We start from the raw sequence: 144,179 nt of genomic DNA, 5'->3' as shown, positions 1-144,179 counted from the left end.
ACCGGCCACCCCAGCAGTTCTGCCGCTGTCGGAGACTCTGTCCTCCGTGTCTGCGTCAGAGGCTGCCCTGGAACTGGCAGTTTGTTCGAGCTCGGACCGTCCCGGGCCGGGTGCCCTGGCAGGAGCGGTCTCGGCGGCCGCCCTGCCCTTTCGTGGAGCGGGGGGTGTTCGACAGCTGACTGTGGGGGCAGTGCGTCTGCCTGCGTTCAAGATCAGCATTCTCGGCGGGTTGGAGGATTGTTTTTCGGGGATTGCCCCGTGGAAGTTGCCATCCCTGCCTCCTCTCCTGCGCCCTAGCGGCAAGGGGCAGGTGGGTCCCGAAAGCTCTGCCTTTGGTCCCCAGCCCAGTGGGGGTGATGCCATGGGACAGATGGGAGATGCACCTGATGCATTTGCATTGCAGAGGGAGAGGGCATATCTGGAGGAGCTGATGGCTTGTTTGCTGTGGGAAACAAACATTCCTAGATCCAAAATGGGATTCCTGGGGAAGGCTTCGCTTTCCCTGCTGCTGGCATGCCTCAGTGGTTTTGGGGAAAGTAAGCATGTCACCACCCGTGCTGTCATTGTACTGGCAGCAGGGTGCAGGCCTGTGGGAATGCAGAGCCTGCCTGGTGGGTTTGGCCTGGGCCGTTGGGCTCAAGAAGTTTCTGGGCCAGGGTCATCACTTGGCCTCCTGATGTTTCTGGGAGTTGTGGTTTCGCCTACCAGTCTTGGTCACCCTTTTATGGGCCAGTTTTGGGGTTCCTTGTCCATCATGGGCCAGGGCCCCCAGGGCCTTTCTATCTCTGGCTCTGCTCTGCTCTGCTGCTGCTCTTTTCATTAAAAAAAAAATTAAAATTAAATAAAAAAGATTGAAAATAGCTGGCAGCAGCTCTGAAGCACTGAAGCATTGAAGGGCCAGAAAAGGACATTCCAAAAATTGTTCAAATTGTTTGAAATTGTTTTATGACTGTCAATGGTTTTTGATAAATATTGATGGACTTTTCTGCAGCAAGTCTGTTTCAGGACCAAAAAGGACTTTCATATATGTCCAAGAAAAACATTTTCAGCCCATGGACTGTTCCTGAAACTCATCTGCTTGGACTTGAATTTTCTTTGCATGGTTTTTGCATTTTCTTTGATTGTAAGATTGTTTTAGTGATTTATTAGTATTGTGTGTTATGCAGGTGTAGAAATTTCCTGTTCATTCCACATCAGCATTTTTCTTTAATTTATATAATTTAGAAAGGTCAGATGTCACAGACATTTTTTCATAAAAATCCTTTCTTTTAGGATTTGTCCTTTCTGGGAAGCTGAGGTCCCAGAAAGAGAATGTAAACAAATATTATCAGCTGGTGTGGAATGCAATAGGTGCACCTGTGATTGGCTCATGTTTCATGTTTACAATTAAGGGCCAATCACAGGACCAAGCCTGGGGACAGATTCTCAGAGAGAGTTGTCTTGTTTTTAGATTCTAGTCTATTCTTAGCTTAGAAGCTTCTGCAACTTCTCTCTCTATTCCTTTTAGCATAGAAATAATGTATTATATGTCATAAATTAATAAATCCAGCCTTCTGATCATGAAGCAAGATTCTCGTCCATCTCTCTCACCCTGAGGAACTCTCATCAAGTCACTGCAATAGTGACTCTCAGGCCACTGGAACCTTGTGAGAGCGGTGCTGGACTCTGGGTCACCCTAAAATCTGAGACACTCGGGGAAGGAGCTGAGACCCACAGGCCCATCCAGCTACTGCCCATCCCTCGGACCTCCATTCCCCTGGAAATAAAACCATGGGACCTCCATTCCTTGTGTCCCACCTTGCCTGGGACCCCCATCCAAGTACTGACATTCACCAGGATCTCCATGGCCCAGCACCCTATTCTCAAGGAACCCTCTCCCATTCATTCTATCCCCTGAAATCCCCCTTTCCCCAGGACCTTGATTCTCCCAGGACCCCCATTCCCACGGCACCCCCCATTCCCCCAGCATCCCCATACCATGACTCCAAATCCCTGGAGCCCACGTTCCCCTGGGACTCCCATCCCTGAGTCCTCTCAACCCTGGGCACCCTCATTGCCAGTGACTCCCTCTCCTCAGCACCCAGACCACCCAGCCAGCTCCTTGTGGACCCCCCCTGGAGGCCGGCGGTGCTGTGGGACCTAGTGACACTGACCTGCCAGGGCTTGGGGACTGCCAGTGCCACCACCTGGTACAAGGACGGGCAGTGCTGGTGGCAGGGACGTGACAACATCACTGTCACCAAGAGTGGCACCTACATGTGTGACAGACCTGGCACAGGGCTCAGCCTGCCCGTGAGCGATGGTGAGGGGATGTTTGGGTGTCCCCAACCTGGAAACTGGGGGGAACCCCGAGGGCTCTGGGTGGGCTCCTGTGTGACCAGAGCCCATCCCCTGCTCTGGGGACATCCCAGACCATCCTAGTGTGGGGGAATCCCCATGGTGAATTTGGGGATCCCTGGTGCTCTGGGTGTGACCCAATGTGGGGTCCTGGTGCCATCACGTGTGTCAGGACCCCTCTGTCCCCCTGACGAGGTGGTGCTGCAGCTGCCGGTAGGGATGCTGCTGGAGGGAGACGTGGTGACACTGTGCTGCCGGGGCTGGGGGAACCGCACGGTCAAATCGGTGTCCTTCTACTGCAAGGGGAAGAAACTGGAGGGACTTCGTGATGGGACCAAGCTGTCCCTGTCCCCTCTGCAGCTGAACCACAGCAGCCGCTACCACTGCAGGGGCTGGGTGAGGTCCTGGTCCTGGGAGGAGTCAGTGCCGGTGACTCTGATGCACAGTGCACACTGCACAGTGACAGTGCAGGGTGAGCATCCCAGAGCATCTCAGTGTGCAAGGACCTGTGTTGGAATTGGGGATCCCTGGTGTGCTGCATGTGACCCAATGAGGGCATCCCCATGAAAATGGGACACCCAGTGTGACAGGACCCCCATGTCCCACAGCCTGGTTAGAGTTGCAGGTGTCGGCAGGGAGCTGCTGGAGGGGGACACGGTGACACTGCGCTGTCAGCACTGGCGGGAAATGCCAGTCACTGGAGTGCAATTCTGCCATGGGAACAGGAGGTGGGGAGGTCCCTCAATGGGACCGAGCTGTCCCTATCCCCTCTGCAGCTGAACCGCAGTGGCCGCTACAGCTACGGGGGCTGGGTAGACCCCAGAGTATCACCATGGGTACAGTTGGCACCGGTGACAGTGACAGTGTGTGGTGAGCACCACCATGGCTGGAACTCCAATCTCCTGACACCCCAAAAGCCACTTCCCAGAGAACTCAGAGTAACAGTCCTCACCTACCCTCTTCCCTGAGCTCTTCCCTGTGCCAGCGCTGGAGGGTCCCCTCGAGCCCACCAAGGGGTCCCCCTGACTCCCAGCTGCCTCAGCACCCCCAGCCCCCTGCGGCCCCAAGCCCCCCTCCTGCACGTGTTCTACCAGGACAGGCAGGTGGTGGGGGGCCCACAGGGGTCCCCACAGCTGCTGGTGCCCACCGTGGGGGTCTCCCACTCTCAGAATCACAGCTGCCAGGTGCACTCTGAGGGGGGGCTGTGCGGAACAGTAGCAACCGGCTCCATGTCACGGTGTGCTGTGAGTACAGTGAAGGGCACAGGGAGCCCAAAGAGCCTCCTCGGGTCCTTTGCGAGGGCACCTCCATGTGCCCCAGACACCTCTCTTGTTTCCCCCCACCACTCCCCTTGTCCCCTCACCCCTCCCTGAGGTGACCTCATCCCCAACATCCCCCATCACACCCATCCCTCCCATCCCTATCCCTCCACACTGCCTGCCAGCCCATCCCAGTGCCCTGAGCCCCCTCTCTGTCCCCACAGTGCCCGTGGCCAATGCCAATATCACCCCTGGTCCCCTGTCACACCAGGTGCATGCAGGTGACAATGTGACTCTGTGCTGCTCGGAGCAAGTGGGCTCAGCCCTGTCACCTTCATTTGGCTGCACAAGGGGCAGGAGGTGGCCCAGGGCCCCCTCCTGGAGCTCAGGGACATCGATGTGGGACATCTGGGCACCTACCAGTGGTGGCCAACTGGGACAGAATGGGCACTGCGTGTTCTGGGCACTCATCCATGAGCTATCACTGACAATGACATCTCGCTCACATTGGGACACAGGTGGGGTCACTCATGGTCACCAGGGAGCGCAGGACCCCCGGGATGATGGGTCCCCCATTTTGTCCCCCTCTGTTTCTTGCAGTGGCCGCAGGGGTTGGTGAGGTCCTTTTGTTCCTGCTCCTGCTTGTGGGTGTCATTATGGCCCGGCATTGGTGTCACCATGTGGGTGTGTGACAATGGGGAAGCAGGGTTCCCAGGGAGCTGTAGAGGCCCCCAGATTTGGGGAGTTATAGGGCAGCACCCACACACCTCGAATTATGAACTTTGCTAGGGGTTCTGTAGGGTTCGAGGAGACACTGGAGGGTACTTCTGGGATGTTGGGGGATCTTTCTGGGGCCCTGGGGATGTTTGGGATGTCTCTGTCCTGGCTGGCTTTTGCGTTCTTAAGGCTGAGGAGGTCGGGGGCACTGGGGAGATTAATGAATTCTGAGGGGCTTCAGGGATGCCTGGGGTCCTGATGTGAATTGAGGGTCCTGTGGGGGTTCAGGAATCCTGAGAGGGTTCAGGGTCCTGGGACCCCACAGTCACCCCTCCCCTCTTTCCTCTGCAGCTGCCAGGAAGAGGCAGGGAAGGTGATTTCGGGGCTCAAACCACATTCTCCCCTTTTAGCCCAAACCCCCAAGATCTGCCATTCCCTCCCCCACATCCCCTTTATTCCCTCAGGGCACCCCCAGATCCCCCGACTGCCCCAGAGGAGGGGCAGTTGCTTTACACTGACATTGTGGTCACCAGAAGGGGAGGGGGTGAATACTGTGGGGACACACAGAGAAAGGCAAATCACCCATGAGTGTCACTCAACCCAGATCACACAGCCTGTGTCTCTCGCAACATCCCCCTGTGCCACCACCCTCCAGGATCCCCAGGTGACCTACACGGAGCTGCAGGGACCCCAGGGGAGACCAGACTGGGGGTAACCCGGTGACATCTACGGGAACATGCTGTGACACTGGGGGGAACTGGGGGGGCATTGGGGGTCCCCACCCGTGGGCACCCACTCGTGTCTTTGCTGCCAGTAAAACACTGCTCTTCTCCCTCCCCACGGGGGCACAAAGATCCTGAAGCGCTGAGAGAAGAAGAATTTCCTGAAACAACAAGAGAGAATGAAACCAGCAGCAACAGCAACAAGTTTCAGAGTCTAAATGGTCAAAAAATGAACGATTTCCAGGGAAAACCACAACACGGAACAAACACCAGACATTTCCCCCAGCACGTTTCCTCCACCAGAAGAACCTGGCAGGGCCTCAGCATTCCTTGCTCTCATGCCCAAAGTGGCCTTCATGAGGTTCTGGATTCTCTTGTCCTGTCTTAAACCCCTCTTCTGCCGTGTTCCCCTTACAAGAATGGCACAAGGCCCTGGGAGGCTTCCAGAGCCTCCCCCTTTTCCAGGGCAGTGAGGATCAGGCCATGGCACATGGTAGGGTTTCAGAGACAGGAAAAGTTTGATGTCTGGAAATATTTTGGAACAGCTGTGTCTGGCAGGGGGGTGTCAGGCCTTGCTTTTGGTGAGACCAGGCCCCATCTGTCCATCAGTCTGTCAGCCATGGCACACTGGGGACATTCTGATGCTCTGTCAAAGTCAGCTCCTGAGTGGCTGTGTGACCAGAAGTGTCACCTGGGGAGAGGGCTCTTGGTGGCCCAATTGATTTAAAAGGCAGAGCATGAGATGGCCAAGTCCCTGACTGTGTCTGCTCTTGGGGAGTCTGTCCCATCCACTCTGGAACCCAGATGTTGGCAAATCACTTAAATGAGAAGTATCTGTCAAAGAGGGAACGTTCCTGGAATGGAAAGAAGACACATCTCTAAAATTTTTTAAATTTGATAAATGGTGTGGCTTCCAGGCAAAAGTGGAGGAAGAGGAATAACAGCTCTTTACAGGGAAATTTATAAACCAGAATAGAACCAACAACACAAACTCAGAATTTCCCACCCCGCTCAGCTCTGTTTGTTTTTGTGGCAGTTATAACCGCAGCCAGCAGGGGGTGCTGTAGGGAGCACTCCCGGCCAGCAGGGCGTGCCCCGGTCCAGCTCCATCCCCTCAGGGGCCATGGCGGCCTCGGACGGGAGGGAGGAGGGGAAATCGCTCCTTTTGCAAACTCACGGGCACCAATCGGTCCCAGCACCACCACCGGCAGCGGGCAGAAGCTGCCAAGGCAGCAGGTTGGATCCCAGTGCCCTCTGGCAGGGTAGCAGTGTCCTGGGGTCAGGCACACGCCCTGCGCAACACCCGGGACCACTCTCCATGATCCTGAATGGAAGGAAGGCAGCACCTGACCCCAGGCAGATAGCAGGTCCACAACAGCCCCTCTGGTGGCTTTATGCCACAATTCCCACAAACCCTCAGCATTTCACTCAGATGAAGAGGGCAGGGATGGAGCATCTTTGGGGAAACCTGGAATCCACACAGGGTCACTCCCCAGAGCCCCACCACAGCTGCGGGCAGAGCCACAGCTGGATATTTCCACACTTTTCCCTCTTGTCTGGCAGCCATGGCAAGAATCCAGATTTTCTTCCCAGGCTGTTCTCAAGGGCTGCAGGTTTGATACATGAAGGACAAGGGACCTGGTCTGGTTATTGAGCAGAGTGTTGCGGTATATGCAAGGTTTTTGGGGCTATCTCAGATCCTTGTTGCAAGGAAAAAATGATCAATTGCTGCATTTGTGGACTGGTTCCCACACAGCTGGTGCTGGAGGGGGGATTTCCAGCCAGCCCTGCTCTGAAAACCATCAAAGGCCCTCACAGAGCCTCTGCTTGGGCTCCCTTTGGGTTTTCTCCTTCTTGCAGAGCTGAGAAAACCACAGGCAGGACTTTTCCCCCCCACAGAATACTCACCTTTGCAGCAGCTCTAAAGCTGCCAGAATCAAAGCCAAGGGGACAGGGGGGACCCTCAGGTCCTAGCTGCCACCTGGGGCTGGGCAGAGCAGGGCTGGGCAATGGCCATCTGTCCTGGTTTAGGGCAAATTTGTTAAAGAATCTGCAAAGGAGGGCCCCTCCAGAAAGCAAACCCACACGGCCCCTCCCCTCAACCGGTTCGGGAAAAAAATTCCTTGGAGAGAGGTGGAAAGAACCTGTTTATTTCAGGCACAGCACCCCCCAGCACACATAATGAACAATACCCGATGACACCGCTCTGAGAAAGATGACAAAATCAGAAAGTCTCTTTCGGGGGTGGTTGCTCTGTTCTCAGTCCCTCTGGTGCTAGGGCAGCTGCTGCACCCAAACTTTCGGTGTTCCCGGGTCCCAGTCCAGAGCAAGTTCGAGATGGTCACAGAAACAGGAGAGGAGAAACAGTCCAGGAAGGGATGTGGACTGTTTAGCTAGAACTAGCTAATAAGCAGAGGCCAAAGCAGAGCAGAAGCGAGAGCAGAAAAGAGAGCAAGCAAAGCAGCAAGCTGAAAGCAAGAAGTGAAAAACAGCCCTATGTACTGCTCGTCTCTGTGTCCCTGATAAGAGAAATCCAAACAAAACTTCCACTCTTCAGAGCCGGTCTTAAAGGCACAGAACAGATGAATGGGGATACAAGCATCATAACGTCACCCCAGGACATTCCACCCCTCATCCCCATATCATCAACATTGTGGAAGGGGCTAGCAGCGGGCCTGTTAGCTAAAGGAGTGAAAAGTAAGAAGAAGAAGCTGATAAGGAGCTTTCTCCAAGGCCGTAACCAAGGAGATCAAGAGAAGGAAGATAAAAGCATTCTTGTGGCCAATAGCTAAGGTAGAGGAAGGGTAAACAACTGGAAAGTGTATAAAAGATCAGCCATTTTCATTAATAAACTGTTGCCAAGTGTTACCAACTGAGACTGCTTGTGGTCTCTGCTTTAGGTTGTGACTGCCTTGACTGCGACATTTTGGAGACGCCGACGTGATAAGAACATAGTCAGTGGGGGCCCATACGGGGTCCTAGCAATTGGCAACCGTGACCCACTGGGACGTAGTGGGGGAGGCGGCGCTGGTGCAGCTGAGAGTGGCAGGTGGAAGCCACAGGGAGGTCCGGACCTGATTCCCTCCAATCAAGACACCTGGAAGTAGGTGAGCCACCAACTAGTAATAATGGGACAAAATTTATCTAAAGAGGAAGAAAGTGTTCTGTCTACATGGAAAGTTTTGTTAAGAAATAAGGGAATTAATACGTCAGACTATGAGCTTCGTAATATATTGCTGTGGGCTAAATCACAGAATTTTGGCACTGATCCCGACACAGCATTTAGTGTTAAGGCATGGAAGAAAGTCGGGGACAGACTTTGTCAAGTTATTCGAGCGGGAGATAAAACAGCTGTTGATTTAGCAGTAACCTGGAACTCGCTCTTTGAGGCTTTAAAGGAATGGAGAATAGAGAGAGAAATGGAGCAAGATGCGGAAGAAGAGTCGGGGCTGATAACAGAACCTGACGGGAGGCCTGAGGCAGAGGGGGCCTCTGAGATAGAAGGGGGCTCTGATGGGGAACTTGGTGAAGGAAGTTCTGATGACATGGGAGTTTCCTGGCACACTGCCAGAGCTTCCGAGAAAGCTGCCAAAGCTTCTGGGAAAGCTGCCAAAACTTCTGGGCAACCTGCCCTAGCCTTTTCTTATCAGACTCCTAAGCCTCCTTATCTCGCACCTGCGCAGCAGCTCGCAATGGTGCCTGTATATACTACACCGCTACGCCAGTTAGCTGAAATGTCTTTAGCAGAGAGAAAGGTCCAGCCATCTGCCCCCCCACTTCCCTCCTCTCTGGTCCAGCCGTCTGCCCCCCCCGCTCCCCTCTGAGATGCTTGAACAACCTGCAAGGCTGTATCCTCCTTTACCTGACAGTGACAGCAACAGCGAGTCAAGTGATGAGTCGCCCGCAGTAACACCTGTGTTGGGGCAAGGAGCTCTGGTCTCTTCATCTCCTAAGAGCTCTAGCTTTACTGTCCCATGGACTTTGCCTCCATGCCAAGTCACTGTGCTTCCTCGACACCCTCAGGAGTTTTGGGAATTTGTTAGGAGGAAAGCAGTTGAAGAAAAGAACTGGGACATCATAGAAAGGTTAGGTGCTCCAAGAGTACCTCAGGAGAACAGTGCCATTGCAAATGTTGCTTGTGATAACCCTATGGCTTTTCCAGTTTTCAAAGCAGCTCCTGGAACAGGACAGAACGACAGTCATCATGTCTTTGCCTGGAGGGTTGTGCAAGACCTCCAATCGAAAGTAGCTCAATATGGTATTAATTCCTCAGAGGTAATGCAATTAATACATGTGATTAATGCAGATTTGCTTGCACCTTATGACATCACTCATCTTGCTAAAATTCTATTTCAGCCAGTACAATATGGTGTATTTCAAGAAACTTGGAGGCGAGTGGCTGAGCGCACAGCTTTAACAAATATGCAGTTGCCTCAACACGACCCTCGTCATGCTGTGGGTGTTGATGCCCTAATGGGCTCTGGGCCTTTTGCTAATCCAGATTTACAGGCAAGGTGGGATCCTTCAATTTTGGCACAAGCTCAGCAAATTGGCATGAGTGCCTTAACTAAAACAATGGAAATGGCAGCTCCAAAACAGAAATATGTTACTATACAGCAAGGAATGAGAGAACCATTTTTGCAGTCTGCAGAAAAACTTGCTGCCGCTATTGAGAAACAAGTAGATGATGAAACTTTGCGAGACAAATTGTGTGTACAATTGGCTAAAGAAAATGCAAACCCAGACTGCAGAAAGATTATTGATACTTTGTCTGGGGAACCCACCTTGTCTGAAATGGTTACTGCTTGCTCGAAAGTTGGTTCAGTCGAGCATAAAATGGCAGCTCTTGCTGCAGTGTTAAGACCTTCAGTGAAGTGTTATAATTGTGGACAACAAGGGCACGTAAAGTCACAGTGTACTGTCCAGAAAACAACATTTAGGCCAAGTGCAAGCAGCGATGTTGTATGCAACCGTTGTGCTAAATCTGGGCATGATGCTAAGCAATGCAGAAGTTAATATCATGCAAATGGTCAGCTATTGCTGGGAAACCCAAAGAGGAGTGCGAAGGGGCGCGTGGGGAAACAAATACCCCAACAACCACAACAGCAAATGCGGGCCTTCCCAGCCCTGCAAAGCTACCCATTTGCGAACAATTCTCAGGGGCAACAAGCGGGTCCGCAGGGATTGATATACCCACCGCTGACACAGTAACCATTTTAACAAAAGAAATATGTAAAGTCCCTCTTGATGCCTATGGTCCAATAGGACGGGGATTGAGTGCGTTTTTGATAGGGAGATCAAGTACTACACTTAGAGGTATTCATGTGCATCTAGGGCTTATTGATGCTGATTATTTAGGGCAGATTCATGCTATGGTATCCATTGATGACCCTCCTGTCACTATTCAGAAAGGAACTTGCATTGCTCAGCTTGTACCTTTTGTGAGTTCTGTTCCAAATACAGTGGACCGAAGTCGCGGCACAGGAAGCTTTGGATCGACAGGAGTACCTCAAGTGTTTTGGACTGAGAAAGTAACAGAGAGCCGTCCAGAAAAGACATGCACTCTCACCGCCAGTGGATGTCATCCAGGAACTATATCAGTAACAGGTTTGATTGACACTGGAGCAGATGTCACGATACTCTCATGACTTTGCTGGCCTCAATCGTGGCCTCTCACTCATGCAAGTTTTGGACTCCTGGGGTTCGGTGGTGCTACAACAGGCGGCCTGTCAGCCATTGTAATTAATGTGAAACATCCTGATGGCCAACAAGCTAACATCAGACCCTATGTTGTCGATGCTCCTCAAAGTTTGTGGGGACGAGATTGTTTATCTCAATGGGGTGTCAAAATTACTACGGATTTTTAATGGGGGCCACTGTGTTGCAGGGCAATGAACGTCCAGTTGTACTCCTGACATGGTTGACAGATAAGCCTGTCCGGGTTCGCCAGTGGCCCCTGACTACTGAAAAGCTTACTGCCCTGCAAGAATTAGTTACAGAACAATTGCAAGCAGGACACGTTGAGGAATCATTCAGTCCCTGGAACATCCCCATTTTTGTAATAAAAAAGAAATCGGGAAAATGGAGACTTTTACATGATTTACGGCAGATAAATGCTGTAACGGCAACAATGGGAGCTTTGCAACCAGGCCTTCCTACACCCACTATGATTCCACAAGAATGGCAAATAGTTGTCATTGATCTAAAAGATTGTTTTTTCACTATTCCATTGGCTGAGCAGGACAAAGAAAAATTCGCTTTTACGGTGCCTTCTATAAATCATGCTGAACCTGATAAAAGATAACAATGGAAGGTACTCCCACAAGGCATGAAAAATTTGCCAACTATTTGTCAATGGTTTGTGGCACAGGCCTTGTCAAAAGTGCGTGAGCAATTTAAAAACTGCTACTGCTATCATTACATGGATGATATCTTGTTGGCATCTGACAACAAACAACAGTTGTCAGCTCTTAAACAATGTGCTGTGACAAATTTGAAAGGCTTTGGTTTGATCATTGCTCCAGAGAAAGTGCAGGAACACATGCCTTGGAAATACCTAGGTATGTTGGTGACCAATACTCAAGTTATGCCTCAACCTGTAAAGTTAGACATTGATGTTAAAACTGCTACTGATGTACAGAAATTTGTTGGCTAATAGGTTGGATTCGATCATATTTAGGCATAACTAATCATCAGATGCAACCATTGTTTGATTTGCTTTCAGGTAACACTTCCTCCACTTATGAGAGGCAATTGACCTCAGCGGCAAAAAAGACCCTAGAAGAAGTTGAATTAGCCCTAGAACACAAATTTGTTAACAGGATAGATCCCTCTGTTGGTGTTCAATTGTTTATTTTGAAAGACCATGAAATACCATGTGGAATACTGTGTCAATGGAATGATAATTGGGAAGATCAATTGCATATTCTGGAATGGATATTTTTATCTTTCAGATCTCGGAAAACAGCTCCAGGACTTTATGAGCTCTTTGCAGATATTATCATTAAGGGTCGCAGGTGTTGTCATGAGATTTTGGGACAGGACCCTGTGACCATTGTGATACCTGTGCAACAGTGGTATTTTGAATGGTGCTTTCAAAATAATCATGAATTGCAATCTTCCTTATCTTGTTTTACAGGCCAAATCTCGTATCACTTGCCTTCTCATCCTGTTCTAACACTGACTAAACAGATTCCTTTTGAAGGCAAGCAAATTTGTTCTCCTGTTCCAGTGGAAGGTATAAAGGTTTTTACAGATGGGTCCAGGAAAACCGGAAAAGCAGCTGTGGCTTGGAAAAAGGATGGTCACTGGGAATATCAGACAGTGATTCAGCAGGGATCTCCTCAACTGGTTGAACTTTCTGCTGTTCTTTTGGCTTTTACTTTGTTTCCTGGTTCTGTAAACATAGTTATTGATTCAGTTTATGTTGCCAATTTGGTTAAGCATTTAGATCAAGCAGTGTTGTATAATATTCAAGAGAAACCATTATTTACCATATTAGTGAAGTTGTGGACAGTTATTGGTGTTCAAAAACATTCTTACTTTATCATGCACATTCGCAGCCATACATCATTACCAGGACTTTTTGCTGAAGGCAATGCCTATGTAGACTCTTTAGTAGCTGCTACTGCAATCAAACTGTACCAAATGTGTTGCAGCAGGCAATTTTATCCCATCAATTTTTTCATCAGAGTGCTCAAGCTTTACAGCAGCAATTAAAATTGTCTACTGCTGAAGCAAAATCTATTCTTTCCTCTTGTCCCGACTGTCATATGACTCATGTCGCTCAGTATTATGGTACCAACCCTAGAGGTCTTTCTGCGTTAGAAGAATGGCAAACTGATGTTACAAAAATGCCAGAATTTGGTTGCTTTAAGTATGTTCATGTTACAGTTGATACTTTTCCTCACGCAATGGTTGCTTCAGCATTCACAGGAGAGAAAACTCGAGATGCTATTTGTCATTTTTATCATGTCTTTTCTATTCTAGGTGTTCCGTGTCATGTAAAAACCGATAATGGCCCAGCATATGCTTCGCAGAAAATGCAAGCATTCTTTCGTGCTTGGGGCATTGAGCATTCAACAGGTATTCCACATGTCCCCACAGGCCAAGCAATTATTGAAAGAGCTCACGGACTTCTTAAACGTCAGGTTCAAAAACAAAAAGGGGGAATGCAACAGGAGTCTCCTCAAGTGAGATTAGATAAAGCTGTTTATGTGGTAAACTTCTTGCGTCCCCTACCTGACTCACAGTTATCTCCAATCTTTTGCCATTTTTCTTCTTTGAATTCTGAGCAACCAAATTTCCATAGAAATGTCAAGGTATGGGTCAAGGACTTGATTACTGGTATATGGTCTGGTCCAGTGGAACTGATAACCTGGGGAAGGGGTTATGCTTGTGTTTTGACAGATAATGGTCCTCGATGGGTTCCTGCTCGTTGTGTTAAACCTTACCTAGAGCATGCAGGAAAGGACAGGATCGATGGCTCCGCAGCTGAAGCAGAACGTGCGGATGACACTGGCTAAGACCATATATCAGTACTTAAAGATGGATGAAGGACAGGAACAATTGTATTAAGAATGGCAATTTTGTTGATGGTTGTGATTGTGATTTTGTGTGTCCCCTCTCTGCTTGGGTTTTTGCAAAGGGCCCTGCAAAAATCCATAGCAGCTGTATTTACAGGTCAAAAACAAAAAAGGGGGAATTGTGGAAGGGGCTAGCAGTGGGCCTGTTGGCTAAAGGAGCGAGAAGTAAGAAGAAGAAGCAGCTGATAAGGAGCTTTCTCCAAGGCCGTAACCAAGGAGATCGAGAGAAGGAAGAAAAGAGCATTTTGCACCTGGATGAAGCGTTTTTAGAAAGTTAGGTGGAGTCAGAGTAACTTTTCCCCAATGGCATGGTATTGAATTATTGTGGCCAATAGCAAAGGTAGAGGAATAAAATTAATAAACTGTTGCCAAGTGCTACCAACTGAGACTGCTTGTGGTCTCTGCTTTATGTCGTGACCGCCTCAACTGCGACACAACATACTACAACACATCATGCATTATTCATACAAAATTTCCATCTGTTCCCCCAAAATTGCAAGCAATACCCATCATGCCTTCATCACATCCCCACACTGGACCACTGAATCCAGGCCCTATATTACAGAGCTGCAGGATTCCCCCTTTTCACTTTACTCACTTAAAGCTCCATCTATCACTTGCTCAGACCTTCTACACTTACACATTTCCTTCTCCATCTTCCACTTGCCCAGACCTTCAACTCTTACACATTTCCTTCTATCTCATGTCTGTATGGTTTAATGTACAGACAATGGCGGTAACATTCAATGAACAGTGATATTGCATATCATTCTTACCCCACAATCACATCTCCCTGAGGTACACATCGTGCTGTTCCATCTCTTTGCATTATCTACCACATGCAACCTGGTCCCTGAGCAAAGACAACCCCACGAATGGGTTTGTCTATACTCGAGGCAGAATTGATCCACACAGTCTTCCCTAACAAACCTCTGATATGTACCACTGGGACTTTGTCTCCTTCTATTACATTCAGGGACTCAGACTGGGCAGGACCTGCTCGGTTGGTGGAACCTCGGGTGTTAACTAACCAGGTGGCTTTTGCCAGATGCTCCTCCCAATTCTTTAAAGATTCCCCACCCAAAGCTTTCAACTGGGTTTTTCGTAGTCCATTGTACCTCTCCACTTTTCCTGCAGCTGGTGCATGGAAGGGGATATGGTACACCCACTCAATGCCATGTTCCCTAGCCCAGGTGTTGATAAGGCTGTTCTTGAAATGAGTCCTGTTGTCTGACTCGATCCTCCCAGGGGTGCCATGTCTCCACAGAACTTGCTTTTCAAGGCCCAAGTGTTCCGGGCTGTAGCATGAGACACAGGGTAGGTTTCCAACCATCCAGTGGTGGCTTCCACCATGGTCAGCACATAGCGCTTGCCCTGGTGTGTCTGGGGTAGTGTGATGGAGTCAATCTGCCAGGCCTCCCCATACTTGTACTTGGACCACTGCCCACCGTACCACAGGGGCTTCACTCGCTTGGCCTGCTTGATGGCAGCACACGTCTCACAGTCATGGATAACCTGAGAAATACTGTCCATGGTTAGATCCACCCCTCGGTCTCGTGCCCATATTTAGGTGGTATCTCTGCCCTGGTGGCCTGAGGCATCATGGGTCCATCTAGCTCGGAATAACTCTCCCTTATGTTCCCAATCTAGGTCTTTTTTGGACACCCCTATCTTTGCAGCTTGGTCTACCTGCTCATTGTTTTGGTGCTCCTCATTGGCCCTACTCTTGGGTACATGGGCATCTACATGGCAGACTTTCACAGGTAGCCTCCTTACCCTGGTAGCAATGTCTTTCCACTCATCAGCAGCCCAAATTGGTTTTTCTCTACGTTGCCAGTTAGCCTTTTTCCACCTCTTCAGCCATCCCCATAGAGCATTGGCTACCATCCATAAATCAGTGTAGAGGTAGAGCTTTGGCCACTTCTCTCTCTCAGCAAAGCATAGGGCCAGTTGAACACCTTTGAGTTCAGCAAGTTGGCTTGATCCACCTTCCCCTTCGGTAGCTTGTGCAACCTGTCATGTGGGGCTCCATACGGCTGCTTTCCACTTCCGGTTCATCCCTACGATGCAACAGGAACCGTCAGTGAAAAGAGCGTAGCGTGTTTCCTCTGGGGGCACTTGGTTATAGGGAGGAGCCTCTTCAGCACATGTCACTGGTTCTTGTTCCTCTTCATCTGTGACATCAAAATTCTCACCTTCGGGCCAATTTGTAGTGACCCCCAAAATCCTAGGGCGATTCAGTTTACCTATACGGGCGCGCTGAGTGATAAGAGCAATCCACTTGCTCCATGTAGCACTGGTGGCATGGTGAGTAGAAGGAACCTTGCCTTTGAACATCCACCCCAGCACTGCTAGTCGGGGTGCCAGGAGGAGTTGTGCTTCAGTGCCTATTACCTCCGAGGCAGCCTGGACTCCTTCATAGGCAGCCAAGATTTCCTTCTCTGTTGGAGTGCACTTGGCTTCAGAGCCTCTGTAGCTTCACCTCCAAAATCCCAGTGGTTGGCCTCGAGTGTCCCCAGGCACCTTCTGCCAAAGGCTCCAGGACAAGCTATGGTTCCCAGCTGCAGAGTAGAGCACGTTCTTCACCTCTGGTCCTGTTCTGACCAGGCCAAGAGCTACTGCATGAGCAGTCTCCTGCTTGATCTGTGCAAAGGCTTGTTGCTGATCAGGGCTCCAGTGGAACTCGTTCTTCTTGCGTGTGACCAGGTAAAGAGGCCTCACAATCTGACTGTATTTGGGAATATGCATCCTCCAAAAACCTATGGCACCCAGGAAAGCTTGTGTCTCTTTCTTATTGGTGGGTGGAGACATTGCTGTGATCTTGTTGATGACATCTGTAGGAATCTGGCGCCATCCATCTTGCCACTTCACTCCCAGGAACTGAATCTCACGAGCTGGTCCCTTTACAGAATCACAGAATCACAGAATTTTCAAGACTGGAAGAGACCTATAAGATCATCTAGTCCAGCCGATGTTCTAACTGTTCAGCTAGATCATGGCAGCAAGTGCTCTTTTTAATGGCGAAACCAGCTCCCAGGAGGATCTGGATGATTTCCTTCCCTTTCTCAAACACTTCCGCAGCTGTGTTCCCCCACACAAAGATGTCATCAATATACTGCAGATGTTCTGGAGCCTCACCCTTTTCCAGTGCAGCCTGGATCAGTCCATGGCAGATGGTGGGGCTGTACTTCCCCACCCGGGGCAGTCAGTTCCAGGTGTACTGCACTCCCCTCCATGTGAAAGCAAACTGAGGCCTGCATTCTGCTGTCAGAGGAATGGAGAAAAATGCATTGGCAATGTCTATAGTGGTGTACCACGTTGCTGCCTTGGACTCATGCTCGTACTGGAGTTCCAGCATGTCCGACACAGCAGTGCTCAGTGGTGGAGTCACTTCATTCAATGCACGGTAGCCCACACTCAATGTCCATTCTCCTTCAGATTTTCACACAGGCCAAATGGGGCTGTTGAAGGGTGAATGGGTCTTGCTGACCACCCCTTGGCTCTCCAGCTCTCGGATCATCTTATGGATGGGGATCACAGCATCTCGAGTGGTTCAATACTGTCGTTGATGCACTATGGAAGTGGCAACTGGCACTCGTTGCTCTTCTCCCATCAGGAATCCTACTGCAGATGGATTCTCAGACAACCCAGGCAAGGTGTTCAATTGCTGGATGCCCTCTGTCTCTACAGCTGCTATTCCAAATGCCCATCTGAGTCCTTTTGGGTCTTTGAAATAGCCACTTCGAAGGTAGTCTATGGCCAAAATACATGGGGCCTCTGGGCCAGTCACAATAGGATGCTTCTTCCACTCATTTCTCGTTAGGCTCACATGAGCTTCCACCAAAGTGAAATCCTGGGATCCCCCTGTCACACCAGCAATAGAAACGGACTCTGTCCCCACATGTCTTGATGGGATTAATGTACATTTCACACCAGTATCAACCAAAGCTTTGTACTCTTGTGGTTCCGATGTGCCAGGCCAACAAATCCACACAGACCAGAAAACATGATTTTCCCTGGCCTCTACCTGTCTAGAGGCAGGGCCCCTCTAAGCCTGGTTATCCTTCTTTCCCTGGGCATATGTTTTGGATGTTCCTTCGAGGGGATCAGACATGTCATCATCATCATACCTGGCCGTTCGGCTACAGGCAACTGGAGCTTCTTTCCTTCTGGTGGCTTCCTTCAGTTCACGCACCCATCGTGCCAGAACAGCAGTAGGTTTTCTATCCCACCTTCTCATGTTTTCTCCACAATCTTGCAGGTAGAATCACAGCTCAGCTCGTGGGGTGTACCTTCTCTCACCATCTGGTAAACATCTGCCTTGGATAACACAACCTCTGATCTGTACTGCTGAAATTTGGAGAATGTCTTCTTTAATCTCCTCTCTAAGCTTCTTATGATTCTCCTCTATCTTATCCTCTAATTTCTGCAGACATGTTTCTACTGCTGCGATCCTGGCATGTGTCGAGCCATGTACAGCATCTGCATAAGCTCAGAGCTTCCTTGCCATGACAAGCACAGTCTCATCCCTCTCATCTCTCTTCATGATGGCTAAGGCAGAAGCATATTCTTGTGGCTCAAGTCGTATGAGTTTTCGCCACATCACAGACGTGCATGGCACTAAGTCTGGGTTCCTAGTTGTTACATCATCTGAGAAGATAATCTCTGCCACTGCCATTTCTCTCAGGCATTGGATCCCTTGCTCTATGGTCTTCCACTGAGTTGTTGCATATAGAGATCATCTGCACACAGGGATCTTCGCGCAACACTGTCCAAGACCCGTACCCAGAGGTTGTGAGGGTTAGCTCCGCTCATCATTCCTTGGTCAATGACAGGATCCTGTGACAGGGATCCCAAATGCCTGGCTTCAGTGCCATCCAGAATTGTAGCCTCGCCTGCAGCATCCCAGAGACGGACCAGCCAACTAATTATGGATTCATCAGGTCGTCGAGTGTAATCCTTCCAAAAGCCACGAAGGTCCTTCAGGGAAAAGGACTCAATATATGCATCTGATCTTGCACCTGCTGCTTTGACTCCTTATTTTATGTCAGGAGGCACTGAGGTTCCTTCTCCTTCATCATCATCATCATCCACTGGTCGATTGGTCTTGTCCGTGCATTTCCCACTTCTAGTGCTGGTAGCAACAGCCATGGGTTTAGATGCTGGCTTAGGCTCACTGTCTGGTTTGGCTGCTGGCTTCAAGCCTAGAGTGTTAGCTGCAGCCTGAATCACTGGGATAGTTGCTGATTTCTCTCCCTGCCCCCCTGCCTCTGTCTGCTGCCCGACAGTATCTAGCAGTGTGCGATAAGCACATGCCAGGGCCCAGCTCACTGCAATGACCTTCCTCTCCTTAGGCTCATCCTGGTACTTCTCTTTCAGATATTTCCCCACCTCAGCTGGGTTCTGAATTTGTTCATGGGGAAAGTCCCAGACTATAGGGTAAAAGAATTCCTTGAGGATTTGGGCCATATCCTCCCATTTTCCACACCACTCAGGATTTTCCACACTGGGGACTACTCCTGAGTCAGGGGTCTCATCAACCTGTCTAGAAATCTCAGCCCTCATTCTAGAGAAGCAGGAGGCTCTATAGAGGAATGTTACCAGATTGAATAGCAGAAAGATGGTTTCTCTAACATTGAGGGGAAACTGAACACCCTTCACTAGTGATGCAACTGATTCACTAGTGATGCAACTGATTCATAGCTGAAGAAGGAAAGCAGAGGCTGAAAAACCTCATTCCCTCCTGCTCCTCCTCCAACAAACTGGATACATAACCATAGCCATGAACCATTCATACCTGGAGCAGACCCTAGCATGTTTATAAACTTCTTGCACATCATTGCCACCAAGCCCAGCAGGATAGCTACTGGGGTCACTGCCCCTCTGATGTAAAAACTACGTATTAGGGACAATACTAAAGCAATTTCTGGGTAAGAAAATAAACCTAGGGACCATAGAGGTATTAAAATCTCAAAAAACCCTAGGGACCAGAAATGCATGCAAACCTTCATCCCAATAGACATTATTAATTCAAAAAACATGGAACACAGAGTAATAGCAACCAAAATGCAGTCAAAACAGGGTTTTTCCACTCTATTGAGCCACCATGATGGGCGCCAATATTTCCTCCTGTTTTAGGGCAAATTTATTAAAGAATCCTCAAAGGAGGGCCCCTCCAGAAAGCAAACCCACACGGCCCCTCCCCCCAACTGGTTCGGGAAGAATTCCTCAGAGAGAAGTGGAAAGAACCTGTTTATTGACAGACACAGCACCCCCAGCACACAAAATGAACAATACCAGATGACACTGCTCTGAGAAAGATGGCAAAGTTAGAAAGTCTCTTTCGGGGGTGGTTGCTCTGTTCTCAGTCCCTCCGGCGCTGCGGCAGCTGCTGCAGCCAAACGGTGCAAACCTTCGGTGTTCCCAGGTCCCAGTCCAGAGCAGGTTTGAGATGGTCACAGAAACAGGAGAGGAGAAACAGTCCAGGAAGGAATTTGGACTGTTTAGCTAAACTAGATAATAAGCAGAAGCAAAAGCGGGAACAGAGAGACAGCAAGCAAAGCAGAAAAGCCAGAAGCAAAAAGCAAAAAGCGAAAGCAGCCCTATGTACTGCCCGTCTCTGTGTCCCTGATAAGAGAAACCCAAACAAAACTTTCACTCCTCAGAGACAGTCTTAAAGGTACAGAACAGATGAATGGGGATACAAGCATCATAACGTCACCCCAGGACAGTCAAGTGATTTCAGATTTCCCAAATACCTCATTCTCTGAAGTTTGCAACTAAAATGTTGTTCTCCACCCTCCTGAGAAGTTTGTTGTTTTCTCCCCTTCGCCATCTGTCCTGCAGGCTGTGCCCCCTGTGCGTGCTGCTCCTCTGCGCTGGCCAGCTGCACTCGCCCATCTCGCTGTGCCCCAGCATTTCTCACCCAGTGTTTCTGTGCCCTCCCTGGGCTCTCTGCATCCAGCGCTGCCGGCTCCCGGCACACAGAGCCAGGGCAGGAGCCCACCCTGCCAGGGGGCTCTGGGCAGGGCAGGGGCTGCGATGGCTTCTGAGCTCAGCAGCTGCTCCTGGCATGGTTCCATGGAGACCGAGCACAGCAACGCTGCTGAGCATTGTCCCTGCTGAGGGTCACACACTGCCAGGGCACATTTCCTGCCTGCAGGATTGCTGAGCATTGTCCCTGCTGAGGGTCACACACTGCTGGGGCACATTCCCTGCCTGCAGGATTCGGGCCCGATCCAAGCGTTGCGCTTGTGTCTCCAGCATTGCTTTCCAACAAAAACAGGGGAAGGCAAACTGTGTGCAGCTCATGGTATTTTAGAGTGTCTAAAACTCTCTAAGTCATTGATCTTAGAGGTGAGATGCATTTAGAACTCATGGCATGGAGAAAAAGTGCAAGATGGAAAAGGGGAGCATAGAAATAAACTGAGGAAAGCATTTCAGGTGATTTCTTTCCATTTTCATTTCACTTCTGGAAAGCTGGTTCAGTTTTCCAGGAATCTTCTCTGTGATCCTGTCTGCTCTTTTCAAAAACCTTTCCTGGAGAATGAGGTTGACCTTCTGTCACAAGATGTGCCAGCGCCTGCAGCTTCTCTTGGCTTTCCACACTGCGTGCAGTAGGACTCTTGCAGCAAAGCAGGACAAAAGTTTTGAGGACTTGACAACTTGTCCTTTCTTTTGCTGGTGGACTGGGGAGTTGTGCTATGGGTAAGGTTTTCTTTGTTACTCTTCCAGGCTAAGAAAACAGGAGGTGGTACAAAAAATTGTTAGGGAATACAAGCATGGCTGAATGCAGAGAAAGAATCTCCAGAGTCTGCAGCCACAAGTGGAGAGTTGTGTAATGATCATTCCAACCTGTCACTGGAAATCTTGAAAATTATCTGGAATGTGAAAATGCTCTGACAGAGGGAGTTTGTTTCTGAATTCAGTGTGGATGATTCCACATCTGGTGCCTTGGTGCATAAATCAAGAGCACAATCAGTTCATGATAAGCACCAGAACAAGATGGATCTCTCAGAGTAGCTGACTGAAATAATCTGAAAAAGAGAAATGCAGGGAATGACCGGGTGAACCTTGCCTGGAAGAAGGGTGAATTTTTCTAATATTCCTAATCCATTCCCTCGTCTTTTGGCTTTCTTAGCAAGGCCATTTGCATCCCAGATTCCCTATGAAGTGAGAAGCCTGAGCTTGTGGAAGTGGCTGAATGATGCCCTGTTTCTCTGCAGGGACATTCAACTGGAACAGGAGCCCGAGCCCTGTCTGGGGAAGCCTCCTCCGAGCTGGAATTTGTGCTGTGCTGGGAGAGGAGGAGGAGGGGGAGAAGGCTGGCGCTGTGTGGCAGGAGCAGGAGCTTTGGGCCACAGGACATTCCGTCTGCGCCGCTGCCCCGCAATGGGCGGCCGTGCCCGGGGCTCTGGGCCTGGCCCCGTGTGCACTGAGCTCCCTGGGCTGGGCTCATGTTCACACTGGGACTGGGCAGAGCCTGGGCTCAAACTGGGGGCAGCAGCAGTGCAAAACACCTCTGGGCATCTGCATTTCTTGCTGCTGGGAAGGAGCAATGAAGTGAGTCGAGAAGTTCTGGTTTCTGTTTCTCTTGATGGATTTTTTGATTTAATTCCACATTACGGAGGCAAATTCTGTGACAGCCTCTGACAGCTTATTCTATTTCAACAACGCCAGCAACAGGGCTGTGTTTGAGCACTGCACATGTGGCCTGTGTGGCTTTAATTCCCCTCATCTTAGTGTTCAGGGGCTGGTGAGCATTCTAGTATCTGCTGATCTTTATGCCTGTGACAAAAATACTGACTTCACTGTCATGAAAGCACCGTGGGTACAAACAACTGAAAGAGGCACTTGCAGTTTTATGGATAAAATTCAGATTGCAAGCAGAAGAGGGCCAAGAGCAGCCATGATCTCCAATTCCCAAGGCAAAGGCACCAGCAGCCTCCTCAGGGTGAGTAAAAGAGCATTGAAAACAGCACTGGAACTCGATCCTTTCTTCCTCTGAGGCCTGGCTCGGGCAGCGCAGGCGGGCTCTGAGCAGTCAGCGCTGTGTGTGGGTCCTGGTTGCTCTGCTCCACAACTGAGCTGGGAAAAGCCCTTGGGAGCCAAGGCAGGAGCAGGTGGGAAGGGGCCAGCACTGCTGCTGCTCCTGGCCGGGAGTCCCGGCTGGGCCGGGCCGGCACCCCCTGCGCTGCAGCTGCTGCTGCTGTCAGAACCGGGCGGGACTCGGGGACAGGGAACGGACACGGGGGGACAGCAAAGGCCTGGCGGCTGCAGGGATGGTGGCACTGGGGCCGGGGCCAGCACAGAGCTTCAGCCCACAGTTAACCCCGAGGGAAACACTGGGGAAAGGCTCCATTTCAGCCTTTCTGCACTCGCGGCTGTGAAGGGACTGAAATGAAAGCAGAACAAGTAGGGCCCAGCCTGTTCTCCTGCCTTGGGTGGAGCCCCGGGCCTGAGGCTGAGAGGGGCCATCAGTCATGAGGGATCATGAAGGGCCTTGAGAGGCCATGATGGGCCATGGGGAACTCTGAGAGGCCATAGGGGTCTGTGAGGGGCTGTGGGAGCCCAGGCATCTCATGGAACCAAGGGTCCATCATGTCCCAGCAGGGCCTTGTGTAACCAAAGGGACCCTCGGTGACACTATGGAGCCTCACAGTACCACAGGTCCATTGTTACACAGCAGCCACAGCAGGGCTGCAGAACCAAGGAGATCATTGTGACACTGCACAACTGTGCAAACCTGTGAGCATACCAGGGAAAAGGCAGTAGCAATGCCCTGGAAAGACACACCACAGGCTCCGGGCACTTCTCACAGCTCAGGGTGAGAAAAAAGGCTTCCCCACGGTGCTCTGCAGCACTGTGTTAATTTGTCCCAGTTCTGTACTCTCCATTGGCCTTCTCCACCCCTTTTACACTTAGATGTTCATGTTCTGCTGAGTTCTCCCTTCCCATTGGTGTGTAACCCTGTCCATCTACCCTGGCATTCCCTACTGGTCCCTTCCCTGTGTACCACCTCTGAGGCCTCAGACCATTGGATCCCTGGTGCTATCCATTGCACCCACTTTCCCTCCATTTGTACCCTGGACAATCCTTTCTCTTTGGCCTCTGGACACTTTCAGCGTTACTGTGTGTGTGTGTGTGTGTGTGTGTGTGTGTGTGTGTGTGTGTGTGTGTGTGTGTGTGTATGTATGTATCTGTGTGTCTGTATGTATCTGTGTGTCTGTATGTCTGTGTGTGTCTCTGTGTTTCTGTCTGTGTGCTGGTGCTCTCATGGTTCCTACCCATTGGCACAAGACACTCTTGGAGAAGACTGTATCCAGACTACCTAAGACTGCAGCAATAACTAATTTTTTTTCATTTACTCTGTGGTGTAAAAGAACCATTCTGTCTAATCATGATCAGAATAAATCAGAGCTGTATTCAATCTTTAACCCTGGGGGGAAAATAGCGTTTAAGTTCAATTCCAATGTCCAATCTTTTACACCTTTGACAAAGGCTGGGGCTTGGATTGGATTCAGCCGTTCCCAGTCTCATCTCTTAGAAGGAATTTTAGAAGTCTAGGGGCCCTGCACAAGTTTGAGGATCCATGGTGGCCGTTTCGTGTAATATCTGCACCTCATGTATCAGGAGGAGTTTCTCCAAAAAAGAAATAAAGCTGTTGCCTGAATCTCCCACTCGGCCCATGACAGGAACCCCTGTGAGTGTCTGGGTCATCCCAGCTCTTTGGCAGCCTGGGGACTCCTGGGATGTCACTGTGGAGCCCCCGTGAGTGCCAGTGACAGATCGGTGCCTTTGCAGCACAAGGTCCCCTGGGATGTCACCATGGAATGGCTGTGACAGCCTCTGACCACAGGGCTCTTTACCATCCCCAGAAAGCCCTGGGAGGTCTCCATGGGGCCCCTGTCTCTGTGTGTGACATTCCAGCTCTGGAACAGGCTGGAGACTCTTGGAAAGTCCACACAGAACCCCTCTGAGGGCCAGTGACAAATGTGATCCTTAGCAGGCAATGATCACCAGGACCCTGCTGCTGTGGTCATTTTCAATGGCAACCATCCCCAGCCCCCTGTCCCTATAGTCAGTTTCGATGGCAACCATCACAAACCCCCTGTTGCTATGCTCAGTTTCCATGGCAACCATCACCAGCTCCCTGTTGCTATGCTGAATTTCCATGGCAGCTCCATGGAGACCCCATGCCAGAGGTGGTTGCCATGGACACCAGCTCAGGCCTGCAGCCACAGCCCGTTGCCATGGCAACCATTGGCAGCCCCATCCCCAGGCTCATGGGATCCCAGAACCAGAGAATTGGCTGAGCTGGGAGGGAACCATCAGGATCCTCCAGTCCAACTGCTGGCCCTGCACAGGACACCCCAACAATGCCAGCCTGGGCCTGGCAGCGCTGTCCAAACGCTGCTGCAGCTCAAAGAGCCCTGGAGCTGGGACCCTTCCTTGGGGAACCTGGGCAGGGCCCCAGCAGCCTCTGGGCAAAAACCTTTTCCTGACATCCAACCTGAGCCTGCCCCGACTCAGCAGCAGCCATTCCCTCCACTCCTGTCCCTGGGCACCAGAGGGAAGAGGTTCCCACAGCCCCAGCCAGGGACCCGCTCCCAAGGCTGTTGCCATGGCCACCAGGGCTGGCACCAGCTGGGATGCTCGGTTTCCATGGGCCGGGGTGCAGGAATGGGATTCCGCAATTTTCTGCTCCTGCTAAAACCACGCTGCCCTCGCTGCCCTCCCACCTCCCATGGAAAGGCCGAAGGCGAAGGTCCCAGGCTGGGATAAGAACAATTTATTGGGAACAACAATGAGATAAGGAACAAACAGGAACAAAAACAATATTGATAACAGAAGGGATAAATAAAACTGTTTACAGGGAAAACTAAACACAACTCACTGGGTCTTCCTGGTCACAATTTCCCCTTCCTGGAAATTTCACCCTTCTCCTCAGGGAGAGAGAGAGAGTCCCTTTCCTGCCCCTGGCAATGACCTGAGGTGGGAGTGAATGTAATGACAGGGCCATGGCCAGACCCTCATGTTCTTCCATCCCACATCATGTCATTGGCAGGGGCAGGAAAAGGTACAGGTGTCTTCCTAGCATGGATCACAGGGAACATGGATCACCAGGGCTCTTTCCAATATGGGTCCTCCAATGAGGGACGAAGCTGGAGCTGGGAATGAAGCTCTTCTGCTGTTGGGGCACTGATAGGACATCACTTACCAGTGCTTCCGTTGGTGTCTGGTCAAGACAGAGCTCTGGGTGAAACTCTTCCCACACTGGGGACACTCGAAGGGCCTTTTCCCTGTGTGGATGCGCTGGTACCTGATGAGGGTGAAGTTGTGCTTGAATCCCTTCCCACAGTCAGGGCAGCAGAAGGGCCTCTCCTCTGTGTGAATCCGCTCATGCAGATGGAGATTTGAGCTGGTCTGAAACCTCTTCCACAGGTGAGGCACTCGTAGGGCCTCTCCCCAGTGTGCATGCACTGGTGGATGATGAGGTGGGAGTTGCGCTTGAAGCCCTTCCCACAGTCAGGGCAGCAGAAAGGCCTCTCCCCAGTGTGAATGGGCTGGTGCGTGAGGAGGTCAGAGCTTGCCGAAAGCTTTTCTGGCACTCGGGACACTCGTAGGGCCTCTCCCCGGTGTGGATGCATTGGTGGGTCAAAAGGGTGGACCTGTAACTGAAGCCCTTCACACATTCTCCACACTCATAGGGCCATTCCCCAGTGTGGATCACCTGGTGGCTGATCTGGGTGCTGCTCTGCCTGAAGCTCTTCCCACACTCCAAGCATTTGTGTGGCTTCTCCTCATCATGAAGCTGCTCACGGACCACCAGCTCTGTTCTCTGGCTGAAGCTCTGTCCACCTTCCTGACTCAAGGTGGGTCTTTCCTCCTCAGCGCACCCTGGGATGGGTTTGAAGCCCCTCTTCCTGTGGAATCTCCGGGGATTATCCTCCCCATTGAATTCCTGTGTCATGGAGCTATTCAAAACAGCCTCTTCCTCCAGGTTCTGCTGGGGAGATTTTTCCTCCCTGGTCTCCATCCTCAGCTCCTTCTCTGGGGGAGGAAGAACAAGGACAGGATGGGATTTGCCTCCATGCCAGAGGGAAAGGGAAGGAGATCCCCCCAGTTTATCCCCAGCAGGATGGCGTTGGCGGCAGGGTTGTCCTGCAGCCAGGAGCCATGCTGGGCTGGGAGATGGAGCAGGAGAGGGGGAGAAAGGGGCACTGACTTCCTCCTCACCTGCCTGGGTGTCCTGGGGCATCTTCCTCTTCCTCGAAGCCACGTCCTCCATCTGACAAGTTTTGGGGATGGGAAATCCTGTTTTGAGATGAAAGCAAGGAATGAGCACACTAAATTTTGTACTGGTTTGAAGGCAAACCTGGGGAAGGGTCTATGTCAGAATTCCAATTAAAAACCAAAATTAGGATCAAGGCAATGATACAGAAACACTGCCTTAAACTGACAGAGTCAGGATATAACCTGACACCCTGTTGGTCAGGGTGGTGGCTGCAGTCCCATGAAATGGTGGCTGCAGTCCTATTGGAGTGATGAACATGATTCTGTCCAAGCAGTGATCCTGTAGAAGGGTCTGGTCTTCCTCTGAAGGTCCAGTGGTGGTTCTGGAGATCTTGTCCACTGGGAATCCAGTAGGCAAGGTGCTGCTGGTGTTGCCAGCCTCAGCTTATATCCAGGCAGGAATGCTTGGATCCTCCCCCTGGGCAGAGCATCCCACAATGGGATGATGGAATTTTATCAGTCCTGCAGTGACACTCAGTGGCCCATTCACAGAAGGTATCTCCCCTGGAGGGCGTTATCAGGGCTCAGTCATGGAAGAGATAAAGAACACTGCCCTACCTGTTTATAGCAGTTGATGAAGATGGGGATTGAAAACATGCATTTGGTTACATCTTGCATGGCAACCTGAAAGTGGGGTAATCCCTGCTCAGGGGATGAAAATCACCCCCCCTTACCCAAACTGGCTCAGCTGTAAAACCCCCACCCTGGGAAGGCCACACACAGAGGGGACAACGTCACTCTTACCCTGCTCCAGGGGAGGTCTCTGTCCCTGTCACTCCCTTGCTCTCTCATCTTTTCTCTTTCTTTCCATCTCTCCCTCTACCTCACATTTACTGTTCAATAAAATCCACTTTGGATTTGATCTTGTTAGTACCTTAATTGGGGCAGAGGAATCTCTCCAACAATTTTCTTAAGCAGATTGCAGCACTATTTTGCCATAGTGGGTTCAGGGCACCGTTCTGACCCCAAGTGCCTTTGACAACAGCATGGTTCCCTCCTCTGAGAAGGTTATGGTTCTCTCATGAGGAACTCTTGGAAATTTGGACACAGCCTCTTCTGGGCACCTTATGGGAGAACTGATGAGGAAAATGGCTGTTAGAGGTGGCCAGTGAAAAAGAAAATATTTTGTTCTCCTTCCTTGAAAAGTTTATTAAAATCACTGGATGAAAGGGAGCAAATGTTACCAGCAAGACTGACAAGGTTCATTCACCCCATGGTGAGGAACACAAGGCTGCTAAAAGTGCCCCAAAAAGCTCAGTTCAAGTAGCTAAATTCCCAAATAACTCTGGAATTCACAGGCTTGGGTTCTTTGCCAAATGTGAGAATCATTATTCTCTTCATCCTTGTCACCTTTGTGACAGCTACACAGAGTTTCCCCTTCCTTTTAATAATCTGTATTGGGCCTAATTTCCACTTTTCTTTTATTGGAACCTGCCAGCAGCTGAGCTGGAGCTGTGCAGGAACCAATGAAACTTGGAATTGTCACAGAATTTCTTCTATTGTCAGTTTATTCCTGTTTGGGATTTGTTTGCATTTCCATCACATGTGACTCTTGGGAAAATCAAATATTCATCAAAGTATTTTATGTAGGATTAAGTTTGATTTCTGCCTAGTTTATTTTGTCCAGTGCCCTGGGGATGCTCAAGGGGTCTCTGTGCCTCTTGCCCTGGGGGACGCTCAGGAGGAATTTGTTATGATTGTCCCTGTCCCTGTCACCCTAGCCCATGCCCTGGAGGTGTCCTTGTCCCTGTCACCCCAGGCCATTCCCCAGAGGGTCTCCATCATTCTCACCCCAGGAAATGCCTGGGTTTTGCCTGCTGTGACCCCACCCAAATGATGTTTGGGTGGGGTCACAGCAGGGCTGAGAGGGACAGAGACCCCCCAGGCCCCCCCAGGTGTGAGAAGGTCGGAGAGCCCCCCCAGGCCCGAGCACCCTCAGCAGTGAGAGGGACATAGAGCCCCTGGTCCCCAGCCCTGCACAGGCATTGCCTGAGGCCAGAGGGATGGAGACCCCCCGAGCATCCCCCAGGGCAAGGGGACAGAGACCCCCGAGCATCCCCTGGGCTGAGAGGGACAGAGACTGCCACAAGCACCCCCTGGCACAGGGGTGAGAGGGAGGGAGACCCCCCAGGCATTTCCTGGGGTGAGAATGATGGAGACCCCCTGGGGAATGGCCTGGGGTGACAGGGACAGGGAAAAACCCCCTGGGGAATGGTCTGGGACAGGGTTGAACCTCCCAAAGCACACCCCAGGGCCAGAGGCACCGAGGCTCCTCGATCAACCCTGGGCACCAGACAAAGTAATGTTGTTTCTTGTCAGAAATCAAAATTGACCGTAGATAAAATGCCTTGAATTTGCTTTTCCCACAAGTCACTTGTGATGGAAATGCAAACAAATCCCAAAATTTTATAAACTTACAATAGAAGCTATTTTGTGGCAAATCCAAATTCCATTGGCCCTTCACAGCTCCAGCTCAGCTGCTGGCACATTCTGATGAAAGAAAAGTTGAAATTAGGCCCAATATGGATTATGAAAAGGAAGGGGAAGATCTGTGCAGCTGTCACAAAGGTGACAGGGAAAAAGAGAAAAATTATTCTAACATTTTGCAAAGCCTCCAGCCTTTGAAAGAGAGTGACAGGGACAGAGACCTCCCCTGGGGCAAGGCAAGTGTGACATTGTCCTCTGTGTGTGTGTGGCCTTCCCAGGGTGGGGGTTTTACACCTGACCTAGTTTGGGTAAGGGGGGGGGTGTTCACCCCCTGAGCAGGGATTACCCCACTGTTTCAGGTTGCCATGCAAGATGTAACCAAATGTATGTTTTCAATCCCCATCTTCATCAACTGCTATAAACAGGTGGGGCAGTGTTCTTAACATCTTCCATGACTCAGCCCTCCAGGGGAGATATCTTCTGTGAATGGGCCACTGAGTGTCACTGCAGGACTGATAAAATTCCATCATCCCATTGTGGGATGCTCTGCCCAGGGGGAGGATCCAAGCATTCCTACCTGGATATAAGCTGAGGCTGGCAACACCAGCAGCACCTTGCCTACTGGATTCCCAGTGGACAAGATCTCCAGAACCACCACTGGACCTTCAGAGGAAGACCAGACCCTTCTACAGGATCACTGCTTGGACAGAATCATGTTCATCACTCCAATAGGACTGCAGCCACCATTTCATGGGACTGCAGCCACCACCCTGACCAACAGGGTGTCAGGTTATATCCTGACTCTGTCAGTTTAAGGCAGTGTTTCTGTATCATTGCCTTGATCCTAATTTTGGTTTTTAATTGGAATTCGGACTTAGACACTCCCCCTGGTTTGCCTTCAATCCGGTAAAAAATTTAGTGTGCTCATTTCTTGTTTTCCTCCCAAAACAGAATTTCCCATTCCTAAAACTTAGCCAGATGGAGGGAGAGACTGCAAGGAAGAGGAAGATGCCCCAGGACACCCAGGCAGGTGAGGAGGAAGTCAGTGCCCTTTTCTCCCCCTCTCCTGCTCCATCTCCCAGCCCAGCAGAGCCCCTAGCGGCAGGACAACGCTGCTGCCAACCCTGTCCTACCGGGGATGCACTGGGGGCATCTCCTTCCCTTTCCCTCTGGCATGGAGGCAAATCCCATCCTGTCCTTGTTCTTCCTCCCCCAGAGAAGGTGCTGAGGATGGAGACCAAGAAGGACAAATCTCCCCAGCAGAACCTTGTGGAAGAAGCCGTTTTGAGCAGTGCCATGGTGCAGAATTACAACTGGGAGGAAATGCTTCAGAGATCCCACAGGAGTAGGGGCTGCAAACCCAGCCCAGGGTGCTCTGAGGAGAGAAGACCCACCCTGAGCCAGGAAGGTGGACAGAGCTTCAGCCAGAGCACAGAGCTGGTGGTCAGTGAGCAGCTTAATGATCAGGAGAAGCCGCACAACTGCTCAGAGTGTGAGAAGAGCTTCAGGCACAGCAGAACCCTGATCAGCCACCAGAGGATCCACACTGGGGAATGGCCCTATGAGTGTGGGGAGTGTGGGAAGGGCTTCAGCTGCAGCTCCGCCCTCATCACCCACCTGCGCATCCACACTGGGGAGAGGCCCTACGAGTGTCCCCAGTGTCAGAAGAGGTTTCACACCAGCTCTTATCTCCTCCTGCATGAGCAGATTCACACAGATGAGAGACCCTTCCTCTGCCCTAGCTTTGGGAAGGACTTCAAGAACAACTCCCACCTCATCAGGCACAAGCGGACCCACACTGGGGAGAGGTCCAATGAGTGTAAGGAATGTGGGATGAGCTTTAGCCAGAACTCTAAACTGATCTCCCACCAGAAGACCCACACCAGGGAACGGCCCTATGAATGTGGGGAATATGGGAAGAGCTTGAGGCAGAAGTCTCTCTGTAGCTGCCACCAGAGGATCCACAGAAGGGAAAGGCCATACAAGTGTGGGGAATGTGGGATGACCTTTAGTAGGAGGCCCCAACTGATCGTCCACCAAATGACCCACACTGGGGAGAAGCCCTACAAGTGCCCTGAGTGTCAGAAGAAGTTTCACACCAGTTCTCATCTCCTCCAGCACCAACGGATTCACACAGATGAGAGACCCTTCTGCTGCCCTGACTGCGGGAAGGGCTTCAAGCACAGCTCCACCCTGATCACCCGCCGGCGCATCCACACTGGGGAGAGGCCCTACGAGTGTCCCCAGTGTGGGAAGAGCTTCACCAGTAGCTCTCACTTGAACAGACACCAACGGAAGCACCAGTAAAAGAAACCCTGCCCATGCCCCAACTGCAGGAAGACTTTCATGCCCAGCTCCAGGTTTATCCCCCATGGGAGAACCCATGTTGGGAAGAACCCTGGTGATCCATGTTCCCTGTGATCCATGCTGGGAAGACACCTGTACCTTTTCCTGCCCCTGCCAATGACATGATGTGGGATGGAAGAACATGAGGATCTGGCCATGGCCCAGTCATTACATTCACTCCCACCTCAGGTCATTGCCAGGGGCAGGAAAGGGACTCTCTCTCTCTCCCTGAGGAGAAGGGTGAAATTTCCAGGAAGGGGAAATTGTGACCAGGAAGACCCAGTGAGTTGTATTTAGTTTTCCCTGTAAAACGTTTTATTTATCCCTTCTGTTATCAATATTGTTTTTGTTCCTGGTTGTTCCTTATCTCATTGGTGTTTCCAGTAAATTGTTCTTATCCCAGCCAGGAATCTTTGTCTTTTGTGCTTTCCATGGGAGGTGGGAGGGCAGCGAGGGCCGCGTGGTTTTAGCAGGAGCAGAAAATTGCGGAATCCCATTCCTGCACCCCGGCCCATGGAAACCGAGCATCCCAGCTGGTGCCAGCCCTGGTGGCCATGGCAACAGCCTTGGGAGCGGGTCCCTGGCTGGGGCTGTGGGAACCTCTTCCCTCTGGTGCCCAGGGACAGGAGTGGAGGGAACAGCTGCAGCTGAGTCGGGGCAGGCTCAGGTTGGATGTCAGGAAAAGGTTTTTGCCCAGAGGCTGCTGGGGCCCTGCCCAGGCTCCCCAGGGAAGGGTCCCAGCTCCAGGGCTCTCTGAGCTGCAGCAGCGTTTGGGCAGCGCTGCCAGGCCCAGGCTGGCATTGTTGGGGTGTCCTGTGCAGGGCCAGCAGCTGGACTGGAGGATCCTGATGGGTCCCTCCCAGCTCAGCCAATTCTGTGGTTCTGGGATCCCATGAGCCTGGGGATGGGGCTGCCAATGGTTGCCATGGCAACGGGCTGTGGATGCAGGCCTGAGCTGGTGTCCATGGCAACCACCTCTGGCATGGGGTTGCCATGGAGCTGCCAAGGGACTGAGCATAGCAACAGGGAGCTGGTGATGGTTGCCATGGAAACTGACCATAGCAACAGGGAGCTGGTGATGGTTGCCATGGAAACTAACCATAGCAACAGGGGGCTGAGGAGGGGTTCCATAGAAACTGTCCAGAGCAACAGGGGGCTGGGGAGGGTTGCCATGGAAACCGTCCAGAGCAATGGGTTCTGGTGATGGGTGCCTGCTAAGAACTGAGTTGCCACAGGCACTCGGAGGGGTTCCATTGGAGGTGCCCTGATTTTCTAAGATATTGACATTCTGGTAGCGAACTTTCTCACACACTTGCTGGAAATAACTCATTGTTTTGCATTCCTTTATGGAGGAGGAGAAAGTTGATGGATTCTTAGTTTGTCCAGTGTCATTGGAGAGGTGGCACTGTCACCCTCCAATCCACTGTCACTCTTGGGTAACTATAAATGTTGGAGTCAGAAAATAAACTTCATTTTTTTTTCACCATAAGAACAGCGGTGTGCACTTGTGTTCTTTTGTGTCCTATAGCAACACATGGGGACATTCCAAGAGTCTCCATCCTGTTTCAGAGCTGGAATGTCACACACAGACAGGGGCTCCATGGAGACCTCCCAGGGCTTTCTGGGGATGGTAAAGAGCCCTGTGCTCAGAGGCAGTCTCAGCCATTCCATGGTGACATCCCAGGGGACCTTGTGCTGCAAAGGCACCGATCTGTCACTGGCACTCACGGGGGCTCCACGGTGACATCCCAGGAGTCCCCAGGCTGGCAAAGACCCAGGATGTCCCAGACACTCACAGGGGTTCCTGTCATGGGCCGAGTGGGAGATTCAGGCAAAAGCTTTGTTTCTTCCTTGGAGAAATTCCTGCTGAGTCATGGGGTGGAGAAATGGCACACAGCAGCCACCATAGAACCCATAAAACCCTCCAGAACCCCATGACTTCTAAAATTCCATCTCAGAGAGGAGACTGGGAGTGCTGGATCCAATCCCAGCCCCAGACATTCACAAAGGTGCAAAAGATTGGACAGGGGGAATTGAACTTGTCCCACAGGATTAATGATGGTATACCAGACAGATTTCTAGAAATTCCGATCATGCTTAGACAGAAAGATCTTGATCAGAGTTATTTCCTCCACAGCACTGGAGCTCTAACAATTAGAATATTCTTTCCGAGGAAGAAATTTTGAAGTCAACAGGGCCTGTCTGGAGTTGTTGGAGCCCATTGCAGGCAGAGCCTCCTGCTCCAGCAGGAACTGCCTTTTCTGTGCCATCAGCAGGCCAGCCCCAGCACAGGGAAGGACTCGGGCACAAGGGCAGAGTGCCGTGCTGGGAGCTGTGCCAGGGAGAGCCTGAGGCACCAAAGGCACCTTGGCAGCAGCAGCTGCTTGCAGGCCACGGCCAGAAGCCTCCCTTGGCAGCCCGGCCTGGTGGCCACCACTGCAGAGCTGCTGCCTCAGGGCTCATTCCTGGCTGGGCTCTGAAAAGACACTTCTGCCCCAGGAGCCTGACTGGGAAGCCATTGGCCGCAGCACCTTGGGGACAAGATATTTATGACAAAACTCTTCATGGCAGCAGAGCCAAGGCAGGGGCAGAGGAAAGGGCAGAGCCAGGCCCAGGGGACAGGGCTGCCATGGTGATGGCTGTGAGGTCACTGCCCCTGCAGCAGCCTGGCTGCCCTCAGCAGACATTCTGGCCAGAAGCCTTGTGAGGGCACCCAGCACATCAGAGAACCCACAATGCAGGAATTCTGTCACTGGGGATGACAGGGTTTCAATGGGCAAGGCTACACAAATCTCCTGCTCTTGGACAATTCCTGGGATGGGGAATCCACTTCTCTGAAAAAACGGTTGCCATTTTGTGCCACTCTCATAATTATAAAATATTTACTCTTTCTAACAAATGAAAATCTACCCTCGTTCAATTTAGAGATATTGAGCCTGTCACTGCAGGATTTGGGAGAAAATGCCTTTGACCACATTTTTCCATTTTCACAGTCCTTGGAGAGGAACCAAAAATCTCCCAAGATGGCATTTGGAGGCCTCATCACATAACCAGCAGAGATGGGCTGATGGCTCTGGGGTTGTTCCAGATTACAAGGCAAGACATACTCTATTGCCATCTCTATGGCAGTTGTCTTGTCAAGTGGGCAGTTTTCCTTCTCTCTCTGACTGGACATCTGCTTATAATGGGTTATTGAATGTCACTGCATGACTGATAAGAACTACAGCATCCCATTTTGAGATGTGAGCCCAGAGGGAGGAGCCAAGCATTGCTACCCAGATATAATCTGGAGATTCTGGAATACCAGAACAGCTTTCTCCACTGGATTCCCCAGAGGAACAGCAGCTGTCGCTTCTTCCACTGGATTTTCAGAGGAAGAATACATCCTTTTCTACAGGACCACCTGCTCCAACAGAACGACACATGACACTGCAGGAGGGCTGCAGCCACATTTCCAATTGGACTGCCGCCAACACCCTGACCCACAGGGTGTCAGGTTGAGTTGTGACTCTGTCAATGTTGTTCCAATGTACTGCGTTGTTTATTTGTTTAATTTTCTTCCCTAATAAAGAACTGTTATTTCCTGCTCCCATATCTGTGCCTGAGAGCCCCCTTTATTTCAAAATTATAACAATGTGGAGGGAAGAGGGGTTACATTTTCCATTTCAGGGGAGGCTCCTGCCTTCATTAGCTGACACCTGTCTTTTCAAACATTAACAAGGGGAAAGTTTCAAAGCCTCAGTTATACAGCAAACAAAGTTTGGAGGAACAAATAAAATGGGAATTGGGGATGTTCTATTAGTTCCAGAAGCAGGATGAAATTTATTAGGACAGGATTTACAGGTGCATTTTGATATTCTCTGGAGTGCTCCCAGAGAAAGGGAAAATGGTAGTTAAGCTTCTCCAATTAAGGGAAGAAATCAAGGAGAAAATTCAAGAGATGATTTGGGCAAAACCAAAAAACTGAGGTAAATTGAACATGAAACCTATAGTAATAAAAATAGTTAATGTGAACCATCCAGTTCAGCTATGACAATATCCACTCTCCCTGGAGGGGAGATGGGGACTGCAGCCACTGATCCAGGACCTACTTGAGGACAGGATCTTAGAACCATGTATGTCCCCCCATAATACACCCATATTACCAGTAAAGAAGGCAGATGGGACTTACAGGCTTGTCTAAGATTGGAGAGAAGTGAACAAAAGAACAGTGAATCGGTACCCAGTAGTGCCTAATCCCTATACACTCCTAAGTAACATCCCAGTGGTTTAGCGTGATAGACCTAAAAGATGCTTTTTGGGCATACCCACTGGCAGAGGAAAGTGCGTTATATTTGCTTTTGAATGGGAGAACCCCGATTCTGGGAGAAAGCAACAGCTTCAGTGGACTGGGTTACTCCAAGGGTTTTCTCAATCCGCAAACTGTTGTTATCTTCTTGTATTTCATATTTCTAAAGTCCCATATTGTCACAAACATATTTCTAAAGTCTCGTACCTTCTCAGTGATATTTCTTGGGGGCAGTTCTTCACATCACAGACTTCACCTCCTTCTTGTTGCTGCTTCTTAGTCAAGGCTCCTTCCAGGCTCTCCCTGACGGGCCAAGCCCAGCCCCTTTTATCCCAGTTTTCTTCACTAGCTACAGCTGCAGCCCAATTAAGGACATCGCAGCTGCAGCCCATGAAGAACAACTGGGGCTTATCGGGGCAAGGCCTATATACAGATATTCAAATACAATACAGATATTTTACTAGGCCTCCTACTATACCAAACCTCTTTGGTAAAGCCCTAGGAGAAGTAACACAACTCTTCTCCATTAAACCTGAAATAAAGCTCATCCAATATGTAAATTATTTGCTTCTCTCAGGATGGGAAGAAAAAGAACCTTGGGAATCCACCATAGTGTTGTTAAATTTTCTGGGGCGCCAAGGACTTCAGGTATCAAAAGGGAAACTCGAATTTGTAGAAAGGGAAGTGAAATATCCAGGACATATGATTTGTCAAGGGAGCTGGGGGCTGAAACCTGAGAGAATTACAGAAATAGTCTCACTCCCACGGCCAAAAACTAAGAAAGAACTCAGAAGGTTTTAGGCCTGTTGGGATATTGTAGGCTATGGATTGGAGGATACATGCAGGCCATCCGGTTCTTGTGTGAAAAGTTAATTGGAGAGATTAGGTGGGAAAAAGACAATGAACAAACGTTTGAAGCTGTGAAGCAAAAATTAGTCAGTGCACCAGCCCTGAGTCTTCCTGCCTTAGACAAACCCTTCTATCTGTCTGTGGATATAGAAAAAGAGGTAACACATGAAGTGTTAGCCTAGGACTGAGGAGGATCCAGGAAACCAGTGGCCTATTTATCAAAATTACTAGAGCCTGTCAGCCAGGGTTGGCCAACCTGCATTCAGGTGCAGCAGTGACTTCCCTACTCATAGCAGAAAGCAAAAAATTACCCATTTAATTGAAAATTGAAGATATATGTCCCAGACTCAGTAACGAGTATCCTGAGAAATGGCTCACTGATTCCCAAATGCTAAAGTATGAAGCCATCTTAATAGATAATGTTTTAGAGCTAATCATCAGTAACCAACTCAACCCTGCCCCGTTTTTGTATGGAGAACCAGATGAGGCACTAATACATAATTGCCTAGAGGTTATAAACTGTCAAACTAGAGTAAGAGAGGATGTAACAGATCAACCACTCCAAAGTGAAAAACAATTGTACATCAATGGATCTTCACAGGTAATAAAGGGGCACAGGGTATTGGGGTATGCTATAGTGCATGAAGGGTTGGTAGCCATAGAAAAGATAAAGTTACTTTCCAACTGGTCAGCCCAGGCATTGAGTTGTATGCCCTAAAACAAGCTCTGGATATATTAGCACAGAAAAGGGGAACAATATATACAGACTGAAAATACACTTTTGGAATAGTGCATATATTTGGAAAAATTTGGGAAGTGAGGGGGCTATTAAACTCAAAGGGAAAGGGATTGATTCACAAAAAATTTCTTTTAGAACAGTTAGAAAACTTACAATTACCAGAGGAAGTAGCAGTGGTGTAGGTTAAAGGACATAAAAAAGGGGCAACTCAGGAGGAGCGAGGGAACAATTAGGCTGATCTAGAGGCTAAAAATGCAATTGAATCAGAGACAAAAACACTAATAATAGTATTAACACCCATGAGAGAAATGGAAAAAGTCCCTGTATTCAGTGGGACAGAAGAGGAAGAACTCCTTAAAAGAGGAGCCAAGAAAGATAAAAAAGAGAAGTGGAGATTAGCAGATGGAAGGCAAATGTTGAATAAACTCCTGGCCAGGAAAATGCTAGAAGGCATACATGGAACAACACATTCGGGTACACAAGCGCTAAGTGATCAGTTTCTAAGGGATTTGGGATGCAAAGGAATTTTCAGAATAGCTAAGCAAGTAACTGGAGGGTGTGTGATATGCCAACAAGTGAATAAGAAAATCATGAAGAAAACACCCAGAAGAGGGTGACAACTAGCCTTAGAGCCCTTCCAAAACATCCAAGTAGACTTTACTGAGCTTCCCCAGGTACAATGGTGGAAATTTTTGCCACTGATAGTAGATCACGTGACTCATTGGGTAGAGGTGGTACCCACTGTGAAAGCCAATGCCAATGTTGTGAGTAAAACACTTCTAGAATCAATCATTCCCTGATATGGGATGGCAAACAGGATTGATTCAGACTGGGGAACTCATTTCACATTAAAGATATTGCAGAAAGTTGTTCAGGCCCTGGGAGTAAAATAGGAATTACACACTCCATGGCATCCACAGAGTTCTGGTCAGGTTGAGAGAATGAATCAAACTCCTAAAAGAGCTCTATTTAAGCTAATGATTGAAACCCAAGTGTCATGGATAAAATGTCTCCCTTTGGCCTTATTAAGAATTATTAAGAATTATTAAGAATTAGAACCCAACCCCAGTCAGATCTGGGGGTGTCACCCTATGAAATGATGTTTGGGTTTCCCTTCCGGACCTCACCCCAGAAGGTTGCCACCTATGAGGAAGGGGAAACCAATGCCAAGAAATTTGTTATGTCCATAGCACAAACCTTAGAAGGGCTAAGACATAAAGGGGCAATTACTTAATCTACCAGCCTGGATTGCAGAATCCATAATATTAATCCTGGAGATTGGGTGATGATCAAGCCACAGGGAGATCAGCCTCTAACTCCCCAGTGGGAAGGTCCCTTTCAGGAACTGCTCACCACCAGATCGGCCGTGTGAACTGCAGAGCAGGGATGGATTCATGGCAACAGAGTCAAAGGCCCAGTAGAAGAGCCCAAAGAGTGGACTGTAACATCCAGGCCAGGTGAAACAAGATTGACTCTCAAGCAGAGACTGAAAGACAACCAGAAAAACACCAAGACACCCAAAAAGTGGAGTCAAGATTCCACCAACCAGCTTGAGAACTCTTCCTGTTTTAATGGATGAGAAATACCAGCATTTGTTGAGGAGAAGTACACAAGGGACTGTAAAAGGTAATGGGACAGCTTCTTTAAGAAAATAGGACAAAAGAAGGGAAGCAAGACTGAGGTGGCCCCTTTGTTTGCTACCAAGAAGGCTCCATACCCCTGCTGTGGGTAACAACCCCGTAGGCATGGTAAGGTAGGGACAAAAGGCCATACCAGACACCTATAATTCCTCAGTTGTCTTTTAATTCAACAGGGACTGGAGGGCAGGACTGAGCTGGCCTCTGTACTGACCTCTAAAATACACTGACTATGGATAGCAGCCACATAGGCACGGTAGATGGGAGTCAAAGCCATACTGGACCTCTGGGATGCCATTTTGTGCATTCCAAATAAATGTGTCTTAGGAAATCCTGAGATTTTTTCTTCTGTTCCCACTGTCCTTGGCCACATCAACAGATGCTGGTGTGACTCATTCAAGAGAGACAGAATTTTTTTTACTTAAATTGTTCGTGCAAAATGACTTCTACAAAAAAGAAAAAGAGGTTTGTTATAAATGAGTAATTCTATGGTTGACTCTCACAGTTAAGGGGTGAATACTAAATATATGTTAAGAGAAATTTTGTAGATGTATAGTTATCCTTCCCCTCCCCCTTGCATTTTTATCACAGGACGGCCTCAGTAGTTGGGGCATTTGGGAGGGTCGGCTTGTTACTATGGCAGAACCTGACCTCCAATCAAGGTGTAAGACAGTGATCTCCACCACTAGACAGAGAAAAAGGAGTCGATTGACAAGACTTTGGGAGGGGCTAGAGGTGTAAAAGACAGAGCCTCCATTTTGTAGATGAGCAAATGGTGACTGAATTCTTTGCTTCCGGCACTGTATTCTTTTCTTTATTCAGTCTTCTGTTGTATTTGAAAAGATATGAAATCAAGAACCTTCTGTTGTATTTTGATAAGGACTTAATAAACCATTGAAAATATTGAAAGTGAAAATCATGTCTCACATGGGGTTGGGGAATCTGAGGCATGGCTGTCCACAACGGACTCCAGTTCCAATGTATAACTCTTCTGACATGGCCAGACCTCCTTAGGAGCAGCACTACATCAATATCAGGAACGGAATGCTTCAATCACCTCTTCTCAAAAGAGAAAAGTAATAAAATACAGTCTTTAAAATAGGATTACATATTTCTTAGAAGCTCATTGAAACATCTCTATGTAACTGTAAAAGGAAATCTTCCTGATGAACTGCTCCAGACCAGGGGGAAATCAAGGCAGAGCCATGGTTTGTCAGGACTTGCCTGATCCTAATGAGTTCTGAGGTGCATTTGAAGCTGAGCCCTTTAACCTCAGGGCCTGAGAGGAGATTGCACAAACCTTTCCAGGAGTCAAAGTCAGAGGAAAGACCCAAAGTGTCTCAAAGCATGAATGGGTCCCACTAAGGTCCCTCTCCAACACAGGCTCCTCATGGACTCCTTGCAGGAGAGAATTGGAGGCCAGGATGGCACAAAAACCTCTCAGAGATGGAGAGTGGAGAACGAAAAATCCAAAGTACCTTAAAACCTTGAGTACCTCAAAGCATTAATGAGCCCCACTGAATGTCAGTACAAAGCTCTCAAGGGACTCATTAAAATAGATAATTGGGGCCATGATTGCACAAACCTCTCACAGAGTCTGTATCCAACAGGCAACACCAAGTACCTTAAAATAACTGAAGTACCTTGAAGCATTAATGACCCCCAATGAGTGTTGTTACTGACAAAGCCTCTCCAGGGACTTTAGTAGATAATTGGAGGCCATGATTGCACAGACCTCTCAGAGACTCCAAGGCAAAAGCCAAACCCAAAGTCCTTTGAAAAACCTGCAGTACCTGCAGGGAGCATTAAGGCACCCCCAGGGCCATTCCTGGCCAAGGCTCCCCAGGGACTCCTTCCAGCAGATCCTTGAGGCCACTGGGATGTGGGCTAGGGTGGATGCTGAGGGCAGGACAAGGGCGTGACAGCGCCCAGCCTGGCTGGGGCTGTGCCAGGAGGCCCCAGGGCTTCAGGACAAGGTGTCTCCTCCCAGCCCTTGGTGGCACAGACCCTGCTGTGCCCCAGGGCACCAAGACTTGGCTTCTCTTTGTCCCCACCTGTCATCACTGCCTCCAGTTCTCTGCTCTGCCTGGGGCCTGGGGACACTTTCTCAGTCATGTCCCTCACTGGGACCCATTAAAAGTCTAAGAAACTTTGGAGTTGGATTCTGACTTGGAGTTCTGGAGAGGTTTCTTCAGCTCCCTGTCAGGGACTGATGTTCATGGCCTGGTGCTCTGTCTGTGCTGCTGAGCTGGGCTGGGCTCCTGGCCCAGAGGCAGCTCCTGGTAACCTAGAAGAGATTCAAAAGCACATTTCTCTTGATGAGCAGCTCTTCTGCCAGCCCAGCAGGGCTGGGGCACTGCCTGCAGCCAGCCTGGGCACAGCACAGAGGCAGAGAGAGCTTCAATCAGTCAGGGCTGGGAAGGTGCTGAGAAGTGCCTGGGGCAGAATCACTGCCAGCCCTTGGCACAGGAAGCTCTGGCTGCAGGACAATGCAGCTGCAGCTCCTGGAATGATCTCCTAAAGCTGGAACATCCCAATGCCTACAGACCCTGTGAGTATTTTCTCTGATTGTCTCTTGTGCAGAGCAGCCAGGGGTGCCCAGGGCTGTCCTGCAGAGCAGGGTCCTGCAGCCCAGGGCGCTGTGCTGGGGCATGGACTCTGCTGCTGCCAGGGAACGCTCTCAGCCAGCCCTGGCAGCTGCTGCCAGCACTGGGGGACAAGATCTGGGTGGGAGGAGACAGCTGGTGAGGCTTGGAAGTGTTCTCCTTGTGTGGTGAGGATGCTGCATTGTTCAGGGCTGCTCTTAGCATGGCATTTAACTGCAGCACATTTCCAAGTACATTATACAGGGAGCACAGCAAGGCAGGGGCTGCATAAAAGCGAAAATCCTGCTTTTTTAATATACTGCTCTGGGTTGCCTGGATGGAGCCTATAGATTTTCATCTCTCAGTTCAGAATGGAATAATAAAAACATTTTGTCTCAGATCTGAATAAAGCAGGCAGTGACAGATATCTGCACAAGGCCCCTTTGAGGCAGCATCAGTGTCGGTTTTCCAGCCTCCTCAGGGTTGCTCTGACATTCCTATCAGAGTCTGCAGAGCCAGAGCATCCCCTGGGCAGTGCCAGAGCTGGGAGGGGTCTTCAGGCCAGAGCTGAGCCGCCAGGGCTGGGCTGGGCTCTGTCAGCACTGGCAGGGCCCAGCCCTGGGCACAGGGAAGCAGCTGCTGGCAGGGACTGCTCCAGGCAGCAGAGCCCTGGGCAGGCAGTGGGGGGAAAGTGCCCCCAAGATGTGCTGGGATATTTAAAGTCCTCTCCAAACCCAACTATTCCATGATTACTTTTCTTACAGATAAGCATGCCAAGACAGCTCAAATGTCCAACAGCATCTCCATCAGCCACTTCCTCCTGCTAGCATTGGCAAACACGCGGCAGCTGCAGCTCCTGCACTTCTGCCTCTTGCTGGGCATCTCCCTGGCTGCCCTCCTGGGCAACGGCCTCATCATCAGCGCCGTAGCCTGCGGCCACCACCTGCACACGCCCATGTTCTTCTTCCTGCTCAACCTGGCCCTCAGCGACCTGGGCTCCATCTGCACCACTGTCCCTAAAGCCATGCACAATTCCCTCTGGGACACCAGGAACATCTCCTACAAAGGATACAAAGGATGTGCTACACAGCTCTTTTTCTTTCTCTTCTTTATTGTGGCAGAGTTTTATCTGCTGACCATCATGTGCTACGACCGCTATGTGTCCATCTGCAAACCCCTGCACTACGGGACCCTCCTGGGCAGCAGAGCTTGTGCCCACATGGCAGCAGCTGCCTGGGCCACTACCTTTCTCTATTCACTCCTGCATACAGCCAATACATTTTCCCTGCCCCTGTGCCATGGCAATGCCTTGGGCCAGTTCTTCTGTGAAATCCCACAGATCCTCAAGCTCTCCTGCTCAAATTCCTCACTCAGGGAACTGGGGCTAATTGCAGTTAGTGCCTGCTTGCTATTTGGTTGTTTTATGTTCATTGTTTTCTCCTATGTGCAGATCTTCAGGGTCGTGCTGAGGATCCCCTCTGAGCAGGGACGGCACAAAGCCTTTTCCACCTGCCTCCCTCACCTGGCTGTGGTCTCCCTGTTCATCAGCAGTGCCATATTTGCTCACCTGAAGCCTCCCTCCCTCTCCTCCCCATCCCTGGATCTGGCTGTGTCAGTTCTGTACTCAGTGGTGCCTCCAGCCCTGAACCCCCTTATCTACAGCCTGAGGAACCAGGAGCTCAAGGCTGCTGTGAGGAGACTGATGACTGGATGCTTTCAGGAACATTAAACTGCTGGTCAATTTCCGCAAATCACTTGTAATAAAACTAGTTTTTGATACTTCTTGTTGGTTTCATTTTGGAGATTTCTTTCCTTTGTTTTAGTTTTTCCATTCTCTCCACAAAGAAACATCATTGCTTGTGCCATTTCTCATTTTGTTTCTCTCCACCTTCCCTGTGGCCACAGACTGTGTCAGTGGGGGACTGTACTCTTGGTGTATTTAATGGAAGTAAAGGATGTCCCAGCAAAGTTTTCTGCAGAGATGCCTTTTTGTTGCCTTCTCTGGAGCTGCAGCAGCAATGTCTGTGTGCAGAGCTGGGGGCAGATCAGTGCTGGCACATCAGCCCTGCTCCTGCTGGCCACACCATTCCTGAGCCAGGCCAGGAGCCATTTGCCTTCTTGGCCACCTGGTCACACTGATGGCTCATGTCTAGCCTGCTGTCCATCAGTCTCTGCAGGTCCCTTTCTGCCTGGCTGCTCTTCAGCCACTCCATCCCCAGCTTATAGCACTGGGGCCAAATTGCAGGGCCTGGTACTTGGATTTTTTAAACCTGAAATTTCTGGATTCAGCCCTTCAATCCAGCCTGTCCAGGTCTCTGCAAAGCCCTTCTATGCTCCCACAGATCAACACTCACATCCAGCTTGGTGTCATCTGCAAAGATGTCCTAGGTTCCAGGGGCCCCCTCAGTGTCACAATGGCCTCTTGGTTACACAAGGCCCTGCACTGTCACACTGTTCTCCTTGGGTCCATGAGACCATGCAGAGCAACAATGGTCTCCTTGGTTCCGTGGGGCCCCAAAATGTGACAATGCACTCCTTGGTTTCATGGGGCTTCACATGTTCTTGTTTGTGCTGCAGTTTCACAGTGGCCCCTTCGTTCCCTGAGGCCCCAGAGTGTCACAATGGCCCCAGGGGTACATGAGGTCCCACACTGTCACCATGGTCTCTGTAGTTCCACAAGTCCCCTCAGTGTCGCAATGGACTCCTTGTTTCTACGAGGCCACACAGTGTCACAACATTCTTCCAGATCCCCTGAGGCCCCCTCGTGTCACTGTGGCCCCTTGGTGACACAGGATCCTGCACTGTCACAATGTCCCCTTGGTTCCATGAGGCCCCGCAGTGTCAGAATAGCCCCTTGGTTCCACTGGGTCCTGGAGGCTCCCAATGGTCTCCTTGGTGTTCTAGTGTCAAAATGGTGAAACCCCTTGGTTACACAAGGCCCTGCAGTGTCAAATGGCCTCTGTGGTTCCACAAGGACCCAGAGTGTCACGGTGCACTGCCTGGTTCCATTTGCCCTCAGAGCACAACAGTGGACCCTGGTTCTGTGGGGCTGCATGGTGTCACCATGGTCCTCTTAGTTCCATGAGGCCTTGCAGTGTCACAATGGCCCCAGAGTGTCCCAATCATCACAGAATGACAGAATCAAATAGGCTGGAAAAGACCTTTGGGATCATCAAGTCCAACCAATGCCCTAATACTACCTTGTCACACAGACCATGGCGCTAAGTTCCACTGAAGAGGGACAGGGACTCTGCCACCTCTCCTCTGGCCAGCCATTCCAATTCTCACTCACCCTTTCTGTGAAGAACTCCTTCCTATTTTCCAGCCTGAACCTCCCCTGGTGCCGCTTAAGGCTGTGTCTTCTTGTCCTGCCCTCCAGCAGATCCACACTCACACCCAGCTTGGTGCCATCTGCAATTTGTGAATGGTGGACTCGATCCCCTCACCCAGATCACCAGTGAAGATATTAAACAGGACTGGGCCCAACACAGATCCCTGGGGGACACCACCATTGCCTGGACACCAGCTGGGTGCAGCACCATCCCCACCACTCTCTGAGCCCAGCCTCCAGCCAGCTCTTAAATCTCCCAGTGAGGAGGGAACCTGCCCAAGGCGTGGGCTGCAGCTTTTCCGGGGACTGCTGTCAGAGACAGTGTCAAAGTCTTTGCTGAATTCCAGGCACACAACATCCACAGCCTTTCCTGCATCCACAGGTGGGTCACCTGGTCATAAAAGGAGATCAGATCACTCAGGCAGCACCTGCCACTCCTAAATCCATGCTGGCTGGCCCTGACCCCTCGGCCATCCTGTGGGTGCCCTGGGATGACACTCAGGGTGATCTGTTCCATAACCTTGCTGGGCACCCAGGGCTGACAGGCCTGGAGGTCCCCAGATCCTCCTTCCAGCCCTTCTTGGGGATGGGCTCTCCAGTCCTCTGGGAGCTCCCTGCTGAGCCAGCACTGATGGTAAATGATGGAGCACAGCCTGGGGAGCTCATCCACAGCTCCCTCAACCTCCTAGGATGGATCCTGTCTGTTCCCATACACTTGTGAGCATCTGAGTGGCTCAGCAGGTCACCAACTGCTTCCTCCTGGATTCCAGGGGCTGTTCTGCTGCCTGTGCCAATCTACCAGCTCAGGAGAACACTTGTCCTGAGGGCAACCTGTCTTAATATTGAAAATTGAGACAAACAAGGTGTTAAGTAGTGTAGCCTTTTCCTTATCTTAGGTTACTATATTCTCCACTGCATCCAATAAATAGTAGAGGTTCGCCTTATCCCATGTTTTGCTATTAGTTCATTTATAGAAACATTTCCTAATATTTTTCACACAAGTGTCCAGGTTAAGTTTAAATTGAGCTTTCACATCTCAGCTTTTCATTCTGCATGACCTAACAACACCCTTAAACACTTCCTAAGTTGCCTGATCTTCTATCCAATGTTGATGCTTCCCGCTTAACATTACTTTCTTGAAATGTGTCCATCCTTCCTGGGCCCCATTTGTTTTTAAGGGCTGTTTCCCTTAAAACAATCAGTACCTGATTTGGTATTCCCCAAATCTGCAGCCTAAACAGGCCAAAGTCTGCCCTTCCTAATTCCAGTGTAGATGTTTTGTTACTGCCCCTCCTTCTTTCACAGAATATTGAAAACTTGATTATTTCATGGTCACTCTGCCCTAGGCTGCCTCCAAGCCCCACATCTGCCACCAGCCCTTCTCTGTGAACAGCAGCAGACAGAGCTTTCCTTGGCAGTGGGAGTGTTACCAGAAATGCAGTAAAACAGAAAACTCCTTAACCCCAGTGTAGCATTAAGAAGCAGCATTCTTTATTCAGCTGGATGAACAGGGGATAGCTCCTCCCAAAGCCCTGCATGCTGAGTACAGGAGAGTTTCTGTTTATATTCTGCATTTTGCATACATATTCATTGATTGTCCTGGACTAAACACACATGTGACAATCATTTCCTGAATATCATTAACATATTTCCCCTCCCCCTCACCCATGTCCTGGAGGCTCTCTGGTGGTCCCTGGTGGTCGTGGACCCCAATGTTCCCGTGGGCCTGGCTGAGCTGGCAGGACACTGAGGCTGCTGAACTTCCAGTTCCCCTTCTGACACAATGAGCGTTGTGTAGTTTCCATAGGCCTGGGTTTGTGGAGAACAAGCTCCAGGTGTCAGCTCAGCTGGTGGAGACAATATATCATCTGGTACCATGTGGTCACAGAGTGGGTTGTGACATCACAGAGTGGATTATGTGAGGTCATTGAGAGCTATGACATCATACACTGCCTCTGTGACAAAACAGAGCCAGCTGTGACATCACAGGGCAGAGGTCTGACATCACAGTGCAGACTACGGCATCACAGACTCTGGTGTGACATCAGAGACCAGCTGTGTGACGTTGGAGAATGGTCTGTGACATCCCAGAGCAGGCTGTGACATCCCAGAGGGGCTGTGTGACATCCCAGCAGGGCTGTGTCAGGTCACTGGCTTGGTCACTCTGCCCCAGCTCCCCCTCACAGTTTCTCCCAAAAACTCCAATGCTGTTCATGCCCAGCAGGGTCCCTGTCCCCTGGGATCCCCCCAGCCCACCTGGAGCCACAGCCTCCACCAAAGGATGTTCCACAGGATCCACCCCAGAGCCTGACATGGGGACAAGGGGCCAGGGCTGTGTGACCAGGACATCAAGGACGTGGATTATCCAGGTCACTGTGGCCTGGGTTGGGTTGCCCAGGGCAGGAAAGATGTCTGGCAGCTGGAGCAGGGTCTGGGAATGGCCTCCAAGGTGAGGCTGGAGCCCTTGGGCTGTGAGCAGAGGCTGAGGGAGCTGGGCTGGTCCAGCCTGGAGCAGGGAAGGCTGAGGGGCTCCTCATCCCAGCCTGGCAGTACCAGCCAGGAGGGGATGGAGAACACAGCTCCAGGCTCTTCACCTGGGGGCTGGGGGGAGACAAAAGCCAATGGGTGGAAGGGGAAAGAGGGGAGATCAGCCAGGGCATGAGTAGATGAAATGAGTCAGGCTGGTTTCAGCATTTCCTCAACACCAAAATCAGCCTGACCTCCCTTCTCCATCCACCACTGATAGATTTGAAAATCAGGAATTGTTTGAGCTGTTCTGTCCTCAGTCCAGGACAAGAATCCTGATACAAGAACTCAATTGTGTTTATAACTATCACAGAACAACACTAGTCAAAAATTAATTTTAGTATGCAAATCAGTTGGTAACAGTGGACTCATCAGACATGCTGGGACATTGCACATAGCTCAGGGAAGAGTTTGTAATTGTGGGATTGTTATTTTAATTTTTATTTATATGTAATTTTTATTAAGTTATATCCTGTTCAACTGTGGTCTGTTGGCTAGGTCCAGTGTGGGCTGGAGGGAGCTCAGATTTGCACAAGGCTGCTCTGAGTGCCAGCCTTGGATGGGGAAAATGGTGGGGTGGGGGTAGGGACAGAGTCTGATTGATTGTCAGCCATGAAGGGTCTTGATTTTAATACCCAGTCAAACTGCATGAAGAGGTACTTGGATTCAGTGTCAACTGGAAATTGCACATATGAATTTATGAACAGGGAAAAAAAATTAAACAGGACCTAAAAAATGTTTTCTCACTGTCTTTTTAAATAGAACATATTCAGTTGAATGCACTTCTGAAATCTCTCTTATTAATCACACAAGATTTGGAAACTGAAATCAAATTATCCCCGGAGATTTGGCTTGTTAAGGTGTTCTGAATGTTAATGGGCCCTGGGACACTGAATTCCTGCACTGAAGAGCTGAAGGCTGACCAAGCCTCTGGAGCAGGAAAATTCAGCAGCAGCCTGGAGAGGCGGAGACGGGATCTCCTGGAGAGACAGCTCTGGCAGGGGCGTGGAGGAAGCCTCAGAGACCGGTGCCACCCCCATGTCTGAAGGCGGAGTCTGAGAGGCTGGCTGTGGCTTAAGCGGCCACTCCCATCACCCCGGAGAGAGAGAAGGGGGGGAAGGAGAAAACTCCATCTGAGCATGCTCTGGAGAAAGAGTAAAAAAAACTTCTTCACGCAGCGCTGCTTCACCCCCCCCCCCCCCCCGCCATGAAGCAGGGGGGGCTGGGAAGCCCAAAGTCATCACCCATGAGGTCTTCTGCCAAGGGGGGTGGAAACGGGGCCTGGCCATAACAGTTAGAGATCCATTGGAAAAAAGCTGCTCTGCGTCTCAAAACTGGGAAAAGCTTTATAAATGCTGGGTAGATAGAAGGCAACACGCGTCCCTGACTGTAGATGCACTGGATAATCGAGTCCATACACTCTCAGACAAAGACATCTAAAGCGTACAGGACATCAGTAAAAAACCCAAAAAGCTTTGCCCATTGAAAGAACTCATAGAGATCTGTTTTTTTAAAAAAAATCCGTCTTCTCTGCACCAATGTTGCCAGAGGGCAATAAGATTCTTCTCTGAAGGAGTAAAACGAACCACGTACTTCAAAGGGTATCTCCCCCATAAAATCAGCCATAATTTTCTCACGGCTGAACCCTCAGGGATAGAAAAGTGAACAGTACCTTTTTCAAAAGTCCAGCTTGCTCTGGCCAGCTCCAAAGGTCTGCTGCTCTTTTCCATCATCTTTCCTGATTGTTTTCCAGAAGGTTCTCTTTGTGGTCAGCCTTGGCTGTGAACTCTGTCCTAATCAGGATCCTCAGTTCTTAAGCTCCTGGCTTGAATCCACTTTTGTGGTCACTTCAAAGCAACCATGAAATGCCACACATACAGGATTTTTACCCAGTGCAGCAATTTGCTCCTCTGGTCTTATCAAATTAATTTTTGCTCTGACACGTCGGGTCACCAGATATTACCGCGCCTGAGTGGGTCACAGCTGGTAAGAGAGAGACGGTGAATCTTGTATCTTGAATCAGAAGGCTGATTTATTAAGATATTATATATAATACATTAAGACTATACTAAATAGAATATATATAGAGAGAGGTTTGCCGAGCAGCTAGGCTAAGCTAGGAATAGATAGAAAGAATCTATAACAAAGTTGTGTTCAAGGACTGAGTCCCTGGCTTACACTTTGTGATTGGCCCTTAATTATAAACATAGAAAAGGAACCAATCACCAATCAAAATAGGTGCCCCTGTTGCATTCCCCAGCAGCTGATAATAATTGTTTATGTTCTCTTCTGAGGCCTCAGCCTTCCAGAAGACACAGAAATCTGAAAGAAAGGATTTCTGTGAAAAAATGTCTGTGACAACAGCCAGCTCAGTGATGTAACAACCCCCCTCAGTGATGTCACAAAACCCTCTCTGTGATGTCATACTGACACTTTGTAAGGTCACAGCACATACTTTGACCTCACTGCCAGCTCTATGATGTCATGCAGCCATGCCATGATCTCACAGCCTGTTCTGTGATGTCACAAATTCCCCTCTATGACGCTGTAGCTGCTCAGTGACCTCACACAACAAACTCTGTGATGTCACAGCCCATTCTGTGACCTTACACAGCGCACTCTGTGCTGTCACACAGCCCCTGGCTGACATCCCAGCTGCTCTGTGCCTCTATGACACAGCCACAGAGGTGCTGCTGTGACACAGCCCCCTCTGGGCCATCCCACAGCCCCTGCCAGTGCTGAGCCCCTGTGAGCTCTGTCTGTGCCCTGCTGGCGTCCCTGAAGGGCCCTGGCAGTGCCCCAGCCCTGCTGGGCTGTGCACAGGAGCTGCTCCTTGCTAGAGCTGTCTCTCTGCAGCGCTGCCCTTGCCAGGAGCTGCCTCTGGGCCAGGAGCCCGACCCAGCTCAGCAGCACAGACACAGCACAGGGACTTTAATGAGCCTCTGGGGCTTTGCTGCTTTTTGCATCAGACTCAGTCCCTCACAGTGTGCTCAAAAAACCTTCTCAGGGACTCAAAAAGAGGGTGAAACACTGAAGTTTCTCATACATTAAATAGATCCATCTGAGGTACAGGACTGAGAAAATGTCCCCAGGTTCCAGGTAGAGCAGAACACTGGTGGTAGTGATGACAGCTGGGGACAAGCGAGGGAAAGGTGTTTCTGCTGCTGAGCAAACGTGCGCCTCTGTCCCTGCAGGCTGTCGGCATCCCCAGCTGCCCCACCTGGCTGGGCCCTTCCTTTGCTGACAGCTCTGCCTCCTGCCTGCCTCTGCCTGCCCACACAGAGCCTTGGGCTGCTCCAGGTTCCTGCTGGGGAAGTGCTGCACCACAGCCCTGCCCAGACAGGGAAATTCCTTTCTGCTGGTGTTCAGTCTGGACCTCCCAAGCTGCACTTGGTGCTATTAGGTCTTCTTCAGACTTATTCCTACTATGAAGGAAAGCTCCAGCCTCTCTGAAACCACCCATCCATCCCTCCCAGGCTATTCCCTTCCAGTCCTCAGTCTCTACACCACTGACCACAGAGGCCGCAGACTCTCCCTGCTGGTTTTGTGATGAGGCCTCCAAACCCCATTCTGGGAGATTTTTGAGTTCTCTCCAAGGTCTGTGAAAAGGGAAAAATAGCATTCGAAGTTATTTTGTCCTAAATCCTACAGTGACAGAGAATGGGTCAGTATCTTTAAACTGAATGGGGACAAAATAACATTTGTTAGAAGGAGGAAATATTTTACAGTTAAGAAAGTGGCAGGAAACTGCAGCTGTTTTTTCAGAGAAGTGGATTCCCCATCCCTGGAATTGTCCAAGAGCAGGAGCTTTGTGCAACCTTGCCCATTGAAACCCTCTCATCTCCAGTGACAGAATTCCTGCATTGTGGGTTCTCTGATGTGCTGGGTGCCCTCACAAGGCTTCTGGCCAGAATGTCTGCTGAGGGCAGCCAGGCTGCTGCAGGGGCAGTGACCTCACAGCCATCACCATGGCAGCCCTGTCCCCTGGGCCTGGCTCTGCCCTTTCCTCTGCCCCTGCCTTGGCTCTGCTGCCATGAAGAGTTTTGTCATTAATATCTTGTCCCCAAGGTGCTGGGGCCAGTGGCTTCCCAGTCAGGCTCCTGGGGCAGAAGTGTCTTTTCAGAGCCCAGCCAGGAATGAGCCCTGAGGCAGCAGCTCTGCAGTGGTGGCCACCAGGCCGGGCTGCCAAGGGAGGCTTCTGGCCATGGCCTGCAAGCAGCTGCTGCTGCCAAGGTGCCTTTGGTGCCTCAGGCTCTCCCTGGCACAGCTCCCAGCATGGCACTCTGCCCTTGTGCCCGAGCCCTTCCCTGTGCTGGGGCTGGCCTGGGGCTTTTCCTGCAGCAGGACCTGCCCTGCTGATGGCACAGGAAAGGCAGTTCCTGCTGGAGCAGGAGGCTCTGCCTGCAATGGCCTCCGACAACTCCAATAAGGTCCTGTTTGCAAAGCCCCCAGTGGGAAATGAAGGAGGGGAGTCACACTGCTTTGGGGGTGAATAATGCTGAAACCAGCCTGACTCCTCCATCTCAAAGTTCAACATCCTCAGAGGGAGCTGAAGCTGTGGCAGAGCTGGAAAAATCCCCAGAGAAAGGAACAACCAAGTGACACCACTGAGAGCTTCTGCAGAGCTGCTGAGCTGGCCCAGCCTGGGCACATCTGACTGACAGGGCAGCACCTCAGACAAGAAAAGCCCCATCCCAACTTTTAATGGCAGTATCTCCTGACATTTCCCTTCTTGAGGGGTGTGGGGATTCCTCCCAGTGGTGGGGACACCCTCAAGGTCACTTCTCCAGGCTGAGCCAAAGGGAATTGCCCATGATCATTGGTCTGGGGGAGTGACATCAATCTCTGCTTAACTACAGGTTTTGATTAATACAGTCGCTTTGAAATAATTTCCTAGTGTTCTGTATAATATATTTTACGTCTCTTACATCCTGGCATAAATATTTCTGATTAAGGCAATTTTGTCTAATCATTACCATAATAGAGAATCCATATTTATATAAATATATCTGCCCATGACAGGAACCCTGTGAGTGTCTGGGACATCCTGGGTCTTTGGCAGCCTGGGGACTCCTGGGATGTCACCATGGAACCCCCGTGAGTTCCTGTGACAGATCGGTGCCTTTGCAGCACAAGGTCCCCTGGGATGTCACCATGGAATGGCTGAGACTGCCTCTGAGCACAGGGCTCTTTACCATCCCCAGAAAGCCCTGGGAGGTCTCCATGGAGCCCCTGTCTGTGCCTGTGACATTCCAGCTCGGGAACAGCCTGGAGACTCTTGGAAAGTCCTCAAGGAACCCCTCTGAGGGCCTGTGACAAACCTGATCTTAAGCAGGCAACCATCAGAAGCCCCCTGTTGCTATGGTCAGTTTCCATGGCAACTATCAGCAGCCCCCTGTTGCTATGGTCAGTTTCCATGGCAACCATCACCAGATCCCTGTTGGTATGGTCAGTCCCTTGGCAGCTCCATGGAGACCCCATGCCAGGGGTGGTTGCCATGGACACCAGCTCAGGCCTGCAGCCAGAGTCCGTTGCCATGGCAACCATTGGCAGCCCCATCCCCAGGCTCATGGGATCCCAGAACCACAGAATTGGCTGAGCTGGGAGGGAACCATCAGGATCCTCCAGTCCAGCTGCTGACCCTGCACAGGACACCCCAAAAATGCCAGCCTGGGCCTGGCAGTGCTGTCCAAACGCTGCTGCAGCTCAGAGAGCCCTGGAGCTGGGACCCTTCCTTGGGGAGCCTGGGCAGGGCCCCAGCAGCCTCTGGGCAAAAACCTTTTCCTGACATCCAACCGGAGCCTGCCCCAACTCAGCTGCAGCTGTTCCCTCCACTCCTGTCCCTGGGCACTAGAGGAAAGAGGTTCCCACGGGCCCAGCCAGGGACCTGCTCCAAAGGCTGTTGCCATGGCCAGCAGGGCTGGCACCAGCTGGGATGCTCGGTTTCCAGGGCCGGGGTGCAGGAATTGGATTCCCCAATTTCCTGCCCCCGCTAAAACCGCGCTGCCCTCACTGCCCTCCCGCCTCCCATGGAAAGGACAAAGGCAAAGATCCCGGGCTGGGATAAGAACAATTTATTAGGAACAGGAACAAGATAAGGGACAAACAGAACTGAAACAATATTGATAACAGAAGGGATAAATGAAACAGTTTACTGGGAAAACTAAAACACAACTCACTGGGTCTTCCTGGCCACAATTTCCCCTGTTTGGAAAGGACACCCTCCTTCTCAGGAGAGAGAGAGAGAGTGTCCCTTTTCTGCACCTGGAAATTCTCTGAGGTGGGAGTGAATGTAATGACACAGCCATGGCAAGACCCTCATGTTTTTCAATGCCACATCATGACACTGGTAGGGGCAGGGAAAGGGACTGGTGTCTTCCCAGCATGGATCATGGGGAACATGGATCACCAGGGTTCTTCCCAATGTGGGTTCTCCCATGGGGGATGAAGCTGGTGTGGTGGATGAAGCTGTTCCTGCATTTGTGGCATTTGCAGGGATCCCTTACTGATGGCTCCGTTGGTGTCTGGTCAAGTGAGAGCTGGTGGTGAAGCTCTTCCCACACAGGGGACACTCATAGGGCCTCTCCCTTGTGTGGATGCGCCGGTGGATGATGAGGGTGAAGTTGTGCTTGAAGCCCTTCCCGCACTCAGGGCAGTGGAAGGGCCCCTCATCTGTGTGAATCCGCTGGTGCTGGAGGAGACTGGAGCTGGTCTGAAAACTCTTCCCGCATGTGGCGCATTGGTAGGGCCTCTCCCTAGTGTGGATGCGCTGGTGCTTGATGAGGTTGGAGTTGTTCTTGAAGCCCTTCCTGCACTCAGGGCAGCGCAAGGGCCTCTCATCCGTGTGAATCCGCTGGTGCTGGAGGACACTGGAGCTGGTCTGAAACCTCTTCTGACATTGGGGACACTCGTAGGGCCTCTCCCCAGTGTGGATGTGTTGGTGGGTCACAAGGTTGGACCATTAGCTGAAGCCCTTCCCACACTCCCCACACTTGTAGGGCCATTCCCCGGTGTGGATCATCTGGTGGCTGATCAGGTGGGAGCTCCGCCTAAAGCTCTTCCCACACTGCAAGCACTTGTGGGGCTTCTCCCCATCATGAAGCTGCTCATGGACCACCAGCTCTGAAGTCTTGCTGAAGCTCTGCCCACCTTCCTGGCTCAGGGTGGCTCTTTCTTCTTCAGAGCACCCTGGGCTTGGTTTGGAGCCCCTCCTCATGGGCGATGTCTGAGGTTTTTCTTCCCTGTTGGATTCCTGTGCGTTAGAATCACTCAAAACGGCCTCTTTCACGAGGTTCTGCCATGCAGATTTTTCCTCCCTGGTCTCCATCCTCAGTTCCTTCCCTGGGGAAGGAAGGACAACGACAGGATGGGATTTGCCTCCATGCCAGAGGGAAGGGGAAGGAGATTCCCCCAGTGCATCCCCAGCAGGATGGCGTTGGCAGCAGGGTTGTCCTGCAGCCAGGGGCTGTGCTGGGAGATAGAGCAGGAGAGAGGGGGAAATAGGAACTGACTTCCTCCTCACCTATCTGGGTGTCCCGGCGATCCTTCCTCTTCCTCACAGCCTCCTTCTCCATCCAATCAAGGTTTGGGAATGGGAAATCCTGTTCTGGGAAGAAAACAAAGGGTGCGCACATTGTCTTTTGTACTGGTTTGAAGGCAAACCTGGGGAGGGTATAAACGAGAATTACAATTTAAAAGAAAATGAAGATCAAGGCAATGATACAGAAACACTGCCTTAAACTGACAGAGTCAGGATATAACCTGACACCCTGTTGTTCAGGTGATGGCACCAGTCCCAGTAAATGGTGGCTGCAGTCCTGTTGGAGAGATGAAGGTGATTCTGTCGAAGCAGTGATCCTGTATAAGGGTCTGGTCTTCCTCTGGATGTCCAGTGGTGGCTAGGGAGTTCTTGTCCTCTGGGAATTCAGTAGGCAAACTGCTCCTGGTGTAGCAAAGTGTTAGCTTATATCCAGGTAGGAATGCTTGGATCTTCCCCCTGGGCGGAGCATCCCACAATGGGATGATGGAATTTTATCAGTCCTGCAGTGAGACTCAATGACCCATTAGCAGAAGATATCTCCCCTGGAGGGCGTTATCAGGGCTGAGTCATGGAAGAGATAAAGAACACTGCCCCACCTGTTTATAGCAGTTGCTGAAGGTGGGGATTGAAAACATGCATTTGGTTACATCTTGCATGGCAACCTGAAACAGTGGGGTAATCCCTGCTCAGGGGGTGAACACCACCCCCCTTACCCAAACTGGCTCAGCTTTAAAACCCCCACCCTGGGAATGCCACGCATAGAGGGGACAATGTCACACTTGCCCTGCCCCAGGGGAGGGCTCTTTTTCCTGTCATTCCCTTCCTTTCCCCCCTTTTCTATCCCATTTACTGTTCAATAAAATTCATTTTGGGTTTGGTCTCATTATCACCTTAATTGGGGCAGAGGAATCTAACACTTTTCTTAACCAGACTCACCAGACTGTGAAATTATTTTGGCACAGTGAGTTTAGGCACTGTTCTCTGACCCCAAGTGCCTTTGACAACACCATGGTTCCCTCCTCTGAGGAGGTTGTGGTTCTCTCGGGAGGAACTCTTTGAAACTGGGCTGCAGCTTCCTCTGAGTTACTAATGGGAGAACCGATGAGGTAAATCGCCTTTGTGGGCCCGGAGTGTAAAGAACATATTTTGTTGTCCTTCTATTACAGCAACCTGATGAAGGTCTTCAGGGTGAGAGAAGTGGATGAGAATCTTGGTTCATGATCAGAAGGCTGGATTTATTGATATATGATAGATAATACATTATAAATATACTAAAAAGAATAAAGAGAAAAGTTGCAGAGGCTTGCTAAGCTAAGAATAGAAAGAAGAGAATGAATAACAAAATTCTGTGTCCAGCAGAAAGCAAGGACCAACTCTCCCGTGAGTGGTCAGCAAATCCAAACACTCACAGAAGACCAATCACAGATGCTCCTGTTACATTCCACATCAGCAGATAATTATTGTTTGCATTTTTCTTCTGGGGCCCCAGCTTCCCAGAAAGGACAAATCCTAAAAGAGAGGATTTTATGAAAAAAATGTCTGCGACATCCTTCCTTGAAATGTTTTTTAAAATCACAGGAGGAAAGGGAGCAAATGATACCAGTGAGACTGACAAGGTTCATTCACCCACCCCATGGTGAGGAACACAAGGCTGCTAAAAGTCCTACAAGAAGCTCAGCTCAAGTAGCTAAATTCCCAAATAACTCCTGAATTCCCAGGCTTGAGTGCTTTGCGAAATGTGAGAATCATTTTTCTCTTCATCCCTCTCACCATTGTGAAGCTACAAAGAGTTTACTTTCCTTTTAATGATATCTGTATTGGGCTGAATTTACACTTTTATCAGAACGTGCTAGCAGCTGAGCTGGAGCTGTGCAGGAACCAGTGGAACTTGGAATTGCCACAAAATTGCTTGTACTGTCAGTTTATTAATGTTTGGGATTTGTTTGCATTTTCATCACATCTGACTTGTGGGAAAATCAAATATTCATCAAAGTGATTTATGCAGAGTCAAGTTTGATTTCTGCCAAATATTTTTTGCCAGTGCCCAGGGGATGCTCGAGGGGTCTCTGTGCTTCTCACCCTGGGGGATGCTTGGGAGGGGTTTGGGGGAGTTTTTCCTGTTCCTTTCAGCCCAGGCCATTCCCTAGGGGGTTTTTCCCTGTCCCTGGCACCCCAGGCCGTTGCCCAAGGGCTGTCCCTGTCCCTGTCACCCCAGGCCATTCCCCAGGGGGTCTCCATCATTCTCACCCCAGAGAATGCCTGGGGGGTCTCTCTCCCTCTCACCCCTGTGCCAGGGGGGTACTCAGGGCAGTCTCTGTCCCTCTCAGCCCAGGGGATGCTCGGGGGTCTCTGTCCCCTCACCCTGGGGGATGCTCGGGGGGTCTCCATCCCTCTGGCCTCAGGCAATGCCTGTGCAGGGCTGGGGACCAGGGGCTCTGTGTCCCTCTCATCACTGAGGGTGCTCAGGGCTGGGGGGGCTCTCCAACCTTCTCAAACCTGGGGAGGCCAGGGGGGTCTCTGTCCCTCTCAGCCCTGCTGTGACTCCACCCAAACATCATTGTGGTCAGAGGGACAGAGACACCCCCAAACCCCCAGAAGGGCTGAACCTGGGATTTGGTTTGGGGCTTAGGGTTTAGGAAGGGGCTGGAATTGGGGCTGGGATTGGAGTTGGGGCTGAGATTTGGATTAGAGCTGGGATTGGGGTTAAGGCTGGACATGGGATTGGCTTTAGGTCTGGGGTTGGGATTGGGTCTGGGGCTAGACAAGTCTGGCACTGGGATGAGATTAAATACAGAACTGTGAATGTGTCTAAACATGGAGTGAGATTGAGACCAAGATCAGGGTAAGGTTTGGGACTGAGCTCACCCAGGGCAGGACAGGGGGGATGTCACTGCAGGATTTCTCTGGCGTTGTTCCAGCCCTCCTCAGGCACCTCCAAACATGGGGAGCAGCTGGGTGCCCCATGATCCAGGTGCTCTCTCGTGGTTTGACTGGAAATGGGACATCTGGGATATGTTGTTTTTGCCAATGGGTGTTCAGCCCTGCTGAATGACACTGGCAAGAGGTTTGTGAGAAGAGGAAGAAATTGTATTTCGATAGCAAATAAAAGGTGCAAAATTATTCCTTTCTGTTATATTCCTTTTCAGTCAGTTCTGGTCTGTTTTCAGAGTGCTACCTTCTCAGCTGACTGTGTTTGTGCCCTCCTTTCTCTCCTGCCTCTCTTTCCCTGCTGTTTCTCTCTCAGTGTCTCCCTTGACCCAGGGCAGCTCACACCAAAGACCTTGCCCGGATTTAATTCCCAATTCAGGAGCTACAACAACCATGGGGGAAGTTATGAAGGCTCGCAGTGAAATGCCACTGTAAGATCTTGTTCCACTTGGCTTTTGGCTCCTTCTTGACAGCTTTGCCCTCAAGGGCAGGAACATCTTTTCATAGCTGAGAACTGGAATTCCAGACCCTGGCAGTGTGTGCCGTGGATCCCAGAGGGGCATTCCCGAGGCTCCCAGGGTGCTGCTCCTGCCGTGCCTCCCAAGGAGCTTCTCTCCCAAGGGAAGTAGATCCAGCAGCTCTGTGGGCTCCCAGAGCACACAGCAAAGGTGGCTTTGAAGGACATTTTCCAGGGACTGTGGTGGGAAGGGACCCTGTCCATTGATTACGACCCCGCGGGGGAGAGACGCCTCTGCCCCAGTGAAGGAGCGAATGAGAGCGTGGGAAAGCAACCGACGATTATTGAGCGTGGACTGAACGGAAAAAGAAATGGGGAGGAGGAAGGGAGAGAAAGAAATCGGGAAGAGGTCTCAGAGAACAGAAAGAAACACGAAAAGGCTCCCGCCCGGCCTCCGCAGCTCCCAGGAACACCCGCAGGGCGTAGCGTCTTTTACAATTCCAGCCAATCAGAGGACGCGGTAAACAATTTCCAGCCAACCAGAGCTTTTCTCGCCGATGACTCACCGGTTGCCAGGCGGCCCCGCAGAGCCCGGCGGCCCCGGAGCGGAATTTGGGGCTCGGGCCGGGGGACGGATCCGCCCCGGGGGGGTCCCCGAGCCCCTGCCCAGCCCTGGGGCCGATCGGGGGCTCCCCCACCCAGCAGCCGGTGCTGCGGGGCCGCGGGGCAGAGCGGTGGGAAAGGGGGGTCCGGGCTGGCAGCGGAGGAAATGCAGGAGGAAGAGGAGGGAGAGGAGGAGCGGGAGAATGGCGGCGCTCGCAGCGCCCGCACGCCGAGCCTGCAGCGCCCCCTGCCCCCGGAGCATCGCCCCCAGCCCCGAGCCGAAGGGGAGGGCGGAGGCCGAGCTCGCCCCGGCTCCAGCCAGGGGTCTCCGGGAGGATTTTTTGGAGAGTGTTCGGAGCCGGCAGATCCCGGACTCGAGCCCCGGGTATCCCCGGGCTCTCCAAGAGGAGCTTTTCGGGGGCAGAGGAGCCGCGATCGCCCCTCGGAGGGTCCCGGGGGTTCCACATGGGGATGGCCTGGTACCGACGGGGCGGGACATTGGTTTTGGGGATCCCCGTGAGAGCCGGGGCTGTGGAACGGGGGGACCCCCGGGGCGGGGAGAGGGGAAGGGGCGATACCTGAGCTGGGGGACCCCCGGCAGCCCGGAGATGAGGCGGGGACGGGACCCCCTGACCCTGACAGGGGTGTCCTGGGGTGACTTCATGATGCTCGTACCCCATCGGTCTGTTTAGCCCAGAAATGAGTTCTGCACCTTTAAGGCTGGTTCTGAGAGCAAAGGGGAGGAGGAAGAAGCAGCAGTTTGTTTTCATACACTGCATTCCTCTACATTCCAGCTGCTGGATGGACAGACAGCAGGACAGAGCTGTCCTTTGCTTTTAGTTAGTTTTTAGCTCGCTGAGGCAGTTCCCTGGACTGTGGTTTTTCTTTTTCTTTGGAGCTGTTTAAATCTGCTCTGCACTGAACAGCCAGAACACCACGGGCAGCTTGCACCTGTGGCCCACCTGGCTGAGCCTGGGCCACAGCATTTCCAGTGCTGGAAGGACTGATAAGAGACTAATAAGACACTGATAAGACACTGAGTGTGCGGAGCTACAACCCAAGGAGGAACTTTCAGAGTTTGTCATATATTTTGGAGTGGCAAGAGGTTTTTTTGCTTAATATTGTTCAATTTTTGTGCTGGTAAATGCTTTGCCTGTAAAGTAACTTTTTTTTTCCACTTTCCTCTAAGGAAATATTTTTCCCAAACTGGCTGAGGGTGGGGCTGCTGAATCAGCATTCTAGAGGAAACTCCTTTTGGAGGGTTTCAACCAAATTTGCCCTAATCCAGGACAAGGTGGTAGAAAGAAGGGGGAACCCCAAGTGGCTGGACTGGGGTGAGGCTGGAGAGGGGAACCTTGGGACCCCAGAACCTCCCAGAATCCAAAAGCAGGACCCTGGAGAGGGGGGATCCCCAGGACCCATGGGATCCCCAGAAGCCCTGAGATGGGGGACCAACCATAACCCAAGAGGGATGAGACTGGAAATGGGAAACTCCTGGTGGCTTTTTTTATTTACTCTTTATTTTGGGACATCAGGTGACTTATAGAAATGGACATGGGTGGGAGGAATCCCCAACCAAAGGCATTCACACCTTATCTTTCCCCAAACCAGGATTTTCCCCAAACCTTCCCACCGTAACATCCCCTCTGTCCCACTCTGGGTGAGCTCAAACCCAAACCTGATCCTGGTCTCAATCTCACTCCATGTTTAGACACACTTACAGTTCTGTATTTATTCTCATCCCAGTGCCAGACTTGTCTAGCCTCAGACCCAATCCTAACCCCAGCCCTAAAGCCAATCCCATGTCCAGCCTTAACCCCAATCCCAGCTCTAATCCAAATCTCAGCCCCAACTCCAATCCCAGCCCCAATTCCAGCCCCTTCCTAAACCCTAAGCCCCAAACCAAATCCCAGGTTCAGCCCTTCTGGGGGTTTGGGGGTGTCTCTGTCCGACCCCGATGATGTTTGGGTGGGGTCACAGCAGGGCTGAGAGGGACAGAGACCCCCCTGGCCTCCCCAGGTGTGAGAAGGTCGGAGAGCCCCCCCAGCCCTGAGCACCCTCAGCGATGAGAGGGACACAGAGCCCCTGGTCCCCAGCCCTGCACAGGCATTGCCTGAGGCCAGAGGGATGGAGACCCCCCGAGCATCCCCCAGGGTGAGGGGACAGAGACCACCGACCATCCCCTGGGCTGAGAAGGACAGAGTCTGCCCTGAGTACCCCCTGGCACAGGGTATGAGAGGGAGGGAGAACCCCCCAGGCATTCTCTGGGGTGAGAATGATGGAGACCCCCTGGGGAATGGCCTGGGGTGATAGGGACAGGGAAAACCCCCCCCAAGCATCTCCTAGGGCGAGAGGAACTGAGGCTTCACAAGCATCCCCTGGGCACCAGACAAATTAATGTTGTTTTTTGTCAGATGTGGAGAGCATTATTAATAATTGGTTAGCTGAGAAAGGCCATATTGACATAATGCCGCTGGTTAAGCTGAAGGAGAAAAGTCAGCAGTCAGCAAGCTGAAAGGAAGAGTCAGCAGTGACCTTGCTGCAACATGAGGATAGGGAGTAGAGATTAGTCCTGAATATATCCTAAGAATATGTAGAAAGTATCAAAAGTAGAACCATAGGAATGTAGAAGTAGGCGTAGGTGCTGATATGTAAGCTGACCAATCCGGAGCTCAACTTTTGCAATATGTATGAAGCTCATTATTAACTGTATTTAACCCGCCGTACTGATCAATAAAATCGAGCCTGTGATGATCAAACTGATGTCCTGGTTCCCTTCCGCCGACAAATGGTGGAGAATGCGGGCATAACCGAATCTCTGCCCTTTTTCTCGGATTAAAAGAAAAAGGGATTACGCCACGGTCCGGAAGTTGGGTTTGGGTCCCAGCAGCCGGGACGGTGCCGGAATTTGAAGCACCCTTAAGGTTCACAACTGTGACTTAAGCCAATACGTGTCGCCGGAGCCTGGAGAGCTGCAACAGCGCGCGCTGATTAATAGGTATGGATAGGCAAGCGGCATATGATTTATTTACCGCCTATTTAGAGCGGCGTGGGATAAAAGGGATAGATTTAAAAAAGGAGTTACCAGGGTTATTAGCTTATGGCCATGCTAAGGGTATCTTTTCTAATCCTCATACAGTTCATGAGTTATCAGAGTGGAGAAAGTTTGGGGAAATATTGTGGGATACAGTACTAGATGATGATAAGTCAGCAAAGAAATTCGGGAAGTTATGGCGGGTGGTGTATAACACGTTACTTCAGCAGGTCTCTGAGAGAAAGGCAGCAGAAAGGGCAACAGAAGCTCATAAGAGGAATATAGGGTATGGTCATGAAGATGATCCCCTGGCACCTTCTGTAACTAAGGTACTTATGCCTAAGAGTCCCCAGCAAAGTGGTGTGGAGGATTTCTCTATAGGTGCAGTGGAACCGTCTGCACCTTTCCTGTCAGAGGGGGAGGGCGAGTCGGATGGTGGGGGTAGGAGCAAGCCAGCTTTGCCTCCGCCACCAGCTTCAGGCGAGTCGGATGGTGGGGGTCGGAGCAAGCCAGCTTTGCCTCCGCCACCAGCTTCAGGCGGGTCGGATGGTGGGGGTAGGGGCAAGCCAGCTTCGCCTCCGCCGCCAGCCTTGCCTCCGCTGCTTCCCCTCAGTGAGCCGGCTCCGGTTACAGCTTCGGTGGGGGGGTCACCTCCTCCGCCCGAGCCGGCTCCAGCGGGGGGGCGGATTTCCCCCCGCAGGCTGGCTCCGCTCGAGCCGGCTCCGGTTTCACTGTCAGCTCCAGCGGGGGAGGGGGAGCCCCTGCTTCCCCCGCACGAGCCAGCCTCTGCCTCACTGCACCCCCCGCGCGAAAATTCGGTGTCTGCACCGAAGCGCCAGCAGCATAGCACCCTTGAAGGGCCAGATCCCATCCCAGGGGCGCACCGTGATCCATGGGGGGAGATGGCTAAACAGAGGAGGGAAGCTTGGGCTGCTTTAGCGAAAGAAGTAATGCAAATGGGGGATGGTGAGGCGGTGGAAATAGCTTCTAGTCTTGCATGTCCAGTTACATACACACCACAATATGATGCACAGGGGAACCTTACGCATAATATAGCAGAATATACTCCCTTAGATTGGAAGCTGTTAACTCAGCTACGTTCTACGGTTAGTCAGTTTGGAGTAAAAAGTGAACCTGTAAAGCAAATGTTAGATTATCTTTTTAATACTCAGGTTTTATGTCCTAATGATTTAAGAGGAATAGTTCGGTTGATATTCACTCAGCATCAGCAGTTATTATTTAATGCCCATTGGCACGCGTTGGTAAATGAATCGGTTGCTGTACAACGAGCCCAGGGAGACCCATTACATGGGGTGACAGTAGAGGAGCTGATGGGCTTAGGGGCATATTTGCGTACAGAGGCACAGATGATATCGGGATCTGATAAACTTAGAGAGTCTATGAGGTTGGTGCGTGCTGCAATAGATATGGTTAAAGAGCCAGGAGGGTTACCGGCTTATATGGGTATTAAGCAAGGAAGGGAAGAATCATTTGGAAATTTTATTGATAGAGCAGCTACTGCTATAGATCGGGCTGGTGTCGCAGACTACATGAAGGGGGCGCTATTGAAGCAGTGTGCCTTGCAAAATAGCAATCCAGCAACCCAGAGAGTGTTAGCTACTTTAGGGGCAAATTGGACTATTGAGGAAGCATTAGAGCGAATGGCATTAATGCCAACAGCTTCACAGGCATTTATAGCAGAAGCCTTAAAGGAATTAGGATTGGGGTTGCAAAAGCAAGCAGAGTCCACTCAAAATCAGGTGCTAGCTGCTCTTGCTCCTCTCCGAAACGGCTCTCTGGCATTCACTCAAGGAGGTTCGAAGCCATTCCTCAAGTGTTACCGATGCGGCAACGAAGGACATACACGCCGAACGTGCCGAGCAACTGGCGTATGGTGTCAACACTGCCGATCCAGCTCCCACAACACTACGGGTTGTAGGCGCCGGTCGGGAAACCATTTGCAGAGCGCGCATCTCAGGGGCCGCGCCCAGACACAAGTTGCCGCCGTGACATCGGAGACACCAGCAGCTGCCGTGACATCGCTGCCACCTCCTGTCTGCAACCCGCAACAACCGGGAGCCTCGGCTTGGACTTATCAGCAGCAGTAGACGTCACACTAATGACGAACCGGCCTGAGAGGATACCCACTGGAATAAAGGGTCCTCTTATACTAAATGGACAAACATGTGGAGCATTATTGCTGGGACGTTCCTCTATAACTATGTTGGGATTATTTGTTTTGCCTGGTGTTATCGATGCGGACTTTACAGGGGAAATACAAATTATGGCTTACACCCTTTATCCTCCGATTAAAATTACAAAAGGGCAACGCATTGCACAATTGGTACCACTGTCACAAATGACATCAGGCATACAATCATTTACTGGACAAGCACGGGATGAAAAAGGTTTTGGCTCTACTGGTGTTACACTTTTAACTGTGGATTTACAAAATAGACCAAAACAAAAGGTTGAAATTACCTATGGGCATCAAAGCATAACCCTTTATGGATTATTGGATACAGGAGCAGATACTAGCATCATTTCGCCAGAAGCCTGGCCACAACATTGGCCTCTATTTCCCTCATCAAACATGCTCACAGGAGTGGGAGGATTTACATTGGCAAGCAGGTTGCCGTCTTTGTCTGTGTGCATTGAGAATCAACAAATATCTGCTGTGTTTTCAATTGTTCAACTGCCTCCTACAGTTTCCTGTTTAATTGGAAGGGACATTTTAACACAATTGGGAGTGGTGTTAACTAATCTGCACCCTTTGGGGTAATTGCCATTGCTTGGACTTTCCCCATTCCACTCACCTGGAAAACGGATACACCGGTGATGGTTAAGCAATGGCCATTAAAAGGGGAGAGTCTTATGCATGCCCATGAATTGGTACAGGAACAATATACAAAAGGGCACCTACGACTGTCCACAAGCCCTTGGAATACACCTATTTTTGTAATCAAAAAGAAATCAGGGAAATATCGTTTGATACATGATTTGAGGGCTGTAAATGACCAAATGGAACCAATGGGGGCCTTACAGCCTGGTCTTCCAAATCCAGCTATGATTCCAGAACACTGGCCACTTTTAATTATTGACCTAAAGGATTGTTTTTTCACTATTGGCCTGCATCCTGATGACATGAAGAGATTTGCTTTTACTTTACCAGCAATAAATTGTGGGGAACCAGATAAAAGATTTGAATGGACATCTCTTCCGCAGGGCATGCGCAACTCTCCCACTTTATGTCAGCTTTATGTTGATGCAGCATTACAGCCACTACGTCGTAAATGGCCAGCAACTATAATATATCATTACATGGATGATATTTTGTTTGCACAGCAACAGCCATTCTCCTCTTTACAGATTAACACCATTATAAATACTCTTGCTGCATATTCACTTGTTATTGCTGCAGAGAAAATTCAGACTACAAAGCCCTGGAAATATTTGGGATGGACTTTGACGGATCAAATAGTGATACCACAAAAATTGGAATTACAATTGGACATTAAAACTCTACATGATGCACAGAAGTTGCTGGGAGACCTACAGTGGCTGAAGCCTATTGTGGGAATACCAAATCACTTATTAGAAGCCCTACAACCTTTGTTAAAAGGTGTGGACCCTACTACTCCTGTACACCTGACAAAGGAGCATCATCTTGCCTTGCAGCAAATTAGTAACTGTGTACAGCAAGGGTATGTGTCTCATCGACAACTCGACCACCCCATTGACCTTACTATTTGGAATAGCCCTTGCCACTTGCTTGGTGCTCTCTCTCAGTTGCAAAAGAAAACGGGGGAGATACGGGTGTTGGAATGGTTATCACCACCACTACAGCATAAGAAAACAATATCTTCAAAAATTGAACAATTGGCTGCATTAATCAAAAAGGGGCGTCTCAGAATTCTTGAAGTGGATGGTAGAGAACCTGCTACTATTAGATTGCCTATGGAAAAAGAAACCTTGGACTGGTACTTGATAAATTCAAAGAATTTACAAGAAGCATTATTGATGTCACCTGCTAAAGTAGAGACTAGTAAATTAGTGCCTAGAGTTTTGCAATGGATGACAGAATGGAACTGGATCACTCGACCTTTAAGAGAAGAAAACCCCATAGAAGGAGCTATTACAGTTTTTACAGATGCAGGAAAGAAATCAAGGCGTTCTGCTGTTACCTGGCAAGAAAAGGGACAATGGAAGCATCAACTCCTCACAGCAGACCCTGCAGATAGCTTACAAACTTTGGAATTGTTAGCAGTAGTATGGGCGGTGTCCAACTTACAGGAGCCTTTAAATGTGGTCACAGACTCTATGTATGTTGCAGGAGTAGTCAAACGAATAGAGGAAGCAGCAATTAAGGAAGTGAATAATAAACGATTGTATGAGTTACTGATACAGTTAAGGAAGGCTTTACGAGAAAGAAATGCAGCATATTCTGTGATTCATATTAGGAGCCATAAGTGGTCTGAAGGTTTAGGAGAAGGGAATGAACGTGCAGATAAATTGGTTACCCTACCCATTGATAATTCTTGTCCTATTGACAAGCACACATTGGCCAGAGAAGCGCATAGTAGATATCATCAAAATGCAAGAGGTTTAGCAAAACACTTTGAGCTGAGTTTGTCAGAAGCCAAGGCCATTGTCAGAGCATGTCCAACATGTAGTTATCATAATGGTGGGATAGGTCTAGGCATCGGGGTTAATCCTCGAGGTTTAAAAATAAATGAGATATGGCAAATGGATGTTACACACGTAGCTAGATTCGGTAAAGTCAAGCATGTGCACGTCACCATAGATACATATAGTCATTACATATGGGCTACGGCTCAGGCAGGAGAGAAAGCTATACATGTTATCAGGCACCTGTTAAGTTGTTTCGCTGTTATGGGAGTTCCAAAGAGTATCAAAACAGATAATGGTCGAGGTTATGTAAGTGCTAGGGTCCGGAAATTTTTGAATCAGTGGTCTGTTAAGCACGTGACAGGTATTCCACACTCTTCTACTGGACAGGCAATAGTGGAAAGAGCAAACGGTACCCTTAAGCAGTATATTGAAAAACATCAAGATTTGACAGATCCACAAGCATGTTTGGCTAAGGTTTTGTATGTGATTAATCACTTATGCATTTTTGGGGAAGATGATACCCCCCCTGCAATGAAACATCATCCAAGGTCAGGTCAGGAAAATACTAAGGAAACAGAGGTCTGGGTTAAGTATAAGAACCCAAGTACAGGATTATGGGAAAAACCTGCAAAGGTATTATATTGGGGTTGGGGGTATCTTTGTGTTTCCTCACCTACAGGGCCTTTGTGGGTGCCTGCTAAGTGGACTAAACCTGTTTTTGATGCAGCCTCTGGTGGATCGCCTTACGGAGGAGGACAAGGAGTGGCTGGGGAAGAAACTGCTTCTAGTCCTACAACCACTACTGTTTCAATTGAAGGGGTACTCGGAAGCGGTGGACAGAGCACTGACACGTCACTACCGGACAGCCCAGGAGTTGATTGGTTTCATTGACTCATTATCAACTTTTCACTTAACAGATCCAGCGAAACTACATTGCCTTGACTGTCACAATCCACATTGTGCTGCCTGGATAGCTCTACGTTGTGGGGGTTGTAAAAGAACTTTTTGGATAGAACAATCATTATTACGGGATTTGTGGTGTCATACTTGTGAACACGAGCATACGTGGGGAAAAAGCTGGCAAGATGAATTAAGGAGACAAACGGGGCAAAACGCATATATAGCTTTAAATCTTTATGAGTCTCCTGAACAGAAGGTTCTTGCTTATTATCGATGGGAAATACAATGTATTGTAAATAGAATTAAGGTTCAAAGTAAATCATGTATAGTTTCTATAAGGTGTAGGAAATTAGTGCCTTTAACACAGCATTCAGTTGTAGGACCCTTCCAAGGGGATCCTGATAGAGCATTAGATTGCTGCATTGATAAGTTGAAAAAATTAAGTTTGAAAGTGGCAGGACCAGTGAAATTAGGAGCAGCAAGATTGAAGACAGATAAGAAAAAGAAGGCAAAAAAGGGAACGGTCTCATTTGAATAGGGGTATCAGTGATTGCTAATTAATTTTCTATGATTAGAACAATTTTACTGTTGTGGGACCCTCGGGAGGATATAGTTGTTGAGGAGGATAACGAACAAGAACTACGATTATGAAATAAGATACACCTTGTGTTAAAGAAAGACCTTGAGCTGTTAGCCTCATATAGTAAAAAGGCTGAAGAGGCTTTGCGATCACCACCATTGAATTGGTTGCATTGGGTTGAAGAAACACAATTTTATACTGGTCCTTACTTACATTCGCTTCCTTGTTATGTTTGCAAAAAGGATAAAGATAAATGCTATGCATGGGTAGCTTTGCATTGTGCAGATTGTAATCAGGTTTATTGGTATTCACAGAAGTCATTGGGATATTTATGGTGTACATCTTGTTTTGGAAAGTGGATTCGAAATCATATCTGGGTTAGAGCTCTTGAACAAAGTACTGGCCTGCCAGGACGGACAGGATTACAGCTCTTTGAGAGTGCAGAACAAGTGATTATAGCATATCTTAGGTGGAAGTTACAGGAAAACCTTAGAATATTTGAAATTACTAAAGCCTCACGCATCATAGCAGCTCGCTGCAAAGCTGATTTGCCTTCAAACTTACCTCATGCTATACCTGTGAGCAAGGATGCTGATTTAGAATTAGATCAGTATATTCAAGAATTGACTCAGCCTTACAATAGACAATCTAGCAAACCAGGGAAAAGACAGCGAAGAAAGAAAAAACAACGTAAGCAGAAGGAAGAAAAGGAGAAGCAAAGCAAGCAGAAAGAAAAATGAGGTTTGTTTTTGTTATACTGCTCAATGCTGTAGCAAGTGAAGCAGTAGGAGTAACACACTTTAGTCAACCAAGGGAAAATTTATGGGTAACGCTTGCTAATCAAACTAACCAATCATCACTTTGTCTTAGCCTTGGAGGAGTCACTAACCCATTTCGAACATGCCTGGTGGGACTTCCAGTGTGGTCTCCTGGAGAATTTTGCAGTTTGATAAACAATCAAACCTTATGTATGTCTAACATGTCAAACATCACATTGCCGGTGCAACAAGGGTATACTGCAGGTCAGAGTGATGGCTATCGTTAATGCTTACTAATCCAATCACTTAACACCTCTTTGCATTCTCCTCCTGAAGAATTGGATCTTTTTGGAAGTACAAATGCCAGCCTATCTAACACTACAGCTGGTGGATGGTTTAGCTTCAAACTTTTGGGTGCTCAGAATTTAAACCAACCTAAAGAAACATGGGCCACCCTAGATTCATCCCTGAATGTGAGTGAATTCTCTCCACAACATTACAGTCAATGTAACGGCACAAATATCACAGCACCAATGAAATTACCCACAGGAATATTTTTGATTTGTGGAGACAGGGCATGGAATGGTATACCAGCTAAACCACAGGGTGGACCCTGGTTTTTGGGAAAATTGTCACTGTTTCATCCTAATGTGTCCTTGCTAATGCAGCTGAGTCATAATTCAAACAGGAGAAAACGTAGCATACATGACTTAGACTGCAGCAAGATAGGAGATCCACGGTTTTGGGGCACATTCAAACAGGTGGTGGTTTCAACTATCTTACCAGGAGGATCTGCCAATAAAGCCATGAATTTAGCAAAACAATTAGGATGCTGGGCAAGGGATGAGCTGAACAAGACATCACAAATTCTAGACATGTTAACTGCAGATGTGCAAAGTGTTAACCATGCTGTTTTGCAAAATAGAGCTGCTGTAGATTTTTTGCTCTTAGCACAAGGGCATGGATGTGAAGAGTTCGAGGGAATGTGTTGCATGAATCTGTCTGATCATTCAGTGTCCATTCACACTGAGATAAAAGAATTACAACAGGGACTTCACAAACTTAAGGAAGAAGATGGTTTAGGAATTGACGAATGGCTTAAAGGCCTGGGACTCGGACCGTGGCTGAGGAACCTTGTGATCTATGCTACAGGACTGCTGGGTGTAATTTTACTGTTTTTGCTTATTTTGCCTTGTATCTTTAACTGTATTCAAAACATGGTCAGCTGTACAATAGCAAAAACATGGCAAACTAATCTCCTTGCACAAGAAGAAAACGGGGGAAATGTGGAGAGCATTATTAATAATTGGTTAGCTGAGAAAGGCCATATTGACATAATGCCGCTGGTTAAGCTGAAGGAAAAAAGTCAGCAGTCAGCAAGCTGAAAGGAAGAGTCAGCAGTGACCTTGCTGCAACATGAGGATAGGGAGTAGAGATTAGTCCTGAATATATCCTAAGAATATGTAGAAAGTATCAAAAGTAGAACCATAGGAATGTAGAAGTAGGCGTAGGTGCTGATATGTAAGCTGACCAATCCGGAGCTCAACTTTTGCAATATGTATGAAGCTCATTATTAACTGTATTTAACCCGCCGTACTGATCAATAAAATTGAGCCTGTGATGATCAAACTGATGTCCTGGTTCCCTTCCGTCAACAGTCAGAAATCAAAATTGACCGTAGATAAAATGCCTTGAATTTACTCTTCCCACAAGTCACTTGTGATGGAAAGGCAAATATATCCCAAAATTTTATAAACTTACAATAGAAGCTATTTTGTGGAAAATCCAAATTCCTTTGGTCCTGCACAGCTCCAGCTCAGCTGCTGGCACATTCTAAAAAGAGAAAAGTGGAAAATAGGCCCAATATGGATTATGAAAAGGAAGGGGAAGCTATGTGTAGCTGTCACAAAGGTGACAGGGACAAAGAGAAAATATTATTCTAACATTTGGAAAAGTCCCCCAGCCTGTGAAACAGACTTCCCCTGGAGGCGGCCAAGTGTGACATTGTCCCCTGTATGCGTGGCATTCCCAGGGTGGGGATTTTACAGCTGAGCCAGTTTGGGTAAGGGGGTGGTGTTCACCCCCTGAGCAGGGATTGCCCCACTGTTTCAGGTTGCCATGCAAGATGTAACCAAATGCATGTTTTCAATCCCCACCTTCAGCAACTGCTATAAACAGGTGGGGCAGTGTTCTTTATCTCTTCCATGACACAGCCCTGATAATGCCCTCCAGGGGAGATATCTCCTGTGAATGGGCCATTGAGTGTCACTGCAGGACTGATAAAATTCCATCATCCCATTGTGGGATGCTCCGCCCAGGGGGAGGATCCAAGCATTCCTACCTGGATATAAGCTGACACTTTGATACACCAGGAGCAGCTTGCCTACTGAATTCCCAGAGGACAAGAGCTCCCTAACCACCACTGGACATCCAGAGGAAGACCAGACCCTTCTACAGGATTACTGCTTTGACAGAATCACCTTCATCTCTCCAACAGGACTGCAGCCACCATTTACTGGGACTGGTGCCATCACCTGAACAACAGGGTGTCAGGTTATATCCTGACTCTGTCAGTTTAAGGCAGTGTTTCTGTATCATTGCCTTGATCCTTATTTTGTTACTGAATTGGAATTGTGGCTTAGACTCTTCCTCAGGTTTGCCTTCAAATCAGTACAAAACTCATTGTACTCATCCCTTGTTTTCCTCCCTTCTTTTAGGAGTATCCCGTTCCTAAAACTTGGCCAGATGGCGGAAGACACCTCAAGGCAGATGAGGATGCCCCAGGACACCTGGGCAGGTGAGGAGGAAGTCAGTGCCCCTTTCCCCTTCTCTCCTGCTCCATCTCCCAGCCCAGAAAATCCCCTCGCTGCAGGACATCCCTGCTGCTAATGCCATCCTGCTGGGGATGCACTGGGGGGATCTCCTTCCCCTTCCCTCTGGCACGGAGGGAAATCCCATCCTGTCCTTGTCCTTCCTCTACCAGAGAAGGAGCTGAGGATCAAGATCAGGGACGACAAATCCCCACAGCACAACCTCATGGAAGAGGCCGGTTTGAGTGGCTCCATGGGAAAAGAATCCAATGGGGAGGAAAAGCCCTGGAGATCCCCCATGAGGAGGAGGGGCTCAAAACCCAACCCAGGGTTCTCTGAGGAGGAAAGACCCACCCTGAGCCAGGAAGGTGGACAGAGCTTCAGCCAGAACTTGGAGTGGTAGTCCATGGGCAGCTTCATGATGGGCAGAAGCCCCACAAGTACTTGGAGTGTGGGAAGAGCTTCAGGCAGAGCAGCACGCTGATCAGCCACCAGAGGATCCACGCTGGGGAATGGCCCTAAGAGTGTGGGGAACGTGGGAAGGGCTTCAGCTCCAGCTCTGCCCTTGTCATACACCAACGCATCCACACTGGGGAGAGGCCCTACGAGTGTCCCCAGTGTGGGAAAAGCTTCACCCAGATCTCTGTCTTAACCAGACACCAACGGAGGCACCTGTAAGGGTAGCTCTGCCAATGCCCCAATGCAGGAGGACTTTTGTGCACTGCCCCAACTTCATCCATAGTTGGAGGATCCATGTTGGGAAGAGCCCTGGTGATCCATTTTTCTTTCTGATCCATGCTAGGAAGACACCTGTCCCTTTTCCTGCCTCTGCCAATGACATGATGTGGGATGGAAGAACATGAGGGTCTGGCAATGACAGTCTCATTACATTCATTCCCACCTCAGGTCATTGCCTGGGACAGGAAAGGGACACTTTCTCTCTCTCTGTCCCTGAGGAGAAGGGTGTCCTTTCCAGGCAGGAGGAAATACGCGGCCAGGCAGACCCAGTAAGTTGTGTTTTAGTTTTCCCTGTAAACAGTTTTATTTATACACTCTGTTATCAAAATTGTTTCTGTTCCATTTGTTCCTTATCTCATTGTTGTTCCCAATAAATTGTTCTTATCCCAGCCCGGGATCTTTGCCTTTTGCGCTTTCCATGGGAGTCGGGAGGGCAGTGAGGGCAGCGCAGTTTTAGTAGGGGCAGGAAATTGGGGAATCCCATTCCTGAACCCCGGCCCGTGGAAACCGAGCATCCCAGCTGGTGCCAGCCCTGGTGGCCATGGCAACAGCCTTGGGAGCGGGTCCCTGGCTGGGGCTGTGGGAACCTCTTTCCTCTAGTGCCCAGGGACAGGAGTGGAGGGAATGGCTGCTGCTGAGTCGGGGCAGGCTCAGGTTGGATGTCAGGAAAAGGTTTTTGCCCAGAGGCTGCTGGGGCCCTGCCCAGGTTCCCCAAGGAAGGGTCCCAGCTCCAGGGCTCTTTGAGCTGCAGCAGCGTTTGGACAGCGCTGCCAGGCCCAGGCTGGCATTGTTGGGGTGTCCTGTGCAGGGCCAGCAGTTGGACTGGAGGATCCTGATGGTTCCCTCCCAGCTCAGCCAATTCTGTGGTTCTGGGATCCCATGAGCCTGGGGATGGGGCTGCCAATGGTTGCCATGGCAACGGGCTCTGGCTGCAGGCCTGAGCTGGTGTCCATGGCAACCACCCCTGGCATGGGGTCTCCATGGAGCTGCCGAGGGACTGAGCATAGCAACAGGGGGGCTGGTGATGGTTGCCATGGAAACTGACCATAGCAACAGGGAGCTGGTGATGGTTGCCACGGAAACTGCCCATAGCAATAGGGGGCTTCTGATGGTTGCCTGCTTAGGATCAGATTTGTCACAGGCCCTCGGAGGGGTTCCATGGGGACTTTCCAAGAGTCTCCAGGCTGTTCCAGACCTGGAATGTCACAGGCACAGACAGGGGCTCCATGGAGACCTCCCAGGGCTTTCTGGGGATGGTAAAGAGCCCTGTGGTCAGAGGCAGTCTCAGCCATTCCATGGTGACATCCTAGGGGACCTTGTGCTGCAAAGGCACCGAACTGTCACAGGCACTCACGGGGGTTCCATGGTGACATCCCAGGAGTCCCCAGGCTGCCAAAGACCCAGGATGTCCCAGACACTCACAGGGTTCCTGTCATGGGCACAGTGGGAGCTTCAGGCAAAAGCTTTATTTCTTTATTGGAGAAACTCCTGCCGAGACGTGAGGTGCAGATATTACACGAAACAGCCACCATGGATCCTCAAACTTGTGCAGGGCCCCTAGACTTCTAAAATTCCTTCTAAGGGAGGAGACTGGGAATGGCTGGATCCAATCCCAGCCCCAGTCTTTCTCAAAGTTGTAAAAGATTGGACATTGGAATTGGTCTTTATCGCTATTTGTCCCACAGGATTAATCATAGAATAGCAGATAAATTTATATAAATACAGTTCTGATTTTTTTTCTGATCATGATTAGACAGAATGGTTTATTTACACCACAGAGTCAATGAAAAAAATGAGTTATTGCTGCAGTCTTAGGTGGTCTGGACAAAACCTTCCCCGAGAGTGTCTTGTGCCAATGGGTAGGAACCACGAAGAGCACCAGCACACAGACACACACACAGACACACAGACACACAGACACACACACACACACACACACACATACAGAGAGAGAAAGAAAGAGAAACGCTGTAAGTGTCCAGAGGCCAAAGAGAAAGGATTGTCCACGGCATAAATGAAGGGAAAGAGGGCGCAATGGAGGGCACCAGGTATCCAATGATCTGAGGGCTCAGGGGTGGTACAGTGGGAAGGGACCAGTAGGGAAATCCCGGGTAGATGGACAGGGTTACACACCAATGGGAAGGGAGAACTCGCCTGAACATGAACGTGTAAGTGTAAAAGGGGTAGAGAAGGCCAATGGAGAGGACAGAACTGGGACAAATTAACACAGTGCTGCAGAGCACCATGGGGAAGCCTTTTTTCTCACCTTGAGCTGTGAGGAGTGCCCAGAGCCTGTGGTGTGTCTTTCCAGGGCATTGCTACTGCCTTTTCCCTGGTAGGCTCACAGGTTTGCACAGTTGTGCAGTGTCACAATGACCACCTTGGTTCTGCAGTTCTGCTGTGGCTGCTGTGTAACAATGGACCTGTGATACCATGAGGCTCCATAGTGTCACCATGGTCCCTTTGGTTGCACAAGGCCCTGCTGGGACATGATGGACCCTTGGTTGCATGAGGTGCCTGGGCTCCCACAGCCCCTCACAGACCCCTATGGCCTCTCAGAGTTCCCCATGGCCCCTCATGGCCTCTCAAGGCCCTTAATGGTGCCTCATGACTGATGGCCCCTCACAGCCCCTCATGGTCCCTCACAGCCCCAGGCGCAGGGCTCCTCCAAAAGGAGAAGGGGTCAGACCCTGCTTGTTCTTCTTTCATTTCAGTCCCTTCACAGCCGCGAGTGCAGAAAGGCTGAAATGGAGCCTTTCCCCAGCATTTCCCTCAGGGTTAACTGTAGGCTGAAGCTCTGTGCTGGCCCCGGCCCCAGTGCCACCATCCCTGCAGCCGCCAGGCCTTTGCTGTCCCCCCGTGTCCGTTCCCTGTCCCTGAGTCCCGCCCGGCTCTGGCAGCAGCAGCAGCCGCAGCGCAGGGGGTGCCGGCCCGGCCCGGCCCAGCCGGGGCTCCCGGCCAGGAGCAGCAGCAGCGCCGGCCTCTTCCTGCCTGCTCCTGCCTCTGCTCCCAAGGGCTTTTTCCAGCTCAATTCTGGAGCAGAGCAGCCAGCACCCACACACAGCCCTGACTGCTCAGGGCCTGCCTGTGCTGCCCTGAGCCAGCCCTCAGAGGAAGAAAGGATCAGGTTCCAGCGCTGTTTTCAGCTCTGTTTGACTCACCCTGAGGTGACAGCAGGAGGCTGCTGGCGCCTTTGCCTTGGGAATTGGGGATCATGACTGCTCTTGGCCCTCTTCTGCTTGCCACCTGAATTTTATCCATAAAACTGCGAGTGCCTCTTTCAGTTGGTGCTACCCATGGTGCTTTCATGACAGTGAAGTCAGTATTTTTGTCACAGGCATAAAGATCAGCAGATACTGGAATGTCCACCAGCCCCTGAGCACTAAAGTGAGGGGAATTAAAGCCACACAGGCCACATTTGCAGTGCTCAAACAGAGTCCTGTTGCTGGCACTGCTGAAACAGAATAAACTGACAGAGGCCATCACAGAAATTGCCTCCGCAGTGTGGAATTAAATTGAAAAATCCACCAGGAGAAACAGAAACCAGAATTTCTTGACTCACTTCATTGCTCCTTCCCAGCAGCAGGAAATGCAGATGCCCAGAGGTGTTTTGCACTGCTGCTGCCCCCAGTTTGAGCCCAGGCTCTGCCCAGTCCCAGCGGGAACCTGAGCCCAGCCCAGGCAGCTCAGCGCACACGGGGCCAGGCCCAGAGCCCCGGGCACGGCCGCCCATTGCGGGGCAGCGGTGCAGACGGAATGTCCTGCGGCCCAAACCTCCTGCTCCTGCCACACAGCGCCAGCCTTCTCCCCCTCCTCCTCCTCTCCCAGCGCGGCAAAAATTCCAGCTTGGAGAAGGCTGCCCCAGAGAGGGCTTCAGCTCCTGTTCCAGCCTGAATGTCCCTGCAGAGGAACAGGGCATCTTTCAGGCACTTGCGGAAGCTCAGGCTTCTCACTTCATTGGGAATCTGGGATGCAGATGGCCTTGCTAAGAAAGCCAAAAGCCAAAGGAATGGATTATAGATTACTGAAAAAAAAGTCACCCACCTTTCAGGCAAGGTTTACCAAGTCATTTCCTGCATTTCTTCTTTTCAGATTCTTTCAGTTGGCTACTCTGGGAAGTCCAGCTTGTACTGGTGCTTATCATGGACTGATTGTGCTCTTGATTTACGCAGCAAGACACCCAATGTGGAATCATCTATATGGAAGTGTTATGAATGATCAGTCGAAAGCCAAATTATAAAACATGCGAAAAGATTTCTTTATCTTTTTCCGCGACTAAAATATAGTCTTCAAAACCACCACAGCCAAAGAGACAGTGTCGAGCCCAGGGTTGGTGCTGGGTGAACCTGGATCCCACCTCTATTGCATCGGAGCCTCCACCATTCACGAGAGTTGCTTCTTGTAGGGATGCTTTATATAGTTTATTATGCCTGAGCTAAGAAGTCCCAGTTTCTTTTGTAACTCTGCATATTCATAGTTGGATCTTTCAGTGTGCAGAGCTGGACAATCACCATTTCCTTGTTGATAGCCAGTGCTGATAAGATTCAGGGAAGTCAGGTATTCACAGGTATATTTCTGGCGACTTTGGCTATCTTGATCGATTTTATCAACAGGGCAATGATTGCTCTTAGGCATCTTCCCATGACTCGGGATAATGGTGATCATTGCACTGGGTGTGTCTATTCTTGGGCTAAAGTTCCGATCGTTATCCCACCACCTTCAGGAATTTTGGAATTTGAATAGATGCCCGCCTCTCAGGTTGCTTGTGATCAGAGACTTGGTTGGATTTTGCAATCTTTATATGAAATACATGCTTTCATAGCATTGATTATTTCCCAACATATATTACAACACCTCTACAATCTCACAGAAGAAGACAATCATACAGATCAGTGTATGGTCAAATTGCCCCCTAATTCTCATAAAGTCCATCTACTCTGCATATGCTTACTTTGTATTTTTGTTTCTCAGTCATCACAGAACTGAGAGCTGCAAGAAAAAGAGAAAGAAATATGAACAGTCCTTGGGTAAGGGAAATACTGGACTGTCAGGAACTAAAAATTGTTGATAGCATCTGTATCAGGCAAATTTTTTTACTCTCTACCAGTGTCCATTTCAGACATCCTGTTAGCATGACTTAGGATTTTGCAGCTAAATGCAATGGGCTGCAATTTGAGGGGCCTACAAGAAAAAAAAACTTACCAGACTTTTTTCCCCTCCAAGTGACAGGTGCAGATTACAAAATGAAAGGGCCTACAGACATTTAAAATTTTCTAATTTTAGAAAAATATAGTATTAGCATCAGATTCCAAGGGCATAGAGATATAGGAGCAGCAAGGAAATGCTCCCAGAAATGTTTTCTAGCCTGAAGAGACAAGCTAGCCACAGGAACAAGAGAGAGCCACTTCCTTTAAAATGTGTGAATTACTGAATGCAAGAGCCATTGGCCCTTTCAGCTTCTGTTTTTAACAAAAGTAAGCTATTAACTTGTGTTTATGAAGACTTTAGTTGAACTTCAATGTTTTTGGGACAGCTTCTGAACAAATACAAAGAAACTACATTACATATTAGTAAATGCAGCATTTAGAATAACAACTAAATAGTCCTATCTCATAGTTAAATGTTCAGTTCTTCATGTGATCAAGTCCATGAAATGCAGTACCTAATCCAGTTAAATCCCACCTACACCTCAGATTTGCCTGTGTAACTGATATTTTCCACTCCACTCCCTATCCCTTCTCTCACCACAGTCCTCAAGCCCTCAGCCAGGCACAAGCCAACTTCTCACCTCAACTGCTGTTAGCAATTACCAAGCACCTGTTGGTAATTACCTGAGCACCTGCCCCACCCACAGCAGCTGTAGGTCCCTGGCTGCTGGGAGAACAGGTCTGAAGTGCAGACCCCAACACCACCACTCCCCCACCAAATAAAAAGAAATTAAAACTTTTCTAAATAATTTGAGACTAGTAAAAGATCAGGACATGGAGGGACTTGTTTATCCCCTATAGGCCAATCAAGAAAAAGTTTATAGCCTTCTCTGGAAAGGGAAGACTGGGGGGTTTTTCTTGAAGCAGAAGCATGTTTTATCAGCCCAGTTTCCTTCCTCATTTGTTCCTGCTCCCCAGGAGGCCATTCACTAGGCATATATATGTAAATATCTATGTCTGAAAGCACATCTAAAGGAGTGCATGACTTACACTGGTGCAATTTAAAGCATAGTTTTTATTGTGCAAAAATGCAAAAATCTGTTCTAGAAGAGGCACATCTTGTGGAGCTGTAAGGACCCTGCCAGCACATCTGCTACCAAAGCAACAACTCCTGCTCTGCAGTGGCTTAAGTGGGCTGAGATGGAAATTTTTCTTCATCAATGCATAAACCACAACAAAACAGTGGTGACAAGCCTTTTTTCCAAGTCTGACTGAAGGTTTGGGAAGCAGGTCTGCCGGCAGAGGGCACACAGAAGCATGACACGTTTGCCTACTGTACACCTACAATTTCTACACCATCATATCACTACTCAGGTCACTGAGCAAGCTGACACTGTATGACAGGTTATCTGTCCTGCATAGAAAGTCACAGGGAGAAGAGAGGAAGAAAACAGAGAAGATGACAATGCAAAAGAAGTTGAAGAAATGTGGCAAGGATTGAGCATTAAGGGACAGAAATAAGAAGAGACCATACCCTTGAACTGTAAAGTCCTGTCAGGAAACTGCAAGTACTTGCATATTTGAGTTCACCACCCGGACTTGCACGCTTCTCTACATTTTCATTATTTCAAAAATTTTGCTTCCTGGACAAGCTGCCAGGTCTCCAGTACCAGTCCTAGCTCCCTTCCAGCAGTCTGCATCTGAGCAGGGAGTTGAAAACAGATCAGGGATTACCTTTTACGCTGTAAGCATTCAAGACAGCTAAAGAACTTTGAGGAAAAAGGCCATACTGAGTGCCCAGGACAAAGAGATCTTAAGAAATTGGAAGAAGGAAGTATTGATTGAAGGTCACATTTATGTTGAGGTTTAGCCTTTCAGAGGTTTGTTGCTTTTCTACTGAAAATTGCAGGTGAGAAAGCCTAGGCAGAAAAGGGAAGGAGAAGCTATGTAAACAAACCCATAGCTGTACATAAGGACAGAAGCAGATTTCTTCTTCACCAGGCTGAAGAGAGTGGTTTTATTATTTGAAAAACAAAAGCCAAAGTACCCCAAGTCAAATATATATTGTCCCACTACATTTAGACATTACAACAATAAAAATGCTCTATAAAACTACTGCAGTAAATTAGTCAGTTAGGAACAATAAACAGGGCACATGTTAATAGTATCCATATCTATCTTTGGAAAGATGAGCAATTACAATCTGCATCCCAGCTCATGCTCAGTATTTACTACAATCTCAAATAACAATAAAGTCAAACACAACAGATGACTGATGTTCCTACCTTCTGCTTTCCAAACAGAGTTTTAAAAGATAGTTCATTACAAAATCAGTCTCAAGTATGTTCAAGGCCTTGGGAGCTCTCTAAGCTTAATTAACAACAGAAATAAAAACTATATCTTTATAACAAAGTTATAAAGATCACAACTTTAACATCACACATATAGAATCCATTTTAATATTTCTGTAAAGCCAGTATTCTAATATTATAATTTTTATATAAGAATCTATTTGTAATATTGCCGAAAGAAGGCACACTTTTCTAAATACCTTCTTGCTTTGGTAACTGCTAAAGGTAATGTAGATTAAGCTGTACTACTGCTTACTCATCTTTCTGTTGCACAGAAATCTTGGAAACTTTAATGCGTACATCTGTAATTCTGACATTTTCTGAAATTAAAGTGAGAGGAGAAATGGGCTAAATTCAGGTACCTAAAGTTACGTATCAACATTTGCAGACATAAATCAAATACACAAGGAAAGCTTTTCTATGGGAAGAATGCCTGCACCATAGGAGAGAGTGTATAAAATCACACTCTGCATCAAGAGAACATAATTGGTATTTCTTCACAGCCTTCTCCCTTTGCATGCCCCTCTGCCAAGTGCAAAGGGCCTCAAGGACTGAAGGAAACACAGGGAGTCAAATGGAGACACTTGCACCTGTCTCACTGGGGGCTCCTGGGGAAGCAGTTCCCTTGGCAATCCAGCCCCTCTCTGCCAAGGGCACTTCCCCAGATGTGTACATTTCATGGGCAACACCAACCCACCCTTAAGTGCATGGTGCGGAGGTTCGGGGACATCACAACATAACCAATATGATCCAGTGAAGCTAAATTTATTATTCCTAAAAAGACTCTATTTATAATAAATCTTTACTGTCCACGTGTCTCTAGCTAATACATGATTGGTTAATCCTAGCTGTTCACACGTCTAAAATAGAATGCTGATTGGATCATCTAATTTTTCACACGTCTGGCTGGGGTTGTCTAGCCCACCGATGGCTCACTTTCCTAAACTTGCTGACAAACTTGCTGAGTCCTGATGACTCTTCTTCTTGTATCTTTCTCAAGGATATACCGAGCCCATTTCTGAATATGTCCATAATTCATTCTTTGTGAATGTATTCATTGTCCATTATTACAAGCAGGCTGGATTGTGCATTGGCTGAATATGACCACTCTCTTGCAAAAACTCCTCCATTCTGTCTCTGAGCCAGCATTCGAGCCAGTTAAACAAAATCGTCCCTCTCATGCTGTAAAGAATATGGAATTAGAGTTGGAATGTGACCCTGAAATAGAAGCAGCTCAGAAATGAAAGTGGAAAAAAGTTATTCCAGAAGCTATTGTAGAAGGGACTTTTCTCTCAAATGATGTAGAAGCTTTTCCTGTAGTAACTAATGCTGCAAGAAGAGTTTGAGAACCTTTCAGTTGGAAGATTTTAGAAAAATTGAGAGCTGCATTTTCACAATTTGGTTGAAAATCCCAACTTGCACAGTCACTTCTGCAGTATATTTTTCCATCTAACACATTAATTCCAGCTGATGTGCATACCATGATATGACTTACAATGCCACCCTATCAGCAGGTGATGTGTCATAAAAGCTGGGAGGAAAAGTGTGCTCAAGAAGCAGCAAGACCTAGAGTGCAGGGTGATCCTCTGTATGGTTTAACAGCACAACAGTTACTTGGCAAAGGGCCCTGGGCTACTGCCACTGCCCAGGCTAAGAGCATTGATCAAGTCTTGCAGATGAGCCAACAACTGGCATATAATGCTATTCTTGCATTTCCAGATGGGTTACACACTATTGTTGAAAGCGAAGGGAGACGACACATCTTTGTTGATCAGCATCAACTCTGATTTATTGATCAAATCAGCCACCTTTTATAACAGTGTTAATTGACTTCATGCATATTGCAAAATTTGAGCTCACGATAGGCTACAGAGGAAACTCCAACCCCTCCTTTTGTTTGCAATACCTGTGGCTTGTTTATTGAAAACAGGCTCAGTGTTCTCACCGTGATATGAAAAGTTCTCAAAACCTTCATATCTGTTCCCAGAGCAGGTATCTGTTCCCAGTACCAGCTATCTGTTCCCAGTAGCAGCCAAGGACAGAATGTTTGCCTGTTATGAGAAGACTGTCTGAGAATCGTATTGTTTATAAAATTACCTGAGAACCTAATTATTTACAGAATCAAGCCTGGGAAATGCTGCTTTACAGCTACCCTCTACTTTCCCATCAGCTGTATACCCTCATGGCCTCTTTCTTTAAGCCATGCTTGAACCAGGCTCTCCACACACTATGTCTTTTACACAAATTCACCAAAGAAGAATGAAGACTTTGATAAATTTGTAGACAAATTGCATGAAGCTATCTATAAGCATTCTGATTTAAATTCAGACACAAAGATACAATTGTATGGACTTTGGGATCATTACTCCATTCCAAATGGCTTTCCCTTCAGTCACAAGAGCCTTCCATCTCTTCCAAAAAGTGCCTGCTGAAACTCTTCTGCTCCCTTCCAAATCAGTTCACTACTCCAGCATAACCCTTGAAGCACAGACAGATGACTCTTGAACTAATTATAGTAGAAAAGAAGGGTATTTATTGCAGCCCTGGACACATGTGAACTAGTTTCCAAAGACACGTGCAAGGAGTTGCAGACTCCTGCTCTCTATTTCTACAGAAAAAGTTTTACATTAGGTTTCTAAGGACCTATAATACATAATTCTTACCTGCCTGCTTTGCATTTTTATCAGCTGAATATCTATCGCAGCTGTGCAATTGTACTCCCTTAACTGGGTCGGTGGGATTTTGAAATGAGGGAGTGGTTGTATGGGAGGAAGAAAGCCGTCTCGCTCATGGTGAACTCTTCTCCCATGGCCAGCTGGCGAGACCTTTGGACCTGCTGCTCATGGTCCAAGCCTCTCCTAACTGTTCAATTATTCTTAAGGCAAGGTATTTCTATGGTCTCTGCTTCTTAACAATTGCTTCCTCTATCCCTGTCACTCCTAGCTTTACCTTCCTAATACATTTGGTACTCTCTAACTAAGGGACAAGATTGCTGCTAGCTGTATTACTAACTTAGCTTCTTACCTCATTTTAAAATCTTAACTAAAATATGCAATCTTCTACTATCCCAATTCTATTCCCATCTAGCCCCTCGACCCATCTGCAGTTTTCAATTATCCTAATTCCATTTTCAGCTAACCCCTTGGCTCACCTCAGGCACATTCCCGACTGCCTCTCTCCCAGCAGCTCAGAGCTGCATTGCACAGCGCTTGCTGTGCGCCACAGAGCACAAAACAGGCTGGCCTGGTGGGCCTGAATATTTCTGCCAAACACTCTGCATCTCACACCTTTGCTCTGGCTCAGTGCAGAACTGCAGGATTGCAGCCGCTTCCTCCCAGAGCTGCATGAGTCGCTGGCTCCTGCAGATGTGCCCTGCCAAGCTGTCCCTGCCTCACGCTGGCCTCGCTTCCCCTGGCACAAGTGCCGGGCCTGAAGGAGCTGCCCTGTGCTCCAGCCTGCCGAGCAGCCCGGCTCCCTGCCCCGGTGCCCAGAGTGCTGCACACACTGCTGGCCTTTGCCAGGAGTTGCAGGGCAGCCGGCAGAAGAGGAGGAATCCTCAGCCAGCCCAGCGGCCCGCGGCTGCCCTTGGCCTTTGTCTGTTCCTGGGAACACTCCAGACGGCCAATGCGTCCAGGCCGGGCCATGCCCAGCACGGCTGCACTTCCCCTCGGCAGCAGCCAGCTGCCACCTGGGCTCTGAGAGCGGAGGATTCGCCCACTCCCAGCAAGAGGCACCCAGGGCCCGGCTGCTGCCTCTTGCAGCTCCAAGGGCCTCCTTCCAGCCTGCCTCTGCCGGGGCTCAGGCTGTTCCGGCCTCTGCCAGGGCTCTGCTGGGGCTCCAGCCCGGGCAAGGCCGGGCCTGCTCTCACCTCACAGGCGTTGACAGCTCTGCACCACAGGAGACCTTCCCAAGCACCCTCTCTGATCTTTCTGCTTTCTCACTTGAGCAAGGCTCTCCTCCAGCCAAAGACATTGCACCTAGGGATACAAATCCAAGTGGCAGGAACCCCAAGGCTCTCCAGTCACAGCTGAAGGCCTGAATCTGCGTAAGATGTTTGGGCTGCTCCATTCTTCCTTTGGTTTTATCTTCAAATGCCATTGCCCTTTCTGCCTCAACTAGAAGTGTCACAGATGTACCAAAACAGGCCAGTGTGCTGGCCAAAGGCAGTGTGCTCTGGAGATGATGAATGAAGAGTCTTCCCAGCTTTCAAAGCACATTGTGAAAAACAACAATCCCTTCTTTTCAAATTTGAACTGTTTAGTAGCAATAAAATGGTTATTAAGATAGTAATAGAAGTTAGAATAATAAGAATTTAGAATCAGAGTTAGAACAGTAAAGGACAATAAAAACAAAGACATATGGACATTCCTGGTGCCTCCTGGGCAATTATGCCCCGAAAGCACACACACTAACAAAGGATTAGCCCTTAAAAGAATAGCCTGTTGCATATTCATATATCTCATACATGATGCATAAATTTTTTTCAAACAAAGGGTGTTCTCTGCTTATTGTCAAGTTCTCCCCCTTAATCCTGTTGGCTCCTCAAAGTCGGGAAGGAGGTGGAAGAAAGTTGATCTTTTCCAATAAGGACGCAAGAATTCTTCCCTTGGGGCTCTTGGTGTCCTGTTGCTGTCATCTCTGGGCAAAGAATTTCTTGATTACCCCATCCCTTTCTTGAGCTAGTTAAAAAAGTATCTTACATCACATAGCTCCTGTTTTACATAATGTTATAACCTAAAACTATATTTACCACTGAAATAATTACCAATATAGCTGGACGAGACATACATGAGCTTGTCTGGCCTTTCCTGCCTGACCAAATAGTGGCAACTGTGGAATTTTACCCCAGAGACACTGTTGGCTAGCTGGGTGCTGCAGCTGGGCACTTGGAGGCAAGTCCAGGCATGCAGGAGCTCAGGTTTACCTTTGGTGGAGAAGCTTTAAGGCGAGGCGAAGGAAAGGAGTCGGTTCTGATGGAGGGTTTCTATCCAGAGCTTTATTCCTGGCCCACAGGCCTCTGGATCCAGCACCGGCTCCAGGAGAACTCCCAACCACATGGTTTGCTCACCCTTTTACCCGGGGCAGAGGGGCAGGGAAGGAACACAGGGAGCACCAACCAGGTACGGGCGGGAAGTCTCAAGAGACAGAGGACACCTGGATGGCCCAATGTCCTTCCAGGAGGGGAGGGCATCTTTTGAATTCTGCCAATCACTCGCTGCCCTTCTGGAATGCCAGCATTGACAGACAGCGCTCAGCAGGGGTCAGGGTGTGGAAAGGAGGGATGATTGACACACCTGGCAGGGAATTATCAGGGAGGAACCTGGGGTATCTGAGGCAAACCATGACATCACACCGCAACATACCACACTACTTAATAAAATACAGTACTACTAACTAAGACACCATAACACATATAGTATATTTATTTATTTTTATATATATATATATATATATATATATATATATATATATAAAAAATTTAATATCTGTGACGAGCCTGTCCTGTAGTATGTACTTTTTACAACACCAAAGAAGCCATTGCACCTTTAAGAGACAGCTGACAACTCAGAAGGAAATGTTCAGCTTGTTCACAGGGTGAGAAAGAAAGAATTCTTCCAGATGAGTTAAAGTTTCAGAAACTTTATTTATTTACAATCCTACTCTATAATCCTGTAGGGTGGTATTTACAGAAAAATGGACAGGCACTAAATGAACCAGCCTAACCTTCTGGAGCTAACTAAACTAACTAACCTTCTAGGACTAAGTCAGGTTTTTAATAAAGCTGCATTCAACTTTGTGGATAAAAAGGTGATGTTGTGAGCAGAAAGAAGAAGCAGAAAAGTTGCTGACAGACAAAGGGGTAGCAACCCAAATAAAATGTCCCTTACAGCATCTACCAATTAGATTAAGAAAAAGATGCAACCAAACAATGCATGACTACAGAAAGCTATAGGATAGGAACTAATTATAAACTATGTTTAGAAGCACAATAAATGGCTTCTCCTTGATTCACATTAAATTGTGCAGAGTCTTTTTTCTTTTCTCCACATAGTCCTACTCTAAATCCTAATCTAAATCCTACTGTACCGTACTACTCTACAATCCTACTCTAAGATGGCTATGGAGAAAATGGTCCTGATATGATTATAGCACCGTTTGCTTCTCCATCCTCCTCTTCACTGAGATGATGAGTGGTGCCAGGGTGGATGCAGCCTCGGCTGATGTTACAAATGGATGCTGTTCACAAAAAAAAACAAAAAACAAAAAAACGAATACAAAAACAAAAACAAAAAAGAAAACAAAACACAAACAAAAAACCCAAAACCAAAACAAAACAAATAAACCCAAAACAAACAACAAACCAAACAACAAAAAGACAAAGAACAGTGAACAGTGAACCATTACTTTCCAAGCTCAGTGCTTTACAGGCTCAGTTGGGATTGCTCTGGGTCCTAAAAAGACCCAGAAAGAGGAGCAGTGGGACCATCTGCTACCCAGCAGTCATGTGCAGGACCCTGCCATCACAGGCAAACCTGGCCAAGAATCCCACTCATCCATTAATTCAGGTTTCTTTATCTTGTTGGGATTTTTGCCCTGCCAGTGCTCTAGAAATGGTGCTTTCTGTCCCTGGGTTTTCTTCCTTTCAGGAAACTCCAATGGCTCACATGGGTCCCTGCCTTTGAAAGACTGGCACTGTGCTGATTCCCACAGGGACAGAAAGCAGTGTCTACCTTTCCATGCCCTGCCCCTCGTGTGCTGGATGGCACCTTCCTTCCCAGCAGGGCCAGCCCAGTGGCACTGGGCCCTGCAGTTCCCTCTCTGCCACACAACCTGGCAGTAACCCTGGCACAGTTCCCGTCTGCTTGAGCGTGCCAGGCAGCAGATGGGGTTGGGACAAGTCCCTCCCAGCTGTCCCTGTTTGCGGGGCAGAAACCGCTAAGGGTGGGCTGGGGGGCACAAACCAGGGCCCCTCAGAGGCTCAGAGTGAGCCCCCCACAGCCCCTCCTGCCCACAGCCAAATCTCTGACCCCTAGGCTGGGACTGGCTTCCTTGGGTTCCTCCACCACCATTTCATGTCTCTGTACCCTGCATTGCTCTACTTCAATTCTTTTGCCATTAGATAAAACTGAACACCCCACCAAATCACAAAAGAGGGTGACAGAAACAGTCAGAGGACAGAGCGCCTCTCCTCTCAGGAAATGCAGAGTGAGCTGGAGTTATTCAGTTTTGTGAAGGACAGGCCCCAGGGAGACTTTATTGCCACTTTCCAAGATTTCAGAGTGGCTTTGAAGAAAGTGGGAGACATCTTTTTTAACAGGGTCAGTTACAATAGGATATGGACAAATATTTTTAAACACAAAGGGCATCTAATCAGAGTAGGTCTAAGGAAGAACTTGTTTTCTCGGAGCATGGTGCCACACTGGCACAGCTTGCCCCAAGAGCTTGCAGGTGCCCCATCCCTGCAACCATTCCGGCTTCGGTGGCAAAGGGCTCTGAGCAACATGATCTCTTAAAAGATGTCCCTGCACATTGCAGGACACTTGCACCACCGGACCTGTACAGGGCCCTGCCACCCAGCCCAGTCTAGGATTCCTCACTGTTTTCATTTTAAGAGCAGCAAGAATGGAGGTGAGGAGGAAGGGGGCTCATCTGCTACCTTGGGCTTGAGTGGAGGAGGAGCCCATCCCTCAGAGCCTGTTTCACCTTCAGCCCCTTCACATTTTACCTGCAGGAGCTCCTTGGCAGACCAGCGCCGCGCCTCGTCTCTCTGCAGGCAGCAGCTCAGGAAGTCACGCAGGCAAGATGAAAATAGGTTGGGCTGCTGCAGCTTTTGTCTTCCTCCTGTGGCTATCAGGAGTTGAGGCTGCGGAAAAAGGAGACACCAGGCTCCACCTGCTTCTTTTCCATGTGTCACTGCTCTCCCAGATCCCATTGATTAAGCTCCACTCTGCAGTGGCAGTTTCTGCCCTGGCAGAGACCCAGAGATGACTTTCCTTTACCAACCAAAAACCCAAACTCCGATGCAGCCACAGCTTTCCCACTGTCCTGCAGATCTTGCCTTGGCAACTGATTTCATTGCCTGACCTAGTTAGTGGGAACTACATCAGCACAAGCACATTTCCTTCCCTGAGGATTCATATCAGCCTCGAAGAAGGCGTTTTGGAAGAAGGACTTTGCTATACTAACTCTACTGTATCCAAGGGTTAGGATATGAAAAGTATCTCTGCAGTGCTTCTTGTCTCTTAAGCACAGCTGCCATAAAACAAAACCAATCAAGCTTTTTGCTTTGTTCTTGAAAACAATGGGAATTGGAAGGAAAGAAAGGAAATCCACCAGGTATTCCTCAGGTAAGGAGACAAACATTTGGAATCTCATCTTCAACACAGACACATTAAGATGCATGCACAAATGTACTGGGATGAAAACGCCTGCTGGGACACACAGGAGCGACCTGCAGCTCTGTCTCTCAGCAGCCTGAAAAATTCTGCTTTCCTTACATGGAAAAGAAAAACTTTTCATGGTCAAATCAGAAGGAGAGGTTCCATCCCTACGGTCACCCTCGACTCATTTGGCTACACAAATCAATGCATGAATGGTAGGCCCATCCCAGAAAGTGCCAGGAAACAAACGGGAGGTTTTGGCAGGCTCTCCACATCACCAGGCTCTGGCTTGGTGATGTGGATAATGTTGCTTTGGGCTAGGAGAGAAACACGGTCACTGAGTGTTTCAGCAGCACTGCGCAAGAAGCAGAAGACTCTGTGGCCTTTACACCCTCATGCCCAGGTTTCAGGCATGTTTTCCAGTGAGAAGAAACTGCACAGGGGGTTAAGTTCCTCTCTAAAATACAGTGCCTTAGCAACTTTCTTGTGTTTGGGCTTCCTTTCTTCATTTCTGGAAATGGAACACCAGTTCTGAGAGGCTTGCCTTGTGGTTTTAGGGGCATCTTCACAGACAGACAAGTGGGAACAACTTGAAACCCAAAGCAAATGTTGCCTGAGAAGAGCTGGAGAGTGTTTGCCTGTGGTGAGGCTTGAGCTGTCTGGCAATCCCCTTCCATGATGTGCAGAAACATCCAGCTGCTCCCCAGAACTCAGTCCCTCTGGGCACGCAGGCCTCTGGAAACCCCTGAGGATTCCAGCCTTTCTCCTGCTCAAGAGCATCTAACCTAAGCTGAGCTCCAGTTTCTTCAGCAAGGCCAAGGATGCTCGCTTCCATGCAGCTGACAGTGTCCATGGAGCTCAGCAGGTCTTTCTGATACTCCTCAGGCCAAGGAATTACAGTGTAGATTGGCAAGACATCAGCTGATCATTATCCAGTGTGGTACATGTGGAACCAAGCTCTAACAAGCTGACAAGTCAGAGGGAGAGAGCTCATTCTGCTTTTGCAAGATGGTATTTAGAAACATAAGACACCAACTTGGAACTATTCAAACCTCAACTTGCAGAATCCATCTCAAATAGACAAAAAAAACAATGGCAAGAGGCCTTGGAGTCTCCATAAAAATGCCCACCATTGTTATGATAACTCTGTGCTCTTGGCACTGAAATAGATGGTGACCAAAGAGACTTTGCTATTATCCTCTTTAAGCCAAAGGAGAATTTCAAAGCCGGAAATGGCAATGCACTCCCCTTGTGTACAAATAATTTATGTGGCTTTCTGTCCTTTTCCCACATCACCAGAGGTGACAAAGAGGGTTTTATTCTGACTCTCAGCTGAGCTCATCCACTGGCCATGGTGGGGAGCTGGAGTCCTCCCTGTCATTAGAACTGTGCAGGCCAGGGATGGCCCTGCTCCTGTGCTAAAGAAGCACAAGCACCGGTGTCAACTGCCCACGCTGGATCCCAGCCCAGGCACCTGCTTGTAAGCTCATCAACTTGTTAAAGTACCAAGAAACAGCCAAGGCTTTGGCAAACAATTCTAACTGCAGTTGGAGAAAAACACATCCTAAACTTATCCAGGCCACCCACATACGTGACTGAACAATGTACAGATGACTTGAAAGCCTGAAAGTTTCGAAGATCCACAGGATTTGGAAAAGATGCTACAGAATGGAAGAGAAGAGCTGTGTTTAAAAAATGAAAAAGCAAGCAGAACTGCTTGGGCATTGCTTTGGTAGTAGGTTTTTTATCTTTCCCTTTTTTGTTTACCTTTCTTTTTCCTTTTTTTCTTATGTTTTCTATAAAATGAAACTGGGAAGGTCTAAGCTCCATTGCTCAGAATGTTTATCACATGTCTACCCTCTCCACTGAAAAATTCTTGTCCTTCAGAAACAGAGTTCCAACATTGTTCAAAAAACAAGTGAGAAATGCCAGGCATGGCTGGAGGCCAAAATGGCAGGTTTCTGAACTGGTTAGGTTTCTGAACTGCCACTTCCCTTTCTGATACAACCAAAGCTACAGCAGATGCTGATGTGTGGCAGGGGCATTTTTAGAAGGAGACCTTGGTGGAAGTGGTGCCAGCAGATGGCAATGCGATTTTGTCCAATGGCACACTGAGCATGGGACAGGTGAGAAAGACAGTGGGATCAGTGAGTATTTGCACCTTACCAAGACAGGAGTTGCATTCCAGGAAGGAACTTCTCGTTCCACCATTTCGATGCCCACAATTACCAAAGACCATACGTCCACTTTGGGGCCACATGGTTGACCTGTCACCACTTCAGGCGCCAGCCACCCAGCAGCACCGGCCACAGAGCTCCGTCTGCCCTGCTCAGGGCTGAGCTGAGCAAAGAGGCCAAAGTCAGCTGTGGAGAAAACAGCAAACCATGAAAGCCAGCTCCAATTAGGAAACCAAGCAAAAGAATTCCCCACTCTCAGGCTAAGAATGTGCTGTTGAATCTCCTGGAGAACTGTCCACACTCGATTTCCTTGGGACTTTAGCCAAGGGAGTATGGAATTGGCCACCTCCAGAAAAACCCAGGTTTCTTAACGCTGCTCACAGCAGTGGACTTCATTCCCCTGAAGCTTTAGATTGTAGCTCCCTCTGTCTGGAAGGGACACACACAGAGCAAGGCCACTCTTGACTGCTTGTGGTTCCTTATACCTCTGTGCACATTGAAACTGTGCCCTCAGCTCGCAGCAGGGGTCCCTGCACTGCCACCAGCACCATTTTTGGGGAGCTGGCAGTCACTCCAAGCAGCCCCACACCCACATCCCTGTAACGCTGCACCTGACCAAGAATATACTGACCCAGTTTGACAGAACCGTCAGTTCTGAGAAGGATGTTTCTGCTCTTCACATCTTGGTGGATGACATGGTTTGAATGAAGAAATTGCAGTCCTTGCAGGCACTGAGCGAGAAAATAGAAACAGGAGGGCAAAAATGATGATGTGATTTCATCACAAAAGAAAGGAAACAAAGAATCTAAAAGATTCCCTCTCCAGGGGAATGGGGAGTAAGGGCAGAACAGTAATGGCCACTGAGAGGAAGAGCTTGCTGCTCCAACACTTGCAGAGCGGGACCTTTCTGAGGAAAGGCATGTCAGATTTTGAAAGAGCAACAGCACCTGCTGTTGTAGGCTGTCCCTTGCCAACCAGCCAGGATGACTCCTGCTGCAGTGGATGTGCTTTTTCCATGCAGAGGACAAAGGAGGGGTTTGGAAAGGAAAAGTCCCTCCCTTTGGTGCGAAGCGGATCACTTTTGGGTGGGAGGCTGCATGACAAAGATTTTCTTGCTGGCCTCAGCACAGGCTTGGATGTATCACACCAGTCACTTTCCAGAAGCAAAGAGCATTTTGGTTGCACTACTATCCTTTTCAGCTGAGGACTGTGAGAAATGAGTCTTTTTTCTTTGCTGATCATTTCAAATCCTGCCACCAGCACCTTTCCTTTCACAGGCAAGGAATGCAGTGAAGACAGACTCCAGGCAAATGTTTAGAGAGGCAAGGTGGAGAACAGCAAACACAAATACAAGAGAGAGAGCGAGAATACAACAGCAGGAGATAAGAGTACTGGCACTGAGTACAGGGAGTGCAGGGGCACTGGCAGGCCTTTCACTTGAGATGCTTTTACTTGCCCATAGCATACCAGCAACACAGAAACAAAGCTTGGCACAGGAAATCACTCCAGCTCTGAGGCCCCCTTTCCCAGACAATGCTGCCCAAGCCCCTGGAAACACAGATGGGATTGCTGACCTCCCGACTGATGGCTGCCATCTCATCTTCCGACAGGTAGGTCTGGCTGATGACATTGCTCAGAGTGCCTCCATCCATGTACTCCATAACCAGGGACAGTTCCTTACCCACAAGGTAGCTGAAAGAAGGAAACAAGGGCGTGGAGATGAATGTTGCTGTTTGGAAAAGACGGGTTGACTCTTCTTTTCAGATCCCTTTGAGACAAAGACAAAACAAAGGAATAGACATCCCCTCTTGGCTGTGCATTGTTTGCCATCTGTGCAGTCTCAAAGAGAAAGGTGCAGCTGCGAAAAAGGAGATGTCTTAGATGGGCAGCAAGAAAAATATGCAGTTTAGTAACAGCCCAGATAAAAAACCTGTCATGCATGGTGTTTCTGGGAAAAAGCACCTAGTTTTCCTGGCATGCATAGCAATGGAAAACAGTGGCAACAATCCAAGGGAAATCCTTGTTAGTTTATCTGGATGTAAGAAGACACTTGAATAAAATCAAGCTCCAAAACAAAGTGGTGGCTGCGAATATAGAGATCATTGATTTAGTAAGACAGAACTCATCTGGGTTTTTGAACAATTTTCAAATGCCATGTGCCAGCAAAGACTCATGCAGACAAAATGCAATCTCTTCCCATCCACTGGAGATGAAAAGAGCAATAATAATTAGCCAATAATTACAGCTCTATTTTCTGCCAGTGACCAAAGTGGGATTTTATCTTGCATGTTTGCAATATGTGAACAAACATTCATAGGACAAAAGCACAACTCACCTGTCAAAACAGTTGACCAGGTTGGGATTCCTATTCACCTTCATGACCATGAGTTCATTGACTTTTAGTTCCTTCTTCCTCAGTCCTTGAAGACGTATTTTCTTGATGGCCACCTAAAAGGATATTGAAAATCAATAACTTGAGAGGTTGGTGGCACGAGACCACAAGGCACGTGGAGCGAGTGATTTTGCAATGACACAGCTGAGGTGTACCAAACTGCCTTCTGATTAGGCACTGCAGTAATCAGGAACTGACATTCCAACAGCCCATTTCTCTGCTCCCTTGGGAGCCAGTTACAGGACACGTGGGGCCACTGACATTTTGCCTTGACCACTTGGTAACAGCGGTGTCTCAGTTATCACCCACAAACCTCTGACCACACTCTCTGCTGCGTCATTTGGGATTCAGAAGAAGTAATCCTTGCCTTAATACTCTGTGGATACATCCTAGGCTATGGGCAGGGCTTAGGGCTTTCAGGGACGCCTTGCTGATCTCTCCCTATGTGCAGTTCCCAAGTGCAACACTGCAGGTGGCTAAGGAACTACCAGTAAACTTTGAGATGGATTTGCTGGCGGCCAGAAATGAGAATTCAGGACTCTGAAGCTGTAGCCCCATAGAGCAGTGAGATGCACAAAGGCACCACCTTTGTTTTAGCAATGGAGAGTGAGTGAGCGCGTCCTTCTCTAAAAGGAACCGCTGCCCTCCGTGCCTTCCTTCCGGCAGCTGAGGAGGACAAAGTCCCAGATGTGTTCTGTGGGCTGGTGCCAGTCTGTGCTTCTTGTGCCTTTTCAGCACAGCTCTGCCCAAAGCTCCAGCCACAGCTCACACCAGAGGGGAAAGCCCTCAAGTGCAGCAGAGTCTGCAGGGGCTGTTGACATTTACCTCTCCTCCTGTGGCAGTGTCGAGTGCTTTACAAACATCTCCAAAAGTCCTAGAACCAAAACAGAAGCAGAGAAAGGAGAAGCCATTTAGATCTTGCAGTGAAAGCCAGCCCACACAGGAGATCAGTGCTGGAAATGCCTAAGACCTGCAGGACACTGGAAGCATGGAGATGTCTGACAATGCCTTCTGAGCACACTTAGAAATTCTGATCAGTACTGACAATCTGAGCCCAGTACCTGAACACATTTTCAGCTTGTCTGACTTCACACTTGATACCTATTCCACACGCAAAACACCTGATGCATAGTTTTGTACAATTAACATTGCTTGGACTCACCCACTGCCAATATTTTCCAGTTCAATGTATTTTAGAATAGGATTTTCCATCTTCACTGTTCTCCCTGAGGGAAACAAAATGCAAGATGTTCACTTTAAAGCAGAGATCCCACCTTCTAGGAGATACAAAAGGCAGCCCCACTGTCTGGGGCTCTGAGCCCTCCCTTGGTGGACAGCTGGCTAACAACAACAGGAACAGGAACTGGAACACCAAGAAAAGAACAGCAGGCCCACAGCACAAGTGGCTGGCACAGAGACTGATTTCCAGCATCCTTTGAATTGAGAGACCTCTTGACAGCAGGCACACAGGGAAGCACAGGGAGATACATTCAGAGGAGACTGAGACCAGAAGAGAATACCTACCAAGGCAAGTAAGTTTGTCATCTAGAAACATTAAGGAGAGCTGGAACTAACAGTGCCTTTGTTTTCTTGGGAATAAACACTGTGAGATTTAGAAAAGGTTTTCTACTTGCTAAGATTAAATGCACCTGGACATCTGGAATCAATTCCTCTGAACAGATGCCAAGTTCAGAATATTGCCAAGTGTTCCCATCTTTTCCACCTTGCAGAAGTTTGCCAGAAGAATGCCTCTGTGTTTGTAAACCAGAGCAGCTCATGCTAGAACCAATCCCCATGGGGCTTTCAGCATCAGGACCCTCACCCTTTATGAGCAGGCTGAGCCCAAAGACGCCCTTGCCCGTGCCCCATGTGAAGAACCATGCCGCTTCTCTTCTCCCTGACAGCGCAGATCAGTCGCTCCCATTGCACTCGCCCTCTCGGCACCGCACACGTCCCCATCTTCCCAACTCGGCACGGCGGGCACAGGCACAGAGGACAGCAGTGCTCCTCAGGCGTCCCTGTGACACAGAGAGCTGCCCAGAGGAGATGCTGACCCTCTTGTGAGCCCAGGCCGTGCGAGGCAGAAGCCGGCCCGGCGCAGGGGCTGCGGCCTCAGGCAGCTCCGCGCTGCAGCAGCTGGGCAGCAGCGGGACCCTCCCAGCTAAGGAAGGCTCCAGCCTCTGCATTCTCACAGCCCTCAGGGGCAGGGCAGCGACCACAACAAGGCTGGCAAAGCCCAAGCATGAGCATGACAGGCACTGATGGGAAGAAGCCAGAGTCAGCCTGAGCCCCGGACAAGCTGTTGCCCCCATTCAGGACACAACAGGATGGGCTTTGAGATCAGCCACACCGAGGCACAGATCAGTGCCCTTTTTGTCCCAACAGGTGATGGTAGACACAGAATCCACTGGGCTCTGGTCTCAACAGTTCCAGATCTTATCTGAGAGCACAGCACTGGCAGGGCAAGAAGCAGAGTCATTGGGTTGTGCTGCAGAATCACAAAGGGCTTGATGTGTTCTCCTAGAGACTGATCTCAGCAGGGCTTCTGCCAGTGGCTAGGACTCAAGCAGCCACAGCCTTCTGCTGATCCAGGAACAATCCCTGCTTCTGCCTTCGGCAGAGAGGGAAGCCCAGGCAAACTCCAGCCAGTCTAAGCTGTCCTCAGAGGCAGCAGGAACACCCAGAGCTCTCTCTTGCTGCCTTGGAGCACTGCCAGCACTTCTGTGACACTAAACTGATCAGAACCCTTGGTACAGCTATGCTGACATGTGCACACAACACACTGTCCCTCAGATGAGAAAGATACCAGACGTACTCTGCTGCTCCAGGGAGTCACCCACCGTCTCCTGTTGCTGAGCAGCAGCTGGGTCAGCACGGCAGGTGAACCAAGGGCTCAGGCTCCACTTCTTCAGCTGGGGAGCAAAGGCTCCTTGGGACGGCACTGCTGCTTCTGCTGCACCTTCAGTGTCAAAGTCGGTGTAGATCTGAGACAAGAAATGAGTTGATGTCAGGAAGGTGTGGCAGAGATTGCCCTGAAATGCAAGAGAGATTGCCATTTGAAATGCAAGCCCTTAGGAAGCTGCTGTCAGCCACATGCAGAGCTCTTCCACTGGATTGCTTTGGATGTCCACTTGTGAAACCAAATGGTCAAAAGCAAAGGCTGGTTTTACTCGAGTTCATAGCCAATTTCTTGTTCTAAAGGATGACTGCAGCAACGACCGCTCCAGTTCCTCCCAAAGACTCCTTTCCCCCTCATAGGTCTGCAGATACATTTGCAGCTCCTCATTCTAATGTTCTACCTCCTGCCATGAAATTCTCTTTTTCTGCACCTTCCTTGGGACGTGCTTATCCTGCAGCATCTCTGGATGGGTCAGTTCCTGGGCCTCATGCCAACCTCGGGGCTCTTGGTTGCCCGTCATTTGCTGGAACTCTCTGCAGGCTGCCAGGTAGGATGGTGACACTTCCACCTCAAGTCAAACAGAACAAAGCAGTCAGAGACTACAGCTTGTCCCCATCAGCCAGGAGTCATCGACTGGGAAGAAAGTAAAGGACAGGAGCAGATCTGCAAGGGATACAGACAGCTTCTAGCTCGTATTCCAAATCTATGTGAGTGACCATGTTCACCTGCAAAAACACCTCAAGAAACAAGGTCACCTGGAAGAAGCCAGCAGGAGTTCATTCAGTTGACTGCTGGCTAAATGGCCAAAGGATGGGTCAGTTCCTGGGCCTCATGCCAACCTCGGGGCTCTTGGTTGCCCGTCATTTGCTGGAACTCTCTGCAGGCTGCCAGGTAGGATGGTGACACTTCCACCTCAAGTCAAACAGAACAAAGCAGTCAGAGACTACAGCTTGTCCCCGTCAGCCAGGAGTCATCGACTGGGAAGAAAGTAAAGGACAGGAGCAGATCTGCAAGGGATACAGACAGCTTCTAGCTCGTATTCCAAATCTATGTGAGTGACCATGTTCACCTGCAAAAACACCTCAAGAAACAAGGTCACCTGGAAGAAGCCAGCAGGAGTTCATTGGGATGACTGCTGGCTAAATGGCCAAAGGAGTAATGCCACTGTCCAGAGCATCAGCTGAGATCCAGCAGAGCAGGAAGTGTCCTTGAGAGCAGCTCTGACAGAGGCCTCATCAGGATGGCACTCAGAGGCATCACCCACCCCTGCTGCTCTGCACTGGAAAGGCAAGGAAGGCAGAAACCACCCCTTGGGTGACTGCAGTGCCTATTGCTATTTCCCTCACTTGCTTTTCTAGAGCCTTTTGCTCCTGAAGGAGGCGATTAATTTTCTCTTGGATGATTTTAATTTTTTCATCTAGCCTCTTCTTCCTTGCCTTGGTCAGAGCCTCATTTTCCTGCAGCTGTGCCTGCATCTGTTTGTCAATTTTCTGTAAACAACAAAGGAAAGGACTCTCTCTCATGAGTGGAGTGGCTGCCATTCCTTCATTCACCTGTTTTTGTTTGATTACCCCTGTGCATAGGGAGATTCTTCTCCTCTTGGATGTCTTCATTCCTCCTCTTCACTGCCATAATGGCACTCTGAGCTTCAGGCAGCTCTGCTTGTGGTTCTGCCTTGATGTTCTGTACACACAAAAGCAGAGCAGGTGACTGAGAGCTGCCATCAGGCTCAGCTTTTCCCTCTTTTAGCCTCAAAATCACATTTATTCAGCCCCTTCTTTCTGCTTCCCTACCCAGCTCTGCTTCCACTGTAACCATCCTGTCCCAGGGCTGATCTCTGCAGATTCCAAGGCTCTGTGCTTCCAGTGCCTGTGGGACTCCTGGCCTCCTCAGTCCCAAGAGCTCTGGTTTATGCCCCTCTTTCTGCCCTTCCCTCTGTGCCCTGGCCAGTCAGGCTCACCTGGCCATTCTCCTGTGGCTCTTCCACCTGCTGTCTGAGCTGCTCTTCCTGCTCTCGGGCTGGAAACAGCTCTCCCTGAGTCTGGCATGGCAGCTCAGATAAGGCAGTGTGCTCCTGCTCTTTCTCTAGAAGCACCTGCACAGAAAGCAAGAGAAGATGGGTTTCCACTTCCCATACGCCCTTTGTGGGCCAAGACTCAAAGGCTGCTGGGCTCACACGTTCCCAAAGCACTGTGCTGCTGCTCTCCTGGGTCGTTCTCTGCCCGAGGGGAGGCACAGATTCCAAAGTGACCCTGGCCCTACAATCAGGGGCTTCCTGGGACTGAAGGTCCAGCAGCCTCTCAGGCAGCTGACAGGGAAGGGGTGGCATTTCTCAAGGGTCTGGTGAAGGCCTCCCTCTGCTTCTGCCATGTCCTGTTTGTCTCTCCTGAAGGGATGCCTTTAGGTGAACTTTGCATCTTCCACTGCTTTGGAGCAGAGTCAGGAAGATTTAAATAGATACATAGATAGACAGACAGATCTCACTTTTATAATCTCTCTTTACTGTACTGTGGTATTTACATTCTTTGAATGGAGAGAGATATAATTCTCTCTCCTAGGTTTTTTTTAAGGGAAGGTAGTGAGAAACTTAGAGAAGAAGAGAAAACAATTCTAATCTCTACTGGCTGTTCTTGTTTTTTAGTATATGAAGAATGTGTTATAGTGATTGTTTTTTGAAAGTGATTTGTTAGTTGGATTTTAGTGATAGTTGTTTAGATTGATTAGCTAATTAGATAAAAGACTGCCTGGAGACAGTCACGAGTTTTTCTTTAGTAGCTTTTTAGTGAAGTATCTCTTTAGTATAGTTTTAATACAGTACTAGTGTAATATAACATAGCTTAATAAAGCATTTGTTTAACCTTCTTAGTCATAGAGCCAAAGCACATTATTCCCCACATGGGGGTCACCCTGCATCAATCCTGTCCTTTCTGTCACTACACACATCAGCACTCGGTAGCAGTGCCCTAATCAGCAGCCATCCTGAACTTGCTCTCCTGTTGCTTCAGTAACCCACACTCTTGGGGAATCTGGAGCGTGTGGGTCCCTATGGAATGCAATCAGACCCAGAGCATTGCACTGGGAACTGCACTCTTTGTGCATCTGTGCTCAGGCAAGTTCTTCTCTTGGACTCGACCACACTGATGGTGCTAAAGTGGCTGGAGTCAGAAATGCAGCCCAGCCCCTCCCAGCTCCTGTGATCTATGAGCACCAGCTGGAATGCAAGGGCATTGATTTCCTGCTCAGTTCCTAAACACAACACACACTGATTGCCTGGCCTGCCAAAAGACAAGGGAGCTGTTATCTTGAAAATGATGGGCAAGCCCTACTGGCTGGTCTGGCACCAGAACAGCTCATTCTGCACCAACATCCCTGTCCCAAGCTATGTGTTCTTGTGCAAAAATACTGCATTATCCAGAACTGCCTCCTTGAAAATTAAAATTCTAGCAGAATTTCTGCCAGTGCTGTAAAAGGGCAGGAAAGATTGAGAAAAAAGCTCCCTTGCTCCCTGGAGAAGGAGAAATTGCACAAGGCTTCTCCTTCTATCAAACAAACAAATAAACAAAATATGAAAGTGTTACCTACTCCAGTGTCTAAAGCACTTGGATGCAGTGAAGGGATGTTTGGCAGGGAAACAGCCCTCGAGCTGAGCATTGGCTCTATGGATCCAAGGCAGGGATCTATGGAAGTCTGCCTGAAGGTCCCTTATGAGCCCCCATTGTCCAGGCTAAAGCTCCCTCAGCCCCTCCTCCCTGGCCTTGTTCTGCACCCCCTTGCCCAGCTCCCCTGTCCCTCTGTGCCCACGCTGCAGCCCCTCCATGACTTTCTGCTTCCCAGGGCCCACAGCTGCACACAGCACTCCAGCTGTGGCCGCAGCGCTGCCCAGCACAGGGCCACACTCCCTGCCCTGCTCCTGCTGCCCCACTGCTGCTGGCACAGCCACCGTGCCCTTGGCCTTCTTGGCCCCCTGGCCTCACGCTGCCTCATCTTCAGCTGCTCACGGCCGCCAGCCCTGCGTCCTTTGGGCTCACGCAGCTCCCCAGCCACAAAGGTGCCCATTGCGCTTCAGAAACAGCAGGCACCATTGCAAGGTGTACATCCTGGGTTTAGCATTACAAGACAGCAGTCAAGGACTTGCAGCTTTGCTCCCACTCTAGGCTCCAATGCAGTTTTCAAATGCGGTTTTCAAAGCAGACTACACAATAGAAGGTATCGACAGACACATGCAGTGTCTGGTTTTTGCCTCAGAAGAAGGGTTCAGAACTACTCCCTTTGTTTCTTTTGCCACGCCTGACAAGAATGCCCCCCCACAGCTTCATGGACAACACAGTCATCTCCTTGCAGCTTATCAAAGACCAAGAAACAGGCAGACTCAGAGCACCTATCTGCTCTGCTACTGGCTGCTCTGCCTGAAGGGGCAAAAGAGCAACCTGGCAACAAAGGCACCAAAATCCCTGACTTCAAGCAGCAACTCTACATCCCCAGTGTGTCTCTTAAATACTCCCAAGTAAACACACCCAAGAAGTTTGTGGAGACAAAGCACCAGAAAGAACTTGTGTGGTCAGATCAACATTTTTTTGTGCCTGCAGCTACTTGGCCAGTCTGTGCAGGGGGACAGGTCTCTCCACGCCACAGTGTCCCCTGTGTATCCAACAAGGCTGAGCACAGGGTCTTTGACATGCTCCCTCCTCTGGGAACAGGGAGCCTTCATGCTTCAGGCTGGCCCCTATCAAAATGCCAGGAAGCTGGTGCCTAAACGTGACAGACCAAAGCCCATTGTCCATCTCTCACAGGCTGGGGCAATCACTGGGTCCTGGCAGGACTCCAGCACTCAGCATCCTCAGCCAGCAACAGCAAGTGCGGGCTGGTGTGAAACTTGCAGCTCTGCCCTGCACTAAAGACAGAAGCACACACAGCTGGCACTTACTGGCTCAGAATGTTCAGGCTGTGGTGTGAGCGCTGATGGAGGCTGGCGCTCATCCACCTCATTTGCCTCCTCTTCGGCTTCCTCTCCATGAGCAGAGGGAGCCAGGGGAGAGACTGATGTTGGTTCTGTGATCTGTGGACAGACAGCAGTATGAGGGACACAAAGTTACCTATAATTTATACCCTTATTTCTATTCAGCACTTTATGCTATTCAGCTCTATTTCTACAACCAGCTCTGCTAAGAACAAATCAGAAACTTTGATAACAATGGGATTCTAAGTCACTGACACTAAATTTAAATGGGCTAATTCAACAGAATTGCTAATAGTTCTGAATTAGACATTTCGCCCTGGCTACTATCAAGAAGCAACATTCTCTCTGCAAAATGAGCTTTTCATTTCTTGAAAGTTCTGAAATGGAAAATTAGGAAATAGCCAGCGATGCGTTTGTTATTGCTGCTGCAGACATGGAAATGGATTTTCTTTCAGCCTGCCCAGCTGGCCCTTTACACTCTACTGCCACAGGCCAAGCTCACAGCTTGCTCTACAATTCTTAAGCACCAGGAACATGAAATGTTCCTTTCTCACTCACCTCAGGATCAGCACCTCTGAACACACGCTTCAGGTGACCTGTAGTGGGCAACAGAAAATGAACAAGTGCTGTGAGAAAACTGCCTGGGCTGCTGAATCCCACAGAAGAGAAGAAGTCAACCCAAACAGAGAGTACTTTTCTTTATCAACATCCCTCCACATGACATAGTTCCTTCACACAGCCAGCAAGAGATCAGGACAATAATCTGGTTGTGCCTACACTTTGGCCAGTTTAGCCAGTAAATGAATACAAACATGATCAAGAAAATGCAAATTGTTCTTCAACACTCAATGCTTCTGTTCTGTCCAGCAGATAAAGCAGCTTTTGTTCTCTTGTCTTTCAGGTACTTTTTTAAAAAAAGAAGTTGCATGCACTAATTCCCATTAAGTTGCTGAAAACAGTCACCCAGAAAAGCTTGCCCAGAATCCCCCTGAGCTGTGGCAGTTCTATTGTGAAACAGCACAGCAGCAGCTCCAGGCTCAGGAGCAGACACTCACTGCTTTGGCGTTTGCACTTCACTGCAAAGGGAATCACTATTTTAGCACTCTGTCAAGGGTCAAAATAGACAGTCAAATCCTTTCATTACAAAATTTGGAACAAAAGAAGCTTTCCCTGAGTTCTGGGGAGAACTACAAAGTCCTTAGAAGGCCTTCTGAGAAGGCCTCCCAGGCTGCATTTTGGAAGTTGTCCTGCTTGTCCCAGCAAACTGAGAAAATGACAGACTCTGCTGCCACAGACTCTCCTGTGGAGGGAACGGAGCCCTGCAGGTTCCCTTGCAAATGCTGCCCCTTTGGCTACAGACACCCTCTTTTTAGCTGAACCTCTTGACAGGAGCTTTACCAAACCACTGGCATCCTAATGCTCTTTCAAAATCAGAAACTCAGCCCCCAAGAAAGAGCAGGAAGACATACAAAAGCCAGGTAAGGATACACCCTAACCTAAGTAGAATGGAAAACTCTACTTACGTCCAAAGTGTGTAACATAATACGTGGAAAAAGAAATGCCATAAGCAGCAAAAGCTGCTGTGGCCAGATGGTGAAATATTGTCATTTTTGAAAGTTAGGTAAATAGAAGAAACAAGGCTCTTGTCAGTGGGCAGCTACCTACTGACAAATACCCCAACCAGAAAAGTTCTCCTCAACTGAGCAAGGCCTAGGGCTGCTCTGACACTCAGGCCTTCCGTGCACCAAGGCAACCTTCTGACGTCACGACGACAAGGTGGCAACCATGCCCTGACATCACAAAGCAAACGCTCCATGTTGGTCTGTGAGTTTATGCAAAGCAATAACCAACCTTCCCTACAGCAAACACAAAAGAGCCTGGGAAGTTTTTCTGTGTCGCAAAGCAGCGCAAAACCCCTCATGGGCCAAACCCTGTTCAGGGATTAAAGAGGAACTCCAGGAGTGCCCCGAGCACCTACAGCCTGTACCCCAGCTGAGCACTCAGATGGGACACAAGCAAAGGAAAGCAGAACAAGACAACGGCCCACAGCATTGCACATGTGAGAAATGACTCTCACTTTTAAAATTTCAAAGGTTTAGTAAACCTTAACAAAGGACTGAGTAAGGAAAAATTGCAGCATTGGGAGTCTCTGTGACTAGCAGCCATGTGCTCATCTACAAAAACGATGCTCTGCCTTTTATACTCTTAGCTCCTCTAAAAGTTTTGTCAGTCAACTTTTTCTCTGCTATCCATTGGAGGATATTACTTTCTTGCATCCTGACTGGAGGTCAGGTGTTGTTACACCCTGCCTGCTGGTCACAAGCCAGGCCTCCCCAAATGCCCTGACTACCAAGGCTATTACAAGGGGGACGGGAAAGAGGACTATGGGAGGATATATTACAATACCATCACTGCACATTTGAACATCCACATAACATTTGCTTCATAATTGTCAGAGCCAACCATTGCATTACTCGTCTAGAACACACAGAACCAGGAGAGAAGCCACTGTTGGCATCACAGCTGAAATGCTTCATAACAAATCTCCCCACATATTTGCACCTTTATTGGACATGCCCAGGGCCCCAGTGCGTGTACATCTCTGCCTCTCTTCCCCTTTGGAAGGAGTTGAACTGGCAGCATCTGCCCGCCAGCAGCAGCTGTTCCAAGCTGGGAACGCCACTGGCGGTGCTGATTTCCAGAGGCTTCTGTGTGCCAGGGGAAGCCAAGGCAGGAGCGGGTTGAACGGTGCTGGCGCTGCTGCTGCTCTGTGCCAGAGAGCCCCGGCTGGGCAGGGCACGGTGCCCACTGCGCTGCGGGCTTCTTCTCCTGCCACAGCTGGGCACCCCTGGCAACAAGGCATGACAACCTGTGGGCAAGCCAAGGGGTTTCTGGGGCTGCACTGCTCTGCACACACCCAGCACACCTGCAGCACACAATTTTAACCCTCAAACAGGTAAACCAAAGGGAAACAGCTGGAAAAGATTTCATTTTGGCCATTCTTACCTGCTCAACAGAAGTCTTCAAAATGAACGTTACCAAGCAGGGCCTGATCCCTGCTGCCAGCTCAGGGTTAGAAGAGAGGCAATCCTTGATCTCAGCACTGGGTGTGTGGGGAATCACTTCCCTAATACATGCACACCCAGCAATCTCACTTACTAGTTTGTGTCCATCGATCTAAGACATATTCAATACTTTGCTGAAACTCACAGGCTAAATATTCCCCTATCACAGACATCTTTTCATTAAAATCCTTTTGTTAGGATTTTTCCTGCTGAAGCTGAGAAGTTTCAGCAACAAAGTGTAAACAATGGTTATCTACTGCTGTGGAATGTAACAGGTGGATGCACGATTGGTCTCCTGTGGATGTTTGGATTTACTGACCACTCATGGCAGAGCTGGGTCTCGCTCTCTGCCAGGAGACAGACCTTTGGTATTCATTCCTTTTATATTCTTAGCTTAGCTGGCCTTCTGACTTTTCCTTCTTTTTCTTTTAGTATAGCTATAATGTAATATATATCATAAAATAATCAAGCCTTCTGAACATGAGGTCAACATTCTCGCCTCTCTCTTCATCCTGCAACCCTTGTGACCATCATCACATTCCCCGAAATTATTTGATTTACTGATTGATACTTATTGACACTTAAATCACTTCTCCGAATTTACTGACAAGAGAATAGGAGTGTCCTGTAGGTCCCTGCCGGTCTTTGTCACAGGTTCAGGAGGAGACAGACCCATGCACAAAATAACCCAGGACAAAACTGGGCTTGCAAAGCAAATTCATTCTATTTGTTGCACTAGCAAATAATACATACCAAGCTCTGGATTCCTAAAAATTTGCTGAGCAGTAGAAGGAGGTGGAGCATGGTGCTCGGCAGCAGGGGCAGGTAGGCAGTGCACTTTCAGGACATCCCCTGGATCAAAACACTGTCCATCTCATCCTTCTCACCCTTCCAGCTCAGAACCAGGCCTGGGATCTCCTGCTCAGGAGTGGAATTTCCCAGTTACAGCATTGGCTCACACATGCCTGCCGTGTGAGATGAGGCCAATGAGTCCAGGATTTAAAAGAACTGGAAGAGTTAAAATTTTAGCAAGATTTAGTTAGGGGGAAAGAGTATAGCAAGAAGAGTAGAAATAATAGAGGATAGTTAATTTTTAGCAGATAAGGTAGTTAAGGCTAGGGTAATATATCACTTGCCTGTCTTTACTATGTTTAAAGAAGCAGGATGGGATGCGGATTTCTTTGGGACAAAGAAGAGGACCGTAGCCTGCACCTGGGCCCTGAAACTTCAGCTATAGCCAAGGGGTGTGAAAGCCTGCCAACAGATCATAAGGAAAGAGGTCAAATTGAGCAAGAAGTCTTGGCCTTCATCAGAAGGAGACCATTCCCCACTTGAAAACCCACTCAGCCATGTGATGTGAAAGAATCCGCAAATGTGAAGGAACTTTGGACTCAGTTATAATACATTTGAATACAAAGGGGGTAGGTGGGGTTACGTAATGAATATGTATTAGTTGTTTTGGGAATTATATGAATATGTAAGATTTTTTTAGATCAGTAGAGAGACAGTGCTTCTTCACACATGTCTTCAGGAGACAACTCCTCCTGTGCCTGGCTGTAATAAACATACCACCTTCTACATTTTACTGCAGTGAGTTCTATTCCACACCTCATTTGGTGACCGCGGCAGGAACGCTTCTCTTCTCCAACGAGAACAACCGGGCTCTGGACGTCTCTGGGCGCTGCCAGGACATTCCTTTCCTGGAGGCACCTCCGCTCTCGGCTGCTCCTTGTGGGGGACAGACAAGACTGCTGGGACTGTGGAGAAAGGGAATGTTTAACTCTGTATAAAGTAACCTGTAAGGCGTATGCAGGGGAAGGGCTGTTCACAAGTCACACAGAGATGTCCTGTGCACAACGTACGCCTTTACAGTTTGGGTGTGGGTCTGGCTGCTGGCAGAAAGGATTTGCTGTGTCAATAAGGACCTGCTAGCAATTCTGGGGGTGAATTGAGCAAATCCTGTTTTATTGCTGCTATTTTTCCTGTGTGTTGTAATTGTGGTTGTGTTTTCAGTGTGTGAATGTTTGAGGAAGATGATGTGGGTGGATGCTGATGTGGTGGATGGTGTGTGTTGTCTTGAGAAAAGTGAGCTCTCTGTCCCCTCATAAAGAGATATTCCCCTCCCGGTGAGCCTGTGTGTGTGGACTTTCTAGTTGCAGGGACTGGTACTCCCTGTGACACCTGGTGCTTGGGCATACAGGGGGGTTGAGTGGTTTTTCTCCCACATTGTGGTCATTTGGGACTGCACGGTTGTGTTTGGGGAGATTTCGGGATTTTGTTTTCAACAAGTGCAGCAATTTATGCAGAAAACTACAGTGTGGTGATTTATTATGTTGAACTATGGTAGTTCCTTCCTACCGCCCCCCTCTCTGAGCATTTAAAGTCTCCTGCCACGAGGAGGACACTCTCTTTCTTTCCTTGGACATCCTCTTTCCTTTCCTGGACACTCCCTTTCTCTCCTGGAGCTGTTCTCCATTAAAGCTGTGGGACTTTGGTCCTGGGAAGAGAGAGTGCCTCTTGTCTTTTACTTTTGTCCTTGTCAGTGTCACTGGTCCACAGCTCGCCAAACTGATCCCCCACAAGATGAAAACTGACAAATGGCCCCATATACACAGCTCAAAAATTGGCCACATTTTTGATGGACTGGGGTGTTCGCCACATTTTTGGTATTCCCTATTCCCACACAGATCAGGCAATTGTTGAAAGGATGCACCACACTCTAAATCTCATTCTAGATCAGCAAAAGGGGGAGTGGCCCAAGCAACACCTCAGATGAGGCTGAGCAAAGCTTTATATGTCTTTATGTTTTGAATAGCGCATTTGCAGGAATTAATCCTCCAATTTTTAGCCACTTTTCAAACAGCACACAGGAAAAATTGAAAGAAAATCCTGCAGTTTTGATCAGAAACCTTGAGTTAGGACAAATTGAAGGACCATTTCCACTAATCACTTGGGGCAAAGGGTATGCTTGTATTTGCAAAGGTGTCAGACCTAAGTGGGTCCCCGTGAAGGATGTGAAACCGTCTCATACACGAGAGTGCACTGACAATTCCACCAGCAGGGAAATGAGCACGCAGACGTGAGCTGCACGGAGAAGCTACGGTGCATGCCAGACGTTCCCTCTTCAACCTGTGAAAGCTACAAATCTTGAGATTGATTGTTGATTTTTGGACTGTGAACATGGTTTGTATCATAGAGCTCTTTCAGCAAAAGCATGGTGCCCATTGTGTTCAAAAGAATTCTAAGATATCCAGATTTGTAAAAAATGAAGGTTAGAGGGACAGTTTAGTGCCCTATAGTTGGCCAGTCCCTGAACAAATGCTAAAAGATTTGCTTGAAAACTGAAATAGATGAGGAAACTTTTGCCAAAAAACAGCTGAACAGGAACATGGAGTTTGAACAAAGGATATACTGGCACTTGTTGGTTTTGCTTGCTTGCTTTTGCATGCATACGTGCCTGTGGATCAACCAAAAATGAATGTTTGCCTTGCTTTAGCCAAGTCAGCAGGCTCAGTCACCATGCGTTTGACCAATTTGAGCCCAGACAAATCCTTTGCAGCCCGTTTGGTCGGTGTGCCTGTGCCAGCCAAGGAGTAACCAATACCCAATAGTGACAAATATTGGTGTGAGGCTGCCAATGAGACCAATCCCATAACCACCTGGCATCACTGGGCCCCTGATCATCTTAAAGCACCTTCTGAACCTCAAGAATTGGAATTCTTGGTTCATTGGTGATGGAATTTTGTGCTGAGTTTCAGCACCAGGGAGATCAACAGTTAAATATTACTCCCCATCATCCTGAGGACAGATACTCCAATTTGTGGTGCAATTGTACTACCCCAGTGCCCCCTAAGGGTGAAACTGCTGACGAGTAGATGACCTAGATGAGTCCCCACATCAATTAGCAACAGAATATTGGCTCATTTGTGGAGATAGAGCCTGGCAGGACATTCCCTCAAAAATTAAAGGTGGCCCATGTAGCATCAGACAGCTCACTGTAATAGCACCTAGCGTTAAATAAGCCATCAAGAGAAAACACAGCAAAAAGATATGCCCATTATAAAGAAAACTGTAATAGCAATTTCAGACCCTAGGGCCCTGCAAAATGAGGTACATCGAATTTATTTCTCCATCAACTTGCCTCGGGCGAGGCATTGAAACCATTACACCGATTGTGGTGTTGGCTGAAGAAAGAAGACAGTGCTACTTCCATTGCAATTAGTGACATGATGACTGATGTTAGTGCTGTCAGACATGCAACCTTACAGAACAGAGCAGCAATTGATTTTCTTTTACAGGCACATGGGCATCGCTGTGAGGAATTTGAAAGATTGTGTTGCATGAACCTGTCTGATCACACACTGAATCCATCCACAAAAGCATACAAAAGCTGAAAGATTTGACAGCTCCAGTTAAAGAAGATGGTGGGTCATGGTTAGATGATTTGTTCCAAGGATGGAGCTTTGCACCTTGGCCAACTTTGTAGAATAGGTCTCTATATGTATTGGGGGTTTTGGTAGTGATAGTAGTAGTAATACCTTGCATACTTTGGTGTGTGTAATAAATGATGGACAAAACTATCAAAAAGTTTTTATCATACAAGAGAGAGAGGGAGGAAATGGATTCAAGAACTCACAGAGAGTTCTTGAAATCTCACAGAGATGGTAGGTGAAGGTATAGACATGGAGGAAGGTTTTGAATTATTACCTTGGAACAGGCTAAACTTTTTTGGACAATGACTTGTAATTGCTTTCAGACATGACTTATGCCCTTTGAACTGACTGGACTTTCACAGCATTAAAATTGCTGTCTTGGAATATAGCAAGGCTTAATGCTAGCAAAAAGGATGGTTTAAGCAAGTAATAAGCAGGTATGCTATAGTAAAAGTATGAAATGCAAGGTAGTTAACAAACAACATGGTTACAAAGGTTTCTTTTTAGTTGTACCGAGAGAGGGAATTGTGGGAATCCTTCAAATCAGACGGTTTTGGGAAAGCTGCAAAAGGCAGGCCTCAGAGACAGCAGAACTGCAATTAGAGCTAAGCAGCAGCCATAAGACTTGTCAGCAGAAAAGTTATATAAGTAGTAGAAAAATAAGGACAAATAGAACAATGGTCTGTGTATTAATGCTTGACTAGAATGACTCCCTAAGCTTCAAAAAAGTATCTCTAGCAAGATATTAGGAACTTCTAAGCTTAAAAATGGAGCTCTGTCCATTGTGTTTTAAGGCTTACAAGAAGGTATTGTATTCAAAATAAGCAAGCAGTGTTTTAACAGAAGGTACGTGGGCTTATAGTGATTGGATAGAACTACTGTCAATATGCTTTTGCTTTGTGTGATTGGTCAAAAAAATTTTAAAGTAAGTTGTACCATTAAGTTCATTGCCTGCTGCCAGCGATGTGAGCTGCTGGCATCTTCCCATGGTCATAACCATGTAATGAGACTGATGCTGGAAAACAAGCAGCTCGAGGCGCGTTCCTCAGCAGCCCCGTCCCATTCGTGATTTGTACACAGACCCCCAGCTGGCAATAGTATATAGGTGTTAAATTGCATCTATGATAAATGAATATGTATTATTTCATTCATTTTGATATCTTTTCATTTCATATAGATTTGTTTTCTTCCTCCAGCTTCGGAGTGTGATGATTTACTGCAGTGCAAAACCTTCTGCCCACTCAGCAGTCCGCCCCCAGGTGTGTGCATGCACACCCACCCACTGTGCTTGCTCTTCTCAGCATCTCAAGGCTGCTGTTTGCACAGAATTGGGATGAATTTAACTCGACAGAGCCACAAGTGGGGTGTCCAGCTTGTCATGAACACTCATCTGACAATGAACAACACAGACCTCCCAAACCACATTATCACAGGTCATTTCATTCCTGCTGGGCACTGAGGAACTCTTAAAAGACACAGAAAAGGGGTGGAAAACATTGGCATCGTGCTACTGCTGGTATCCTCCTGGAGGAAAATCTGTTGGCTTTTTAAGGTGGTAGCTTTCCAAAACCTAGGAAAACTGCTCAGCACTGGTAGCCCAATTGTGAATGGTTTTCTTGACTTGGCAAAGCTGGGATGTTAACAATGGACTCGGTCCTTGACTCAAATCACCTGCCCTCACCTGCAGACAAAAGCACCACCACCAGCAGCAGCAGAAGCTACATCAGTCAGTTTTCTCAGAAAGCTGTGTTAAATTTGGGAGAGGAAAGGAAAACACATCAGACACTGTGGATTAATGACAAGACTCTGAGGAACAGTTCCAAAGCAAAGGGCAGCAGCTTCTCTCTGGGCCACTCCTTGTGCTCCAAGGCAGCCGGGCTGCCCTGACTGCCCAGGACCCTGCGCCCCGCGGGCTCTGCAGAGCTGCACAGCGGGGAGGCAGCTTCGGGCACCTCAGCCCCTGGGCAGGAGGGGCTGCTGGCTCTGCAGGGCTGCCTGTGGGCAAAGCAGGGTGCTGGCCTTCTGCTCCTGGCCCCAGCCTGGCCTTGCAGGGCTAATGCTGTTCCTGTCTCAAATGTGCTAAGGACAGACTTGTTTGTTTGCAGCTCTGCACAGGTGTGATTTGCACCACAAAATACTGAAGGACTAAGGCCTGAACAACAGACCCTGACCGAAGCCTCAACAACAGGACCTGAGCCAAAGTTGCCCTCTAGATCACCTTCCCAACCCAATGTTCTATGTACCTGCTCCTTAACCAAGTGTTATTATCAAAAGGAATGTTGCATCCATTCACTGGTGAAACACGTCTTCACCTTTCTGCATGAGGCAAATGGACAAGGCCACACCTGGCCTTGGTTCCTCCTTGAGCCCTGGCCAGGCTCGGGGAGAAAACCAAGAGGAGAATGACACCAGCTGTGCCCCCAGCAGAAGCTCTGACACATTGCTCGTCCAGCACTGTCAGAGCCGGGCTACTCTCACAGCGCACTCGGGAGCCTCGTGGCCGCCAAAGGTGGAGGCACCGCAGGATTTCCCGGTTCCTGGCCATGGCTCTGCAGGGCTGGGCTGGGACAGCTTTCCCCAGCTGATGTGCAGCTCTGCATGAAGGGGAAACCATTGGGGTACCTGGTGATGGATCTTCCTGAATCACCAGAGGCACCCTTTTGTAATAATGCTGAGGTGCATTGCTTATCTTATCCTTTCCTGACTCTTTTTTGCACTTTTTGCATTACAGTAAATCACATTATTCCTTCAGCTGGTGTCTGTCTGCATCTCTGACCCTCTCCACCATCAAAACAAACACACAGCCAGTTTAGCATGAGACCTGCCTCTCTGCCAGCCCATCTCTTGCCAAACACCCCTGGTGGCCATCTCCACAAATGAAATTCCCACTTTGCAACTTCCTTTTCTGCAGGCAGGTGAGAAAAGGAGCCACTCCTAGTTCTGGACACCTCCAGAAACCAGCTGCTTTCAGCAGTCACAACCCTGAAATATCAACCTCCTTCCTTAACCTGGCACAGAGAGCTCCCACCAAGAGGCCTTTTGTCCAAGGATACCCACAGAAGAGCTGAAGAAGGGAGCAGTTTGAAACACAGCTGCTTCAGAATTTAAACCTGCCTTTATCAAATGAGCACACACCAACCTGTCCCAAAGGGAAAGCAGGCAGGAAAGAGAAGCTCCTCTCCCACAACAGCAAACTCTGTGCTTCCTTCTGTTCCAGCTGGAGAGTGGAGGCCACGGGCTGCACCTCACTTTGGGAAGGAGCCCTGGGATTTGGCCTGGTCTGGGAGGGCAGCAAAAGGAATTCCCCAAAAAGTAAGAAAAGGTTCTCTGGAAGCATTAGATTATGACAGTATTTCTGGAAGAAAGCAATAAAAAGAGTAAATGAAGTATTTCAAAGCGTTCCCAGACTGAAATTTGTTTGCCAATACGACAACCCCAAAGTCTCTGTGTTGTGTCAGGAAGCTCAGGAATGTAGAGAGCATTTTGAGCAGACACTGGAGAGAAGCAAGCTGCACAACCCTGCATACGTGCCTTAGAGCAGAAACATGCTGCCCTTGGGCAAGCAATATAAAGAAATTTGCCAAGACGTACCCCAGGAAAAGAGATGTGAAGCAAGATATTCTAAGGATGTGAAGAGAAGATACGGGGCAGAATGTTCTGCTGACACTTTTGCCAATCTATGTACGTGACCAAAAATATGTTGGCTCTTTGTCCTATACATAACTCTTTGTAACCACTTATATGTATTCTCCTGTTGCTGAATTCTGCATTACCATATAAATGTACTCTGAGATTTGCAATAAACTGATGTTATGTTTGCCCAATTATCCCATCATAAAAAGGCCAAACAATATTGAAAATAATAACAATTTTAATTAAATAGTTTAGAAAATATATAAACAAGGGATAATTTGGTTCAAATAATAGCGCATAAGTAAAAACAACCGCGGGGTACGGAGGGCAGATTTCAATGTCCCTTGTCACTTCACGTACAGGCTTGCCAAGTGAAAATCACCCCTTATATGCCATGTGTAAATGCCATCTCCTCCTATTTTCAGTTTGTCACTTTTCTGTCTCCGCCTTCATCACCACCTTTACCACGCATGCACCACCACTCGGTTTGGTGGTCGCACAAGTCTTTGGGGATCGTCACTGAGGAAGGCTCTGTAGTCTTCTTCGTTGTCCTTCAATTCACCTTTGGGTTGCACATGCGCACCAAGGCAGTACAATTTAAGCCAAGACTAACGTATCACTGCATCTACATATCAAAGCAATAAGTCCCTTATAATTAGCATTTTCTTGGACCCAACCAGGTTCTTAGTCATTTTTAGCAACCGTATCTTCAGCTTCTTTCCTGTGGTGCTTGATGAACATCTGCTGGGAAGAGGGGGTGGGTGGAGCCCCTCCTTTCCCTCTCTTCTTTGGCATTACAACTTTTAGCTATTAACTATTTTATTATTCTCAAATATTAATTACTGTATCAATATTGATTACTGTTTCAATTTCTATCAGCACGAATCATACCTATTTATCACACTGAGCATTGATCATTACCTCCATGAAGATTGATCTGTGCCTCTGGAGGGCTCCTTTCTCTATTACACCTCTCCTTTTCCCCATCTCTCTCCCTTACACCTCTCCTTTTCCCCATCTCTCTCCCATATACCTTGTTTCTCTATCTGGTGTCCGTATACTTTCTTTCTTTACAGGAATGAACCTGCAAGGCTTGGATAAACATCATTGGTGTCCATCCCCCAGAGAACGAGCAGCTCCCCCACAAGACTTCAAGACTAAGGGACAAAGCTTCCCCCTTAAGCTCTTGACAGCAGCTCTAGGGAGTCTCTCTCCATTGCAAGATCTCCTTTGTCAGTCCACAGTGACAAGAGTTGGCTGCAGGAGGCATTTGCATGGGAACCCTCCCCAGACTGGGGGAAGAAAAAGAAGAGGTGATTCCTGTGGAAATAAAAAGGCAACACTGCTTGGGAAGACACCAATGTGAGTTTGCTACAACTCTGGGCCAAAAATCCCTTGAAGAAAGCAACATCCATCCATGGGGCAGCACTTTGGCTTTGATATCAATGGTGACAAAATGGCTGCCCCTTCCTGCTGCTGTAGCTGACTCCAAATCACGAGAAATGGGCCAACTCTGCCAAAGACAGGCAGACACAGTGAGATAAAAACAGCTAGTCTGCTGAAAAGGAGACCAAATGAATGTTTTCTAACTCCCCCTTTTCATCCTTTCCCCAGCCAAAACAGAGCAATGTCCTTCCTCTCTGTCCTCGATGGTGACTCAGGCACAGCATGCAGCATGGGGATAACCTGCTGTGCTGTGCTGTGCTGTGCAGAGCCGAGCCGAGCCGAGCCGAGCCGAGCCGAGCCGAGCCGAGCCGAGCCCGGCCAGCCCCGGAGCCGCCCCGCCCGCGCTGTGCCCGCAGCCCCGGCTCTGCCGCGCGCGGCCCCACGGGCCCGAGCGCAGCGCCCCCTTCAGGCCGCGCGCCGCCGGCGCAGCCGCGGCCGTTGCGCTGCGGGCGTTGTGGCCACAGTCGGCGATCGATGCCATGGCGGAGCTGCCGCTGCCCGCTGGGCTCAGCGCCCGCACCTTCCCCGCCAAGCTCTGGCGCCTGGTGAACAGCCCCCGCGTCCGCTCCGTGCGCTGGGACAGCCGCGCCCAGGGGCTGCTCATCGACCGCTCCCTCTTGGAGCGGGAGCTGCTCAGCTCGAGCCGCGCCCACAGGGGCCGTGGCCATGGGCCGGCCCCGGTGCCGCTCACCTTCAGGGCCACGCAGATCCGCAGCTTCGTGCGGCAGCTCTACCGCTACGGCTTCCACAAGGTGCCGGGCTGGCTCGGCTCGGCCGCGCCGGGCGATGCCGGGGCCTGGCTCCACTACAGCAACCCCTGCTTTCGCCGCGACCGCCCCGACTTCCTGCTCCGCATCAAGCGCCGGAGCGCGGCCAACAGGCAGCGGCCGGCGGCGGGCCGGGATGGCCGCAGGCGCCCGCCCCGCTGCTCCCAGCAGCTCCCCGGGGCGCGGCCGCTGCCGGACGGGCGGCACGGGCGCGGTCGCTTCACGCCGCTGCCCAGGGAGCGGCCGCCGCTGCCGGCCGGGCGCCCGCCCAGCGGCTTCCTCCTGCTGCACAGGGAGCGGGCGCTGCCGGACGGGCGGGAGCTGCCCAGCCCCCGGCCCGGCCGCCTCCAGCAGCACCCCGGGGAGCGGCGGCTGCTCGCCCGGCGCCCGCCCTGCGGTTTCCACCTGCTGCACAGGGAGCGGCCGCTGCCGGCCCGGCGGGAGGGGCCGAGCCGCTTCCAGGAGCTCTACGGGGAGCAGCCGCCGCCCGCCGAGCGGGCGGTGCTCGGCATCCCGCCCTGCCACTTGCTCGGGCTCCACGGGGAGCGGCCGCAGCCGCTCGGGCGGGAGGGGCCCCGCAGCCGCTCGCAGGAGCTCCACAGGGAGCAGCTGCCTCCGGCCGAGCGGGAGGTGCTCGCCATCCAGCCCTGCAGCTTCCAGCAGCTCCACAGGGAGCAGCAGCCCCCAGCTGACGACGCACAAGGTAGGAAAAGAGTTGTAGCCTTGTTTTTCCAAAAGGTCCTGAAAAGTGACCGTTTGAAGTATTTTGCCACAAGGCTCTGCCATTCTCGGCCAGAAGTTTTCAAGCCTACTAGGAAGGGGCACTCGGAGGCCAAAAGATTCTCTGCCTGGTTTTGCTGTGTGCTTCCCGTGATGTTTGATCCACAGCAGCACTAGAGCTCTGCGTCCCACAGCCACATTGTGGAGCCTGACCAATGTGTTTGGATTCTTGCAGCCACCGTGGGCACTTCAGGGCCCAGCACTCCACCCGGCAGTGCAGCTTGTGCAGCATGGGCGGCCTCCAGCTCAGCACAGAACGCACCTGGGGAGGAGGAATGGCCACCAGCAGATCTGGGCCTTGCCGTAGAGAAAATGATTCGGGAGATCAGGAGGTCCCTGTCTGAAAGATCTCCCTCTGTGCAGGTAATTCCATTGGATGGGGATAAAAGGGGCTGTACTGAGAGCTTTTGAACCTTGTTACACGGTTGAGAAGCAAAGGCTTCTTGAATTGAACTTATTTCATTATTATTTAGTTATTGAATTATTCTTGGTAAATAAAGATTTCTAAAAGAGGAGATGAAGAAGAAATGAAGAAGAGGTTTTACTTGCTGGGAAAGAGCAGAAGGGTGTTTGGAGAAGTGGCACTGAAGGCCAAGTGTCCCGTGCAGGGAGGGGCATGCCAGAGGTGCCTCTGCCCCAGCTGCAGCAGATGTGGGCTGTGCCTCTTTTGGGTGGGAAGGCCAAGGCAAAGCAAGGGCTGGGCTGCAGCTGCACCTCTCTTCCTTTGCAGATTCTTACACGTGTTGGCCAAAGAATGTCTCTCTTTTTGTTGATGTGCTGACCCATTGCCTGCAGTACATTTGTGATTATGACTCAAGGGGGGAGTGGGATTTTTTTGATTTACCAATGCCTTATTCTTAAGTGGCATGACTTTTGTCTTCTGTAAAGTCACACATAGCAGTTTAGAGAAGCATTTTATTCCATAATAAAAGGAAACATTGCAGGCTTGGAACCATCTTTAGAATCTTTAGGGTTCTGATGAACAGGCTATGGCAGAAGAGATGAAGATTCTGAAATTGGTCATAGGGAGAATATCTTTGTGTCCAGAGGTAATTTGCTTAATTGTGGAAATTTGCTTCCTCAGTGGAATAGAAACACTACTTGGTTGTCTGGCTTTTCCTGTCTTTTGGGTTGGTTTTTTTCCTTACCCTAATGATTTACTGATTTTTGCCACTGATCACAAATGTGATCCTGGAAATAGCCTGGGTGCATCAGTGTTTGCCTGGATGACACAAGCGGGGCAGCAGCAGAGAGCTCGGAGAAGCAGCACCTTGTGATGGGTTGTGTGAGCGCTTGGCTGGGGGTGCTGAGACTGCCACGCAGAAATGTGTGCTTTGCCTGTGGGTTTGCAGCACACAGCCCTGGGCAGGGCTGGCAGCCGTGCTGGCAGCAAGGAGAGCCCCTGGCTTTGTGCTGGCTGATTTCTCACAGCTCTGGGATAAGGCAGGGTCAGAGCGTGGGGGCATGTCCCCTCACTTGGTGTCTTCTGGTTTTCAGTGTTCTTGTTTTGTCTCAAAGGTCATTTTGTAAGAGCTTCAGTTTCACCTTGGCCCCCTGAATCCTGAGTTTAAAAGGCTTGTCATGTGAACCGTGTGGGCAGTGTTCCCTCCTCTGTGCTCCATGTCCTTTGGGAGTGGAGAAGGACAGTTATTGTATCCCTCATATGATTCCAGCAAAATAGTGAGTGATCTTTGGGTTCCTTTCTTTCTGTTTTTCTGTTCAGGGCAATGTTGGTGTTGCCCCTGATTCTTCAGGAGGGGAGCCTGTGAACAGAGCTGCAGCAGAGGAAGCTTCATCTGGCACCGAGAGCTGCAGGAACAGTTCCCAGGAGCCCGAGGAGCCTGGTAAGGACAGAGCCCACACTGGTTTAGAGAGCTGTGAGATGGCTGCTCTGAGCAGGGTTGGTGCTTCCTGGTGCCTTGAGTTCAAATCCTGAACGGGCACAACCTCCCTGAGCCCTGCCCTCCAGGCTTCTCCAGAGGCTCTGACACGGAGTCGTCTGCTGGGGCAGAGAGCAGGGAATAAACCTGACCTTGTGGGAGTTGTGTCACCAAGCCGGGTGTCCCAGTTTTGTGCTGAAGTTGGTGGTTAAATTTACTGCAGGGTGCCAGGGGAGGCCAGGCTGAGCAACACTTGAAGGAGCAAAGGAAAAAAAGAGCAAAAATTCAGGGTAGAAGTCCAAATCACTGACTAAATGTAGTACCAGTCTGCTGGTATTGGTCCTGACCCACACGAAAAACAAGGAGCATAACATCAGAGGCCAACCAATTGAAAAATCACGGTAACTCCAGTATCAGAAGGAAAAGTTTGAATGACCCCTGATTAGGGAGGCCTAAGAGGAGAGAGGGAGCACTTTGCATCCATCCCTTAGCCAAGCTGGTGCAGCCTGCAGGCCTCGTAGGGAGCTCTGTCCCTCCCAGCCCTTCCTGCCAGAGCTGATGGTCGAGTTGGAGCAGCTGCTGCTCCCTGCAGAGGGCAGTTTGTAGATGGCAGGTAATGGAGCTGGTTCATGACTACGCTCCCAGCACCTTCAGCTTCAGCCATTTCAGTGAGGACTGAGGTGTCTCTGTCAGCTCAGAGAAAGAACAAGGCTGGGCTTCCTTGTGGCAGCTGGGACTGTCTGTGTTTCAAGCTCTCCTGGGTGCCCTTTGCACTGCGGGGGCCGGGACTTTATCGAGATAATTCAATGCTTTGAAGCACACTTTTTAACCCTTGGAATGGTCCCTGTTCTTTTTAGGGCACATTGCTTCAAATTGCCAAATGAGAGTCTGCCTTTCAGGCCATCTTTGAGAGCCCCTGGTAGAAGGACAATTGCTGCCCAAGGGAAAGGTGCAGAAGGCCCAATATTGACTGAGCGTTCCCTTTGCTTCCCAGATGCCATCTGACCAACATCTCCAGGAGGGCTGGAAGAGACAGGGGAGAGCCTGTGACCACTGGGCAGGTAGAACTCCTCTGCTTGTAGATATGTTTATAGATTTCTATGGTTATTTATTAGTGGTTATAGTTCCATTTATAGATGATAGTTTTCTATTTATATAGACATATATTGATAGATCTGTATAGTTAAATGTGGATATGTATATAGGTATAGATATGATATAATTATGTTTTATAATATATTTACATTTGTAGATTTTCAGAGTTAGATTTTTCTATGTGTAGAGTAAAATATTTATATATATATATGAAGTTACATTTATGAATGTGTATAGTTATATAGTAAGAGGAATGTTTAGATGGAGAGATTGATGGAAGGATTGCTGTTTGTGCAAGCCTAGGCTGCATTTGTAGCTCTTTCCCTCCTCGGCTGCCTTTTTCACCTCTTGCTTTTCCCCCGGTGCCCGCTGTGTCCCCTGTCCCTGTGCTGGGTCCGAGCTGGCAGCCGGGCCGGGCGGAGCAGCACTTCCAGCCCCGGCTGTCCCTGGAGCGGTGGGAGCTGCCGCTGGCCCCAGGCACTGTCCCTGAGGAGCTGCTGAAGGACGGTGAGACTGAGGGGACTGAGGGGGCCGTGGTGCTGAAGGGACGGTGACCCTGAGCTGCTGCTGGGGCTGAGGGCTGTGGGGCAGCCGAGGGCCATGGTGGCACTGAGGTGACAGGGAATTGGCACAGGCTGGCAGGGTGGTGGGTCTCAGGGGACGGGATGGCTCAGAAGGGACTGAGGCGGGTGAGAGGACTGTGAGGGGCTGAAGAAACTGAAGGGGGCTGGGGCTTCACCGAGAGCATGGCGGGGCTGGGGGGATGGAGGGGGCCAGCAGGGAGCACAGAGGGCTCCAGGACTGCAGCTCTGCCAGGCCTTGGAAGCAATTCCAGAGCCTCCACTTTTGCCACAGCTGCCATGAAGACCTTGAGGACAGCCGGAGACTGAGAGGAGCCAGCAGGGAGGAGCTGAAGGCCAGCAGCAAGAGCAGTGAACGGGGCCCTGCTGCTGCCAGCCTGGAGAGAGCCTGGCTGAGGCCACAGGCCTGGGGAGGCAGGTGGGGCTGAGGCTGCCGTGGGCTGTGGCCGTGGGCACTGCCCGGCGGGGCAGGAGCGGGCCCTGCCCGTGCTGGGGCTGCTCAGCGCAGCTGCCCCGGCTGGCACAGGGGCTGTCCTTGGGCAAGGCAGCTGTGCCACAGGGCCCGGGAGCTGTGCCGGCTCTGCCGGGCTGCCGGGGCTGCGGGACACTCCCGCCGCGGCTGCGCTCACCACAGCCCGGCCCGCCCGGCTGCTTTCTCTTTCTGACCCCCTGGGGAGGCTCTGACATTTCCTCTGCCCTGATGGAAGTGCAGCTGCTGCCAAGGGAAACGTCCCCATACTCACTCAGTGTTCCCTTTGCTTGCCAGATGTCCCATCTGTTGTCCCTGCCCCTGTCCAGGAGAGCTGCTCTGCACGGGAGGAGGAGACCAAGTGAGAGGCTTTGAAGATGGGGCAGCTGGGATCTCTCTGCTTGGAGTGCTGTTTACAGATAGATGGACTTGAACATAGACAGGGATTATTACATCTGTATTTCTGTATGTGAGTTGCTATTTGTATGGATTAATTTCCATGTGTATATTCTTGTATTTATGTATATTTATTTTGTTATGAATGTATGCTATTTGTATATATACATATATGTTTGAAATTACATATATGTGTATCAGTTTATCTATGTATACATGGATATTTTTATATCTGTGTTAATTTCTATTTCTTATGGGTACAGTGGTGTAGGTGTCTCTTTTGATATGATTTTTGTTATATGGCTTTTAAAATAGGAATATTGGTATTTGTATAGGTATATAAGTCTATTTGTATAGGTATATTTATCTGTTTATGGATGTAATTCTATTTACATATCTATGGACATATTTTTGTATTCTTGGATGGGCTTAATCCTTGTAGTAATATGTAATAAATTAAGTGTTAAACGCCTAATTGATCTTTGTGTATAGTGAATTTTTGTAGAGGTTGGCCAGAAATTAATTGAGGTTGGTATTTGTATATTATTACATACACAGGTTGTAATAAATCTAATAAAAATTCCTGTTTTTAACCTAAATTGAGATTTGTATAGTTCTGTATTGTCAGCGTGGGTGTAGCACTTTGTAATAAATGACATTTTTCAACTGAAATTGATTCTCGTGTATTTGTGGATCAGCAGCGTGGCTGTAGCAATCTGCAAGAAATGCTGTTTGTCAGCTGCGATGGGTGTTCTGTGATGTGTGCTACCCAAAGCCATGAGCAGATGTAAATGCTGGAGGATTTTGGCCATGCCAATCTCCGGCCATGCCCAGCACATGCCCCACCTGCACTCAGGCTGGGCAGGGGAAGCGCAGATTTGGGCTGGCAGCAGAGCCCCGCGTTGGCTCAGAACTCGCTGCAGAGGCAGCTGAGAAAACTCCGGGACTCCACTGAGAGTACAACTCCAAGCAGGAGCAACCCTGGCAGGAGAAATCATTCACAATGAAAAAAAGAGAGAAAATGTGGGGATACTCTGTGAGGCTGATAAAATGCTCTGAATCACCCCTGCCTAGGCACGTCTTCTGCAAAAAGGTTTTGTTAAAAACTGAACACCTCCCATGAAATACAGATTGCTGTTTCCCCCTCACTTACTTTGCTGTGTGAGTGGAGACACTCTCTCCTTATCACTGAGAATTTTTGCCCTTCAGCACCTCACATTTAATCAAAGATGATGTACTACCTTGGCACCATCAATGAAAACAGCCCTGCCCTCGTGGCAGTGTTTGCAAAGTCTTCCCTCCTCCTGTCCCCACATGTGACAGACGGAACCATCCCCTTCTGTCCAAATTGTGCCTGAGTTGAGTGAGGGCTCCAGGAGCTCAGGAGGTGCAAGAGCACTGCATGTGGGAAGGTTTTGCAAAGCTTCCTAAGCACCAGTAAACTCTGGATTTGCCAGTCTTCCCCTGCAATATTGTCCTATTCAAGAATGATCTTGGAGGACGCTGTGCCTCCAGCTCACTCAAGTAAAGTTTGTTTTCTTCAAGACTTGAATAGAGGAAAATGAAAATTGTGGTTTTTAGAGTGAAATTTGGGGGTTGGTGCAGCTGGGTTTGCTCCACTATTTGCTGTGGAAAGTAGGGTAAAAACTTTAAATTCCCAGCAGAAGCTGACTACCACCCAGACAGACCTGAAGGAGGCCCAGGTGGGCTTGCTGCACGCTGGTCCAAGGGAAAGCTGGAACAAAGTCCCCTTTCATTGCAGATGGAGTCTGTACTGGTGTCTCCAGGGCTGTCTGTGGTAAGACACAGCAATCCAGCCAGAAACTGTGGATATGAGAGTTCCAACAGCAACCTGCTTCTCCAGGGTGAGGGACGAGGCCAGTCCGAAAGCCTGGAAGGTGCTCTGGGCACTGGAGAAGGCCAGGCTGTCCTTGTGCAGGGATGGCCTTCAAAGGGGACCTCACACCTTGTGCTGCTGACCAAGGGCAGCTGGTGCCCTTCCACAAAATGCTTCTTTTGTCCAGCTCTTGGAAAAGTTCCAGCCAGCAACAATTCCTCCTGCTCACACCAGCCCTTTCCAAGCAGGAGGAATTTCTGCAGCAGCCTGACAGCTTAGTGGCAGGAGAATAAAATACTCAGCTGAGTGTTATCAACTATCTGTCAGAAGCCACATCATCAGCCCCTCATCTCCTCCAGTTGTCTCAGACGTGGAGGAAGCAGCAGGAAATCTCTGATCCTGGAAGGGAAAGCAGAAGGAGGAGAGGTAGTGGCTGGTCCCTGGGGCCTTGGGAGCAGTGAGAGCCATCCAAAACAGGATCTCTCCTGGGCTGTGGAGATAAGAGTGACCAATCAGCAATGCTCTGTGTGAGACTGGAGCCATCTGTGAAAGTGAGCATGGAAATCTGACCTTGCAAAACAGAGGAAAAGGTGTCTTTGGGTATTTTCCAAACCTCGCAGGGGCTCTGAGCCACCTGGTCTAGTGGAAGGTGTCCCTGCCCATGGCAGAGGGGTTGGATCTAGAGGGTCTTTAAGGCCCCTTCCAACTCAAGCTCCTCTGTGAGTCTGAATTACAAACCCACAATGACAAAGAGAACACAGCAAACCTGGTCTTTGCTGCGTTGTTGGAGGTTGCTGCAGTCATTTGTGTCACCTGGAGACTGGTTTGGATCTGGAGAAATTTTCATGGTCTCACAGTATTTCAGTGTGACTTTCCTGGTTCAGGGCCCCAAAAGATGCCAGAACAGATTATCTGCAAGCACAGAATTGGTTAAGCTACCTGTGAACCTGATGGGAGAAGTATATTCATGTTATTGCAGCATTTACCCTGTACAGGTGATATTTGGTTTCCATTTTGAAGATGCAATGTTCTTGCACAATGCTTGTATATGCAGAAATACTGGCTTTAAATCCGAATTCCATCTTCACACAAGGATGTGTAATCCATCAGAAATGTTTAACACAGAGCCATATTAGCTTTGGGCTCCGCGGTATGGGTTGTTTAAAGTGTGTGATGAGTAATGGCAGCTCTTACAAATACCCCTCTTGTTAATTTGGGTCTGCCCTTTATCAGCCCTGTTGCATAGAAATCATTTCTTTACAGCAGAGACTAAATGAAATTCCTTCATACAGATGAGAGTTGTGCAATTCAGGCTGATTAAAGGGGAAGTTTCCTGTTATTAAGAAAGGACAATCTAGATAACCTGTTTGCTGTACATCCTGGAGGGGCTTTGCAGTTAAGAGTGAAAAGGAAAAGGACCTTTCTCTTAAGAAGTGTCTTGAAAGAGCCTTTTGTATTACCAGAAGCAGTTACACTGATATTGACCTCCACAATTAGAAATGCACAACAACCATTTAGGTGACTAAATCTGGCCATGACTTTTAGCTGCAATTCCAAAATCTCATCAAATATGTTGCTATCCTTTAAACAAGGAAGGAGAGCACAAATACCAACAACTCTCATCAGCCTTCTGGGTTGGAAAGACCATTTAATTTACGCTCCCTTAGCTGTCAGCCTAAACTCTGCTGTGCAAACCTTAGGTCTATGTTGGACCTTATAAACTTCTTGAGCATCAACTTAGGTGCAACCCTGCTACAAAACCCTTCAGGCACCACACTGATTTAGAGTGGCAGGACTTCACTGTTCTAGCAGAGAATTTTATTTACTTGCTCCTGCAAGTCATTTCCAGAGTGGAAGTGCAATCAGTGCCTTGCTATCTGGATGTGATAGGATTTTCCTCCTGTCCCAACAGACAATAGGGGAAGAGATTTGTTTCTATTATACCATTACATCTAAATCTTTGGTTTGAGAGCAAAAGGAAAATGTTCCTTTAAGAAGTAAGTTCTGCCTGGACTTTTTGGCATGAGGACAAACTGTGGTGTGTTGGCAGGAGCAGCACTGTCCCTGTGGGTGCAAACCCCCTGAAGGATGAACAGGCTGCTGTCACAGGGGCCACACCTGCAGCATGAAAACCCACCATGCCATTAACTCGATGCAAACTAAACACAAGTGACTCAGCTCTGCAGCCTCAGCAAGGACTTGCCTCTGCAGAGATGTTACTGACAGACTCAGCTCTTGTTTGCAAGGGCTGTTAGATTGTCACACAAATCAACCACTCCTCCCTCTCTTGTCCTTGGCATCTGGCTGCTGAGCTGCTGCTGAGAGAGGGAGAGTCCTTCAGGGCAAACAGGGACTTTCCAATGGGCAGAAACTTCCTCCTTTCTTTTGTTTTCAGTGACAATAGAGGGGTTTGTCTTCAGTCCCTGTGTCAGTAGGGAAATTGTGCCTGTCCATCACACCTAGGATCTGAACAACCTGGATTTTTATTGGTGTAAAACCCACAGTGACCTGACCTTCTGCAGGAATATGGAGAGAAGAGTCAAAAGCAATTCCTGGAATGTTGCAATAAGCAGATAGTGGTAATAAACTTATATAGATAAAAAGGCATAAAAGCTCATAAAAGCATATGGAACTGATGTAAACCTAATAAAAAGAAGCATTCTATTGTAATAAAGAGTGAGAGTTGCAGACCACAGTGTGAGAAATAGCTACTCACTTTTCATAGTTTAGGAAGGTTTATTAAACCTTATCAAAAATACAACAGAAGATTGAATGAAGAAAAAAGGTTACAGCACCAGGAGCAAAAGATTTTCCCCACCATGTTCTCAGGCCCCTCACAATGGAGGTTTTCTTTTTTTAACCCTTTAACCCCTCCTGAAGTTCTGTCCATCAGCCCCTTCTTCGCTGTCCACTGGTGGAGATCTCTTCCTCAAATCCTGACTGGGGGTCAGGTGTGGCCATAGCGACACGCCAGCCCTCCCAGATGTCCCAACCCCAGTTTTCCCTTGATAACCACGCGAGGGGTACAGCACAACTATAAATCTATAAACTTTTCTTAACCTGTATACATTGTGAAAAATGCCCATCACTTGTTTTTAACATTTTTAAAGTTCATTAGTAATAAAATTGTTATAAAAATAGTAATGCAATTAGAATAATTTGGACAAGGTGAATTAGGACAATATGAGACAATAGAGACAAAGAGTTATGGATGTCCGGGTACCTTTTTCTGGGCAGCAGGAGCCCGAAAAAGGACACACATTAACAAAGGATTAACCCTTAAAAGGAATGGCCCGTTGCATATTCATACACTTCATACATGATGCATAAATTCCATTCAAATACAGGATTCTGTCTGGTCATCATCAACTTCTTCCTTCTAATCCTAACAGTGCATTAGAGGCAGGAAGAAGTTTGTTTATTCTGATAAGAGGGCAATAAATTCTTTTCTCTGAAAGATTTAGGCTTCCTGTGGCTGCTTTCGGGTGCGAGTGCCTCATTCCTTGCTTAAAAAAATCCCACTGACATAGTTCTTATTTTAATTACAAAAGCTACCTTTCAATTACAAGACTACATTTATCATATTATTAAAATGTTAATACAGCACTACTAATCAATACATCAAAATACATATGGTAAATGTCTGCATAGAGCCATATAATGTGCTCTTTTCACATACATTATTTTTGTCTAATAATTGTGAGAGTCAATCATCACATGACTCATCTATCACAACAGGAAAAGAAGTTTCTGGTGGGAGGGACACTGGTTTTAAAGGTAGGACCTGTTCTTGAGGTTTGATTTGTTCCCTCTTTCAGATTACAAGGAAGTCATGGTGTTCCAGAGTAGAAGCTGGAGCCAAAAGTTTGAGAACAGGATGTGATAAGATCATCAGAGTATTTTATCTGTATCTAGGAAGAAGCCTTGCAGAGCTTCTTTTTGACTTTTACTGAAAGTAGAAGTCCTGTTTTTACCAAGAATTTTGATCTCTTGGTGTTTTGGAGGAAGGAAAAGAAAACAACAAAGCACCTGAAGTCTGCATTGAGGTGAGGTGTATCCCAGAGGGCTGAGGGCTCACCAAGGCAAGAGAGACCCTCCTGTGACCGTGGTGACAGGGGTTTTTAGGTGAAGGGAGAGACGAAAATATTGACTCCATGTTCAGAAGGCTTGATTTATTATTTTATGATATATATATTACATTATAACTGTACTAAAAAGAAAAAGAAGGTTTCCTCTCAGAAGCTAGCTAAGCTAAGAATAGAAAAGAATGATAACAAAAGGCAGCTCTCTCGGGCTTTGTCCGAGATAGCTCGGTCCTTGATTGGCCATTCATTATAAACATCCAAGATGGGCCAATCACAGGTGAACCTGTTGCATTCCACAGCAGCAGATAATCATTGTTTACATTTTGTTGCTGAAACTGCAGCTTCTCAGGAGGAAAAATCCTAAGAAAGGATTTTTCATAAAAGATGCCTGCAACATGTCACCTTTTTTATTTAGTTAAATTAAAAAGAAAAGTGTTTGTAATTTTCTCTGCTGGGCTCACGCAGAGGAAAGGACCAAGCCTTGACAGGTTATCTGTTGCCAATCAAACTTCACTCAAGTACTCCTGTGGAATGAACAGGGAATTTCTTCACCTGTAGAACATAAAATTCTATTATATCACTAAAACAATTTTACAATATAAGAAAATGCAAAAACAATGCAAACAAAATCCAAGTCCAAGGAGCTAAGTTTCAGGAAAAGTCCATGGACTGAAGATGTTCCTCTTTGCCATCTCTGAAAGTCCCTTTTGGTCCTGAAACAGGCTTGCTACAGAAAAGTCCATTAATAGTTATCAAAATCCGAGAAAATTTCTGGAACGTGGAATGTCTTGGCCACAGCCCTTTACTGAACAACTTGGGCTGAAGCTCATTTTTGGCGCTTCAATGCCTTTCAGCTGCTGCCAGCTCTTTCAACCCTTTTCTTTTTTTTTTTTTTTTTTTTTTTTTTTTGTTGGAAAGAGCAGCAGCAGAGCAGCCAGAGAAAGACCCTGGGGGCCCTGGCCCATGTGGAAGGATCAGGAACACCAGGCCTGGCCCACAAAACGGTGTCCCAGGACCTCCCCAACCCCATCAGGAGGCCGGAAGATGGCCCTGGCCCAGGGACCCGAGCCCAACAGCGCAGGCCCAGCCCACGAGGCAGGCTCGGCCTTGCCACAGGCCTGCACCCTACTGCCAGTACGATGGCAGAACGGGTGGTGAGACGCTTCTTTTCCCCAAAATCACCAAGGCATGCAAGCAGTGGGGGAATTGAAGCTGCCCCAAGGATCTTCATCTCGGGTCTGGAAATGTTTGTTCCCCACAATTGTTCTTTTTATGCTTTTCTGCAGAAATATTGTCATCATCTATTCCTTCCAGAGAATCTTTTCCTACTTTTTGGAGAACCCCTTTTGCTGCCCTCCCAGATCAAGCCAATTCCCAGGGCTCCTTCCCAAAGTGAGGTGCAGCCCATGGCCTACACTCTCCAGCTGGAACAGAAGGAAGCACAGAGTTTGCTGTTGTGGGAGAGGAGCTGCTCTCTTCTGCCTGCTTTCCCTTTGGGACAGGTTGGTGTGTGCTCGTTTGGTAAAGGCAGGTTTAAACTCAGAAGCAGCTGTGTTTCAAACTGCTCCCTTCTCCAGCTCTTCTGTGGGTATCCATGGACAAAAGGCCTCTTGGTGGGAGCTCTCTGTGACAGGTTAAGGAAGGAGGTTGATATTTCAGGGTTGTGAATGCTGAAAGCAGCTGGTTTCTGGAGGTGTCCAGAACTGGGAGTGGCTTCTTTTCTCACCTGCCTGCAGAAAAGCAAGTTGCAAAGTGGGAATTTCATTTGTGGAGATGGCCATCAGGAGTGTTTGCCAAGAGATGGGCTGGCAGAGAGGCAGGTCTCACGCTAAACTGGCTGTGTGTTTGTTTTGATGGTGGGGAGGATCAGAGATGCAGAGACACCTGCTGAAGGAACAGTGTGATTTACTGTAATGCCAAAGTTCAAAAAAGAGTCAGGAAAGGATAAGCTAAGCAATGCACCTCAGCTTTATTGCAAAAGGGTGCCTCTGGTGATTAAGGAAGATCCATCACCAGGTATCCCAATGGTTTCCCCTTCATCCAGAGCTGCACATCAGCTCGGGGAAGCTGTCCCAGCCCAGCCCTGCAGAGCCACGGCCGGGAACTGGGAAATCCTGCGGTGCCTCCACCTTTGGCGGCCACGAGGCTCCCGAGTGCGCTGTGAGAGTAGCCCGGCTCTGACAGTGCTGGACGAGCAATGTGCCAGAGCTTCTGCTGGGGGCACAGCTGGTGTCATTCTCCTCTTGGTTTTCTCCCTGAGCCTGCCCAGGGCTCAAGGAGGAACCAAGGCCAGGTGTGGCCTTGTCCATTTGCCTCACGCAGAAAGGTGAAGACGTGTTTCACCAGTGAATGGATGCAACAATCCTTTTGATAATAACACTTGGTTAAGGAGCAGGTACATAGAACATTGGGTTGGGAAGGTGATCTAGAGGGCAGCTTTGGCTCGGGTCCTGTTGTTGAGGCTTCAGTCAGGGTCTGTTGTTCAGGCCTTAGTCCTTCAGTATTTTGTGGTGCAAATCACACTTGTGCAGAGCTGCAAACAAACAAGCCTGTCCTTAGCACATTTGAGACAGGGAACAGCATTAGCCCTGCAAGGCCAGGCTGGGGCCAGGAGCAGAAGGCCAGCACCCTGCTTTGCCCACAGGCAGCCCTGCAGAGCAAGCAGCCCCTCCTGCCCAGGGGCTGAGGTGCCCGAAGCTGCCTCCCCACTGTGCAGCTCCGCAGAGCCCGCGGGGCGCAGGGTCCTGGGCAGCCAGGGCAGCCCGGCCGCCTTGGAGCACAAGGAGTGGCCCAGAGAGAAGCTGCTGCCCTTTGCTTTGGAACTGTTCCTCAGAGTCTTGTCATTAATCCACAGTGTCTGATGTGTTTTCCTTTCCTCTCCCAAATTTAACACAGCTTTTTGAGAAAACTGACTGATGTAGCTGCTGGTGGTGGTGCTTTTGTCTGCAGGTGAGGGCAGGTGATTTGGACCAAGGACAGAGTCCATTGTTAACACCCCAGCTTTGCCAAGTCAAGAAAACCATTCACAATTGGGATACCAGTGCTGAGCAGTTTTCCTAGGCTTTGGAAAGCTACCACCATAAGAAACCCAAGAGATATTCCTCCAGGAGGATACCAGCAGTAGCGTGATGCCAATGTTTTTCACCCCTTTTCTGTGTCTTTTAAGAGTTCCTCAGTGCCAAGCAGGAATGAAATGACCTGTGATAATGTGATTAGAGTGCTCTGTGTTGTTCATTTCCACATGAGTGTTCACGACAAGCTGGACACCCCACTTGTGGCTCTGTCGAGTTAAATTCATCCCAATTCTGTGCAAACAGCAGCCTTGAGATGCTGAGAAGAGCAAGCACAGTGGGTGGGTGTGCATGCACACACCTGGGGGCGGACTGCTGAGTGGGCAGAAGGTTTTGCACTGCAGTAAATCATCACACTCCGAAGCTGGAGGAAGAAAACAAATCTATATGAAATGAAAAGATATAAATCTATATGAAATGAAAAGATATCAAAATGAATGAAATAATACATATTAATTTATCATAGATGGAATTTAACACATATATACTCTTGCCAGCTGGGGGTCTGTGTACAAATCACGAATGGGACAGGGCTGCAAGGGAACGCGCCTCAAGCTGTTTGTTTTCCAGCATCAGTCTCATTACATGGTTATGACCATGGGAAGATGCCAGCAGCTCACATCGCTGGCAACCGGCAATGAACTTAATGGTACAACTTACTTTAAAAGTTTTTTGACCAATCACACAAAGCAAAAGCATATTGACAGTAGTTCTATCCAATCACTATAAGCACACTTATCTTTTGTTAAAACACTGCTTGCTTATTTTGAATACAATACCTGCTTGCAAGCCTTAAAACACAATGGACAGAGCTCCATTTTTAAGCTTAGAAGTTCCTAATATCTTGCTAGAGATACTTTTTTGAAGCTTAGGGAGTCATTCTAGCCAAGCATTAATACACAGACCATTGTTCTATTTGTCCTTATTTTTCTACTACTTATATACCTTTTCTGCTGACAAGTCTTATGGCTGCTGCTTAGCTCTAATTGCAGTTCTGCTGTCTCTGAGGCCTGCCTTTTGCAGCTTTCCCAAAACCGTCTGATTTGAAGGATTCCCACAATTCCCTCTCTCGGTACAACTAAAAAGAAACCTTTGTAACCATGTTGTTTGTTAACTACCTTGCATTTCATACTTTTACTATAGCATACCTGCTTATTACTTGCTTAAACCATCCTTTTTGCTAGCATTAAGCCTTGCTATATTCCAAGACAGCAATTTTAATGCTGTGAAAGTCCAGTCAGTTCAAAGGGCATAAGTCATGTCTGACAGCAATTACAAGTCATTGTCCAAAAAAGTTTAGCCTGTTCCAAGGTAATAATTCAAAACCTTCCTCCATGTCTATACCTTCACCCACCATCTCTGTGAGATTTCAAGAATTCTCTGCGAGTTCTTGAATCCATTTCCTCCCTCTCTCTCTTGTATGATAAAAAATTTTTGATAGTTTTGTCCATCATTTATTACACACACCAAAGTATGCAAGGTATTACTACTACTATCACTACCAAAGCCCCCAATATATATAGAGACCTATTCTACAAAGTTGGCCAAGGTGCAAAGCTCCATCCTTGGAACAAATCATCTAACCATGACCCACCATCTTCTTTAACTGGAGCTGTCAAATCTTTCAGCTTTTGTATGCTTTTGTGGATGGATTCAGTGAGTGATCAGACAGGTTCATGCAACACAATCCTTCAAATTCCTCACAGCGATGCCCATGTGCCTGTAAAAGAAAATCAATTGCTGCTCTGTTCTGTAAGGTTGCATGTCTGACAGAACTAAGATCAGTCGTCATGTCACTAATTGCAATGGAAGTAGCACTGTCTTCTTTCTTCAGCCAACACCCCAATCGGTGTAATGGTTTCAATGCCTCCTCCGAGGCAAGTTGATGGAGAAATAAATTCGATGTACCTCATTTTGCAGGGCCCTAGGGTCTGAAATTGCTATTACAGTTTTCTTTATAATGGGCATATCTTTTTTCTCTGTTTTCTCTTGATGACTTATTTAATGCTAGGTGCTATCACAGTGAGTTGTCTGATGCTACATGGGCCACCTTTAATTTTTGAGGGAATGTCCTGCCAGGCTCTATCTCCACAAATGAGCCAATATTCTGTTGCTAATTGGCTTGAGGACTCATCTAGGTCATCTAATCGTCAGCAGTTTTACCCTTAGGGGGCACTGGGGTAGTACAATTGCACCACAAACTGGAGTATCTGTCCTCAGGATGATGGGGAGTAATATTTAACTGTTGATCTCCCTGGTGCTGAAACTCAGCACAAAATTCCATCACCAATGAACCAAGAATTCCAATTCTTGAGGTTCAGAAGGTGCTTTAAGATGATCAGGGGCCCAGTGATGCCAGCTGTTATGGGATTGGTCTCGTTGGCAGCCTCACACCAATATTTGTCACTATTGGGTATTGGCCACTCCTTGGCTGGCACAGGCACACCGACCAAATGGGTTGCAAAGGATTTGTCTGGGCTCAAATTGGTCAAACGCATGGTGACTGAGCCTGCTGACTTGGCTAAAGCAAGGCAAACATTCATTTTTGGTTGATCCACAGGCACGTATGCATGCAAAAGCAAGCAAGCAAAACCAACAAGTGCCAGTATATCATTTGATCAAGCTCCATGTTCCTGTTCAGCTGTTTTTTGGCAAAAGTTTCCTCATCTATTTCAGTTTTCAAGCAAATCTTTTAGCATTTGTTCAGGGACTGGCCAACTATAGGGCACTAAACTGTCCCTCTAACCTTCATTTTTTACAAATCTGGATATCTTAGAATTCTTTTGAACACAATGGGCACCATGCTTTTGCTGAAAGAGCTCTATGATACAAACCATGTTCACAGTCCAAAAATCAACAATCAATCTCAAGATTTGTAGCTTTCACAGGTTGAAGAGGGAACGTCTGGCATGCACCGTAGCTTCTCCGTGCAGCTCACGTCTGCGTGCTCATTTCCCTGCTGGTGGAATTGTCAGTGTGCTCTTGTGTATGAGACAGTTTCACATCCTTCGCAAGGACCCACTTAGGTCCGACACCTGTGCAAATGCAAGCATACCCTTTGCCCCAAGTGATTAGTGGAAATGGTCCTTCAATTTGTCCTAACTCAAGGTTTCTGATCAAAACTGCAGGATTTTCTTTCAATTTTTCCTGTGTGCTGTTTGAAAAGTGGCTAAAAATTGGAGGATTAATTCCTGCAAATGAGCTATTCAAAACATAAAGACATCTAAATCTTTGCTCAACCTTATCAGAGGTGTTGCTTGGGCCATTTCCCCTTTTGTTGACCTAGAATGGCTTTTAGAGTGTGGTGCATCCTTTCAACAATTGCCTGACCTTTGTGGGAATAGGGAATTTCAAAAGTGTGGCGAACATCCCAGTCCATCAAAAATGTGGCCAATTTTTGAGCTGTGTATATGGGACCATTTGTCAGTTTTCATCTTGTGGGGGATCAGTTTGGCGAGCTCAGGACCCAGTGACACTGACAAGGACAAAAGCAAAAGTGCACTTTCAGAGGCGCTCTCTCTTCCCGGGACCAAAGTCCCACAGCTTTAATGGAGAACAGCTCCAAGAGAGAAAGGGAGTGTCCAGGAGAGGAAAAAGGATGTCCAGGGAAAGAAAGAGAGCATACACCTTGTGACAGGATATTTTAAACCCTCGGGGATGGGGGCGGTAGAAAGGAACTACCATAGTTCAACATAAGAAATCACCACACTGTAGTTTTCTGCATAAATTGCTGCACTTGTTGCAAACAAAATCCAAAAACCTCCCCAAACACAACCGTGCAGTCCCAAATGACCACAGTGTGAGAGAAAAACCACTCAACCCCCCTGTATGCCCAAGCACCAGGTGTCACAGGGAGTACCAATCCCTGCAACTGGAAAGTCCACACACACAGGCTCACCGGGAAGGGAATATCTCTTTATGAGGGGACAGAGAGCTCACTTTTCTCAAGACAACACACACCATCCACCACATCAGCATCCACCCACATCATCTTCCTCAAACATTCACACACTGAAAACACAACCACAATTACAACACACAGGAAAAACAGCAGCAATAAAACAGGATTTGCTCAATTCACCCCCAGAATTCCTAGCAGGTCCTTATTGACACAGCAAATCCTTTCTGCCAGCAGCCAGACCCACACCCAAACTGTACAGGCGTACGTTGTGCACAGGACATCTCTGTGTGTCTTGTGAACAGCCCTTTCTCTGTGTATGCCTTACAGGTTACTTCATACAGAGTTAAACGTTCCTTTCTCCACAGTCCCAGCAGTCTTGTCTGTCCCCCCTGAGGACCAGCCCAGAGCGGAAGTGCCTCCAGGAAAGGAATGTCCTGGCAGCGCTCAGAGACGTCCAGAGCCCGGATGTTCTTGCTGGAGCAGGGAAGCATTCCTGCCGCAGTCACCAAATAAGGTGTGGAATAGAACTCCCCACAGTTAAAGGTAGGAGGTGGTGTGTTTATTACAGCGCCAGGCACATGAGGAGTTGTCTCCTAAAGACATGTGTGAAGAATCACTGGCTCTCTCTCTCATCTCTACTCATCTAAAATATCTTACACATTCATATAATTTCCAAAAAACCTAACACATATTCATTAGATAACACTGCCTACCCTCCTTTGAATTAAAATGTATTATAATTGAGTCCAAAGTTCCTGCACATTTTTGCAGTCTTTCGCTTCAAATGGGTTGGTGGGTTTTCAAGTGGGGAATGGTCTCCTTCTGATGAAGGCCAAGACGTCTTCCTCAATTTGACCTCTTTCCCTATGACCTGTTGGCAGGCTTTCGCACTCCTTGGCAATAGCTGAAGTTTCAGGGCCTGGGTGCAGGCTATGGTCCTCTTCTTTGTCACAAAGAAATCTGCATACCATCCTGCTTCTTTAAACATAGTAAATACAGGCAAGTGATATATTACCCTAGCCTTAACTACCTTATCTGCTAAAAATTAACTATCCTCTATTATTTCTACTCTTCTTGCTATACTCTTTCCCCCTAACTAAATCTTGCTAAAATTTTAACTCTTCCAGTTCTTTTAAATCCTGGACTCATTGGCCTCATCTCACACACCAGCCATGTGTGAGCCGATGCTGTAACTGGGAAATTCCACTCCTGAGCAGGAGATCCCAGGCCTGGTTCTGAGCTGGAAGGGTGAGAAGGATGAGATGGACAGTGTTTTGATCCAGGGGATGTCCTGAAAGTGCACTGCCTACCTGCTCTGCTGCTGAGCACCATGCTCCACCTCCTTCCCCTGCTCAGCAGATTTTTGGGAATCCAGGGCTTGGTATGTATTATTTGCTACTGCAACAAATAGAATGAATTTGCTTTGCAATCCCAGTTTTGTCCTGGGTTATTTTGTGCATGGGTCTCCTCCTGAACCTGTGACAAAGGCCAGCAGGAACCTAGAGGACACTCCTATTCTCATGTCAGTAAATTCAGAGAAGAGATTTAAGTATCAATAAGTCAATAAGTATCAATCAGTAAATCAAATAATTTGGGGGAATATTTAGCCTGTGAGTTCCAGCAAAGTATTGAATATGTCTTAGATCCATGGATACAAACTAGTAAGTGAGATTGCTGGGTGTGCACGTGTTAGGGAAGTGATTCCCCACACACCCAGTGCTGAAATCAAGGATTGCCTCTCTTCTAACCCTGAGCTGGCAGCAGGGATCAGGCCCTGCTTGGTAACGTTCATTTTGAAGACTTCTGTTGAGCAGGTAAGAATGGCCAAAATGAAATCTTTTCCAGCTGTTTCCCTTTGGTTTACCTGTTTGAGGGTTAAAATTCTGTGCTGCAGGTGTCCTGGATGTGTGCAGAGCAGTGCAGCCCCAGAAACCCCTTGGCTTGCCCACAGGTTGTCATGCCTTGTTGCCAGGTGTGCCCAGCTGTGGCAGGAGAAGGAGCCCGCAGCGCAGTGGGCACCGTGCCCTGCCCAGCTGGGGCTCTCTGGCACAGAGCAGCAGCAGCGCCAGCACCGTTCAGCCCGCTCCTGCCTTGGCTTCCCCTGGCACACAGAAGCCTCTGGAAATCAGCACCACCAGTGGCGTTCCCAGCTGGGAGCAGCTGCTGCTGGCGGGCAGATGCTGCCAGTTCGACTGCTTCCAAAGGGGAAGAGAGGCAGAGATGTACCCGCACCAGAGCCCTGGACATGTCCAATAAAGGTGCAAATATGTGGAGAGATTTGTTAGGAAGCATTTCAGCTGTGATGCCAACAGTGGCTTCTCTCCTGGCTCTGTGTGTTCTGGACCAGTAATGCAATGGTTGGGTCTGACAATTGAGAAGCAGATGTTATGTGGATGTTCAAATGTGCAGTGATGGTATTATAATATATCCTCCCATAGTCCACTTTCCCGTCCCCCTTGTAACAGCCTGGGTAGTCAGGGCATTTGGGGAGGGCTGGCTTGTGACCAGCAGGCAGGGTGTAACAACACCTGACCTCCAGTCAGGATGCAAGAAAGTAATCTCCACCAATGGACAGCAGAGAAAGAGTTGACTGACAAAACTTTTGCAGGGGCTAAGGGTATAAAAGGCAGAGCATCGTTTTTGTAGATGAGCACATGGCTGCTAATCACAGAGACTCCCAATGCTGCAATTTTTCCTTAGACAGTCCTTTGTTAAGGTTTACTAAACCTTTAAAATTTTAAAAGTGAGAGTAATTTCTCACATGTGCAATCCTGTGGGGCATTGTCTTGGTCTGGTTTCCTTTGCTTGTGTCCCATCTGAGTGCTCAGCGGGGGTACAGGCTGTAGGTGCTTGGGGTTCTCTTGGAGTTCTTCTTGGATCCCCTGAACAACAGGGTTTGGCCCATGAGGGGAATTTGTGCTGCTTTGTGACAGAGAAGAACTTCCCAGGCTCTTTTGTGTTTGCTGTAGGGAAGGTTGGTTATTGCTTTGCATAAACTCACAGACCAACACGGAGCTGTCCCTTTGTGATGTCAGGGCATGGTTGCCACATCGTCATAGTGGCATCAGAAGGTTGCCTTGGTGCATGGAAGGCCTGAGTGTCAGAGCAGCCCTAGGCCTTGCTCAGATCAGGAGAACCCTCCTGGTCAAAGCATCTGTCAGTAGGCAGTTGCCCACTTACAAGAGGCTTGTTTTTTTAGCTTTTAGAAAAATTGCAGAAATGACAATAATTAACCATCTGGCCACTGCAGCTTTTGCTACATATGGCATTACTTATTCCATTTATTGTTGTACGAATTTCGCACGTAAGTAGAGGCTTCCCTTCTGCTTAGGTTAGGGTGTATCCTAACTTGGCTTTTGTATGTCTTCCTGCTCTTTCTTGGTGGCTGAGTTTCTGATTTTGAATGAGAAAGAGCTTAGGATGCCACTGGTTTGGTAAAGCTCCTGTCATGACGTTCAGCTAAAAAGGGGGTGTCTGTAGCCTCAGGGGCAGCATTTGCAGGGGAACCTGCAGGGCTTCCGTTCCCTGCACGGGAGAGTCTGTGGCAGCAGAGTCTGTCATTTCCTCAGGTTGCTGGGACAAGCAGGAAAGCTTTGATAATATAGACTGGCAGACTTTCTTGGAAGGCCTTCCAAAAACTCTGCAGTTGTTCCCAGAATTCAGAGAAAGCTTATTTCTTTTTAAATTTTGTCATGAAATGATTTGACTAACTTGACCTTTTACTGAGTGCTAAAATAGTTGTTCCCTTTGAAAGGAAGTGCTGCTGTGCTTTTCCACAATAGAACTGCACCACCTCTGGGGGATTTTGGGGAAGCTTTTCTGGGCAACTGCTGCAATTTAATCAGAATTAGTGCATGACATTGACTGAAAAAAAAAAGAGTACTTGAAGGAGAGGATTTCAGAAGCTGTCTTATATGTTTGGTAGAAAAGGAGCATTGAGTGTTAAAGAACAACACTTTGCATTTGCTCAATCATATTTCTATCCATTTACTGGCTAAACTGGCTGCAGTGTAGGCACAACCAAGAATATTGTCCTGATCTCTTGCTGGCTGTGTGAATGAGATGTGTCTCCTGGAGGGATGTTGTGAAATGGGAAATCATCTCTGTTTGGGTTGACTTGTTCTGTGGGATTCAGCAGCCCAGGCAGTTTTCTGACAGCATCTGGTTCATTTTCCCTTCCCACTACAGGACACCTGAAACGTGTATTCATCAGCGCTGAAGATCCTGAGGTGAGTGAGAAAGGAACATTTCATGTTCCTGGTGTTTAAGACTTGTAGAGCAAGCTGAGAGCTTGGCCAGTAGCAGTAGACTGTAGAGGGCCAGCTAGGAAGGCCGAAAGAAAAACCATATTCATGCCTGTAACAAAAATAACAAAGGCAGAGATAGATATTTTTAAATTTCCTTCTCAGAGTTTGAAGAACTAAAAACCTAGTTTTGAAAAGAGAACGATGCTTGCAGACAGCAGATAGGGAAAATTTAATTAAGAGCAATTTCCTGTACAGTTGAATTGCATCATTTTAATTTAAACAGAGGGACTTAGAATCCTATTCCTATCAAAATTGATGATATCTACTTGGAACATGAGGTGGTAGAACAGGAAGGCCATCTTGCAATGGTGCCTGCAGTATCTGAAGCACAATGGGCACCTTTGTGGCTGGGGAGCTGCGTGGGCCAAAAGGACGCAGGGCTGGCAGCCGTGAGCAGCTGAAGATGAGGCAGCGTGGGCCCAGGGGGCCATGAAGGCCAAGGGCACGGTGGCTGTGCCAGCAGCAGTGGGGCAGCAGGAGCAGGGCAGGGAGCGTGGCCTGTGCTGGGCAGCGCTGCGGCCACAGCTGGAGTGCTGCGTGCAGCTGTGGGCCCTGGGAAGCAGAAAGTCATGGAGGGGCTGCAGCGTGGGCACAGAGGGACAGGAGAGCTTGGCAAGGGGTGCAGCACAAGGCCAGGGAGGAGGTGCTGAGGGAGCTTTAGCCTGGACAATGGGGGCTCTTGAGGGACCTTCAGGCAGACTTCCATGGATCCCTGCCTTGGATCCATAGAGCCAATGCTCAGCACAAGGGCTGTTTCCCTGCCAAACATCCCTTCACTGCATCCAAGTGCTTTAGACACTGGAGTAGGTAACACTTTCATATTTTGTTTATTTGTTTGTTTGATAGAAGGAGAAGCCTTGTGCAATTTCTCCTTCTCCAGGGAGCAAGGGAGCTTTTTCTCAATCTTTCCTACCCTTTTACAGCACTGGGAGAAATTCTGCTAGAATTTCAGTTTTCAATGAGGCAGTTCTGGATAATGCAGTGTTTTTGCACAAGAACACATAGTTTGGGGCAGGGATGTTGGTGCAGAACAAGCTGTTCTGGTGCCAGACCAGCCAGTAGGGCTTGCCCATCCTTTTCAAGTTAACGGCTCCTGTGTCTTTTGGCAGCCCAGGGAATCAGTGTGTGTTGTGTTTGGGAACTGAGTAGGAAATCAATGCCCTTGCATTCCAGCTGGTGCTCAGAGATTAGAGGAGCTGGGAGGAGCTGGGCTGCATTTCTGATTCCAGCCACTTCAGCACCATCAGTGTGGTCGAGTCCAAGCGAAGAACTTGCCCGAGCACAGATGCACAAAGAGAGCTGTTCCCAGTGCAATGCTCTGGGTCTGATTGCAATCCATAAGGACCTACATGCTCCAGATTCCCCAAGAGTGTGGGTTACTGAAGCAACAGGAGAGCAAGTTCAGGATTGTAGCTGAGTGGGGCACTGCTACCAAATTTTGATATCTATAGCAACAGAGAGGACAGTAAAGGGAGATTTCAGTAATAGGATCTGCCTAGCTATCTATCTATCTGTCTGTCTGTCTATCTATCTATCTATCTATCTATCTATCTATCTATCTATCTATCTATCTATCTATCTATCTATCTATCTATCTCTATATGTAACATTTACATAATTGAATCTTCCTGCCTCTGGTCCAAGGCAGTTGGAGGCGCAAAGGTCACGTAAAGCATACCTTTCTGGAGAGGAATGGAGACATGTTCCCTTGACCGATTCTGAGCAGGCAGAGTTGTTTCCCCCTCCAGAGATGGTTGTTTTTTCCCCTCAGTGCTGTTTTCCTCCTCCAGCCTCTTGTGCCCTGAAGTCTCCAGTTAATTCTTTAAACTTCTGCCTCTCCTAGAGAGGTGGAACAATTCCCTGTTTAGGTGGTGTTTGGTGACTCTTGTCATACGTGCCACGCATTACATGACACATGGTTTCCTTCACTGGCATCCCCAGGGCTGTGTAAGTGCATTCGTTAATGGGGCCTTAGGAGAAACTCTGTTAGTGCTGGTCAGAATTCTCAGTTGACAAAAGAGGGAGAAGAAACACCTTGGTCCTCCTCCATATATTGATGTGGCCACAAAGGTTCTCTGACTTCCATCAGAGATCTTTGCATGCATCCTCATCTCCTGAACGACCCGGATTTCCAACAAGATTGTGGATGTCAGGAAGGAGGAATGTTGGTGCAGGCCTGAAGAGAAGGTGAACTCCAGAAGTGTCTCTCACAAGGGTTGAGCTCACCCAGGAAGCCCCTGCAGAGCCAGGATGGAGCTGTGGGAAAGGGCGGGGAGTCAGTCACTACTGAAACACAAACAGGACATGGCAGAAGCAAAGGGAGACCCTCACCAGACCCTTGAGAAATGCCACCCCTTCCCTTTCAGCTGCTTGACAGGCTGCTGGAGCTTCAGTCCCAGATGGCCCCTGATTGTAGGGCCAGGGTCACTTTGGAATCACTGCCTCCCCTCGGGCAAAGAACGACCCAGGAGAGCAGCAGCACAGTGCTTTGGGAACGTGTGAGCCCAGCAGCCTTTGAGTCTTGGCTTGCTGGTGCTTCTAGAGAAAGAGCAGGAGCACACTGCCTCATCTGAGCTGCCATGCCAGACTCAGGGAGAGCTGTTCCCTGCCCGAGAGCAGGAAGAGCAGCTCAGGCAGCAGGTGGAAGAGCCACAGGAGAATGGCCAGGTGAGCCTGACTGGCCAGGTAACAGAGGGAAGGGCAGGAAGAGGGGCATAAACCAGAGCTCCTGGGACTGAGGAGGCCAGGAGTCCCACAGGCACTGAAAGGACAGAGCCTTGGAATCTGCAGAGGTCAGCCCTTGGACAGGAGGTTTGCAATGGAGGCAGATGTGGGGAGGGAAGCAGAAAGAAATGGCTGAATAAATGTGATTTTTGAGGCTGCAAGAGGAAAAAAGCTGAGCCTGATGGCAGCTCTCAGTCCCTTGCTCTGCTTTTGTGTGTACAGAACATCAAGGCAGAGCCACAAGCAGAGCTGCCCGAAGCTCAGAGTGACATCATGGCAGTGAAGAGAAAGAACAAGGAAGACATGGGAAGAATTCAAGAGGAGAATCTCCATCAGCAGAGGGGCGATCATCAAAACCAGGTGAATGAAAGAGTGGCAGCCACTCCACTCATGAAATGCTCTCTCCTTTGTTTTTTAAAGACCATGAAGGAACAGCTGGATGCAGAGCTTCAGATAGCTCACAGTATGATCAAGGCAAGGCATAAGCGGCTGGAGGAAGAAATGAAAATCATCAGAGAGAAACTTAATTGCTTCCGTCAGTCTCTGCAAAACCAAGTGAGTGAAAGAGGGATGCAGCCACTGCAGTCACCAATCTGGTGGTTTCTGCCCTTCTTGCCTTTCCAGTGCAGAGCAGCAGGGAGTGGGGTGATGCCTCGGAGTGCCATGCTGCTGTAGTGTGTGTATCACAGTCACTCTGAAGGACATTTCCTGGTGTGCTGAATCTCAACATGTGCCCTGGACAGTGAAACTTGTCCTTTGGCCTTTTGGTCAGCAGTCATCCAAATTGATTCCTGCTGGCCTGTTCCTGCTCTCCTTTTTTCTTGAGGTGTTTTTACAGTAGAACTTGGTGACCCAGATGGAGGATTGAAACAAGCTGTTGTATCCCCTGTCAATCTGTTCTTTGCTTTTCCTCACAGTTGATGAGTCCTGGCTGAAAGGGACAAGCTGTAGAGTCTGACTGCTTTGTTCTGTTTGACTTGAGGTGCAAGTGTTGATGTCTCACCGGGCAGCCTGCGAAGACTTCCAGCCAATGTCTGGCAATGAAGGACCCCAAGTTAGAAGTGAGGCACAGGAGCAGTGCCCACCAGAAATGCTCCAGGTCCAGCACATCATGGGCTCTGAACCTGCTGCCGCAGCAGCATCACCTCGAGGAAGCCCTTATGTTAAACCTGGGAACTCAAGCTCGGGCAGTTCCTGGGAAAAGGAGATTGAGGAGGAGTACCTCGAGCTGCTGGGTACGTCTGGGGTGTTTCTTATCTGAGAGACAGTGTGTTGTGGGCAGGTGTCAGCAGAGCTGTACCAAATGCTCCTCCTGAGCTTGGTGTCACAGGGCCATTTAGGACTCCCCAGAGGCAGTGCTGTGCTCCGAGGCAGGGAGAGAGCTCTGGGTGTTCCTGCTGCCTCTGAGGGCACCTGGGACTGGCTTGGGTTTGCCTGAGCTTCCCTCTCTGCTAAAGGCTGAAGTAGGGATTTGTCGTGGGGTGACAGCCTTTATCCCAATATCATGTGTTGTGTCTGGCAGCTGAGCCTTTTCTCTCTTCCCCCCCCCAGCCGTCTTGCTGCGGCGGGGCGGGGAAGAGAGGAGGGAGTGTGACCGGGCACTTTGGCTTTTGGCTTTGGGCTGCTTGGCTTGGCTAGCCGCTTGCTTGCTTGCTTTCTGCTTTCTGCGCTCTTTTTTTCTTTTCTTTCGTTCCCTCTATTCTTACCCTCCCCTGAAGATACTGGACCGGCTCCGGACCTGACCTGAGACGTCCAGGACCCGCCCCGGAGTTTGCAAGGGAAGCTCAGCGCCCTTCACAACACAGCCTGGTTTCTTTTCTTGTCTTGTGTTGGGGAGTGTTCTTTTGTTACTTGTAAATAAATAGGTTTTGTTTTCCACTTTGCTTCTCCGAGAAATTCCTTCCCGAACCCGGTATCGGGGGAGGGGTGGTTGGAGGTTTGTTTTGTTTTGGGGGGCTCCCTTTTGGAGATTTCCCCTAATTTGTCCTAAACCAGGACAGTATATTTTTTGGTGCATTGGCCGGGAAACGGAGGCCAAAGACAGTGGAAAAAAAGCCTATAACAATAATATTTTGGTTTTGGTTGTTTTGTGGGCATATTGGTAATTCATAATGTCATTTGGAGTGGAAGCTTGTCAGTATTTCTGGTCCCTAGGGGTTTTGAAGTTTTAATACCTTTATGGTCCCTAGGGTTATTTCCTTACCCAAAAATAGCTCTGGTGTTGTCCCTAATAAGTAGCTTTTGTAAGTGGGGGGCACTAACCAGAATAGTCATTGTGCTGGTCTTATGTGTGATGATGTGTCGGATAAAAATGCTGGACTTTGTTTCAGGAATGTATGGATTGTTGTTATGGCTGTGTACTCAGTTTGTTTGGGGAGAAGAAGGGGAAGGGGCTTTTCAGCCTTTGTCTTCCTTCTTCTCCTCCAAATTGTTGACATCTCTATTAGAAAATACTGAATTTCCCCTGAGTTTAAAAGAAACCATCTTTCTGGCATTTAATTTATTAAGCCTTTTCTATACTGTCTGGAGTGTATATAAAATGAAAGCTGAGATTTCTAGAGGGGTTAGAGAGACTCCTGATTCAGGAGTAAAACAAAGCAGAAAAAATCTTGACTGGAGTGGGAAATGGGAGAATATGGGCCAGACTTTAAAGGAATTTTCTGATCCTATAGACTGGGACTTTCCATCTGATCAAATTCAGAACCCAGTCGAGGTGGCAAAATATTTGAGGGAGAATTGCCATGGTAATACTAAGGAGGAAAGGGTTACTGCAGTGAGCTGGGCCTTGGCGTTTGTTTACTGTACTCTGCTAGATACTGTGGAGCAGCAGAAAGCAGAAAGGGAACAGGGAGATTAGTTACTATCCCAGTGACCCAGGCTGCAGCTAACATCCCAGGCTCCAGGCTAGCAGCTGAATCAGACAATAGGCCCCAAACCATGGCTGTTGCAGCTAATACAAGAGGTGGAAAGTGTAAAGGCAAGACTGATCGAAAGGTGGAGGATGATGAGGATGATGCGACCGATCGAAAGGTGGAGGATGATGATGATGATGCAGGAGAAGAACCCTCACCAAAATCAGAGGCCACATCAAGGGGCACAGAATCTGGAGCTAATATTGACTCCTTTTCTCTGAAGGATCTCAGAGGCCTAAGAAAGGATTACAGACGACAACCTGACGAATCTATAATTAGTTGGTTAGTCCCCCTTTGGGATGCTGCAGGGGAGGTTACAATTTTGGATGGTACTGAAGCCATGCATTTGGGATCCCTGTCACATGGTCCTGTCATCGATCAAGGTATGATGAGGAGGGCTAACCCTCACAGCCTCTGGGAAGGGGTCCTAAGAAGCGTAGCAGAACGATACCTGTGTACGGATGATCTCTATATGCAGCAGACACGGTGGAAGACCATAGAACAGGGGATCCAACGCCTGAGAGAGATGGCGGTGGCAGAGCTCATTTTCTCAGATGATACAACAACTAGGAATCCGGACCTGGTACTATGCACACCTGTAATGTGGAGGAAACTTGTGCGACTTGGGCCACCTGAATACACTTCTGCCCTAGCAATAATGAAGCGGGATGATACATATGAGACTGTTCTCGATATGGCAAAGAAGCTTTGAGCGTATGCAGATGCTGTGCATGGCCCAACTCATGCCAGAATTGCAGCAGTGGAAACCCTACTGCAGAAACTAAAGGACAAAATAGAGGAGAATCATAAGAAACTCCGGGAAGAGATTAAGGAGGACCTTATTCAAATCTCAGCTGTACAAATTAGAGGCCCTGGTATCCAACTCTGGCTCTCCTTTGATGGGGAGAGAAGGTACATCCCACGGGCTGAGTTATGGGTTCTTCTACATGAGTCTGGAGAAGACATGAGGAGATGGGATGGAAAACCCACCGCTGCTTTGGCACAACGGGTGCGTGATTTGAAGAAAAGAGGAAGTATCACCAAAAAGATAGCAGCTCCGGTCGCTCGTAGCCGAAATGTTAAGTATGATGATGACGATGACATGTCCGATCCCCTTGAAGGAGCTTCTAAGGCATACGCCCAAGGAAAGAAGGACAATCTGGCTTAGAGGGACCCTGCCTCCAGCCAGGAAGAGGCACGGGAGAACCGGGTTTTTTGGAAGGTGTGGATCAGATGGCCTGGCACATCAGAGCCACAAGACTATGAAGCATTGGTTGACACTGGATCACAGTGTACCTTAATGCTATCGGAACACGTGGGGACAGAACCTGTTTCCATTGCTGGAGTGACGGGGGGATCACAACAGTTGACTTTGTTGGAAGCTGAGGTGAGCTTGACTGGGAAGGAGTGGCAGGAACATCCGATTGTGACTGGTCCAGAGGCTCCGTGTATTTTGGGCATAGACTTCCTCCGGAATGGCTATTACAAAGATCCTAAGGGATTCAGGTGGGCTTTTGGAATAGCTGCAGTGGAGATAGAGGGTATTAAACAATTGAATACCTTGTCTGGACTATCAGAGAACCCATCTGCAGTAGGACTCTTGAAGGTAGAGGAGCAACGAGCGCCAATTGCCACCTCAACAGTGCACCGCAGGCAGTACCGGACGAATCGAGATGCCGTGATCCCCATCCACAAAATGATCCGAGAGCTGGAGAGCCAAGGGGTGGTCAGTAAAACCCACTCACCCTTTAACAGCCCTATCTGGCCCATGCGAAAATCTGATGGAGAATGGAGATTGACTGTGGACTATCGTGCCTTGAATGAAGTGACTCCACCACTGAGTGCGGCTGTACCGGACATACTGGAACT

Source organism: Melospiza melodia, chromosome 25 (genome assembly GCF_035770615.1).
Source record: "Melospiza melodia melodia isolate bMelMel2 chromosome 25, bMelMel2.pri, whole genome shotgun sequence".
NCBI lineage: Eukaryota > Metazoa > Chordata > Aves > Passeriformes > Passerellidae > Melospiza > Melospiza melodia.
This window is presented reverse-complemented; position numbering follows the sequence as displayed.